Here is a 144,179-nt window from a genome sequence, read left to right as displayed (position 1 = left end):
AAGGAGGGAGGGAGGGAGGGAGAGAAACAAAAGGAAAGAAAGAATGAAAGAAAGAATAAAGAAAGAAAGAAAAAAGAAAAGAAAGAAAAAGAAAGGAAGGAAGGAGAGGAGGGAGGGAGGAGAAGAAATTAGAACTGTTAATAAATATATTGATATATCAAAAGACACACTAGGGTATAACTGATTTCCTTCATCCCACACTTAACACATCCCATTCTTGCTGTCATAAGAAGCTCGGTCTGGAATTATTTCTCCAACTGCAAGTATGCTTGAGATTCTAGAGTGTTTCAGATGGAGCTTGCTTGTCTTGTTCTTTTCCTGCTAGAGAAATTACAGGCTACAGGAGATGTGCAGTATGTCAGGACTGGGATGGATCTAACAAGAACTTAATAACTCAATCACAAACGTGTGGTTGCCCTATGTGGAGGCTGCTTTTACTGCCCTTTGAGTCATAAAAAATACCAGCTCCCCATTCTCAAGTGAACGGTTTACAGGCGTTGATTTACACAAACACTGGGCTATTAAATATGAGCCCAGAAGATTTGGGGAATTCAGAGACATGCAAACTGGATGTGGGAGGGGAAGTGAGTCTTACACCAAGAGGCAAGAGGGCGATTTCTCTGCAAGCAAAGCCAGTCGAGTCTCTGGCAAGTGAAGGGCACTTTGCTAAAAATCGGGACTGTGGAAGAGAGGGGAGATGCTCTTGTAAATGGAAATGGTTCCTTGCTTCGTAAGCAAATCTTTTCTAGTTCTCTCTCAGTGCAGGTGGCCACGTGCCATGCTGAGGCATCACACACACTACTCAGTAATAGAGACATCGAAATGCAAAATTATTCTGGTGAATTTTCCGCAATAGATTATTGAAGATCATGGAGAAGAGTATTTGGCGTTCGTGGACAAGACAGAGGGAGAGAGAGAGAAAGAGAGAGAGAGAGAGAGAGAGAGAGAGAGATTGGAGACATCTGACGATGGTTTCTTTTGTCTTTGGTGAAGAGAAGGTAAGGCAGAAGGAGGTGAGGAGAAGTGGAAGGAGAAAGACCTGCAGGTTGGTATTTGGGCACAAAGAGGTCGTTTTAGTGACACCAATATCCTTTAGGGGGCTTGCAGCGGCGGCTCTCAGGCACAGCACGGAACTGCTCCTGTTGCCTGGATGCTGCGAGCCGCCAGCCCGCTCTGCCCCGGGAGGTGTCGTAAAGGTGTTTTATGTGTTGTGTTGCTTTCTGCAGGCTCCTCGCCTCCCAGCTGTTGTCATCTCCTGATTGTACAGAACAAAGACCCATGTCCGACCAGAGCGACGAGTGAAATGACCCACCTGACCCTCACCTCTCTGATGGGCTTCACTTTCAGAAACTTGCCCAGTCCCATAGGCTGGATCCGGAGACCATTTCGGTAGCGACATTGATGCCTTTTTTCCAGTCTCACAGGGGAATTTTCCAATTACACACACAAAATAAAACCCACAAACCTGACAGCGGTAGGAGGAGGTTCCAGAACGATTGCAGAGACACCGAAAGCGGCTTCTCATTCAAGGTGAGATTTAGTGCGGAAGTTTAAACTGGGAACTTGCAAGAGAAGGTCAGTGCTGCAAGCCCTGTCATATGTATTCCTACGTGAGACAAAGTGTCGGACAGGTCATCAGGGATGGCAGGAGCATGAGTGACCCAACGCCCATCTTGCCGACTCAGAAAACTGCATCCATTAAAAACCCACTCTCTCTTTCTTATTTATTATTTTTTATTTTTTTATTATTATTATTATTATTGAGACAAAGTCTTGCTCTGTGGCCAGACCAGAGTGCAGTGGCATGATCTCAGCTCACTGCAACCTCCGCCTCCCAGGCTCATGCGGTCCTCCTGCCTCAGCCTCCCAAATAGCTGGGACTACATGCGTGTGCCAGCACGCCTGTCTCTACTAAATACTAAAATTTTTTGTATTTTCATAGAGACAGGGTTTCACCATGTTGGCCAGGATGGTCTCGATCTCCTGACCTCATGATCTGCCCCTCCTTGACCTCCCAAAGTGCTGAGATTACAGGCGTGAGCCACTGTGCTCAGCTTATTTTATTTTTTTAAGAGACAGGGTCTTACTCTACCAGGCTGGGGTACAGTAGCACAGTCATAGCTCACCACAGTCTTGAAGTCCTGGGCTCAAGTGATCCTCCTGCCTCTATCTCCAGAGTAGCTGGGACTACAGGTGTGCATCACTACGCCCAAAGGTTCACTCTCTCCTCTGAACCCTTAGAGCAGGTGTTTGGTTTCACCTACCAGATCCTTAGTCCAGGCTGTCCGTCTTCATGCTGCGGGGTGCTGACTGCTCAGTCGACCGCATGTGTTTCGGGGCAGCAATCCTGTCTTCCCGACATCGCTGATTTCAGCAATTTAAATTGTCTTGATTATGTTGATTTCTTAAGGGTTATTTTAAAATGTGAGGAAATATTTTATCTTTACATAAGTCTATTTTATTTTATTTTCATAGAAACAGGGTCTTGCTGTGTTGCCCAGGCTGGTCTCGAACTCTTGGGCTCAAGTGATCATCCCACCTTGGCCTCCCGAAGTGCTGGGACTACAAGCATGAGCCACCACACTCAGCCTTTTACATGACTTTATGTAAATAAATGAACAAATCAACAAAAACCGTTTTCTAGAAACATGTGACTATTTTTACTCTGAAAAAATGATCACCATACATTTCTTTCTTTGACAAATTATTTTTGATACCTGCTGGGTATCTGACACATATAGGAGAGATGAACAAAATAGACACATCCTCACTGCCCTAATGGAGTTCACAGTCCGGGCAGGGAGACAATCCTATAAGAAAACAAATAGGACCTAAAAAAGCAAGGGCTTGGGCTTTTAAAATCGGCTTTGGAGCCAGATAAGCCCATGTTCAGATTTTGAATCTACTGTTTACTAGGTCTGTGACTTGAACACGTTACTTAATCTCACTCTCTTTTGGTTTCCTTGCTGGTAAATTGACAATAACAATGGTATTTTTCATGGCTACCTGGAATGAGGATTAGATAAAATAAAATAAAGCCTTGAGAACAGTACCTGACATCGAGTGATGTCTTGATAAACAACAGCTTCTGTGATTATTATTAATAAAGTTATCTCTTAAGGCATCATCTCCAACCATGTCTAATGAATTGCCGCTCAATATTTGGTTCTCTGAAAAAAACTACACATAGATATGAATTAAAACTAAACAACGAAACAGCTGACTTCCATTCTAGGCTGGACAGTCTGATGAGCGCCTCAAGGATAAACACTGCTAGAAATTCTCACATTCACTTTCAGTATCTCTGGATGTTGCCGAGTGATCCGAGTGAATATCTCATTCTTTTTCTTTTTCTTTTCTTTCTTCTTTTTTTTTTTTTTTTTTTTTGAGACGGAGTCTTCTTCCATCCCCCAGGCTGGAGTGCAGTGGCATAATCTCAGCTCACTGCAACCTCCACCTCCAAGGTTCAAACGATTCTCCTGTCTCGGCCTCCCAAGTAGCTGGGACTACAGGCACATGCCACCGCGCCGAGCTAAGTTTTGCATTTTTAGTAGAGACGGGCTTTCATCATGTTGGCCTGGCTGGACTCAAAGTCCTGACCTCAGGCAACCCACCCACCTTGGGTTCCTACATGCTGGGATTACAGGTGTGAGCTACCACGTGACTGGCCTTTTCTTTCCCCCCAGGAAAAAAAATGAGAATTTTATCAGCAGCCTCAATCAAGATCAGCCCTTTGTCTCGCGTGGTGGCTCATGCCTGTAATCCCAGCACTTCGGGAGCCTGAGGCGGGTAGATCACAAGGTCAGGAGTTCAAGACCAGCCTGGCCAATATGGTGAAACTCCATCTCTACTAAAATATGAAAATTAGCCGGGCATGGTGGCGTGCACCTGTACTCCCAGCTACTTGGGAGGCTTAGGCAGGAGAATTGCTTGAACCCGGGAGGCAGAGGTTTCAATGAGCCGAGATTGTGCCACCGCACTACAGCCTGGGGGACAGAGCAAGACTCTGTCTCAAAAAAAAGAAAAGAAAAGAAAAGAAAAAAACAGCTCTCAAATGTGCATGGAAAACCACGAATAGAAATCAAGCTCAAAGGGCACCCAGAAACTGACTCAGAAAACCCTAAGAGTCTCGTGTGTGCACAGCCAGTGGTCATTAACTATGATAACTGCATTATTTCTATTGGCTTCCAGGTATAACAAATGGACACAAAATGTCACAAGAGAACATTTTGAGAGTGTTTAGAGATATTTCTTTTCACAAGGTTAGGAACAAAAAGTTGATATTTTCGTACCGCTTCGTTCATTTCTCTTCAGTTTGTTTTGAAGTTAGGACTTGAAGTCCAGGAGCGAACGCCCATTATTAATGCCCCCGAGTGGGTCATCGTATTCCTGTGAGACACTGCCATCTAGTGGCCAATGTGAACACAACAGCGGGTGGCTAGACCTCTTGGTCCCTCAAACCCGAGGTTTTATTGTGCAAACCTACGAGATCTCCCTCCTCTTGCCGGTACTGCCACTGATTATATGGCCAGTAGCTTCTAGGCCCTCCAATGAATGTTTTTCTGTTCGCAGTATGAAGAGCACAAATGAGCTATAATAAAAACCCTAAACTACTTGGGTTGAAGAACTAAGTATTTTTTATATTTGGAAAAATGATATTTGGATAGAAGGAAACCCCAGCTATTTAATTTGTAAACAGTGAAAGTGGGAGGACAAATCTATTTTGAGATTTGAGGGGAAAGCATGTATTGTGGGAATTCTGTGTCTTAACAGTAATAGCAAATAATACTGAAGACATACTATGTGATCAATGCAGAACAGGTCATTTACTATATGTATGTAAAGCATGATAGGAGCTTCATATACATTATTTCATACAGTCCTCACAATGGCACTGCAAGCTCTATTCACCCCCATCTAGCAGCTCAAACAGATGAAACTTACACAGCTAGTAAGTGACGATTCAATATCAAGACTATATTTTCCTGAAAGCAGATACCCTGCAGTCCTGGGGACTGCTGTTTTCTTAGCTAGTATCTGGCACATAATGACTGTTCAATAAGTATTTATGAATGAATGAGTGCATGAAGAAATGAATGAGTCCTGGCCGGGCACGGTGGCTCACGCCTGTAATCCCAACACTTTGGGAGGCTGAGATGGGTAAATCGCCTTAAGTCAGGAGTTCAAGACCAGCCTGGACAACATAGTGAAACCCTGTCTCTACTGAAAATATAAAAATTAGCCAGGTGTGGTGGTGGGTGCCTGTAATCCAAGCTACTCAGGAGGCTGAGGCAGGAGAATTGTTTGAACTCAGGAGGTGGAGGTTGCAGTGAGCTGAGGTCAGGCCATTGCACTCCAGCCTGGGCAACAAGAGTGAAACTCCAAAAAAAAAAACAGAAAGAAAGAAGGAGGAAGGAAAGAAGAAAGAAAGAGAGAGAGAGAAAGAAATGAAAGAAAGAAGAAAGAAAAAGAAAGAAGAAAGAGAAAGAAAGAAAGGAGAGAAGGAAAGAAAGAAAGAGAAAGAAAGAAAAAGAGAAAGAAAGGAGAGAAGGAAAGAAGAAAGAAAGAGAAAGAAAGGAGAGAAGGACAGAAAGAAAAGGAGAGAAATGAATGAGTCTATGGCAGAAGCCACTAGTACTCACCAATGTCTGTGCTCCTCTCTTCTTCCTGGGCACACTGCTAGACTGCATTTTCCAGTCTCCTTTGAAGCTAGGTGTGGACATGGGACGAAATTCTGGCCACTGCAAACATTATGTCCAGACCTGGCCTATTAAAACATCCTAAATGGGATGCTCCTTTTCTTTTCCCTTCAGCTGGCTGAAAGAAGATCCAATCACCTAAAGGAAGATGGAGCCACAAGGTAGGGTTGGATCCCTGCATGACTGCATGGAGTAGAGTACCTCATTGACCCGCATTAAAAAGTGATAAGGGTAAGAAATAAAATTTTGTTGTGTTAAGCCACTCAGTGTAAGGGTCATTTGTTAGAGCGATCAGCTTGCCCAGACTACTAACACTCCAAGATAGTCCTTTTGAAATTATGAGCATTGCCTTCTCTATACCAAAAAATAGCCAACATTGTTACCACTTTAACTTAAACCCCGTGCAAGTGAAGAAAGATCTTTAGATTTACTTTTATAATTAGCTCACGCAATCAATCATTGGACAATCTTTATAAAATCAGAGGACACTTCTCTCCCTCTTTCTTTTTCTTAGCTTTCCACTGAAGCTGAGTTAGACCAAAGGAGAAAGTTTTTTGCTCAGTAGGCTTAAAATGCTAAAGTTTCCATCAGAGTTTAGTGTGCAGCCTATAAGACTGTGTGTTTCATGAAATAAAGCTAAATCTGCTCTCCAACACATCTATTTTTAAGATCCCCAGTGTCTGATCCTGACTCAGTTAAGTGAATCATGCTCGGCTCTGTTGGTGACACATCAGCCACAGAATGGCGGGGTGTGAGGCACAGAACGCAGTAGGGCTGACACAAGCTCTCCACTGCCCGCACAGAGAGCATTCCAAATTATGAAGGAAACATAGCTTGTGGCCATTCTCTTGAATGTGTACACTCTATTTACAACGAAAGCCACTTTGACTCTTTTTACATGCATGTGCCTGTAATTCTACTTCTGCAATTGCCCACTTAACTCTCCAGTAGGTTTTAAGGCATCTACTAATTTTTTTTTTCCTTTCTAATTGTTCTGACAAGGAAATACGTAATGTTCAATACTCGTCACCCAGGAGAGCTATTATCTGCCTCTAAATTTCCTCTCCGTTATCTACCAGGGACTTTTGAGAGGTTTTCTCCTGTTGGATTAGAATTAGCAAAACACCTGAGAAAAAAGGCAAGCACATTCATGGAAGAACACTTCATTTCCATCGGTGTATAAGCTTATACAATTCAAACACACTATCATGTTTTAAAATTTGACAAAATCATTTTAGCATATATCTGAAATAATAGACAGTTGAGAATAGTTGGAAAATTCTGACAGCGAAGAATGGTAAGGGAGGATTTGCCTTACCAAATATTAAAGCCAATTGAAAGACATTCACTGAAACAAAGTGACAGCGACATGAGAGTAAGTAAATGGATCAGTGAAGCACAAAAGATGGTCCTAAAATGGACCCTCAAATATTTAAGATATTAGGATATGATATTTATTTTTAAAATCACAGATCAATGAGGAAAGGTTGGAGTGTGAAATGAATACTGTTTTTACAAATGGTTACCTGCTTGGGGAAAAATCCTCTTTACGTCTCATCACACAGCAAAATAAGCCCCAAATACATTAAAGAATTTAAAGTGGGATGGGCCTGGTGGCTCATGCCTGTGATCCCAGCATTTTGGGAGGCTTATGTGGGAGGATCACCTGAGCCCAGGAGTTCGGGATCAGCCTGGGCAACATGGTGAGACTCCATCTCTACAAAATATACAAAACAATTAGCCAGGGTGTGGTGGTATGTGCCTGTAGTCCCAGCTACTGGGGAGACTGAGGTGGGAGAATCACCTGAGCCCAGGGAAGTTGAGGCTGCAGTGAGCCCTGATTGGGCCGTCACACTTCAGCCTGGGCACCTGGAGCGAGACCCTGTCTCAAAAAAAAAGAAAAAAGAAAAAAGAATTTAAAGTGAGAGCATTAAAAAGAGTAGAAAAATATGATGGTGACTATACAATTTGAAGATGATGAAAGGTTTTCTAAAAATAAAATTTATAGAATGAAACAATGGAACAAGATACCAATCAATTTTGACCCGGTAAAATTTTAAATTACTGAATTTCAAAACGATAATAAAAGGCAAACTAAAAACTGCAAAAACACTTGAAATACATATTTAAAGTGTAATGTTTTTAATGTAAATAAAGCCACAAAACAAACCAAAATAAAAGCCAAACTAAAATAACAACCAAATGAAAATCCATAAATGGCTTAACGGTAAAATCAGTAAAAGGCATTAAAAATTTTTTTATAAAAGAAAAACTATAAGTGGTTGCTGGGTGCAGTGGCTCACGCCTGTAATCCCAGCACTTTAAGAAACTCAGGCAGGCGTATCACCTGAGGTCAGGAGTTCGAGACCAGCCTGCTCAACAATACAAAAATTAGCCTGGCGTGGTGGTACGTGCCTGTAATGCCAGCTACTTGGGAGGCTGAGGTGGGAGAATCACTTGAACCCGAGAGACAGAGGTTGCAGTGAGCTGAGATTGTGCCATTGCACTCCAGCCTGGGCGACAGAGAACGACTCCGTCTCAAAAAAAAAAAAAGAGAGAAGGAAAAATATAAGTGGTCAATTAACACATGGAAAAGATGTATAACTTCATTGATAGCTGAAGCGTGAAAGTGTACCAAAAGTAAGATATAATTTTTCATCTATCAAACAGCTTCAAATTTTTAAAAATGATAATACTTATTACTTATTGTTGATAAGGCTATGTCGAGACTGATGCTTTCATATAATGGTGATGGAAGTATACATTTATTAATGCATATTAAACTCCTTTGCAAATTTCATGTCTAGTCAGGCACAGTGGTTCACACCTGTAATCCCAGCACTTTAGGAGGCTCAGGCAGGAAGATTGCTTGAGGCCAGCAGTTCGAGACCAGCCTGGGCAACACGGCAAGACCCCATCTCTACAAAAATGTAAAATTTAGCTGGCATAGTGGTGCTTGCCTGTAGTTTGGGAAAGCTACTCAGGAGGCTGAGAGAGGAGGATTGCTTGAGCCCAGGAGGTTGAGGCTGCAGTGAGCCGTGATTGTGCTACTGCACTCCAGCCTGAATGACAAGACCCTGTTTCAAGACAAAACAACAACTACAAAAACCAAATTCCATACCCTTAGATATTATCATCCCGCTTCTATGAATATGTCCTCAGGAAATAATCAAAGATGTAAGTATTCCCGTACCAAAATGCCTGCTGAAGTATTGTCTGTAGTGGGGAGAGACTGGAACTAACACCCATCTCCCAAGCTAAATGGCTAAATAAATTATGATGCATTCATAGAAATGGATTTATGCCATCAGTAAAAACAATGCCTTAAAGGAATATTGAATGCTATGAGGAAACACCGATAATAAGTAAAGAAAAGTGGGGTACATATTACATATGCGTGTACGTGTATTTGCACATACATATTACATTTGAGATCTAAACAAGCAAATATAAAAAGATTCCCAAATGTGAACATAATTTTCCTGGGAAGTAAAATTGTGGATGATTATCTTGTTCTTTTTCTACCTTTGTGAATTTTTCCACAGCAGAATTCAATTATTAAAAATATAAAAAGTTGACATTTTTAAGACGCTATTTGTGAGGCTATTGTTCCTTCAACATTAGTTTGAAATGATCTGTAATATATTTGGGAAGTGCAGTAACATTTCTTGGGATTCTTTCTCAGATGATTCTTACTCAAACTACCCAAATGACATTTCAGAAAAAATATTTCCATTGTTTATGATGTGGTATCTGGAGTCCACATGGGAATGTTTTTTTAAGAGACCAGGGTCTCACGCCGTTGCCCAGGCAGTGAAGTGCAGGGGTGTGGTGGCAGCTTGCTGTAACCTCAAATTCCTGGGCTCAAGTGATCCTCTCATCTCAGCCTCTGAAGTATCTAGGACCACAGGCATGCACCACTTCACCTGGCTAATTTTGTAATTTTTTGTAGAGATGGAGTCTCCCTACATTGCCCAGGCTTGTCTTGAACTCTTGGCCTCAAATAACCCTCCAGCCTTGATCCCTCAAAGTGCTGGGATTACAGGTGTTAAGTTACTGTGCCCTGCCCCACACAGGAAACTTTTTTTTTTTTTTTTTTGAGGCCAAGTCTCGCTCCATTGACCCAGCGGGAGTAGCAGTCAATCTACACAGGATGGCAGGGAAGTCATTCCAGCTGCTCTGACCTCTCCCCTCCAACTGCTCACACAACCTCTGGTCCCCAGTATCTCGAAGACCTAGTCTGACCCCAGACCAGCCTTCCCAGTCACGCCTGCTCGTCTCTCCAGCACTGCTGTGATGTGCTCTGTGTCTGGGGAGCAAACCTCCCCCTCGGCCTCGTTTGATCTGTTCCACCCACCTGCCTGGGATGCCCCCACCTCAGTTCTGCCCACGAGGTCTTCTCCAGGCCCACCTCCCTCCAGGAAGTGTCCTCCAAACTACACAACCATAATGGCGGCCCTCTCTGGGCAGGGATTTGGGCACAGGGCTTGCATAGGATGGGCAGTCAGTAAAGGCTGGTTAGTTGGTGGTTGACGGAAGGAAAAACGGAAGAGAGAGAATGAAGCAGAGAAGGGGAAAGAAGGGAGGAACGAAAAGGGAGGGAACAGAGCTCGCCGACAGCTGGAGGCTCAGGCTCCTTTCAAAGCTAAAGGCAGAGGACTCGTGGCACTCCACGTGCTAGGGTTTAGCGCGTCTGATGCCTATTCGTGATTCCTTAAAAATACAAGAAAGTGGGATTGAGTAAAGAGAGAGGATAAAAGAAAAAGTCTTGGAGAATGCAAGTACCTCGATGGACTGCTTTGTATCTCCCTAAGTTGATCAGATAACAAAGAGCCAAGCGCTGAAATTCGGTAATGCCTACGCTGTGCTATTTACCCTATTAGACGCTCACCTGGGCAGGCTAATTTTGTTTCCAGTAGAAAAAGAGCTGAACACACCGGCTTCCTCCTCATTTCAACATGAAATGATATTTACCTCAATTCATCCCATCATCCCATCCGTTTCAAACTTCCAGATCCATGTAGTGAGATGCTAAAGCATATATTGCTCCCTCATACATATAAAGTAATGAACGATACTGTTATTCCTTGAAGCATTGTAATGATTAAGAGACTGAAACCTAAATGTTAACTAATAAGAGGTGAGGCCAGGCTTGGTGGCTCATGCCCGTAATGCCAATACTTTAGGAGTTCAAGGCTGGAGAATCACTTGAAGCCAGGACTTTGAGAACAGCCTGAGCAACATGGCAAAATCCTCTCTCCAAAAGGTGCAAAAATTAGCCAGATATGGTGGTGTGTGCCTGTGGCCTCAGCTACTTGGGAGGTTGAGGCAGAAGGATTGCTGGAGCCCGGAAGTCAACATTGCAGTAACCTACGATCATCCCGCTACACTCCAACTTGGGCAACAGAGTGAGACACTGTCTCAAAATAGTAATAATAATATCATAATTAGGGATGGATTGACTATATAGGCAATTGAATACTAGGCAGCTGTAAAATTGAATGGGAAGCTGCTTATGAACTGCTTTTGAAATGATTTCTAAGACATAACATGTTATGAGAACCAAGTAAGGTGAGAAGAGTATATACAGAACACTATTTGATTTAAAAGGTGAAAATTATATATATTTTCTAATAAATGCATAATTATCTATGGAAGGACACATAAGAAACTGGCAAAACTGGATGGCTGGGGAGGGAGGAAGGCATTTTTTTGGACACCCTTTTGTGCTTTTTGGATTTATTTTTATTTCTATTTTTTGAGATGGAGTCTCACTCTGTTGCCCAGGTTGGAGTGCAATGGTGTGATCTCGGCTCACTGCAACCTCCACCTCCCTGGTTCAAGCGATTCTCCTGCCTCAGCCTCCTGAGTAGCTGAGATTACAGGTGCCCATCACTACGCCTGATTAATTTTTGTATTTTTAGTAGAGATGGGGTTTCACCATGTTGGCCATGTTGGTCTCAAACTCCGGACCTCAAGTGATCCGCCCGCCTTAGCCTCCCAAAGTGCTGGGATTACAGGCATGAGCCACTGCACCCGGCCTATTTATTTTAGAGAAAGAATCTCACTCTATTGTCCCGGCTGGAATGCAGTGGCACGATCATAGCTCACTATAGCCTCAAACTCCTGGTGTGCGAGCCACCACACCTGGCCTAATATTTTCATAATCAGACACAAAATCTAACTTTTAGAAAGATTTCAGCCTGGCCAGGTGTGGTGGTTCACACCTGTAATCCCACCACTTTCGGAGGCCAAAGCAGGAGGATCACGAAGTCAGGAGTTCGAGACCAGCCTGGCCAATATGGCAAAACCCCGTCTCTAATAAAAATACAAAAACTTAGCCGGGCGTGGTGGCTGGCACCTGTAGTCCCAGCTACTCGGGAGGCAGAGGCAGAAGAATTGCTTGAACCCGGGAGGCAGAGGTTGCAGTGAGCCGAGATCACGCCACTGCACTCCAGCCCAAGCAACAGAACAAGACTCCGTCTCACCAAAAAAAAAAAAAAAAAAAAGAAAGAAAGAAAGAAAGAAAAGAAAAAGAAGATTTCAGCCTGGGCAACATGGCAAAACCCCGTCTCAAAAAAAAAATAAATAAATACAAAAGTTTACCAGGTGTGGTGGCACACACCTGTAAGCTGCTTGAGAGGCTGAGGTGGGAGGATCACCTGAACCCAGGAGGTTGAGGCTGCAGTGAGCTGTGATCACGCCACTGTACTCCAGCCTGGGCAACAGAGTGAGACCCCGTCTCAAAAAGGAAAAGAAAAGAAAGAAAAGAATGAGTTGTTTGTATTTCGTGTACTCTACTGGCTAGGAGCAATAAATATGGGCAAGATCTCCAGCAACTCTGAAGCACTAAAACAAAAACACTCAGTTTGCTAGACCATTGCTCTCCCCTGCTCACCGATGAATTGAGGGTTCCCGTGCTTTGAACATTTCTGTGATGAACAGAGTTTGCTGCAGGGATCATAAGCACCTCAGGTCAGCTCCTCACTTGAACACAACCCATCCTGTGGACGTGTGTGGGCGGTGGCCAGGCCTCTCACCAACAAAGGAGGTTCTGTGGCATTTCTTGCAATCTGACGCCTCTCGATTGATTCAGACCTGTTAGGGGGGACCATTAGGAGCATAGAGTTAATGAATAATAAATAGCATATTTACACAGCCCTCTCTATCCCCAAAGACCCTGAAGTGCTTTATAAAAGAATAGATAAATTATATATTGAGGACACAGCCTCTGCTACTGAGACACAGCCTCTTCTGGGGGAAAAGTGGCAGTTGTTAAATGCTGCACAGTCCAGATGGACAGGAAGCCCAGAGCTGCCTTTTTTTTTTTTTTTTTTTTTTTAGGCGGAGTTTCGCTCTTGTTACCCAGGCTGGAGTGCAATGGCACAATCTCGGCTCACCGCAACCTCCGCCTCCTGGGTTCAGGCAATTCTCCTGCCTCAGCCTCCTGAGTAGCTGGGATTACGGGCACGCGCCACCATGCCCAGCTAATTTTTTGTATTTTTAATAGAGACGAGGTTTCACCATGTTGACCAGGTTGGTCTCGATCTCTTGACCTCGTGATCCACCCACCTCGGCCTCCCAAAGTGCTGGGATTACAAGTGTGAGCCACCGCGCCCGGCTTTTTTTTTTTTTTTTTTTTTTTTTTTTTTTTTTTTTTTTTTTTTTGAGACAGAGTTTTGCTCTGTAGCCTAGGCTAGAATGCAATGGCACAATCTGGGCTCACTACAACCTCCACCTCCAGGGTTCAAGTGATTCTTCTGCCTCAGCCTCTCAAGTAGCTGAGATTACAGGCGTGTGCCACCGTGCCCAACTAACTTTTTTGCATTTTTAGTAGAGACAGATTTTCACCATGTTGGTCAGGCTGGTCTTGAACTTCTGACCTCAAATGATCTGTCTGCCTCGGCCTCCCAAAGTGCTGGGATTACAGGCATGAGCCATCGCACCCAGCCTCCAAAGCTTCTTTTAAAGTTAATTTTACCATTAGTCGGGCATGGTGGTGCACAGCAGCAGTCCCAGCCACTCAAGAGGCTGAGGCACGAGAATTGCCAGAACCCAGAAGGCTGAAGTTGCAGTGAGCTGAGATCACACCACTGCACTCCAGCCTGGGTGACAGAGTGAGACCCTGCATCAAAAAAAAAAAGAAGTTAATTTTACCAGAGGAATGCAGATTCAGAAAAACAACAACACAGTCATGGGACAATCAAGGAAAAAGGTAGAGGCACCCAGCTTTTAGCAAACGGAAGGAGTAGAAAGAATGAACCCACATTCTTCCAGAAGGAACCAGAATCCCACCTCGACTTCCTCTGACATCTATTCAGAGCCGGCAGACAATAAATGCATCTTCCTGATCAGATGACAGGCACCAGCTGTTGCTGGGAAAGCCACCTAACTTACACGAGGCTCGGTTTCCTCATCTGTTAAATAAGGATGTTAATAATACAATTTAGGCTTAGATAAAACGGGAGCAATGCCTGTCTGAGAGAGGTGGTAAAGGGACAAATTTCCTTCCTACTTCACCCAGGACAAAATTTTTGCATGCCTGTCAGGTTCAGTATAAATATGGAATTTTATTTTTAAAAATGATTATTGTACAGGATCTGGATTTTAATTTTTAAAAGACGATTAAAGGTGAGTGAGGAAAATACTTCATACCTCAGACTTTGCTGAAGCCCTTAAGGTTACTGGATTCTGCACGTATTGATTATTCTGTGTCAGACTGGAAGAAGCCACGTCTTCCTGAGCGGGGCTACGGAAGATAAACACAACGTTAACACTGACTCCCAAATCCTGTCTCAACAGATCTCCCAGTAGGTACCCGACCTAACTTGGTAAATTCTTGCAACTCCTTTGAAGGTGGCGTAAGATTTATTCCAAGCTCAGACCTCACAGAAATCTAGATTTGATACATCTCAATCCATTCAAAGAGCAGAGATAATGGCACGGGATAGAGAAGGAAACCTTCCTGGCCGGGCGCGGTGGCTCAAGCCTGTAATCCCAGCACTTTGGGAGGCTGAGGTAGGTGGATCACGAGATCAAGAGATCGAGGCCATCATGGTCAACATGGTGAAACCCCATCTCTACTGAAAATACAAAAATTAGCTGGGCATGGTGGCACAGCCTGTAGTCCCAGCTACTCAGGAGGCTGAGGCAGGAGAATTGCCTGAACCCAGGAGGCGGAGGTTGCGGTGAGCCGAGATCGCGCCATTGCACTCCAGCCTGGGTAACCAGAGCGAAACTCCGTCTCAAAAGAAAAAAAAGAAACCTTCCTTCTAGAAACATAATCATGAAAGTTCTCACTCTCAAGGGGTTGTCCAAGGGGTGTTCTTCAGGAAAAAGAGCTTGTGCTATAAATTTTCCTTAGGACTGCATTTTTTTTAAAAAAGGGTCTCACTCTGTCACTCAGGCTGGAGTGCAGTGGTGCCATCAGGGTTCACTGTAGCCTCAACCTCCCTGGGCTCAAGTGATCCTCCCACCTCAGCTTCCCAAGTAGCTGGGACTACAGCCACAAGCCACCATACCCAGCTAATTTTTCTATTTTTATGGAGATGGAGTTTCACTGTGTTTCCCAGGCTGGTCTTGAACTCTTGGGCTCAAGTAATCCACCTGCCTGGGCCTCCCAAAGTGCTAGGATTACAGGCATGAGCCACCGTGCACAGCCAGGACTACAAAATATTTTATCAACCAGATTGGTGGTGAACGTGAGAGGTTAATCCGAAAGCAATTCTCTAGATCAAAATAAGAGCAAAGCTATTCTGAATATTACTACTAATGACAGCCACCACCTCTGGAACACTTCCGATGTGCCTCACCTGTGATAAACCTTTGAAAGAATTCTGGCAGCTCACAGTGTGATCCATAGACCAGCAGCATTGCCGTCACCTGAGAGCTTGTTAGAAAGGCAGACTCAGGCCTTGCCCCAGACCCACTGAGTCAGATCTGAGTTTAACAAGACCCCCAGGTGATTCACGAGCACACTACGGTGTGCGAAGCGCCGAACTGCAGATCCATGAGCAGCCTCTCAAAGCGCTTTTGCAACTTTATCCCACGTGGTCCTTACAACTCTGTAATGCAGTTTCGAGTAACCACAAGAGAACGTTAATTTGTCCAAGATGGTACAGAAGATATAGAGCCTGGCCAGGCGCGGTGGCTCACACCTGTAATCCCAGCACTTTGGGAGGCCAAGGCAGGTGGATCACCTGAGGGCAAGAGTTCCAAACCAACCTGGCCAGCATGGTGAAACCCCATCTCTACTAAAAATACAAAAACTAGCCAGGGGTGGTGGTGGATGCCTATCATCCTAGCTACTTGGGAGACTGAGTCAGGAGAATCATTTGACTTGGGAAGCCGATGTTGCAGTGAGCTGAGATCATGCTTCTGCACCTCAGCCTAGGCAACAGAGCAAGACTCCATGTTAAAAAAAAAAAAAAAAAAAAAAGAAAGAAAAGAAAAGAAAAAGTCCAGGTCCGGGCAGGGTGGCTCACACCTATAATCCCAGCACTTCGGGAGGATGAGGCGGGCAGATTGCCTAAGGTCAGGAGTTTGAGACTGGTCTGGCCAACATGGTGAAACCCCATCTATACAAAAAAGTTAGCTGGGTATGGTGGCATGTGCCTGTAATCCTAGCTACTCAGGAGGCTGAGGCAGGGGAATCGCTTGAACCAGGTAGGTGGAGGTTGCAGTGAGCCAAGATTGCACCACTGCACTCCAGCCTGAACGACAGAGCAAGACTCTGTCTCAAAAAAAAAAAAAAAGATACAGAGCTGGAACCTAAGCTCAAGTCACTGATTTTATTTCTTATGCTGTTTTTATTTTAGTTGTCCTAATCTGATTTTTCTTTTTTTTTTTTTCCTTTTTGAGACAGGATCTCACTGTCACCCAGGTTGGAGTGCAGTAGTGTCGTCACTGGTCACTGCAGCCCCAACCTCCTGGGCCCCAGCGATCCTCCCACCTCAGCCTCCTGAGTAGCTGGGACTACAGGTGTGCACCACCATGCCTGGATAGGTTTGGTTTTGTTTGGTTTTTTGGAGAGATGGAGGTCTTACTCTGTTGCCCAGGCTGGTCTCAGATTCCTGGGCTCACTTCTCAACCTTCCAAAGTGCTGGGATTACAGGCATGCGCCACCACTCCAGTGAACGTAACACGGAGGGTACACGGGAGTACAATGGAGATGCAGGTGACCCTGGCGTCCCGTGTCCCCCTGCTGGGCAGTTCTGAAAAGTCGAGCCACTGCTTCCCTTCCTGACATGAGCACATTTAGCCAGACTTTTCTTCCCCGAAACCGCAGTTTCTACTCAGCACCTCTCCAGAATGAGTCAGCAAACAACTGCTAATTCACAAACACCCCCCAGCGCTTCCTCGAACTCCTAACTGCTCCAGGTTATTCTGTAGCAGCAGGTGGGCTCCAGGTCACTGGAGGAAGGACAGCAGGTGAAGAGCTCAGAGGAGCTTCTGAGAGCATGCTGGCGGTGGCGGAGGCCCTATGCTAGGTGCCATGGGGTGGCTGGGAAGTGGTTCTCTCTAAGAAGCAAGAATTTGAGAAAGGGAAATAGGGAAAGAAGAGGCAAAAAAAACTGAAAACAGCTTTGACTTTCCTCTAGACTTTGACATCTACTTACTTAGCCTTTAATTTTGTACAGATTTTTACAATTCAGAAAGATATTTGGGCCAGGCACGATGGTTCATGCCTGTAGTTCCAGCACTTTGGGAGGCTGAGGCGGTGGCTCACTTGAGCTCAGGAGTTTGAGACCAGCCTAGCCAACATGGTGAAACCCTGTCTCTACTAAAAATACAAAAATTAGCCAGGTGTGGTGACTCACTCCTGTAGTCGCAACTGCTCAGGAGGTTGAGGCTGGAGGATTGCTTGGACCCAGGAGGTGAAGGTTGCAGTGAGCCAAGATTGTGCCACTGTACTCCAACCTGGGTGAGACTCCATCTCAAAAAAAAAAAAAAAAAAAAAAAAAAAAAAAAAAGATATTTGAACTAAAATAAAAGTAAAATAAAACCCCATCCTGGATTCACGAGTCTTTTCATTTCGGCAGCCCACCTGGCCAAAACCTCTGCTATGGACCTAAATTTTGACACAAAGTCATGACTAATGGTGGAAATCCTAGCAGTTGAGAAGGCCACTTTGATATTTGGGAAGCAGAGAGAGAGAGAGATCTTTCCAGTCCCCTGGTGACCACATCACATGGGAAACAGTTTCTCTTTGTTAGCCAGCATCCAGCTGCAGAAGGCAGCATCAGCCAAGAACCTGTCAGGTTTGAACTTGGGAACCTGGAGGTGAGGATATTTGAAGAACACCTTCAGGAGCAGTGAAGTGACTCCAGGAGAGATAAGAGGATTTGGCGGGGAAGAGGCTGAGTGAGCATTCCAGGCCTCACCAGTAACAGCATTGGTTACCTATAAATCATGCCTCATTAACCGGTGCCCTGCCTTTTCTCTTCACAAATCTATTCTGAAGTTAGCTGAATAGACAAAAAAAAAAAGAAAGAAAAGAAAAAGCTTTGGAGTTCTCCGGTTCCCATTGTGTGTTCTTTTAAGTGAAGGGCTTCTCCACGTTGCCAAAAATCCCTGCAAAGATGACTTCCCCAGACTTCTTTCTCAAATGCCTTTTTAATACTGTGTGATTATTGCTCAAGGAACATCCAGGAGCCAAGTCTCTCTGCATAAATCACTAGGAACTATAAAGTAGACCCACTCTTACCCCGAGAATTTAGAAAATACCTAGTGAGTAAAAAATCTATTACATCACAACCCGTGCATGTTCCAACAGTTATTACCAGGATTATATTTTGCAGCTGGTAGATTAAAAAGTGTCACTGTGAATACTTCAGTTTCTTCTAAAGAATGAGGCAAGGAAACCAGCCACTGAGAAGATAGCATTGTAACTGCTGAGTCAATTTCATTAATGTTGTTGTGCTTATTCTAATTCTAATTTTTTTTAAAAAAGGAAAAAGAAGAACTAGAAAAACATGAACTGTACTGTTCTAGAAACCACTGAACTTTCTGATAATTGCATGTCTATTTCAGAGGCAATGAGGGTAAACTGGAAAATTCTAAGCATAGAAAAAATACGGCAGGAGCCTTTGGGAAGCACTCGTGCGTTTATGACTAACCCGGTCGACTAAGCCCATGACCAACAAGGTGCGAATTGATCTCGGTGTCACCAGAAACGTGGTAGCTTCACTTACAGTGTTTCCTAGAAATATTGATATGACCTTTAACCAAATTTGACATTTTGCATGTATTTCCCAACATTGTTTTCTGAGTATTGAGCCATGAGTATCAAATGTATGAAATTTCAACCATCCTTCAATGCCAAGTAGCAATGCACTTACAGGAGTCATCTGATCAAGGTTTTAGACCTTCATGGAAGGCTATCCTATAGCGAGTAAGTGAAAAAGCATTCTTCCTCTTGACAGTGGGTTGCAGAAGGCCCAGCCCCACTGTAGGACAGTGATAAAATGCCAAGAACCACATTTACGCCTGCAGCAGATGCCAGGGGGCAAGAGTTGAAAGTGTGTTTTGCCACAAAAAGGGCAATCAGTAGAAATACTCCTGAGGTCCACTCAAAGCTTGACAAGTTGGGTTGTGTATGTTCCAACGGCTGGCTCGCTACCCATCTGCTGGTCCCCTGTGGGGAGCTGAGAACAGGTGCAGCTGTGAATCAGCCCAGAAGCCTAGAGAGGCACTGCACCCCCCAGCTCTGACACCCGAGCCTCCACTCTACTCTGAAAGCAAAGCTCCAAGAAGTCAAGGCCTGTATGTCTTCCTGGGTTCCCCCAAGGGACTGAAAAGGAATCACTAAGGTCAGAAAAGGCCTCGTGTTTCCTTAGACAAGATAGCAGCAGGGTTGTACCCCATTCTGTCTCCATACTGGCCACCATGCTGTTTCCTGGAAAAGCTAAAGATACTTGCTCCAGCCCATAGCCCTGTCTTTCCTGGGGTAAGAAAGGCTTTTCAGGCAATAGGTGACCTAGTTCAGAGAGGGACCCACAGCCTACCAGGCCTGCACACTGGGTAGGGGCTTCTGGGCCTGGCTGTGGGCAGGCGTGGTCTGTCTGGACTGTGTATCATGGAACTGCTTGCCTCTTTGCCTGGTCTGATGACCACGTGTCCCAGTCGCGCCCCTTCAGTAACCTTCTCCCAGCCCCCAGACCTTAGCACTCTTTTGGTTATGAGTCACGGAAACTTAATTGCCTCAAGTAACCCAAAAGTCCAGAAGAGCAAACCCTCTCTTCAGACACAGCTGGATCCAGGAACTCAAATGACATCCTCAGGCCTCTGTTTCTTTTTATCTGTCTCTGGTCAGGCCTAGGCCACATGACCATGGCCAAGGATGGAACCCTGCAATTGGAATCAGAGCCATCTGACCTAGAACAAAGAAAAAGCAGCTCGCCAAACGCATGAGGGATGCTGGACGGAAAAGAAATCACGGTTCACTACAAGACACTGGGGAGCTTCTCAGATGGGGGATTCCACTCTGAGCTACTGTGGCCACTCATCCTCGATCTCAAAGGAAAAATGTGCCCCGCCATATTCCCTATGACAGGGACACTCGGGAGAGCCTCATCAGGCACCCCACAGGTACCTGGCTGGCTGTCAGTCAGTTATGAAGCCCACCATCCTGAGTCTCAGCTTTTGATACAATGCCTTCCCACTGCCCCTCCTGAAGGCGTTTTGTGATTTCTCCTGCTACTTCTTAGAGACACAACATGTAGAGCCAATCACACACGAATTCTCCTGTGCCTGCTGGACTGCCAACTGGCTGTGTGACTTTGGGTACTTTAAAATAAGGAAGCGGTCGGGTGCAGTGGCTCATGCCTGTAATCCCAGCACTTCTGGAGGCTGAGGCAGGATTGCTTGAGCTCAGGAGTTTGAGACCAGCCTGGGAAACTTAGTGAGACCTCATCTCTACTAAAATTAAAAGAAATAAAAAAAATTAGCCAGTCATGGTGGTGCACACCTATAGTCCCAGCTACTCAGTGGTAGGGGTATGTGGTGAGGCATTGAGGTGGGAGGATCGCTTGAGCTGGGGAGGTTGGAGCTTTAGTGAGCCCTGATTGTGCCACTACACTGTAGCCTGGACAGCAGAGCAAGATCTTGTCTCAAAACATAAAATAGGCCAGGTGCAGTGGCTCACACCTGTAATCTCAGCACTTTGGGAGGCCAAGGCAAGTGGATCACCTGAGGTCAAGAGTTCGAGACCAGCCTGGTCAACATGATGAAACCCCACTTCTACTAAAAATATAAAAATTAGCTGAGCGTGGTGGCGTGCACCTGTAATCCCAGCTACTCGGGAGGCTGAGGCAGGAGAATCGGCTTGAATCCAGAAAGTGGAGGCTGCGGTGAGTGGAGATCGTGTTACTGCACTCCTGCCCAGGCGACAAAGCGAGATTCCGTCACTAAATAAATAAATGAATAAATAAATAAAATATAAAATAAACTAAAACAAAGAGGCAGAGCACATGCGTTTCCTGCTCTTTCCAGTTCTGCTATTCTGTGATTCGTCAGTCCTCGACGTCAATCATGTGGCCTCTGCTAAGGGAACTAGGATGATGCTGTCATCGAACTGTGTTCAGTAACTCTGTTCAAATTGTTATGCTTTAAAGAGTTGCTCTCTCATTACTTTAGTGTGAGATCAGCTACCTTATTCTGGGATTGTCTCCATAAAAGCTGGGTGGGGGCCCTCCAGCTATCCTTATCGAAGCTGGGTCTACTCAAATGAAAATCGCAGCGACGGGGCCATGCCCGGCTTGGACTGAGCACATGAATCACACAGCTGTGAGTGATGGCCGCAGCCCAGGACAGTCCCCTGCATTGTCCCTGCCCATCAGGGACAGGGAACTGAGGCACATCATTCAAAGAATAAAGACCAAGCCCAGGGCTGACAACTAGCCACCTCCTCTTCCATCCATGGCTCAAGTTCAAAAGAACAGAAGGGCAAGGCCACTTTAAGAAATAGCGTCAGCAGAAAATCAGGTTTACAAAAAAACAAAAACAAAAAAAAGCATAACTGAAAAGTGACTCTGTGAAGCGCTCACATTAACCTCAGGTCTCAAAGAGTCTGCAAGAGGGGAACAGGACCCCTTGGTTATGATTACAGTCGCTAATGTAAAACAAACCAGATTAACTGGAGTTTTTGTTCGTTCTGAAAGCTCAGAAAGGTGAGGCGGCCTGATTTCCTGGGTATGACACAAATGGGAAGAAACCTAATGGTTATAAAACTGGTTCGAAGCTATCTGCATGGTTTTATATTTTAGAAATGAAGTGTGAAAAATCTTTCCTTTTAAATTTCACCTGCATTATATCACCTTCTAAGGTTACGAATTAGAGGGCATGATTCATTTAGAATGGAAAGTGGTTACCATTTTAACCAGTGACAAAAGCTGGCAGACCCCAGGACATGACTAAGAAGAAGGGACTGGAGTTTCACTAAACTGTAGCGCCTTTTGCAACTCTTGCTAAGGGGTCACCTCTGACATCTACATCAGGTGGAGTGCTCTGGGTTCAAATCCCAGCTCCGGCCCTTGTTAGCTGTGTGGATTTTAACCTCTTCTCCATATATTAAATGGTGAGCTTAAGGGGCTCCTGTAAAGATTAATGAACAGTGTCGGGCAGTATGTAAGTGTATGGGCATCTCCTTAAATGGCTTACCCGCCGGGCATGGTGGTTCACTTTGGGAGGCTGAGGTGGGCAAATCACTTGAAGTCAGGAGTTTGAGACTAGCCTGGCCAACATGGTGAAATCCCATGTCTATTTATTTATTTATTTAAGACCAAGTTTTGCTCTTGTTGCCCAGGCTGGAGTGCAGTGGCACAGTCTCGGCTCACTGCAACCTCCACCTCCCGGGTTTAAGTGATTCTCCTGCCTCAGCCTCCCAACTAGCTGGGATTACAGGCATGCACCACCACACCCAGCTAATTTTGTATTTTTAGTAGAGATGCGGTTTCTCCATGTTGGTCAGCCTGCTCTGGAACTCCCAACCTCAGGTGATCCACCTGCCTCAGCCTCCCAAAGTGCTGAGATTACAGGTGTGAGCCATCATGCCCGGCCCCTTCTCTACTAAAATAGAAAAATCAGCCAGGCGTGGTGATGCACACCTATAATCCCAGCTACTCAGGAGGCTGAGGCAGGAGAATCTCTTGAACCCAGGAGGAGGTTACAGTGAGCTGAGGTCATGCCACTGCACTTCAGCCTGGGCAACAGAGTGAGTTGTCTCAAAAACTAAATAAATAAAATAAATGTGCTTACCGCATTTCCTGAATACACTCTTACTTTCGAGGATTGCATTACCGTATTTCCTGAATACCCTCTTACTTTCGTGGATTGCATTGGTTGGCTCTGTGCTCTATGTGATCTTTCTGCCTCTCCTAGAGCCTTTGGTGTTTGCAACAGGAATTTCAGGCTTCTTGACTTGATAGGAAAAAAAATGCAGGGGCTAAAAGCCCACTCTGTAAACCCAACCCCATTAGGTGACCGCAAACCTTACAGAAATAAATTAACATGGCAGTGCTGGTTTCTGTGTAAAGTGAGGTGCGTTCCCTAACCTGTCAGCAAGCCATATTTTATCTGCATAAAGACCCTGAAACCAAGCACCTTTACGGGCTGCTGCAGCCACACGCACTCTGCTCAGCTAAGCAGCTGCACCCCCTGTACCCCCACAGTGCAGCTGTGATCCTTCCCCAGGGCCCTTGGCTCCTGTGTTCAGGCCAGTTCAAAGCATCTAGGCCACACCACCGCATCGTCTGCACTCTGTAGAAGTGAAGTGGAACTGAGCCCACATTAAGCCAAAACCTCCAAAGACGCAAAATTTTGCATTGAATGACTGGTGAGACTGGCATCCTTGCTGGCTTACTGTACCCTGTCCCGGGAGATCCCAGAGAGGACACTATTAAAGTCCCACACACCTTGCCTATGTCACTTCCCTGAGTATGATGTCAGGTGACAGGAGGGTCCTATAGCAGAAGAAAAGCATTCGTAGTAGAATCTGCTTGTGCATGCGTGCGTGCATGTATGCGTGTGTGCGTGTGTGTGTGAGAGAGAGAGAGAGAGAAGAAAGCAAGCCGCAGTTAACACTTACTTGGCACTAACTCTGCACCTGGGCACCGTGCTGACTCATTTTCACAGTCTCCCCGCTCCTGCAACAGACTAAAGGGCCTTTCCTTTACGCCCTCTCTTTCTGAAGACCTGTCTCCTTCGCTAACTGCAGACTTTCCTTCCCCAAGAAGTGAACAGGTTTCAAGTGCCTTCAAGGGAACTGCATGTTTTCACAGCCCTTGGTGGGAGGGTGGGCCTCAGCCTCCCTCTCAGATCCGGATGCTGGGTAGAAGAGATGGAGCAGCTTCTAGTCCCAAGAGAAAGGGGAGAGGGCAGGGAAGAAACCACGTGGGATGATTCCCCTTCTCCTCGGTGCAGTCTGGTAGATTCCCTCCCCTCCGTTTGTTTTTCTTTGATTATCACTTAGGGAGGGGAAAAGTCGATCCTATTAATAACCCTTATCAAGTCTTCATTCAAGATCAACTCTTCTATTAACACGACTTTAACTTTATTATGTTAACAAAACATTTGTCCCCTATTCCACCTAGAGTTCCTTACAAAGTCCTTTTCCATTAATTTCACACTGGAGGCAGGCACTATGACCAATCTCTCTATCCTATTTATTTTATTTTATTTTATTTTTGAGACAGTTTTCACTCTTGCTGCCCAGGCTGGAGTACAGTGGCTTGATCTCAGCTCACTGCAACCTCCACCTCCCATGTTCAAGTGATTCTTCTACCTCAGCCTCCCAAATAGCTGGGATTACAGGCGCCTGCCACAATGCCCAGCTAATTTTTGGATTTTAGTAGAGATGGGGTTTCACCGTGTTGGCCAGGCTGGTCTCGAACTTCTGATCTCAACTGATCTGTCTGCATTGGCCTCCCAAAGTGCAGGTATTACATGCGTGAGCCACCGCATCTGGCTGTCTATCCTAATTCTTGAATTCCCCTTCTGATGGGGGAAGAGACTGGGAAGGGCATTTCCTCCACACTCCCAATAGGACCATGAAATTATTTGCTTTTCTGGGTCTAAACTAAATCCTCTTCCACTTGGCTCTATGCTGAGGGGGCTGACCCATATGGGTTATTCCAAGGGGTTGGTTCCCTTGCCCTCTGGCTTCTCTCTGTCGCCCAGGCTGGAGTGCCGTGGTGCAATATCAGCTCACTGCAACCTCCATCTTTCAGGTTCAAGGGATTCTCATGCCTCAGCCTCCTAAATAGCTGGGATTACAGGCACCCACCGCCAGGCCCGGCTCATTTTTGCATTCTTAGTAGAGACAGGGTTTCACCATGTTGGCCAGGCTGGTCTCAAACTCCTGGTCTCAAGTGATCCACCCACCTCGGCCACCCAAAGTGCTGGAATTACAGGTGTGAGCCAACATGCTCAAGACTCTTCATCCGCAGTCATGTTGACATTCACATGGATGACTTGCTCCTGCCTTACAAACCACAGCCAATTGTCCCAAACTTTGTGGATCCCAAGCTGCTCCCTAGTTGAATCCTGATACTGGTTTCTAATATTTCATGGTTGTTTAATAAGCTTAGACTTCAACAGAGCCTCAAGGGAGGATTTCCTGACCCCCAGAGATGTGTGCGAATGATTTCAAGTGCTTGGAAAGCATCCTTGCCAAAGGTTCATTTTTATTAACTCTGTAAGTTTGGTCCTGAGTGACCAGAGAATCATCTATTGGAGTTTGTGGGAGGAAAGCACCTGACGGCCACCACTGTGTCTCCCTGGTGTATCTTCTGACTTCTGGTCTTACTCCCGACAGTCTGTTCCCGAAACAACAGAAAGATTGAATCTTCTCAAAAAAAAAAAAAAAACCACATCACAGCATTCTTCTACTTAGGACCCTCCAGTGATTCTCCCCTCAGAGTCAAATCCTAAGTCCTGGCTGGGAGTGGTGGCTCATGCCTATAATCCCTGTGGTTTGGGAGGCTGAGATGGGCAGATCCCTTGAGCCCAGGAGTTCAAGACCAGCCTGGGCAAAATCAGCAAGGCCCTGTCTCTACAAAACAAAAAACAGAAAAACCAAAGTCCTTCCGAACGTCTGTGGGGCCTTCTGTGCTCTGTCCTCACCCCTCACTAATCGCATCACCCGCTGCCACTCCCACACACCCCAACTCGAGCATCTAGGACCCCGTGCTGCCTCAGCCCTGGCACCTGCTCTTCCCTCTGCCTCCGACGCTCTTCCCTGGTATCTGCATGACTGGCCTCATCAATTCTTGTAGGTCTCTGCTCTTACAACATCTTATCAGTGAGGTCTTCCTTTACCACCCTACAGAAAATAGCAACCCCTAACTCATTCTACCCTAGCACTTTTTTTTTTAGACAGAGTCTCACTCTGTTGCCTAGGCTAGAGTGCAATGGTGCAGTCTCAGCTCACTGCAACCTCCATCTCCCAGGTTCAGATGATTCTCCTGCCTCAGTCTCCCTAGTAGCTGGGATTACAAGTGTTCACCACCACACCTGGCTAATTTTTGTCTTTTTAGTAGAGATGGGGTTTCATCATGTTGGCCAGGCTTGTCTTGAACTCCTGACCTCAAGGTGATTCGCCTGCCTGGGCCTCCCAAAGTGCTGGGATTACAGGCATAAGCCAGCACATCCAGCTACCCTAGCACTTTCTGTCCTGTGTGGTCTTTATTTTCTCCATCGCACTTGTCAGTATTAGATATAGTATAGCTGTTATATAAAATGCATATCAGAACAGTTGTGAAATTTTATGGACAGTTTAGATGTATTCAATTACATATATATTTGATACAGGGTCTCATTCAGTCACCCAGGCTAGAGTGCAGTTCTGTGATCACGGCTCACGAGCACCTCAGCCTCCCGTGCTCAATTGATCCTCCCACCTCAGCCTCCCAAGTAGCTGGCACTATAGGCACATGCCACCATGCCAGGCTAATTGTTTTGTATTTTTTATAGAGATGAGGTTTTGCCATGTTGCTCGGGCTGGTCTTGAATTCCTGGTCTCAAGTGATGTGTCCACCTTGGTCTCTGAAAGTGCTGGGATTACAGGTGTCATCAATTATATTTTAAAAGCGTATCTGTTTCAGTTTCCACAATTACATATGTGTATCTTACACCTTCATTCGGCATTTAGATGTCAATCTGATTTAAAGCTTTGTGCTAAAATCAAAGTTGCATGGCAAGATCCATATTCTATATTAGCATTATAAAGCTCAATGGTCAGTTTCAGGTAATTTCATCTGGTTATATTGCATAAGAAACATTAAATATTATTCAAAAGAATTTACAATATTAAGATGTTAATTTTTATCTGTATTCTGTCCTTATTACATAGAAAACCTTTGGCAGAATGACCATGTTTCCTGATTTGGGTTGCAAATGCCAAACAGATGTATGAATGAGTTGGGTGTGTGCCATTTTCCATTTGGCCTGCAGTGTAGACTGGAGCTCTCGGGCAGCAAGAACTAGAACAAGGCAGCATGAAGACTCCCCACACAGGGTGAGTACGCACACTCGAGGTAAGGGACCCCCGTTCAAACGGCACGCAGTTCTGTCTCGGCTGCCTGAAATGACAAAACACAAGCTCTGTTAGTCATGACTGATATGAACTATGAAAGACATCTCTGCTGGAACAAAATACTCACTGCCTTTGAGATAAGGAGACATTTCTAAAATCTTTCTAAAAGTTGCTGTTAAGTTTAAAAGTAGTTTTACTTTCAAACTCTTTCTACTTTTTTTCTTTTTTTTCTTTTTTTTCCTTTTTTTTTTTTTTTTTTTTTTTTTTTGAGGTGTAGTCTTGCTCTGTGGTAGTGGCACAATCTCAGCTCACTGCAACCTCTGCCTCGTGGGTTTTTTTTTTCTTTTAAGCAATTCTTCTGCCCCAGCCTCCCAAGTAGCTAGGACTACAGGCACGCGCCACCACACCTGGCTAATTTTTGTATTTTTAGTTGAGAAATAGTTTTACCATGTTGGCCAGGCTGGTCTTGAACTCCTGACCTCAAATGATCTGCCTGCCTTGGCCTCTCAAAGTGCTGTGATTACCGAGCGTGAGCCACCGCGCCCGGCCAATTTTCTACTCTTATTTTTATTCATTTATTTTTTTTTAGAGACAGAGTCTCGCTCTGTCGCCCAGGCTGGAGTGCAGGGGCCCAATCTCAGCTCACTGCAACCTCCATCTCCTGGGTTCGAGCAATTCTCCTGCCTCAGCCTCCCGAGTAGCTGGGACTACAAGTACGTGCCGTCATGCCCAGCTAATTTTTTTGTATTTTAGTAGAGATGGAGTTTCACTATGTTGCCCAGGCTGGTCTCGAATTCCTGAGCTCAGGCAATTCGCCTGCCTTGGACTCCCAAAGTGCTAGGATTACAGGCATGAGCCACTGCACCCAGTCTCACTTTCTGCTTTTAAAAGCGGTCCATAAAAAAAAAAGGGTGGGGGGAGTCCATGACTTTTAAGCCCTGTGAGGCAGCTGGCGTCTGATGTCTAAGCTGGGCAATGCATGGTAATCTGTCTTCACCTAAAGGCGTCGCCATTGAGCCAATGAGTGACTCACTACCTAGGTGGCAGGCACTGCGTCTCACTTGCTAATTGGAAAGTGACATCTGACCTTTTCAGGTCCATTTGCGTTAAAATATTATAATAAAAATAAGTACCATTTATTGACAGCTACCGAGTTATTTCTCATCTTTGCCTGCACAATAGAATATAAGCTGCAAAAACATATTTATAGGCCATTCCTACCCCAGATCAATTATAAATCAAAATCTCTAAGAGTCAGGGTCTTTTTTTTTTGAGACAGAGTTTCGCTCTTGTTACCCAGGCTGGAGTGCAATGGCGCGATCTCAGCTCACCGCAACCTCCGCCTCCTGGGTTCAAGCGATTCTCCTGCCTCAGCCTCCTGAGTAGCTAGGATTACAGGCACGCGCTACCACACCCAGCTAATTTTTGTATTTTTAGTAGAGACAGGGTTTCACCATGTTGGCCAGGATGGTCTTGATCTCCTGACCTCTTGATCTGCCCACCTCCACCTCCCAAAGTGCTGAGATTTCAGGTGTGAGCCACCGCGCCCGGCAATTTTGTTGCTGTTGTTTCTTTGTTTGTTTGTGATGGAGTCTCACTCTGTCGCCTAGGCTAGAGGGCAATGGCGTGATCTCGGCTCACTGCAACCCAGGTTCAAACTATTCTTGTGCCTCAGCCTCCCAAATAGCTGGGGTTACAGGCACCAGCAACCACACACGGCTAATTTTTTGAGTTTTTTCTATAGATGGGGTTTCACCATGTTGGCCAGGCTGGTCTTGAACTCCCGATCTCACATGATCTGCCCACCTCAGCCTCCCAAAGTGCTAAGTTACAGGCGTGATCCACTGCACCCAGACAGGTATTAGTATTTTTAAAAAGCTACCCAGTGCTGGAAGCAGTGCCTCATGCCTGTAATCCCAGCACTTTGGGAGGCTGAGGCTGGAGGATTGCTTGAGCTGGGAAGTGGAGGTTGTAGTGAGCCAAGATCACAGTCACTGTATTCCAGCCTGGGAGACAAAGCAAGACACTGTCTCAAAAAAAAAAAAAAAAGAAAAGAAAGAAAGAAAAAAAAAAAACCTACCCAGGTGATACTGATGTGCCGCCAGGTTTGGGACTCTGCTCTTAGTGGCTAAAAGCAGAATGTCTTGATCCAGATCACCTGGCTTCATATGTTGGCCAGGCTGGTCTCGAACTTCTGATCTTGTGATCTGCCTGCCTCAGCCTCCCAAAGTGCTGGGATTACAGGCATGAGCCACCACGCCTGGCCTGGATAATTATTTAGTAAGTATTTGCTATCATTGTTTTTATATCTAATGAAGTTGTGAGTAACCTTTGAGAGTCTTCAGAAAATTCTTTCCACGTCCCGTCAGAAGCTGTCAGTTATGCGTGTGGTTCAGTTATGCATATGGTACAGAACAGAGCTGCTTCTCTCCTGAGCAGCAAATGTAGCTATGTGCCCCTGATGTGGAGCCTCATTTATTTGAACCACCCATTGGGGTCTGGTCATTGTACTTTCTGTATTCTCTTTTTCCTCTGCCTAAACGCTACAATTCTTCTGATCTCTGAAGTCTTGCAGAAACTGATAACAATTTATGCATTGTAACTGCTGCATTGTTACATAAACATTAGGTTAAGAGCAAGACCCTGAGAATGCAGCTCTGACCAACTGAAGCAGATGGCAACTGAGCCTTCCAAAGGCCACACTCCCCTCGTATTTATTTACCTGGCAGGCAGCAGAATGAGCCCGTTTTGCTTTATGTGCAAAACTTTCCTCCCAGGCCAATTTTCTGGTGCCCCCGATGACATATCGCAAAATGAAATAAAAGTATCAAGAACAGTAATTTACTCCTGAAATACATCTTCCAGGAGTTACAGATATCTACCACGTCGACCTCTCTTAGCCCGAACCTGAGCTGTCACCCACATTAAATTACTTTCTAAATCTGAGGTAAACTTTATATCATAAAATACCATTCATAGCCACATCAATCCAACCTGAAATCTGCATTACTCTCTTGACCCGAACTCCTGGATATCCACAATTCACAGATCGACCAGCTTTGCTCTATCAATATGCCTCACGCTGGTGGTGTATTACACTAATAGATTACTGGAGCCACAGCTCCCTTGGTTGATGTATAAGAGCAATACGTTAAGAGAGCCCCAGCTCACTTAGATGATGTATAGTGGAAACGGTCGTCTGGGGGAGGCACGCTGGTGATGTATGCCCTGACAAGGGCACCACCTGGGAGAGAACAGGTTCAAAGTGGGTTCGGTTTAGATTGCAGAGGCAAAGAGAAACACACCTTAGATCCCATCAGGCCGTGTTCCCACGGGCCTCCCAAGGCCTTCTGTTTGGAAAGTAAGCAGCTGCACATACAGTTAAAGAGTGAGGCCGTAGAAATTATTGTTTGCAATTACTATAAATCTCTCCAGAGGCTTAGATGAAAACAAAGACACATGGATGTTACTTTTACTTTTTGGATATATATTTCATAATAAAATTAATAAAGGAAATTCCTTGAGGATATATTATTAATTTTTACGTTATTGAGCAATGGGGGAACCTGTAGATGTGTACACTAAAAGGTATGTACCCGAATGTTGATATCAACATTACCCTAATTACCGAAAACAGAACGACACAAGGTCCGTCAGCGACAGAACGCAGTGTCAGTGAACTAGGGCCACACGAATCCCCACGGTGTACGGCGAGAGCGTATTTTCTAGCTCGTGCTTCTACGGCTGGCTCCTCCAGGCTGGACTCTGGAGGGTTCAAAGGAGGCACCACCTTACACATCTCTCATCCTGCTCCTAGGACCAGCTTGCACCTGTTTGTCTCACGGCAACAGCAGAGAAACAAGAGCTAGCAAACCAGATTTTCAGAGCACTGTTTTCAAGATGGCGTCACTTCGGCTAATATCCTCCTAACCAAAGGAAATCACACGCTCCAACCCGAGGCGGGAAACTGCACGCGGCCCATGGCGGGAGGGCGCTGAAAAGCTGCATGACCAAGGGTATGGATAAAGGAAGGATGGTCAGCAACGCAATGTATCGGCCGGGGGGTGGCTCAGGCCTGTAATTCCAGCACTTTGGGAGGCTGAGGCGAGTGGATCACCTGAGGTCAGGAGTTTGAGACCAGCCTGGCACATTGTGAAACTCCCTCTCTACTAAAAATACAAAAATTGGCTAAATGCGGTGGCTCACTCCAGTAATCTCAGCACGTTGGGAGACCGAGGCGGGTAGATCACAAGGTCAAGAGATGAAAAGCAGCCTGGTCACCATGGTGAAACCCCATCTCTACTAAAAATACAAAAATTAGCCTAGCATGGTGGCACGCACCTATAGTCCCATCTACACAGGAGGCTGAGGCAGGAGAATCACCTGAACCATCTCGGCAGAGTAGAGCCGAGATGGCGCCACTGCACACCAGCCTGGTGACAGAGTGAGACTCTGTCTCAAAGAAAAAAATGCAAAAATACAAAAAGTAGCCAGCATGGTAGTGCATGCCTGTAGTCCCTGCTACTCGGGAGGCCAAAGCAGGAAGCAGGAGAATTGCTTGAAACTGGGAGGTGGAGGATGCAGTGAGCTGAGATCGCACCACTGCCCTCCAGCCTGCACTCCATCTCAAAAAAAAAAAAAAAAAAAAGCAATTTATCACCATTTATTATTAGAGGAATAAATTGTGACGGTCATACAATGGAATACTATACAGCAATGAAAATGAAGTATCACTATCCATAACGACCTAAATCTCACAAAAATAATACTGAGCAAAAGCAGTTCAACACAGGAGTTCATAGGTATAATTCTGTTTAAACCTCAAAAATAGGCACAGTGAATGATGGTGTTAAAAGCCGGGGTGGGGGTTACTTTTGGGATTAGTTACGAGAAGCAGGCGTCAGAAGGGCTTCCAGTGTTCGTGATACTCCATTTCTTTTTCTTTTCTTTTTTTCTTTTTTTTTTTTTGAGACGGAGTTTCGCTCTTGTTACCCAGGCTGGAGTGCAATGGCGCGATCTCGGCTCACCGCAACCTCTGCCCCCTGGGGTTCAGGCAATTCTCCTGCCTCAGCCTCCTGAGTAGCTGGGATTACAGGCACACGCCACCATGCCCAGCTGATTTTTTGTATTTTTAGTAGAGACAGGGTTTCACCATGTTGACCAGGATGGTCTCGATCTCTCGACCTCGTGATCCACCCGCCTCGGCCTCCCAAAGTGCTGGGATTACAGGCTTGAGCCACCGCGCCCAGCTGATACTCCATTTCTTTATCTGAGTAGCGGCTACACTGATGCATTCACATAGTGAAAATTCTTGTAGGACACACAGTTTCTGCATTTTATATATTTGTTATGCTTCAATTTAAAAAGTTTATTTGAAGAAAACTGACGATGCAAAGTGGTTGACATGCCTGGGGCAGATTAAAATATAAGAAGACATTTAAAACAGGAATGCTTTAAAGCTCATGATAAGCCCATTCATGATTGCACGATGGTATAGAGAGTGACCGCAGGACAGATATTCAGAGGGGCAAAGAAAGGAAGGCGTTTCCCTCTGGGAGCTGGTTTAGTCTCGCCCACCTACAGTTAAAAACAAACAGGCCGGGCACAGTAGCTCATGCCTGTAATCCCTGCACTTTGAGAGGCTGAGGTGGAAGGATAGCTTGAGCCTCAGAATTTGAAATCACTCTGGCCAACATGGAGAAACCCCATCTCTACAAAAAATACAAAAAAAAAAAAAATTAGCTGGGTGTGGTGGCATGCACCTGTAGTCCCAGCTACCCAGGAGGCTGAGGTGGGAGGATCACCTGAATTTGGGAAGTCAAGGCTGAAGTGCACTCCAGCCTGGGCCACAGAGTGAGACTCTGTCCCCAAATAAACAAACAAGCATAAAAAATGTTTGCTAATGGCCGAGCGCGGTGGCTCAGGCCTGTAATCCCAGCACTTTGGGAGGCCGAGGAGGATGGATCACAAGGTCAGGAGTTCGAGACCATCCTGGTCAACATGGTGAAACCTCATCTCTACTAAAAATTAAAAAAAAAAAAAAATTAGCCGGGCATGGTGGCATATGCCTGTAGTCCCAGCTACTCAGGAGGCTGAGGCAAAAGAAACGCCTGAACCCAGGAAGTGGAGGTTACAGTGAGCCAAGATTGCGCCACTGACCTTCAGCCTGGGCAACCAAGTGAGACTTTGTCTAAAAAAAAAAAAAAAAAAAAAAAGCTTGCTAACTAATTATATACTCAAAACAAACCAGAGAGGATTTGAGTCTGGGAGTGGCATCTATGCTTTCAGAATACTGTAGTAATAGCAGATAGGATCAAAATTCTCCAAAAAACCTGAGTTCTAATCTGTACTTTACTGACTTCCTCACCCTATAACCTAGAAGAATTACTGCGCCAAGTCTCAGTTTCTTTAAGTAGGCTGGTAAAGATTACAATGTTACAATGGTACCTCCTTCATAGAGCTGTTTCATGATTATACGAGCAGTTGCATATACACTGCTTAGCTTAGTAATTGCCTAATAGTAAGTGTTCAACAAATGCAAGCTCTTGTTACCTGTCTATCCACTCACCCATTGTCTACCCACCCATCTGCCCATCCACCCATTCATCTATTCACCCACCCATCCGTCTATCCATTGACTCATCCACCCATTCATTTATCCACCCATTCATTCATCTACCCACCCATCCATCCATCCACCCACCCATTTACCCATCCACCCATTTACCTATCCATCCACCCACCAATCCACTCATCCACCTGTCCATTCATTCACCCATTCATCCACCCATCCACCCATTCATCTACCCACCCGTCTATCCATTCACCTATCTACCCATCCACTCATCCACCCATCCACCCATCCATCCATCCATCTATCCATTCACCTATCTACCCATCCACTCATCCACCCATCCACTCATCCATCCATCCATCCACCCACCTAACCATCTACCCATCCACCCATTTACCCATCCATCCACCCACCAATCCACTCATCCACCTGTCCATTCACCCATTCATCCACCCATCCACCCATTCATCTACCCACCCATCTATCCATTCACCTATCTACCCATCCACTCATCCACCCATCCACCCATCCATCCATCCATCCATCCATCCACCCACCCAACCATCTACCCATCCACCCATTTACCCATCCATCCACCCACCAATCCACTCATCCACCTGTCCATTCACCCATTCATCCACCCATCCACCCATTCATCTACCCACCCATCTATCCATTCACCTATCTACCCATCCACTCATCCACCCATCCACCCATCCATCCGTCCATCCACCCACCCATCTACCCATCCACCCATTTACCCATCCATCCATCCACCAATCCTTCATCCACGTGTCCATTCATTCATCCATCATCCACCCATTCATCTACCCACCCATCTATCCATTCACCTATCTACCCATTCACTCATCCATCCATCCACCCATCCATCCATCCATCTACCAATCCATTCATCCACCTGTCCATTCATTCATCCACCCACTCACTCATTCATCTACCCACCCATCCATCCATTCACCTATATACCCATCCACTCATCCATCCACCATCCATCCATTCACTTATCTACCCATCTACCCATCCATCCATCCACCCACCCATCCACCCATTTATCCATCCATCCATTCACCCACCCAGCCATTCACCTATGCATCTGTACACCCACCCATTCCTCCAGTCGTCTTTCAACCCTCTCTTCTTATCACCACTTCATTCATGAAGATTTATAAAGAAGGGTGGCATTTGGAGTTTATAAACCAGTATTTGAGACCTAATTCTTTCTGCCTGTGCAATCTTGGACAAATAGTTCAAATTCTTTACATTTTTTGTTTATTCTTTGGCGAAATGAGAGTGCTTATCTTTACATTATGAAACTACTATGAGAAGTAGATGATTCAACTGGTCAGGGGTGGTGGCGCATGCCTGTAATCCCAGAACTTTGGAAGGCTGAGGTGGGCGGATCACCTGAGGTCAGGAGTTCAAGACCAGCCTGGTGAACATAGCAAAACCCAGTCTCTACAAAAATATGCTAGATGTGGTGGTTGCCTATAATCTCAGCTACTCAGGAGGCTGAGGCAGGGAGAATTGCCTGAACCAGGGAAGCGGAGGTTGCAGTGAGCTAAGATTGTGCCACTGCACTCCAGCCTGGGCAACAGAGAAATACTTGATCTCAATAAATAAATAAAAGAGAAGTTGGTGATTCATTAAACTCCCCTGAGGCAAAGTATCTGTTTATCGGAGTGAGAAGGTCTGTATGTCAGAAGGAGGGATAAGCCACAGTGTGGAAATACAAAAGACCTGTAAAGCTGCCCCTTTCACAGATTTTCACTTCCTACTGCATATCACACTGTGGTTGTACCAGGATCCTTCAAATCAACAAATCTAAAACTAAGTTTACTATTTCTCCTCTTAAGAGTTGAATTGTGTTCTCCTCAAGATGGGTATGTCGAAGCCCTAATTCCCAGTATTTCAGAATGTGATCTGATTTGAAGACAGGTCTTTATAAGTTAAAATGAGGTCATTCAGTTGGGTGCTAATCCAGTATGAATATGTCTTTATCAAAAGGGGAAACTGGAAGATAGATTTGCATAGAGCAGTGCTGATGTGAAGGGACAGGGAGAAGACAGCCATCTGCAAGCCGAAAAGAGAGGCCTGGCTGGGCATGGGGGCTCTCACCTATACTCCCAACATTACTTTGGGGACCAAGTTGGGAGGATTGCTTGAACCCAAGAGTTTGAGACCAAACTGGGCGAGATAGCCAGACCCCGTCTACATACACACACACACACACACACACACACACACACACACACACACACATGCACGCATGCACTGAGGTGTGGTGGCATGTATCTGTAATCCCAGCTACTCAGGAGGCTGAGGCAGGAGGCTCGCTTGAGTCTGGGCTGTTGAGATTGCAGTGAACCATGTTCACGCCACTGCACCCCAGCCTGGGAGACAGAGCAAGACCCTGTCTCAAAAAAAAAAAAGCAGGGAGAAGGAAAAATTGGGAGACAGACATGCAGAGAGGGAGGACAATGTGATGAGACAGGGAAACGATAGTCATCTACAACGAGAGGCCTTGTTGGGCACGTGGACCATGCCTGTAATTCTGGCACTTGGGGACGTTGAGGTGGGAGGATTCCTTGAGGCTAGTTCAAGACCAGCCTGGGCAACATTGTAAGATCCCATCTCTACATACAAAAACTTAACTGGGCAAGGTGGCATACGCCTGTAATCTCAGCTACTACTCTGGAGGCTAAGGTGGGAGAATTTCTCGAGCCCAGATGTGGGATGATTGCTTGAGCCCAGGAGTTCAAAGCCACAGGGAATCATAATCACGCCACTGGACTCCAGCCCAGGCAAAAGAGGGAGAGACAGAGAGAAAAAAAAACTGGAACCTTCTACCTTTCCTCACAGCCATTGTATTCTCAATGTCTCAGTGGGTGGCAGGCACACCACAGGCATTCCATGCATGTTTGATTGAAGATTTTCATAAAGGAGGTAGAATTTGAGGGATGGATGGGACTAGGTAAGATGGAGAGGAGGGAGATGTCCTGGAGCCGATGAGGGAATAATTAAGGCATGTCATGCTGCAGAAAGACCAAGAAGAATCAGAAGGTCCAGAGATTATTCACTTTTCTTGTGAAGACCCTTCTGAAAGTACCGCTCCGCAAATAACTCAGAAACTCCTTGCTGATTTGCACATGGGTTAGCAGGAACTTGGGTTGCTGTTCTGGAAATTTCCCTTAGTGTCTAGTACATTTTATTTGACTTCAGAAGGGATTTCCTATAATCTAGTCTGTGTGGTTATCACTTGAGTGCTTAAGCTTTTGATAATTTTCCGGTCACGTATGCTGGGCCAGTGTGAACTTACTTGGCCATGGGGCCATGTTCTTCACATTTCTGAATCCCTTAGCCTCAGGATAATGTGACAACCTGTTGTTTAGGAAGGATATGGAAACTCAGTTAAATGCAAAAAGAAAGATCTCTATATAAGCAAAAATTTCAGACTAGCACTAAGGTTTTTGTGTCATTCTAAGGATTCTGCAAACTATGTTCTTCCCTCTAAAAGTAATTGAAATGGGAGTCGGGGGGCAGGAGCCAGACTTGACCATAAATACAATACAGGCCAGGCACAGTGATTCATGCCTGTAATTCCAGCACTTTGGGAGTTCGAGGCCCGTGTATCACGAGGTCAGGAGTTCAAGACCAGCCTGGCCAACATGGTGAAACCCCATCTCTACCAAACATACAAAAATTAGCCAGGCATGGTGGCATGTGCCTATAATCCCAGCTCCTCAGGAGGCTGAGACAGGAGAATTGCTTGAACCTGGGAGACGGAGGTTGCAGTGAACCGAGATTGCACCACTGCACTCCAACCTGGGTGACAGAGCAAGACTCCATCTCAAAATAAATAATTACAACACAACACAACACAAATGGTGAGCTGTCTCAGTGTAAGGTAGTGGCAAAGAGTACAGAATTTGGTACGCAACAAATCAAAATCTTAAACTTGGCACCTCCTCCAGCTGTGTGATCTTGTGCTAGTTACACAACGTCTCTGAACCTTAATTTTGTTATCTGTAAAATGGTGGCAATAGTGGTATATTGCGTGTTATTTTGAATTATTGTAAACATTAAATGAGATCACGTTTGTGAGACACGCCCATGTAAGAACTCAGCAAATTCACAGTGCAAGCTCTCAGGAAGTGTTAGCTATGACTGCATTTGTCAGCAGGAGGCTCTGCGGCCAGAAGGTAAATGCCGTTAATATGTGGGTGTGTCTCCTGAAAGAAAACAATGCCCACTGGACACCTACACTGATCGGACTAGTGAGTCATCAGGATAAACTGTGAAGAGGCTACAAGTCTGTTTTTTTGAGACCAAATCTTACTCTGTCACCCAGGCTAAAGTACAGTGGCACCATCTCGGCTCACTGCAACCTCCACCTCCCACGTTCAAGTAATTCTCGTGCCTCAGCCTTCTGAGTAGCTGGGACTACAGGCATGCACCACCACACCTGGCTAATAATTTTTGTATTTTTATTAGAGATGGAGTTTCACCATGTTGACCAGGCTGGTCTTGAACTCCTGACCTCGTGATACACCCGCCTCGAACTCCCAAAGTGCTGGTATTACAGGTGTGAGCCACCATACCTGGCCCTGGCAGTCTTTTTCTGGGTTAGATTGCTTTAAAAATGGTGGATTCAGAATTGAGGGACTGGGACTTAGCTTGCCAGAAAAACCTGAAGAGGAAGCACAGGTATAGGCATAAAGACCACGAAACACAGAGAGTGAAGGGAATGAAGCCTTGAGGAGCAGGTGAAGATGGAGAGTCGGGCCTCCCCAGAGATGGAGAGTCGGGCTGAGACCCCTGGTCAAGTCCGGCCAAAGCCGGACCCAGCAGGGACAGGAGGCAGTCCAGGCATGGTCTGGGGCTGGGGACAGAGTAGATAATATTAATACATCCATAATAAGAAATTTAGTGAAACCTGCATGCCAGTTACTGTCTTAGGCAATTAACATGGCTTAACATTTCAATTCTCTCGCGATGACCCCATGAGGGCGAATGATCATCTATGGGGACGATGAGGAACGTGGGATGCAGGGAGGCTGTGACCTGGCCAGAGTCACGCGGTGGAAGACCAGGCAGAAACTCCAGCCCACGTGTGGCCGGCCGAATCCCACGTTCTCACCGCTCCGTGCTGCCTCTCTAAACTCTGCCCTTTCTGGTTGCGCTTTTGTTTCTGTGTGTTTGGATTTTACCCTCGGCCTCTTTCTGTCTTTTCTCGTAAGCTGTTTCGGGCAGCAGAGGCCCTAGCACTATGCTCTGCTCCAACCTTTCTTGTATTCTTTATAGCTTCTCCCCAAACTCCTATTTTTACTTTGTGAAAAGAGTGAAAACAAAGAAGTCCTTAAAAAAAGAATAAAGTTAAATGTTTAAATATGTAAAAAGTGAGTTCTGGCTGGGCAGGGTGGCTCGGCCCTGTAATCTCAGCACTTTGGGAGGCTGAGGCGGGCAGATAACGAGGTCGGGTGTTTGAGACCATCCTGGCCAAAGTGGTAAAACCCTGTCTCTACTAAATATACAAAAATTAGCTAGATGTGGTGGTGTGTGCCTGCAATCTCAGCTACTCAGGAGACTGAGACACGAGAATCACTTGAACCCAGGAGGCAGAGGTTGCAGTAAGCTGAGATCATGCCACTGTACTCCAGCCTGGCGAGAGAGTGAGACTCTGTCTCAAAAAAAAAACAAAAAACAAAAAACCTGAGTTTTATTTTTTACCCTTCCCTTTACGTAATCACCCAGAACCCCTCACGATGGCCACGCAATGTCTCAAATGATTGTGAGCCCGTGTCAAAGTTTGATTTCCAAGTTGCTGCCAGGGAGAGGTTTTTGAGCAAGTCAGTTCAGTGAGTCCCCAGAGATGTTTTCTGGGAAGAGAATGGTTAGAAAATCAGTGTGTGTGTGTGTGTGTGTGTGTGTGTGTGTGTGTGTGAGACCGTCTTACTCTGTCACCCAGACTAGAGTGCAGTGATGTGATCACGGCTCATTGCAGCCTCAACCTCCCAGGTTCGAGTGAGCCTCCTACCTTCTCTTCCCAAGTAGATGGGACCACAGGTGCACACTACAATGCCTGGCTAAGGTTTTTGTTTGCTTTTTGTTTTTCCATTTTTTGTAGAGACAAGGTCTCGGTTGCTTAGGCTGATCTCGAACTCCTGGGCCCAAGCAATGCTCTCACCTCAGTCTCTAGGTTGGGTTAAAAAAAAGTCTAGCCAGGTGCAATAGTTCACGCCTGTAATCCCAGCACTTTGGGAGGCCGAGGCAGGTGGATCATGAGGTCAAGAGATCGAGACCATCCTGGCCAACATGGTGAAACCCGGTCTCTACTAAAAATACAAAGATTAGCTGGACGTGGTGGCACGTGCCTGTAGCCGCAGCTACTCGGGAGGCTGGGGCAGGAGAATTGCTTAAACCCAGGAGACCGAAGTTGCAGTGAGCCAAGATCATGCCACTGCACTCCAGCCTGGGTGACTCAGTAAGACTCCTTCTCCAAAAAAAAAAAAAAAAAAGGAAATTGTGCCATTTGCCACAATGTGGAGGAAGCTTGAGGACATTGTGCTAAGTCAAATAGCAGACACAAAAGACCAATACTGTATGCTCTCACTTGTATGAGGATTCTACAGAAGTCGAATTCATAGAAGCAGAGAGGAGAAGGGTAGTTTGTCAGAGGTTGAGGGTGGGATGAGGAAAATGGAGAGATACTGATCAAATGATACAAACTTTCATTTGTCAGATGAATGAATTCTGGGAGTCTAATGTATACCAAGTATAGTATACTTGAAATTCGCTAAATTTCAAGTGTCCTTACCACCCCTTACGTGCACATTTACAAACAGTAACTATGTATGGTGATGAGTATGTTAACTTGATTGTAGTCACAATTTCAAGTGTATTTGTATATAAAATCATCACACTGTACACCTTGAATATATACAATTTATTTGTTAGTTATACCTCAATAAAACTGGGGGAAAACTTCTTTTTTTAAAATAAAGACGGGGTTGCATTATGTTGCCTGGACTGGTCTTGAATGCCTGGGCTCAAGTAATCCTCCCATCTTGCCCTCCCCAAGGGCTAGGATTATAGGCAGGAGCCACTGTACCTGGCCCAAAAATATTTTAAAAAGAGGGGGATGTAGGTCCATAGAAAGTGATACCCATTTTCCAAATTTCAGATTCTTCATCTTCTTAGTGTACAGCACAATCTGCTCTTCGTGAAAATGAGGTCCCTAATGGGCAGATAGATGCTCGCTCATTAGACAAATTCAAAGGTTTCCACTGAACATTAGCCCGAGAAACGAAAGCCTGATTCATTCTCAGAAAAAGCCTGTGACTTACCACAGAATAGCTCTGAAATTCTTTAAAAAAATCAGGATTCTCTGAGCTTAGGACCATTCAGCAACGGGAAATATGCAGTTTCCAGTTGCCATCTGTTTACAATTTACCCCGGAATTCTGTCTTCAATAAGTCAGCGATTCTTTGGTGGTTCTTCTGTATGTTTGAGTTTAGTGTGCTTTTTTGTTTGGTTGGTTTTTTGTTTGACAGTCTGGCTTGGTCTCCCAGGCTGGAGTGCAGTGGCATGATCTTGGCTCACTGCAACCTCTGCCTCCCAGGTTTAAGTGATTCTCATTAGCCTCCTGAGTAGCTGGGATTACAGACATGCACCACCATGCCTGTTTTTGTTTTGTTTTGTTTTGTTTTTAGACGGAGTCTTGCTCTGTCACCCAGGCTAGAGTACAGTGGCACGATCTCGGCTCACTGCAACCTACACCTCCCAGGTTCCAGCAATTCTCCTGCCTCAGCCTCCTGAGTAGCTGGAATTACAGGCATGTACCCCCACACCCGGCTAATTTTTGGATTTTTAATAGAGATGGGATTTCACCATGTTGGCCAGGCTGGTCTCAAACTCCTGGCCTCAAGTGATCCACCTGTCTCAGCCTCCCAAAGTGTTGGGATTACAGGCATGAGCCACTGCGCCCAGCTGGATTGAGTGTGTTTAGGTCTTTGGCATTGAGGAAACATAATGTTATGAACAACTGGGATCCAACAGGTTGGACCTTTCAAAAGTCCATGAGGCAATCTAATCTCTTTCAGGCTGCTATAGCTTAACACTAGAAGCATACCTACCATTAAATAATTATTGGAATGAATGAATGAACCTAGCTATCAGATAATAAAACAAACTAAATGACCATTCTCCACATCTAAAAATCCCATAAACTAATATTGGCTAAAGGAAGAAAGATGAAAAAGCTCAGTCAGGATTACATCATGCAATGACTGTAACTTGCAAAATCCAGAGCTCAAATTTACCTGACAAATCACGCACAGGAAGCTGGGCACATAACCTTTTTTAGTTTGTTGTTGTTTTTTTTTTGTTTTTTTTTTTGAGACAGTCTCACCCAGGCTGGAGTATGGTGGCGTGATCTTGGCCCACTGCAACTTCCCCATCCTGGGTTCAAAGGATTCTCCTGTCTTAGCCTCTTGAGTACCTAGGATTACAGGCGCCCGCCACCATGCCTGGCTAATTTTGGCATTTTTAGTAGAGACAGGGTTTTGCCATGTTGGCCAGGATGGTCTCAACCTTTTGACCTCATGATCTGCCCACCTTGGCCTCCCAAAGTGCTGGGATTGCAGGTGTGAGCCATCACATCTGGCCGTAACTTTTTTTTAACTGAACCAAACTATGGACACCTTTTCCCCTCACCTGTGATAAATTAATTCTTACTTTCCATATTCAGGGCAAACTTTGAAATGCTTATTGGCACACAGTTAGGCTCTGAAACTCAAGCAGGTTAGTTAGCTAACGAGACAAAACCACCTTTTGCTAAAACTTTCAGACGGACTCCATGGAGAATACACAGCACGTTAACCGTATTTAAGGGCAGTGAGGTAACATTATCTTCATTGTCCATTTATTATCGTGGAACAAAATGATAACAGAAGATATATTTTCAAATACACTTTTTTTTTTTTTTTTTGGAGACGGACTTTCCCTCTTATTGCCCAGGCTGGAGTGCGGTGGCATGATCTCGGCTCACTGCCATCTCCACCTCCAGGGTTCAAGCAATTCTTCTGCCTCAGTATCCCAAGTAGCTGGGATTACAGGCATGGGCCACCACGCCTGACTCATTTTGTATTTTTAGTAGAAATGGGGTTTCTCTATGTTGGTCAGGCTGGTCTTGAACTCCCTATCTCAAGTGATCGGCCCGCCTCAGCCTCCCAGAGTGCTGGGATTACAGGCGTGAGCCACCACGCCAGGCTCAAATATGTCATGTTTAAAGAACTGCAATACAATTTGTCACCTGGGCAGAATGTTATAAATGGCGTATGCCCGTACCGAGTGTGATCTTGTATACATAACAAGGGTTTTGTAGATGGTAATGAAAAGGACAGAAAATAAATTTGGTAACAGTCTACTACCTGCCAGGAGTTATTCCGACGTTTTTCCCACTAAATGCTCAGACAGTCCGTGAGGTGGGTATGACTTTTCTTTCTGCAGATGAAGGCATGGAAATGAAGACAGTAAGTAACTTGTGTTACTAAGCAGCCTGGCTGAGAGTCACACACCGAACATGTGAAAAATAGGTCAGACTCCAAAGCTCATGCTCTTTCCACATGGCACACGGTGATAAATCTATTCCAGGCCTAACCAACTAAAGACAGAAAGAACAATGTTATTTAAAAAAAAAAAAAAAAAAAAAAAAAAGGCAGTCCGGGCGCAGTTGCTGTTTAATGTTTCCTAATTATTAATTTGATCTGCAACACTAGGCTAGCTATTATGAAGGCGGAGCTAGTCTGAGTGAAGAGTAAAGCAAACAAAGAAAATCAATAAAATAAAAAAGCATAGACCAAGAGGCAATTCTAGTGCTGAAAAGATTTATTAAAGGCATTCTGTTTATAACATTTGTCAGTACACATGATTCCAATAGCAAAATATTTTCCCACCATTCCTTCAAATACAGTATAACAATGTATTTAGTATAAATATATATACAAAATTTATAAAGACACTAAAAAGTTTCTGACTAAGTCATGAGTTTACAAAGCAGAAACTGAAGATTAAATACTAAATATCAAGATGCAAACTACTATACAGATACCTTAGGAAGTTCTTCAAAGCAGTGCACCTCCCGGGAGATCCTCATATGTACATCTATACTCCAGCAAACTGGACAGGCGAAGTGCTACTTGCCAGAGTACTGACTAATAAAAATTCATAGAGAGCTTCAGAAAGAATACAAGGTCAAATGCCAAAAATATAAAAAAGAAAGTGAAAGCAAATGTGCTCCACTGTACCATTTTACAGCACCTGAACACACCTCAGGAGGCTCACTAACACTGTTCTGTCTGCAGTGGCCAGTCTTTATTTACAATCTCTTCCTAACAAGGAAATTACCAGATTTATTCATGGTGCTAATGGCCAGTTTCAACTAGTTATGCCAAATGTACAAGTAGTATCTGTAAATTTGAAAAGGGCAAATTTGAAAAGGATCAGGTTATTTAAATTAATAGGATTTAGATGAATTATTCTCCAGGAACTGCTCAAAATCACCCAACCAGAGTTACTACCACTTCAAATTATACATACTCTTGAGGTCAAAAATGTCAAACTATTTCCTTATTGTAAGATCCCACAAATAGAATATTATCTTTATTACTTGATCATAAATAAAGGGTTTTCTTGAAGCTGTGGAATATAAAGATCTTTAATCTTCATCAAATCATATAAAAATTATTTCATTATGCCTTTAACAAAACAAGCATTATCAAGAGAAGGTCCAGCCTCTGCGCTCCTAACCTCGTCCGACAGTTGAGTATGATTCTGGCAACATTTAATTAGTTTTAAATTATATTAATACAGCCCCCATAATGGAACAAAGATAACACAGTAAGCTATTATGCCAGCAAACCCTATTAATAATATATAATTATACTACATTTAGGTAGCTACTTATAATTCGAAGAGAAACAGGAAGCTACACCCTTGAGCATATTATTCAAAATGGCAACTAGATAAACCTTTGAGAAAAGAGTTTGATTAACAATGCAAGTTAAGCTGCCTTAGTTAAACTTGTATAGGCCATTTCACCGTAAACGTCATCCAAGTTGTTTGCAGGAGAGAGAAGGCGTAGGCACAAAGATAACTGTTCATGTTTCCACTCATGAAAAAATAACCCTTTATAAACAGACTAATGAACCAACCACAGCTAGTATACCAATGTTAAACACTTTAAAGATAAAAAAATATTTTAAAGATAAAAAGACATGGACTTTTTTGAAATATCTGTACTGATTTCTCTTTATACCCTGGTGGTCATAAAAGTGCTTACATGTCAACATTCACACCCACTGAATCCTACTGGGTGTGCATTCCTCTGAGCTCACTGCTGGGGATGAGCCATGGAGTTCATAGACATGCTTTGGTACACCTTTATTCTTACTGCCGTCAATCCCACTTGATTTAGATTGTTGGTTTTCTTCTTCGGTATTTTGATGATAAGTTTCCCAGGGTTTCAACAAATCAGGTCTATCTTCAGATTCAAAACAAAAGAGAAGAGACTTAGCTAGAGATTCTAGTTCCTTGTGGACAACGTGAGTTACTCTACCCTCATGGCTGTCAACAGAAGTAGAGGGCACACTGAGGTCTCTGTAAAAATCACTGGCCAAGTTGCAAATACTTTCAACACAATTCTGAAGAAGATTTACGTCACCACTGCATCCTACATGCAAGAGAAAGAGGGAAAAGTTAATCACATTTTCAAGTCAAAGTGACCCTATCAAAACAGTTCCAAACTACTTAAGATTAGTCAACTAAAGTGTTTATCTGCTAGGTAAGCACCTGGTTTTTCAGGATCTAATTATTTAGGCAGAAGTACTGACATACGTATTAAGTGGAAATTTAATTATCAATACAAGTTCCTATATTGGTAACTAATATCAGTGAAGTAGCATTGGGTAGGCTTTTGTTAATGACCACAAAAACAAAAAGGCTGGAAATAAAAAGAAAAGATGTCAGCAGGCGCGGTGGCTCATGCCTCTAATCCCAGCACTTTGGGAGGCTGAGGTGGGTGGATTATTTCAGGTCAGGAGTTCGAGACAAGCCTGGCTGATGTAGTAAAAGCCCAACTCTACTGCAAATACAAAAATTAGCCTGGTGTGGTGGTGCACGCCTGCAATCCCAGCTACTTGGGGGGCTGAGGCAGGAGAATCACTTGAACCCAGGAGGTGGGCCGCAGTGAGCTGAGACTGTACCACTGCACTCCAGCCTGGTGACAGAGCAAGACTCTGTCTGAAAAACAAAAAAGAAAGCTGTCTAAGGTTTCTTAAAATATAAAATTCTGATTAAAACTCCATTTGGAGAACATACCTTTCAGTGCAGAAATAACAACTTCAATAGTTTTCTCTAAGCAATGTTGTAACTTTAAGAATTCTGGAGCACAGTTAACCATCTTCTTGAAATCTTGGTATCCAAAGTGTTCTTCTTGTACCTGCCTTCTGAAACTTTTCTGTATAAATAAAGTTAATATTTAAAATAATACATTAACAGGCTCGACGGCAGTAAGGGTTAGTCAATATGACTTCAATTGCCAGAATCTTCTCTTTAAGAGAGTTTCATTTCCTTTCCAGTGCTTAACTCTATTTTTATAAGCAAGACCAAAGTACAATATTAATTACTGTTTTAAAAAGAAATCAGAATTTTCTATTACATTTTCAAAGTCTATCATCTATTACATGAGAATGGAATAAAGCAACGGTGCCATTTATTATCCAATACCTTAAAAGCTACATTTACTTCATTTTTAAGAGCTCAACTTTATAATAGTTCTCACTTACTTAAATAAAAATTTTCAAGCCATAGCAATTACTCTCCTTTTTAAAACATTAATCATATACTTAGTTATCTTTTTCTCTTTACCATTAGACATGTGAATAATCTAATTCACCTGTATTTTAAAATCTTTGAGCACAATGATGATTAAACACGATTTTTTAGTCTATAATGATCACTCATATAAGCAAAAGCTGATAGTTACTAAATCAGTGGCATTAAGAAACAGATTTTATTAATAAATTTCTATATAATCCTTTATCTGTTATTAAAAATAGTAAGTTATGACACACAAAAAGATAAAGAGCTATCTTACATGCTACAATTAAACATATGCAAGAGTTGTCTCTGGCTACAGATTAAAAACTGAAATAAAAATATCTACATTTGAACCAAGTGAAATGATAAAAAATAATCCAAATTAAACAAAATCAGTTTAAAGCTTCTCTTACAATTTTCGATTCAGCAAAGATGTTTTCAAGAGATCTAATCAATCCCATGGCACTTGTTTTCATTTCTTTGGTAACCTGTAGAAAATGTTAAAATATTTTATTATACTTTATTATTTAGAAATATTAAAATCACCAAATTGCATGGGACCAGACTTTTACAGAGTTCTAGTCTAGAAGCCCAAAGGCTAGAGTTCTATTTCTGGGCTTGCAATTAAATAGCTTGAAGTTACTTAAATCATATATGTATAATTTCTTCCAAGATAAATTGCACATTCATTTCTTTCCAAACAAGTTTATTTCACTTTTAAGATGTCAACTTTATAATCTCATTCATTTTATTTCATAAAAAATTTCAAGACAAAGCAATTACTCTCCTTTTAAACACATTGATCATATATTTTATCTGTATTTTCTATTTACCTGTGACTTGGGAAAATAATCAGTCTAATTCATCTGTATTCACTAATAATTTCTTTCAAAATAAACTGCGCATTGATTTCTGTATTAAATATGGACACCCTCTAATGCAGGCGTCCCCAAACTTTTTACACGGGGGGCCAGTTCACTGTCCCTCAGACCGTTGGAGGGCTGCCACATACCGTGCTCCTCTCACTGACCACCAAGGAAAGAGGTGCCCCTTCCTGAAGTGCGGCGGGGGGGCGGATAAATGGCCTCAGGGGGCCACATGCGGCCCGCGGGACGTAGTTTGGGGATGCCTGCGCTAATGTTTATTATAATAATAGAATTTGTGTTATACTTAAACATTTATAGGTATGAAACTTCTAAAATTTCCCTTGAATGGGGATAACATATCAAGCAAATACCATGTTCTAACAACTTCACAAATGTTTTGTTATTTGAGTCTCCATTACAGTCCTGTGCTGCTCATGGCACAACTCATTTCATAAGTAAGGAATGGACCTTGGTTCCTAACTCCTAAGACAGAATGAGGGTGGAAGCCCATATCTAAATTCTAAGCCGTCGCTTTTATTCTGTCTAATGCTGCCCCCTAAGGTGCCGTCCGGCTCAAGTTCTGCCAGGGGATTCTTTTTCAGGATTTCATTGGCTTTACCCACAGAGCTCCTCCCTGGCTTTAATTAACATTTGCTCTATGTGGTTAAAAAAGAAAAAAAAAAGAATATCCAAATTATTTTTCTTTCCTGACTCCAGCTTTAAAATTGTGGCTCCAATGCTTTTTATGTTTCAGCTTATTTTTTATTTCTTTGGATTTATTATTCTTCTATAGGTTCTTAGAGGAGTTTTAACTTACAAGAATAGATAAACTAAAACCCTATCATGAGTAACAAAGCACAGCTTCTCCATACTGTAACAAGAAAACAAGAGAAACGAAGATGTGCAGACAGTGTAAATTGTATACAGAATGGGCCTGGCCCTTTTGCTGTTTATTTCCTCAAAACAATACCAAGGATAATATCTGCACCTACTTCAACAGCTTACTAAGCACATTCCCATATATTATTTCATCTACACTTTTCATTAATTATTCTATACCCTTTTGCACTTACTGCCAGCAGAAATTCCTTGCAATAGTGATAGGCTGCAAAAGTGGTCAAGTGTTTTCATGATAACTGGTGCTGTTGCTGAGCAAAACCGAATGTGAGATGTCAGTGGTGGTCTGACATCAGTGGAGACTCTGACAGCCCAATATGCCCCTTCCTTCAAAGTTGCACTACGGAACCAGCCTCATGCCTATTGGAACGTGAGCTTGATTTACTGATAATATGAGCTCCTAAATGTAGTAACAATGTGTTTTTATCTTTAAAACAAAACACACACACACACACACACACACACACACACACACACACACACACACACAATGAAAGGCAGACATATACTGAGGAAAAGAAATCGCATGCAAGTAAGATGAATGACTAAGATTTGCCAGGCACTACATTTTTAGCATTTTCACATATATTGTTTCTTAATCTCATATAATTCTCAGAACAATTTTATGAAATAAATATGATCATCCTGATTTAAAAATGGAACAACTGAGGCTCAGGTAAATTGTTCAAGGATACATGGGCAGTAGGAGAGCAGCTTAATGCTGCATGTCTTTCTCCTAACCTGTTATGGAGTTTTTCTGGGCGGAAAAAAATCTATATAGCCCTGTAGTATGAGCAAAGGGATGGAAAATCTCTGTGGCTTACACAGAATTTCACCTCAGCTAAGATGAGCTAGAAGTACATTAATACCAAGGTTTTACTAAACAACAACAACAACAACAAAAAACTAGCTTACTCCATGCCTTTCCGGAAACAATGACACAGAGGGACAGAAGTCAACAGTACTCCACATGATCTACTTTTCTAGATCAATCAATATGTATGTAAATGAGGGGACATCCTAAGATCTCAGGAACCTAAATGTTCCCAGCTAAGATGTCAGGAACCTAATAGCTAAGATCTCAGACACCTAAATGTCCTCAGGTAGCACTGCCCCAGCCACCTGACTCCAGCAAGAGAAATGGAATAAACAGAGATAGTTTTTGGTTTTTGTTTGAGACAAGGTCTTGCTCTGTCACCCAGGCTGGTATGCAGTGGTGCAGTCACAGCTCACTGCAGCCTTGAACTCCTGGGCTCAAATGATACTCCTGCCTCAGCCTCTGGAATAGATGAGACTACAGGTGCACGCCACCAGGCCTGGCTAATTTCTGTATTTTTCATAGAGATGAGGTCTCATTATGATTCCCAGGCTGGTTTCACACTCTGGGCTCATGCCATCTTCCTGCTCTGGCCTTCCAAAGTGCTGGGATTACAGGTATGAGCCACCGTGCCTGGCCAGGAATGGTTTTAATATGTTGTCACAAGACTCTAGAACAGACAAGTCTCTGAAATTCAGTCTCATAAGAATTTGAACTTTTATCTTCCTAATCCCCACTTCACTAATAGTTATTGTCAATAAAGAAAATTTATCCATGAACAATGATTTTAAAAATTTATTTATGTAGCATGATGAGTTTTGAAGTCAAGCAGAATATAAAATCCTGGCTCAGGGCTTAACAGTTGGGTAATTAGGCAAAATACTCCAATTCAATGAATATTAATTCCTACCTTGAAAAGTGACATGAATATGAAACATGATATTCATAGGGCTTTTTCTTACTGACAAAGTAAAAATCCATTACAGAAATGGCCAAGATTTACCACTGTTACATGTAAAGCACCTAGTCCAGTAACTGTCTGAGGAAATGAATCAATAAACAAATAGTTTACAGCCTGTGATGTAAGTAAGTATGCTTACATGTGACAGGGAAGGAAACAGGGTCAGAGCATCAAGTGACTTGCTAAATGATAAGGGGAAAGTGATAGAACCAGGTTTCAAATACAAGTCTTCTAATATTAAAACCCAGATCTTGCCTAAGGTACTAAGCAATGTTAGCTGGAGGAGGGGAGGAAACACATTTTAGGAAATCACTGAAATCCTTGATTGATCTGTATCTTGATACGAAATATCTTATGTGAATGCCCCTGGAAAAATATTTAGTTCAAGATACTGAACTAAGAAATGTTACTAATAGTTTCCATTCTTAGAAAAAGAGAGGCCTAAACAAAGCTAAGGAAGAACGTGACAACCAGAAAGGGAACAGTAGGTGTCACTACCGCACTCTGCGCTCTGCTTCGGAGTTTACAGACTGAAGGATTCTTCCTAACAGCTGCAACACGACCAAGCAAACTATTAACAATAGAGGCTGCAGTGATTCAAGAAGAACTTGAGAAAATATCACCATAAAATCATGATGACAGCCTCTCAGTGAAAAATAACTCAAAACAAATTAAAACATATGAATTTATAAAAATCTAATTTGTTGCTTCAAAAAATCAACTTCATACATTATTTAGTGGAATAATATGGAATATTCTTTTATTCATCTTACCTCATTTTTTGTACATTGCCTTAAGAGTTCATGCTGAAGTTCTTTTGCTTTTTCTAGTCCAGAATCTAATAAAATTTCCACTCCCAAGCCTACACCATCACAAATAGCATCCATGAATTCCTCCTAGAAAAAGTATTGAAGCATTAACTAGAAAATTTAGGTTTTATATATTTTAATTTATTTAAATTTAAATTTTATAGATTTTAAATTATCAAGTAATTAAGTTATATTTCCTGCTTACTTTAGGACTATAATACATCCCAAGTTTATTAAGTTCAACTAAAGCTGGAATAAGAACAATATGTAGCCTATAAAGAAATAAAATTAGCAAATACATGATTTAGTATCTCATATCTAACATATATATATAACATATTATAAAGAATGTTTATCATCTTTAAGCAGGGCTCTGTATTGTTAGAACACAGAAACAGTCTTTCTTTTTTTTTTGAGGCAAAGTTTTACTCTTGTCGCCCAGGCCGGAGTGCAATTGCATGATCTCGGCTCAACCTCCACCTCTCTGGTTCAAGCTATTCTCCTGCCTCAGCCTCCCGAATAGCTGGGATTGCAGGCGCGCACCACCACACTTGGCTAATTTTTATATTTTTAGTAGAGACCGGGTTTGCCATGTTGGTCAGGCTGGTCTTGAACTGCTACCCTCAGGTAATACACCTGCCTTGGCCTCCCAAAGTGCTGGGATTACAGGCATGAGTTACCACCAGAACACAGTAACATTCTAACATAATACAATGTTTTCAACAGCATAAATAGTGAAAGCAAGCAGATACAAATTATCTAGTATTTCAGAGTTTTTCATGTGTTGAATGGCTGAGAAAACCCTCCATGGTAGATGGCTAGCATCAAATTAAGGATCTGAAAGGTAAAATAAGGTTTGTAAGATAACCCAATATATTTAAAACAGATTTTTTTGTTTTATTTTGTTTTTGTTTTCTTGAGATGGAGTCTCACTCTCTCACCCAGCTGGAGAGCAGTGGTGCAATCTCAGCTCACTGCAACCTCTACCTCCTGGGTTCAAGTGATTCTCCTGCCTCAGCCTCCTGAGTAGCTGGGACTACAGGCATGGGGCACCATGGCTGGCTAATTTTTATATTTTCACAGCAGAGACAGGGGTTTCACCATATTGGCCAGGCTGGTCTCGAACTCCTGACTCAAGCAATCCACCCGCCTCGGCCTCCCAAAGTGCTGGGATTATGGGTATAAGCCACCACGCCTGGCCTAAATGTTTTAAATCTTACAGAAAAACTACTAAAAGTACAAGCTATTTTGAAAATTCAAAAAGAACTTGTCATGTTTAATACTATACTATTATCAAAAGTCTAATGTTCCCTTAGATGAAGTCTCTCTAAACTAACATTGCTAAATTACCTGGACGCTGGCAGTTTTATTGTTACTGTTTTCCAGAAAATGTAGCTTGCTCCCTTTCAGAACTGCTAACTGCCCCACATACTTCACAGCCTGATGTACAATTTGGATTGCATTCTTTTGGGCCTCTTTTATCATTGATGAAATATCCGAACAGCATCCCTGTAAGATAAAAATGGACAAGTATATCAGATACATGAGATTATAACAGGTGGTAAAGAAGAGATAAGGGCCGGGCACAGTGGCTCACACCTGTAATCCCAGCACTTTGGGAGGCCAAGGTGGGTGAATCATCTGAGGTGAAGAGTTTGAGACCAGCCTGGCCGACATGGTGAAACCCTGTATCTACTAAAAATACAAAAATTAGCCAGGGATAGTGATGCGTGCCTGTAATCCCAGTTACTCGGTAGGCTGAGACATGAGAATTGCTTGAACCCAGGAGGCAGAGGTTGCAGTGAGCCAAGATTGTGCCACTACACTCCAGCCAGGGTGACAGAGTGAGACTCCATCTCAAAAAAAGAAAAGAAAAGAAAAGAAAAGAGGAGAATGATCTGGAGAAAATAAGTTCTGCGTTTATTGATACGGTGATCTCACTTCGTAAATGTCTCAGTCAGAATCAGAAAACATGCAGCCCTGTGGCTACTAAAGGTGATAAAATGAGTAAGATACAGTCTCCACCCGCAAAGACCTTACACACTAATAACACATAAGGTAAGTACAAAATTAATTATATATAAGACAGAATTAATAAGTGAAAGCCAAAAGAAAGAAAAAAAAGAGTGGTTCTTTTGGTCTTTGAACTTTTCCTGTTCTGATAACCATCTGACAGTTAGTAAAGACATTATTTTCTCAAGGGAAAAGAAAGAGAGAGAGAGAGAGAGAGAGAGAGAGAGGCGGGGGCGGGAAGCAAAAGTGGGGGGGAGGAAAACCCAAACACCTTCAAACAAAAGACTTCCCACATGCACTCAGAGTACACATATAAAAAAGGAATGAGGAAGCCTCTCTTGAGCTTTTCTTCTTTCTGTTACCCGCCCCCTATGGTGTCTCTTCAAAATACTTCTCTTGGCCTGCTTTGTGGAATATGCTAATTGTATTGCTGTAAGAAAAGGATTCTCAAACCATACTTAGAGAGTGTAGTCACTAAATTCAGGTTTGCTAGCTTAACACAAGTCTCTCCTTAGCTTAATCTAACTCCCGCTCCAACTCACCGGTTCTCTCCATCCTTGATTCCTTGTATAAGACATTTCTCAGAGGGATATGAGTTGAAATCCATAAGTTCAGTTCAAAGTGTTCTTCTCAGAAGGAAAGAAACTATACACCAGTTACTCTAAAAGACACATTCTTTTTTTTTTTTTTTTTTTTTTTTGAGATGGACTCTTGCTCTGTCACCCAGGCTAGAGTGCAGTAGCAGGATCTTGGCTCACCGCAACCCCCGCCTCCCGGGTTCAAGCGATTCTCCTGCCTCAACCTCCTGAACAGCTGGGACTACAGGCATGTGTCACAATACCCGGCTAATTTTTTGTACGGGATTTCACCATGTTAGCCACGATGGTCTCAATCCCTGACCTCGTGATCCACCTGCCTTGGCCTCCCAAAGTGCTGGGGTTGCAGGTGTGAGCCACCATGCCCGGTGCCCGGCCAAGATACATTCTTATAACATTAATTCATCTGATCCTCACAGCAATCCTGCCAGGTAGGCATTTCTAAATTTATTTTCCTGTGAGAAATAGGAGACTCAAACATTTAAGCAGTGTGCCCAAGGGCATACAACTAATTTACTGTGGGTTCAAACATCAGTTTTTCAAGGGCCACTAGTGGGCTTTTGTTTTGTGTGTGTTCTGCCACTATTCTAGTACTGCCTCTAAAAGCTGAGAGCCAACTGAGCACTGGCCATCCTTCAACAAGCTTCCTTTTCTAGGCTCAAACTTAAGTCACACCCTTCGCTTCTGGCTCTCTAGCTCTGCTCTCTGGCCAATCCTACGTTTCATTTTCATGGTTCTATGCTGTCAGAAATTCTCCTTCATCTACTACCTCATCCACACCTGTTTGCAGTCCACCGTTCCCCCTCACCCGCCGTCTTAGTCATTCCTAATTCCTCATTACCTGTATCCAAAGTGATCCTTCATCCCATATGAATTTATAATTAATTTAATAACAAGTATCCAACCAAACATCTATCATATGAGGCCCTGTGAAAAAAGACACCCACAGTCCTCTACCTTCTCAGAGCTAACTGTCTATTGAGATGTACAGGCTTATAAAATACATGTTATATTAAAAGGCCTAACAGGTGAAGTTCAGGGTTATTAGAGAAGCAAATAAGACAGGTGCCCAACCAAGTCTTGGGGAGACCTAGAAAATCCTCCTGAGGGAGAATAATGGACATTAAAAACAATAATCTGATTTCAAGCTTACTAGTTAGATCGGCTCAAGATTTCCATATCCCAGCTAGTAATTAGCCCATTCAGGAAGTATTTGACACAACAAAAATTCTACGGCAATAACAGAATATGGAAAGTCTTTTGGTAAGCACTATAACATAAAATTTGTCCAAATGTTCTAGAACATTTTGTTATACAGTCTAATTATCCTTTTTAAAAAGTGAAATCTAATCCTGTTAACATTTTCTTTTTAAAATTGTTTTTTTTTTTATTATTATTATTTTTTGAGACATGATCTCACTCTGTCATCCAGGCTGGAGTGCAATGGTGCAATCATGGCTCACTGCAGCCTTGACCTCTTGGGCTCAAGCAATCCTCCCACCTCAGCCTCCCAAGTAGCTGGGACCACAGGTACACGTCACCACAGCTGGCTAACTCTTTTTACATTTTTTTTAGAGACAGAGTATCCAACAAGTTGGATAGTTGTTATTATTCACTATGTTGCCCAGGCTGGTCTCAAACTCCTAGGCTTAACTGATCCTCCTGCGTCAACCTCCCGAAGTGCTCGGATTACAGGCATGAGCCACTGTACTCAGCCATTATTTTCTTATCTGCTCCTTTTGTACATTCAAGGAATTTTTATGAAGGAATTTGCTACTTTGTAGATGACTAAGTATTCTCCAATATCAATTTTCCACTTCTTTCATAGATCCCTTGATTTTTTGGCTAGGCACATAAGTGCCCAGAATTTTAAAAAACAACAAAAAAGTACATTTCCTCATGATACTTGCAGCCAGATGTAGTCAAATGATAAAGTTCTAGCCAAAGATATATAAATAGATGTGGCATATGGTGATTTCCAGAAACTTCCCTTAAAAGAAGGCAAACTTGGCCCTATCTTTCGCACCACTTCTTCCACCTCACTGCACTGAGCTCAGGTGGGCTCCTCCATGGTGGGTCATGAAATCAGGGGCTACACTCTGGGCATGGTGGAGGGGAGTACTGGGAGGAACCTGGATCCTGAGGACTCTGGAGCAGAGTCACCAGGTCTACCTCTAGATTTTATGTGAGAGAGAATAGCTTTTATCTTACTTCTCACAGCCAAACCTAATCTTATCTGATACAAGACAAGCAGGAAAACAAAATTATTTGTCTCTGTGTCAGCAGGAATGTGGCCAATTCAGCATGAGTTGAAACCCAATCCCATCCCCAGAGCAAGACTCTGTCTCTCTTCCCAGTATCCCTTCTTGAGGGCCAGCATGGTATAATGGTAGAGCATTACCTGGGCCCAAGACTGCCTGGGTCCAAATCCAACTCAGTCATTTACTAGTTAGGTAACACTGGATGGAATATTTATTTTCCCTGTGCCTCCATTTCCTCATCCACAAGACGGTGATAACAACAGTGCCCAATGCTGGGGTTGTTAGAAGAATTAAATGAGTTAATATTTGTAAATCACTTAGGACTACTCGTACATAGAAAGCCATTTAAGTCTTTGTTCAATAAATCAATTACAGATGTCCACTGTCTCAGGACTTCAAAACAGAATGTACTTTTGAAAATCATACTGAGCTAATTTGGGGGAAGATACAGAGAGTAAAAAGTCGATAAATAATTATTAAACAAATGAATCCTTCAAATGATACTAAGCAAATCAATTTACCTGCAAAAATAACTGTAAGTAGCCTCCCAGTTTTTTAACTTCTTGTCTCAGTTCATCCTCAAGTCTTGCTATGTTGGTACAAGGCAGTAAATCACTCAGCCAGTGTTTCATCAGCACCACTAGCTGCTCAAAAGCACATGCAGTCTGAATAGTAAGTGCCTGGGTTGCTCGATCAGAAGAAAACACTTTGAAAGGACAAGAAATAATATCCAAATAAAATAACTCCTATACGATCATATTAAAACATTTTGACACAGTTAAAAGATGCATGCCAGATGTGCCAAATAATCATTCAAAACCAAGTGCAATGTGCAGAAAATAATTATTTATGTGAGTTAACAAAAGCAGTGGGATTTCTTACAGTTATCTTGACTTTCTTCATCTTGTTCTTCGTGAGCCTTGGCAATGGCAAGTAGCCCATTATAAATTTTAAGAAAACTATTCATTAGGCTATCTGCTATAGTTCTTTCTTCATCATAACTCTGTCCAAGAAAATCTAATGAAGAACCAATCAATTCTTTGCAAATTCCAGGAAGAAATGACTCTGCCAAATTTGAGTAAATGGTATTTGATTTGTCCATTAAACCTACATCAACAGAAAATAGTCATTTTAAGCCTTGTTTTTCAGGAATAATACTTTAAAAAAAAAAAAAAACAGATCCTTACTTTATGTACTTTTGTATTATTTGAATGTATTACAACAAGAAAGCATTTTTGTATTCGTTGTGGAATTAGGAAAAAAAATATTAGTATCTACAACACCATATGCTATGCTATACTTGAAAGTATATCTTCCATGCTGTACTTGCATATGTTGATTTCCAGGGTGCTCCATAATGTTAATTTTGCAGAAACTACCCCTCTGTTGCTATTTCTCTTCCAAAAATGTTCAGGCATAATACTTTCAAACAAATGTTTTAATGCAAGAATATTATAGGATCACTGATCAATAAATTCAAAGTAGGCTATACTTATTTCAATTCAGCTTGATTTCTATATGCCAAAGTGAAAACATAATTCCATGCAGGGATCAATTAACCTCTCAGTAGCATCAATCCATAGATTTAGTAGCTTCTCGACTGCACTATGAGACGAGAGAATCCATATATCCCATATAACCACTGATTTAATCTCTTACTTTTTGGTAGGGATTAATTTTCTTTCCTTTCTTTCTCTCTCTTTCTTTCTTTTTTAAAATACAGGGTCTTGCTATGTTGCCCAGGCTGGGATGTAGTGGCTACTCACAAGCGTGATCACAGTACACTGAGCCTCAAACTCCCGGACTCAAGCAATCCCTTGGCCTCAGCCTTCACAGTAGATGGGACTACAAGCATGTGCCACTATGTCTAGTGGGATTAATTTTCTCTAACACTGGAAGAACTGTAACTGATGAAACCAATGACAGTTACAGAAAATAAAATTAGAAATTTAATTGGATCCATAAACTGGAAAAGTAAACAATGATAAACTATATTAAAAGTAATGTCTCAGCCAGGCGCGGTGGCTCCCAGCACTTTGGGAGGCCAAGTTGGGCAGATCACCTGAGGTCAGGAGTTCGAGACCAGCCTGACCAACATGGTGAAACTCTGTCTCTACTAAAAATACAAAACTAGCTGGACATGTGGTGGGCACCTGTAATTCCAGCTACTCAGGAGGCTGAGGCAGGAGAATCGCTTGAATCTAGGAGGTGGATTGCAGCGAGCCAAGATCCCGCCATTGCACTCCAGCCTGGGCAAAAAGTGAAACTCTGTCTCAAAAACAAACAAACAAACAAACAACAGTAATGTCTCAGTACCTCTACTTTATAATAGTTCCTCCTCAAGTTATATTACAATCAAGATGGCTAAAACCAACTGATTATATACAGTTAATATAGCACATCTCTGGGAAATGGATTTTCTAAGTACTGTCTAAACCAGGAGTAAATGAAAAGCTTCAAAGAGCTCATTCAGAGCCCCTGGAAATAACCTTATCCTGGAGTGCTAATATATGAGTATAATGATTCTTATTTAAGGCAAGATTAAGTTTTCTGGTCCACTTTATAGATGTCTAAAAGCAGCAAACTAAAAGGAGGTAGAATAAAGGCATAGGGTGGTGGATGTTAAAAAAAAAAAACTAGAACTAGTAAGAGTTTGGTTTGGAAAGAGAAAAAAGAAAAGCTACAAAACCCAAAGCTACAGTACAGTAACGGTGACTCAGTATCATTATGATGATAATGACTATATCACAGTCATTGAGAACAGTTATTATTACATTCTTAAATATATTCTCTATTTAAGAAGATAATTGTATTAATGTATTCCAAAATCCAACAAAAACATTTTAGAAAGACCTGCAAAAATACAGGCAAAATACGGTCCTTAATTTAGAAGTTAAGATAGTTGCTCAACTTCCCAAAGCTGGAAAGTGCTAGATGGTGGGGTACAGCCCCTCACTCCCAGGCCTGGTCCCCTTTCCACCACTCCCAGCTGCCCAGATGGGGTACTACTAAGTTCACATGTGGGTTTCCATTTCTGTCTTTGCAAACTGCAAATAAGCAAAGACCTTTTCTATCTCTGACTTTCCTTAAAATTATTTTTGTAAAATATCTACTCAAATAATACTGAATAAATAAGTTGTTACCACAGATATACATCTTATTTTGCTAGTAATAAAAAACCCACAGCATATTTTAATCTACCTTAGATTAAATAAGTAGTAGGATCATAATTATCTTACTGAAAGAAATTCTAATTTCTAAAATTTAAAGTCAAGATGAGATATAACACCTTTTACGGCCCTCATATTCCATCAGGACCTTTATCAAATACATTATGTTATGTAATTAGTTTAAAATTATTGTTTACTAAGTATATGTAAAGTGCATATATCTTAAGTGTACGGATTTTTTAAATATATGCATACATCTGTAACCCCCACTTAGCTCAATGTACTGTATACAACATTTCCACCATCCCATCCCAATTCAATAGGTTTCTTCTTCCTAGTTAGTAACTCCCAACAGAGGTAACCACTATTCAATTCTAAACTACTCTGGCTTTGGTCACCATGGTTTAGTTTGCCTGTCCTTGAACTTCATATCAAAGGAATCATGTAGTATGTACTCTTTTGGATCTGGCTTCTTTCACTCAGTTATGTTTCTGGAATTCATCCAGGTTTTGTGTGACTCAGTCATTCCCTCTTCTTCATTGTTACATAGTAGTCTATTGTTAGCAGGTAGTAATTTTTTTTTTTTTTTTGAGACAGAGTTTTACTCTTGTTGCCCAGGCTGGAGTGCAATGGTGCAATCTGGCTCATTGCAACCGCCGCCTCCTGGGTTCAAGCCATTCTCCTGCCTCAGCGTCCCAAGTAGCTGGGATTACAGACATATGCCATAATGCCCGGCTAATTTTATATTTTTAGTAGAGACAGGGTTTCTCCATCTTGGTCAGGCTGGTCTTGAACTCCTGACCTCAGGTGATCCGTCCACCTTGGCCTCCCAAAGTGCTGGGATTACAGGTGTGAGCTACTGAGCCTGGCCTGGCAGGTAGTAGTATTTAAATTGTAATTATTAAAGGTAGTTACACCATACAAAATTTACAGTGTATCCTCTCCTTCTACAGATAAACTAACATTATAATAAGTATTGGCACAAAATAATTATTCAGAGGAATACTTCCTTAACTTTAAAAATAAAATAATTTTGGGGTAGATGATACATAGATCATTATACAAAATTCAGAAGAAGGGTTTGCAGTGAAAAGGGTGTCTTCCTTCCTGTCCTGTCCCTAACCCCCCTCTCATGTACAACCAGCACTTTGGGGTTTTGGTGTAGTTCTCCAGAGAGATCTTATTCATTTACAAGCATCTATGTCCACATCTTCTTTTTTCTCCTCCTCACACAAATGATAGAATATAATACATAATCTGCTGCACTTTGCTTTTTTTCACTTATAAGGAAGTAATATTCTCATATATTTCGGAACATACACGTCTTCCACATTTGAATTACTCTACTAAAAGACTCTGAAATAAATTATACAGAGCACAGAATTTTTGAAGCGGAAGGGACTGTTGATCCAACCTCCTCATTTTAGAGGAAATGGAGGCTTCCAGGAAATGAAATGATTTGCACAAGGATAAAAAAAAAAATAACGGTAAAGCTAGGATTTAATGCTTTTCTCGTTATACAAAAAATGTGGAAAAAAAAATACCTGATGAATGTGAAGAATGCAAATTCTTAATTGGGTGGACTTGTATATCATGTAAACAACCAGAAATTCTTCTATTCTTCATCAAACTCCTGCTCCTGAAAAAGACAAACCATAAGATTAGTAGTGCTATACCACATGGGATAATAAATATTAAGAATATTTATAAGTTCTCTAAGAAAATGGACATTCATATGTGTTTTTCATTAAAAATTTTCATCAAAGGAAAAATTCATTTGGTTAATTGAGTAAGAATTTTACTGTCAGCTGGGCGCCGTGGCTCAAGCCTGTAATCCCAGCACTTTGGGAGGCCGAGGTGGGTGGATCACGAGGTCGAGAGATCGAGACCATCCTGGTCAACAGGGTGAAACCCCATCTCTACTAAAAATTCAAAAAATTAGCTGGGCATGGTGGTGCATGCCTGTAATCCCAGCTACTCAGGAGGCTGAGGCAGGAGAATTGCCTGAACCCAGGAGGCGGAGGCTGCGGTGAGCCGAGATCGCGCCATTGCACTCCAGCCTGGGTAACAAGATCGAAACTCCGTCTCAAAAAAAAAAAAAAAAAAAAGAATTTTACTGTCTATCGGCACTGTCCTAGGCAGAACAAAAGAGATCAATTAGGCAAATAATTGCAATAAAGTGATGAATGTGATGAAGGCATAGAGTGTTGAGGTAGACTCTATAAAAGAACTTGACCTGGCCCAAGAAGTCAGGGGGGCCTCCTTGGAGCAGGGATCCTCAAGGATGAGTAAAAGCCAGAGGGCAGGCCTGGGAAGCAGGGAATAGTGTCTCAGACACAAGCAACAGGAAGGAAGACTTGATGATAAATGAATTCCCAGAACCAAACAAGGTTCAGAAGGGCTGCCGCCCATGATGTAAGAGAGAGGGCAGCAAGGGATGAGGCTGGGAGATGCGCAGGGGCCAGCTTGAGGTGGTCTTTGTATGTCAATAAAGCTGGGATTTTATCCTGAGCAAATTATCCAGAGAAGGATTTTATCTTATTTTTTTAAGTGGCCAAGTTAGGATTTATTTATTTTCTCTCCAACTTTTATTTTAGGATTAAGGGATACATGTGCAGGTTCGTTACATGGGTAAATTTCATGCTGTGGGGGTTTGGTCTACAGATAATTTTGTCACATAGGTAACAGGCGTAATACCTGATGGTATTAAACAGTTGTTCAACCCTCACCTTCCTCCTACCTACCACCCTCAAATAGGCCCTGGTATCTATTGTTCACTTCTTTGTGTCCATGTGTACTCAATGTTTCAAGGAAAGATTTTAAACAGGGATGTGATTTAGGTAAACAAACATTTAAGTAAGCATCTGCTACACTGTGTGTAAAGCATAATACCTGTGAAGTGCAGCAGTTGGACAAATGGAAGAAATGTTTCTATCTCCAATTGCTCTTTTTGCTGACCTCTTTTTTCTCAGCATGTAAAAATGTCCCACTTCTGCTTTGAGTTTGCTTGACTGTCTAAGGTGTTATTTTCTTTCTGTCTGCTTCTTGAAAACAGAGGCTACCCTTTCTGCCACTGGAGAAAGCAGCCTACCTCTATATTGACATTCATCTATAAATTTTCTAAAACCAAACTCCAACTCCTATGTCAATGAAACTACTCAACCAGTGATCTAAATCTAAATTGAGTGGATCCTTTGAAGCATTTTTCCTAACAGAACTCTCTACTACTGTTGGCCACTCAAAGAAAAATACTATTTGTTGAAAAGATTATTCAGCCAAAGCATTCTATCAATAGCAGCCTAAATATTTCAAATATAAAATTGACCCCATGAACTCCTACAAACACACACACACACACACAGAAATAGGACTGATAAAAGGGAAAGAAAATATCAATTCTCAAATATTACAGTTTTTCTACTGGGGTGAAAAAGGGTATATAATTACTATTATTACAGCAAATCTAAACTAGTAAAACAGTTATTCTTGCAACAATATCATAGTTAAACAATGTTTAAATCCAAATAAAATGCTTGTCATATTCCTTTCAAAGAGCTTTTACCTAACCTCAGGAGGAAATTTACTTTTAACTGTCAACAGTATATATCAAAATTTATAGGGAGCCCAACCAGTCTATTTTATTGCAGAACAACTGTGGCATATCATTGCCCAGTAGAAGTTCTATAATTAAGAATCTGTCACTGTTTCCATTACCTGCAGGTATTCTCAAGAGTTTGGAATTCTGTCATAAACATTCTTACAAGGCTGAAACTTCATATACAAGGTCTCAGACTAAGAGCAATTCATTTTTTAAAAATATGGTACTTTTAAATTATAGAAGTTCCCAAAAATCTCTGTCAAATGAAAATACCCAATTTCAAAATCTTAGAACATATTGAGATGTTTTGATTTTTGATAACATTTTAAACTTCTGCTAATTTCCTATTATTACTTAAAAGTTAACAGAAAATAAGATGTAAATTACCAACATTCAGTAGGCTAAAAGTTTAATGCTCATTAATTATCAATGATCATATCGTGATTTACATTTCTAAATATACAAAGTTTAAATCTGTTTATAATAAAAAAAAAAATACAACACTAGTAATCCTAAAATCCAAAGATAGTCATAAATCATTCTCTGATGAATTTGTTGGTTTGGTTTAAATTTTGGCGAGGTTTATGTTATTCTAGGTTGGCTTAAATATCTCAAGCTCTATCTACCCAATTTCACCTAAGGATCATTTTTAGCTCACTTCAGTGCCAGAGACCAGCTCTGTCAAGTCCTCAAGACAAATCACTTGAAGATACTATCATCTGTTACCAGTATTGGACAGAAACCATATCTTCTCTGTATTCTAAGATTTAATTTTATTCAATATATATTAAGCATCCAATAATAATCAGAGCTGCCATTTATTGAATGCCCACCCACTGTAAGAGGAGCTTTATATGTACTGTCTCTAATCCTTGTAACAACTGCAACATGATCATCAGTCCCATGTTGTCAGTCATGGTGGTCACAGTAGACATAGCAGGAGCAGCAGATGCTCTATACATAGGACCTCATTTAATCTTAATGATAAATCCCTATAAAGTAGGTATATATGACTGTCTTCATTTTAGATGAGAAAACTGAAGCTTAGAGATGTAATGTCACTTGTCCATGACCACACTGCACATAGATTAGAACTCAGGACCCAGATAACAGAGCTTGTGACCTTTTTACAGACATGTTCCCTACACTCAAGGAGCTCATTTCTGTGTAAAAGAAAAACATTGCATTTCATTCAGAATAATGCTTATTATGTGTTAGCAATTTCTTATTGTAGCTTAGAGGTTAGCATGTGACAAAGCAGAAATAATAGGGGGAAAGTTGCCATAAAATAGTTTCAACTCTTTAAGGAAAATTATAAATGAGTTTAAAATAAGCCAAGTCAAAAACAATGCTATAGGCCTAAAACGATTTAGAAACCCAAATGGAGGCTGGGTGCAGTGGCTCATGCCTGTAATCCCAGCACTTTGAGAGGCCAAAGCGGGTGGATCACCTGAGGTCGGGAGTTCAAGACCAGCCTGGGGAAACCCCGTCTCTACTAACAAAATTAGCCGGGTGTGGTAGCCCATGCCTGTAATCCCAGCTACTTGGGAGGCTGAGGCAGATAAATCGCTTTAACCTGGGAGACGGAAGCTGCGGTGAGCCTAGATCGTGCTATTGCACTCCAGCCTGGGCAACAAGAGTGAAACTCCATCTCAAAAAAAAAAAAAAAAAAAAAAAGAAACCCAAATGGATCCTGATCTGCAGCTAAAGGCAATGAGGTTTAAGAAAACATAAAACAATTCGCTTAAATAGAGGATGCTACTCTTTCATATGCAATGAAGAGGCAATATGGCATAGCAATTAAGAAAATCAGGAGCTTTGGAGTCACCCAAACTCAGATCTGAGTACCAGCTCTTCCTTTTATCAGTGCTGTGACTTTGCACACATCACTTAACGTCTCTAAATTCTCAGTTTCTTCATCTGTAAAATGAGGGTGATGATAATATCTACTTCATAGTTTCTGGTGAGTACTAGCTGAGACAAGGCTTAGTAAGTATTTAATAAATGCTGTTAATAACAACAATGCTTTCACTGACAGATGAATACTATTGACCCTTATATCCTGAAAATCCCCAGCTCCATCCACCAAAGTTCTAAACCTGAATATACACCTGGATGTCCCTTGAGAATACCTCGAATTCTTCGTATTTAAGATTAAACTCCTCTTATGCTCCATCTCAGGCAACACCACTTCCCCCCTGGCAGTCACCCAATTTAAAACCAGGAGACATCCTTGCACCCCTCACACCTTCAGCCCCATAGCCAGTCTCCACATCCTATTGATTCTGCAGCCTGAATAAGCAGAAAACTCGACTTTCCTCTTCCCTGCATTTAAAATTCTGTCCAGCCTCAGTTCAGGTTTTTGTCAGCTGCTCCTGCCTCTGCTTTCCTCAATTCCTGGCCTTTCAGGACAGGGGATAGTTTGTATTCATCTTTGCTTCCTCAGGGCATGGCAGACAGTAGTCATCAAAGAAACATTTGCTTAAAAACCAGACCAAACTAGGAGGCTAAATTGGCTCCAAGGCCTTTCCATGATACCATTTTGCTTCTCTATATAATCTAAGCATCTGAGGTCTAAGCGGAACTAGTTTTTCCTTGAAAAGCATCTATTATTCACCATGGAAGTCTTTTATGTATCGAGTTAATAAGCAACATTTGTTATATATAGAAGTGGTCTATCACCATGATTTATTCTTTCATAAAGTTCATACTAACTTCACTGCATTTAAAATTCTGTAACTTAAAAGAAAATATTATAGAAGACGCCAAGTTCTTGAGAAAGGTAATTTAAAAGTAATAAATACTACTCATTTTTAGGGAAAACTTAATTTGTGCTACCCTATGTTGCCCTTAAGACTTACATGATGAAACAACAAAATTTGGTTTATCTTATAACTGACTAATAAACCATTTAATGCCCTAAGTGCTATAATGACCATTAACATACTATTCCTTTTTTATTTCTGGTTTCTTTGTCCAGATATATCTATCATGACAATAGTTCTTTTAAAATAATACAATTTACACACACACACACACACACACACACACACACACACACACAGAGAGAGCAAGAAAACCAGTAACAAAAATGTCTTTACCTCCTTTTAGAAAGTGAAGAAACTGCTGCATCTGTAATGTCGGGTTCCCATTCGTCTTCAGGATCACAAAAGACATCTTCACCCCTGTTACTACCGTTACTCTAAGAAAAATACAATATACAGTTTCAGTTAATTTGGGGTGAAAAATGTTTAGCAACTAAGAAAAAAAGATTAAATCCTTTGTTACATTTAAACCATAAAATTAGCAAGATTATATATATTATCTGATAGGTCTAAAAAAATCATTCCTGATCAAATTAAAAATCAATCATATGATGATGGGGATATTAAAAGACATCTACTTTTAATAAAAACAATAGAAATCATCAAGTAATTCAGGAATAATAAACTTGGAATTTATAAGAATAATAAAAACACAAACAATAAAATCCTCAGCCGAGACATAAAAGTATCTGACAAAATTAAGAGATAATCACTTCCTGGTTGAATATATTGATCAGGATTATAATCCACATTTTATATATTTAAAGTAATAAGTACAATTCTACCAAAATGCTACATAGAACTTGATTCGGAGACAGTATCATTACACAGAAAAATGAGTTAAAACAATTGCAATGAATGGTTAAAAGCAGGATGTAAGTTAAACCTAGGGTAATCCAACAACTAGGTTTTAAAGTATGTATCAAGGTAAGCATAATCAAATGACCTCCATACTGCTTTTGTTGTTCTAAAAACACAAACAATTCATATTAATTGTAGAAAATTTTGAAATTATTTTCTTTTTCTTTTTTTTTTTGAGACGGAGTTTCGCTCTTGTTACCCAGGCTGGAGTGCAATGGCACGATCTCGGCTCACCGCAACCTCCGCCTCCTGGGTTCAGGCAATTCTCCTGCCTCAACCTCCTGAGTAGCTGAGATTACAGGCACGCGCCACCATGCCCAGCTAATTTTTTGTATTTTAAGTAGAGACGGGGTTTCACCGTGTTGACCAGGATGGTCTCGATCTCCTGACCTCGTGATCCACCCTCCCTCAGCCTCCCAAAGTGCTGGGATTACAGGCTGAAATTATTAATACATATAAATACAAAGAAAAAAATTAAAACCACTCATAAACCCATCATTTACGCATAAACATTGTCAATACTTTGGTATGATTCCTTTCAGCCTTTTTGGATTTTCTCTTATACCTTGCGTTTCTGGCATAAACCCTACTTCTTCATGGTGTAAGATTCTCTTTTTTTCTTTTGTAGAGACAAGGTTGGTATCAAACTCCTGGGCTCAAGTGATCCTCCCACCTCAGTCTCCCAAAGTGCTGGGATTAGAAGGCAGCCTTGACCTTCCAGGTTCAAGCAATCCTCTCACCTCAGCCTTCCAAGCAGTTAGGACTACAGGCACACAGCACCACATCTGTCTAATTTTTAGAATTTTTGTAAAAGAAACGGTTGGCCGGGCATGGTGGCTCACATCTGTAATCCCAACACTTTGAGAAGCCAAGGTAGGTAGATCAGCTGAGGTCAGGAGTTTGAGATCAGTGTGGCCAACATGGTGAAATGCCGACTCTACTAAAAATACAAACAGAAATTAGCTGGGCATGATGGCATGCACTTGTAATCTCAGCTACTCAAGAGGCTGAGGAACAAGAATCGCTTGAACCTGGGAGGTGGAGGTTGCAGTGAGCCAAGACTGCACCACTGCACTCCAGCCTGGGCAACAGGGCAAGACTCTATCTCAAAACAAACAGGCTAACTAACAAAAACTATGCTACCCAGACAGTCGTGAACTCCTGGGCTCAAGTGATCCTCCAGCCTCAGCCTCCCAAAGTGTTGGGATTATAGGCGTTAGCCACTATGCCCGGCCCTGCTAAAATTTCTTCTAGAATTTTTATAGCTGTGTTCATATTAAGATTGGTTGGTAGGCCGGGTGCAGTGGCTCATGCCTGTAATCCCAGCACTTTGGGAGGCCAAGGCAGGAGGATCAGGAGGTCCAGAGATCGAGACCAACCTGGCCAACATGGTGAAACCTCAACTATACTCAAAATACAAAAACTAGTTGGTCGTGATGGCATGTGCCTGTAGTCCCAGCTACTTGGGATGCTGAGGGCAGGAGAATCACTTGAACCTGGGAGGCGGAGATTGCAGTGAACCCAGACCCATGACTGCACTATAGCCTGGGTGACAGAACAAGACTCTGTCTCGAAAAAAAAAAAAAAAAAAAAAAAAAGATTGGTTGGTAATTCTCATTTGAGTCATCTTTTCAGTTTTGTGGTTTTTGCTTGTTTTGTTTTTAATCAGTTATTCTATCATAAGACAAAACTGTGATACTTTCTATTTATTGCTATGTTCTAGAATAGTTTAATCTAGAACAGTTTAAACAGAATAAGATTTACCTGTTCTCTGGCAATTTAAAAGAGCTTACTCATAAAAGTGTCTGAGATTATCACCTCTCTTCCTACACATTTTTTTTTCCCCCCTGAGGGCAGTCTGTTGACTAACGTTTCAAATTACTGCATGGTTATTCACCTATCAAGTCAACTTTCATAATTTATCTTGTTTTAAAAAGTCTCTTCTTTGTAGGAAATTGTCAAATTTATTAGCATAAAGTTTTATAGGTAATATAATTTTTAAACGTTTTCTTTATGTTTACTTAAATGCCACTTCTCATTTCTAAAATCACATTTATATTTTCAAAGAATAAGAACTTACATTTATTAATTTCTAATTCATTATTGCTTTTATCTTATAATGATAAAATGAGTTTAATTGTTTTCTTTTATTTTCATTTTTCCATTAAACAATCCAAGTGTTAGGCTACAATTTGGCAGCATCCTCTCAGGTCTTCCATATAATACCTTCATTACTATAACGATCTAAGTAGTATATAGTTCCATATAGAGTCACATTATTTAAAGGTAGCATATTTGACAAATAGTAGCAATGCAACAATTTAATATATGTTGCAACTATTTTAGGGATAATTTTATGGACAATTAGATAATGACATAATCTTTAAATTCATACCACTTACAAAACACCATAATAAATTTTATGTGATTCAAAGATGTGAACTTTGTTTTTTAATTAAAAGAAAATGCAGGGATTGTAAAATGTTTCAGTAAGATCTCTGGAATAATGGATGGATTCAAATTTACCAAATTAAAAATGCCTGCGTAACAAAATGAAACCAAAAAAAGATGATATAATCAGGAAAAAAAATGTATACGAAAAATATAAAGGCTTATCAATAACTTTTATAGCTGTATTAGCTAATTTCCTGCATTTCATTTAACAAAAAATTCAAAGGGCATGAACACATGCTTTACCCATAAATAAACAAGAGTCAAATTGCCAGATTTACTAGTTATTAAAATACAGGTTGGACACAATGGCTCATGCCTGTAATCTTGACACTTTGAGAGGCTAAGATGAGAGGACTGTTTGAAGCCAGGAGTTCAAGACCTGGGTAACATAGCAACACTTTGTCTCTATTAAAACACACACACACACACACACACACACACACACACACACACACACCCCGGTAAAATGCAAATTAGTAACATTGGTAAATGACAATATTTCTGGCAAGCAATTTGTTGGTGAGCATCAAAGTGTATTCACATTTTTAGTTTCATTTTGGAAAATAAAAGATGGGAAAATAAGATATTTAAAACTACTATGTACAGAGTTTTTAGTTGTGACTATAATAGGCAGTAGACAGTTGGAAGCACAAAGCACAGCAACGGAGAAATGTAAATACGCAAAAACCTGTATTAGGCATAGGAAGATCATTTCAAATGATGTAATGTGATTTATGTCTAACAAACTTCTTCTTTCCTTAACTTAAATGTAAAACTTTTAAAAATATACAATTATAACAATAGATTCAGCTATTAAATTTCTCTATTATGCCTATGACTGTATTAAAACAACCCAATAAAACTCCATTTAAATGCAAAAGTAAAAATATAATTGTTAATACTGGTTGATTTGGGAAGTGACAGACTGCCTTTTATTTTCCAAATTTTCTATATGGAGAATATGTCGCTTTTATATATGAAAAAAGCAGATACTTGAACTTTTATACCTTTTTATTTTAAAAAGCTTATAGAGATTTTAATAATATTCCAAACCTCATAAAGTTCTTTCATTGCTGCAAGTTTAGATTCAAACTTTTCCAGACTCCAGAATGTTGAGATTCCTAGTTTTAGGTTACGAACCCGAATAAAAGTGTCAGAACTACTTTTATCTGATACATCATGTCTGAAAGAAAAACAAACAAAAAATGATTATCCTGAAACATACACATCCATTTATACTAAGAGTTTTCTAGAGTAGAATTTCCCTAAAAATTGTGTCCACTGATTAAGTCTTTCCAGTTTTTTTATTATAGTAATAATCATATAAGTATATACCATATTAAAAAAACATTAAAAAATTTTTTTAATCAAAAATTCTAATTTTTGATTAAAAAATTCCTTTTGAACAGTGGAATACTGATAAACTGGTTTTTTTTTGAGACAGAGTCTTGCACTGTTGCCCAGGCTAGAGAGCAATGGTGTGCTCTCGGCTCACTACAACCTCTGCCTCCTGAGTTCAAGCGCTTCTCCTGCCTCAGCCTAATGTTTCAGCTCAAAAAAAAAATGAGCAAATTCCTAAAACAACTAAAATTATTCTATTTATAAATATACTAGTATATTAATTGTTGAAATCTCTCTTACTCCAGAATGAGCTCTCACTGGGGATTCTGAAATCAGCTCTTTCCTACAGCTGTAGAATGGATTTTAGAGAAACTAAATGATATAAAGGCCAACTTGTTTAAAACATTTATAATTGGGATAATTAATTACTCACCTGCCAAAAACATAGTAAGTTTTCAATTTGCTGCTAATAGCATTGGCTTCCTGAATCATCATTGAGAGTTTCTCCAGTTGTAGAATGGGCTTTAGAGAAACTATATGACACAAAGGCCAACTTGTTTAAAACATGTATAATCAGGATAATTACTCACCTGCCAAAAACATAGTATGTTTTCAATTTGCTGCTAATAGCATTGGCTTCCTGAATCATCACTGAGAGTTTCAGGGAGCTCCAAGTTGTCTGCACTAATACAAAGCACATAGAAAAGATTCAAAATGCATACATGGGCACTAACAATTAGGCAAACCAATTTCTAAAAAAACAAATTTCTGATTTTAAATGAATGGTTTTAACTCTGTATTGCAGAAGGATAAGTGATATTTAAGTAATTAGGTGAAATAAAACATTCTTCCTATAAAATGAGGTCTTTTGCTCGTGGAAATATATAAGAAAATTCGTTGACATAAAAAAGATAAGTCAAAGACAATTATATTCTTTCTAATATCTATGAAGATTTTTTTTTCTGGTATCTTTTTTCTTTCTCATTTCTAAATTCTTTCAAGTACTGGGTATTCTATAGCCTTACTTATATAGAATCACATTCTTTTGTATTTTGTCTAAAAATTAAATATACACACACACACATATATATGTCAGAATATTAAAGTAAAAAAGGAAAATAATTCGGTGCACAATTTCACTTTCCCTTTTTTTTTTTTTTTTTTTTTTTGAGACAAAGTCTCACTCTGTCGCCCAGGCTGTAGTGCAGTGGTTCAATCACAGCTCACTGCAGCCTCGAGCTCCCAGGGTCAAGTGATCTCCCATCTCAGCCTTCCAAGGAGCTGGGACTACAGGTGCATGCCACCACACCCAGCTAACATTTTTATATTTTGTAGAGATGGGGTTTCACCATGTTGCTCAGTCTGGTCTTGAACTCCTGGGCTCAAGCAATCTGCCTGCCTCAGCCTTCCAAAGTGCTAGGATTACAGGCACAAGCCACCGCACCCAGCTCCTAATTTGAATTTAAGATTCTGACTGGGCACGGTGGCCCATGTCTATAATCTCAACATTTTGGGAGGCTGAGGCAAGAGGATCACTTGAAGGCCAGAAGTTCAAGGCCTTCAACTTAGTGACACCCTATCTCTAAAAAATAAAATAAAATAAAATAAAATAAAATAGGCAGGTGACATGGCATGTACCTATAGTCTAGCTACTGGGGAGCCTGAGGCAAGAGGATCACTTGAGCCCAGGAGTTTGAGGTTGCAGTGAACTATGCACCACTGCACCCTAGCCTATGTGAGACAGAGCAATACTTTGTCTCAAAAAAAAAAAAAAAATAGATTTTTTTCGTAAACATTGTCTATATTGTTCATGGAAACTTATAACCAATTCTCCACTAAAAATAGCTTTTTGGCAGGATATACTCATTATTCACACGAATAAAAAAAAATCAAGTAACCATTGTAATGCTCTGTCTAGGCCCTCAGAAGAATAAAAGTATTTCTCTCTGGCAAGAGTATTGGCTGGATGCAGTGGCTCACACCTGTAAACCCACAACTTTGGGAAGCTGAGGCAGGCAGATCACCTGAGGTCAGGAGTTCAAAGCCACCCTGGCCAACATGGTGAAACACCATTTCTACTAAAAATACAAAAATTAGCCAGGCATGGTGGTGCTTGCCTGTTGTCCCAGCTACTCTGGAGACTGAGGCAGGAGAGTTGCTCAAAGCTGGCTGGCAGAGGTTGCAGTGAGCCGAGATCGCACCACTCCACTCCAATGCACTCCAGCCTGGGTGGCAGAGCAAGACTCTGTCTCAAAGGAAAAAAAAAAAGAGTATTAATATTTTTAAAGTTATTTTAAAGAAGTTACAGAAAGTACAACATACCTACCAAGTATTTTTGCTAAAAACTGAACCTGAATATGATAGGCCTGTAGGTCCAACTAACACTTTCTAGAGAATACTGGAACACAGGAGCCTGTTAAGCAATACCAGGGAGACACAGTCAGCGAAATCCAGAATCCAGGAAACTACAGGACAAATCATCTGATTTCTTCAACAAATTATTAGATGAAATAGAAGAGTGAATTTACAGATTAAAAGAGATCTAAGGCCGGGCGCGGTGGCTCAAGCCTGTAATCCCAGCACTTTGGGAGGCCGAGGCGGGTGGATCACAAGGTCAAGAGATCGAGACCATCTTGGTCAACATGGTGAAACCCCGTCTCTACTAAAAATACAAAAAAAATAGCTGGGCATGGTGGTGCGTGCCTGTAATCCCAGCTACTCAGGAGGCTGAGGCAGGAGAATTGCCTGAACCCAGGAGGCAGAGGTTGCGGTGAGCCGAGATCGCGCCATTGCACTCCAGCCTGGGTAACAAGAGCGAAACTCCGTCTCAAAAAAAAAAAAAAAAGAGATCTAAAATGCACATCTACCAAACACAATGTGTAGATCATGTTGGTATCCTGATTCAAACAAATCAACTGGTAAAAAAAAAAAAAAAAAAAAAAAAAAAAAGCATAAAACAATCCAGGAAATTTGAATAGGGAGTAAATATGTGATGTATAAGAAATTATCATTAATATAGTTAGATGTGATAGTATCATGGCAATGCTTAAAAGAGTGACAGAGAGAGGGGGAGAGCAAAAGGAGAATCCTTATCTAGTTTAGAGATATGCAGTGAGGTGTGTACATCTTAAATGATATGATGTCTGGGATTTGCTTCAAAACAGTCCAGGGAAGCAGAGAGTTTGAGGATAGTGGCAACAAGACTGAACATGTGTTGATAATCATTGAAGTCGGATAAATATATAAGGGCTTACTTCAGCAATCTCTTTTTTTAGTTTGTTAAAAATGTTTCATAATAAAAAAAGTTTATATTGAAAACATGCTATGTTTTACATAGAAATGTACTCCCAAAAAGTGCAATCAAAAGTCTCCCAGGACTTGGCCAGGCATGGTGGCTCTCACCTGTAATCCCAGCACTTTGGGAAGCTGAGGCAGGCAGATCACCTGAGGTCAGAAGTTTGAGACCAGCCTGGCCAACATGGTAAAACCCTGTCTCTACTAAAAATACAAAAATTAGCCGGGCATGGTATGCATGCCTATAATCCCAGCTACTTGGGAAGATGAAGCAGGAGAATCGCTTGAGCCTGGGAGGCAGAGGTTGCAGTGAGCCAAGATCACACCCCTGCACTCCAGCCTGGGCAACAACAAGAAGACTTAAAGATAAAAGAAAAAAAAGTTGGGCCAGGCACAGTGGCTCATGCCTATAATCCCAGCACTTTGGGAGACTGAGGCAGGTGAATCACGAGGTCAGGAGATCAAGACCATCCTGGACAATATTGTGAAATCTCACCTCTACTAAAAATACAAAAATTAGCCAGGTGTGATGGCGTGTGCCTGTAGTCCCAGCTACTCAGGAGGCTGAGGCAGGAGAATCGCCTGAACCTGGGAGGCAGAGGTTGCAGTGAGCCAGGATCGTGCCACTGCACTCCAGCCTGGCGACAGAGTAAGACTCTGTCTTTTTTTTAAAAAAAAAAAAAAAAGTTTCACAGGACTTAATTCCTTCACTGGTGAAGTCTACCAAAATATTAAAGAAGAATTAGACCAGCCTGACCAACATGGTGAAACCCCATCTCTACTAAAAATACAAAAATTAGCTGGGTGCGGTGGCGGGTGCCTGTAATCCCAGCTACTTGGGAGGCTGAGGCAGGAGAATCGCTTGAACCTGAAAAGCAGAGGTTGCAGCGAGCCAAGATCGCGTCACTGCACTCCAGCCTGGGTGATAAGAGCAAAACTCTGACTCAAAAAAAAAAAAAAAAAAAAAAAAGAAGAAGAAGAAGAAGAGGAAGAAGAAGAAGAATTAATGCCAATCCTTCTCAAACTCTTCCAAAAAGCTGAAGAGGAGGGAACATTTCCAATTAATTTTGCAAGGTCAGCATTATTCTGATACTAAAGCCAGACAAAGACACTACAAGAAAAGAATACAGGCCAATATCCCTGATAAACACAAATCCAAAAATCTTCAACAAAATACTAGCAAACCAAATCCAACAGCACATTAAAAGGATCATCGATCATACACCATGATCAAGTGGGGTTTACCACTGGGATGCAAGGATGGTTTAACATATACGAATTAATAAAGGTTATATACCACATTAACAGAATAAGGATAAAAATCATATGATCATTTCAATAGGTGCAAAAAAAGCATCTGACAAAATACAACATCCTTTTATGATAGACTGTATAGGGGAATGTACCTCAACATAATAAAGGGTATATATGACAAGCCCACACCTAACATCTTCAACGGCAAATAGCTGAAAGCTTCTCCTTTAAGATCAGGCACATGACAAGGATGCCTACTCTCACCACTTCTATTCAACACAGTACTGGAAGTTCCAACAAAACCAGTTGGGCAAGAAAAAGAGATAAATGGTATCCAAACTGAGAAGAAAGAAGTAAAATTGTTTGTTTACAGATTACATGATCTTACATGCAGAAAACTCTAATAACACTACCAAAAGTGAAATAAGCCAGACATAGAAAGATAAATACTATATGATCTCACTTACATGTGGAATCTAAAAATGTTGTACTCATAGGCACAGAGAGTAGAATGATGGTTACCAGGAAATACAGGACAGGAGAATGGGAAGATGTCGGTCAAAGGGTACAAAGTTTCAGTTACGCAGGATGAATACCCTCTGGAGGTCTAATGTACAGAAAATTGCCTATAATTAATAATACTACATTGTATACTTGAAATAAGAGAGTATATCCTAAGTGTCCTCATAACAACAACAACAACAACAAAAAAACTAGGTGAGGTGATAAATATGTTACTAGCTTGATTTTGGTAATCATTTGCAATGTATTAAAAACATCATGTTGTACTCCTTAAATACACATAATTTTTATTTGTTAATTATACCTCAGTAAAGCTAGAAAAAATGATCTCTTAAGAAAAAAATGTCCAAGTGAAAAAAACATAAAGTGCTCCATGATTAAGCACAACTATTAACAGACATCAAAACAAGGATTAAGAATTAGAATAAGATTTTTAAAAGAAACCAGAACATGCCGCACATTGAAATTTTGCTTACTATTTGCTCAGCTGCAGTACTATTAACAAATTGGCAGACTGGGTGGCTTCTAAACAACAGAAATTTATTGCTCACAGTTCAGGAGCCTGGAAGTCTGAGATCAAGGTTCCAGCCTCAGTCAGGTCCTGGTGACGGCCCTGTTCCGTCTTCATGCTACGTCCTCACTTGGTGGGAGAGGTGAGGGAATGCTCTGTGATTTCTTTTATAGGGGCACTAATTCTATAAGGGCTCTACCCTCATGACTTACTCACCTACCGAAGCCCCCAACTTCCTAACACCACTGCCTTGTAGGTTATAAATTCAACATATAAATTTTGGGGGGACACAAACATTCAGTCTAAAGCATTGATACAATAAATATTCCAAAAACTGAATATTCAAAAACAACCACTCATACAAATTTACGTAGATCCAGAAAAGTTAACAACTAGAAGAAAATAGTTTGAATACATAAAAGCAACTAATGCTAACATTTTAGTAATTATTTACATATAAAAACATGCATAATTTTAGAAAATATTTACTAAAATCAGCATACACTCACTTGTAAAAGTTTTATCCCTATTACTCCGATTCTGCTGTAGAATTTGTACTTCTTTAGCAATTTTTTGCTTTTCAGTTTCTAAAGCTTCCAGAATTCTTGCATGGCGGATGCTATGATCTTCTAAAGCCTAAGTGATATTCATTCATGCAGACCCCCGAGTGAGAATATGCAAATAGAGAAATTATAACACCATATTGAGATGATGGACATGTTAATTTGCTTCACTATAGTAACCACTTTACCATTTTTATATCTCATAACATTGTCTAACTTAAATATACATAATAAAGCCTATTTTAGAAAACACCAGATTGATAATAACACACTATAGCAAACCTCATTTTATAGTACATGTTTTATTAAGCCTATATAGTTAACATGATTTTTTGGTTTTTGTTTTTTTAGTTTTGAGATGGAGTTTTGCTCATTGCCCAGGCTGGAATGCAGTGGAATGATCTCGGCTCACTGCAATCTCCGCCTCCTGGATTCAAGCAGCTCTCCTGCCTCAGCCTCCCAAGAAGCTGGAATTACAGGCACAAGTCACCACGCCCGGCTAATTTTGTATTTTCAGTAGAAACAGGGTTTCTCCATGTTGGTCAGGTTGGTCTCAAACTCCCAACCTCAGGTGACCCACCTGCCTCGGCCTCCCAAAGTGTTGTAATTACAGGTGTGAACCATCGCACCCAGCCTAGTTAACATGTTTTATGTGTTTTATTAAACACAATAAGCTTTTAAAAATTATTTATAAAATTTCCTTATAAAATAATTTTTCCCCACAACAATATGATTAGAGATTTTTGATGACATAAATTAATCTTTTTTCTTCCCATTGATAGAAGTTAAAAAAAAAACTAGAAAAAAAAAAGAAAATGAATCATTATATCAAAAAGACTCCTGCATGTATATGTTTATCACAGAACAATTCACAATTGCAAAGATATGGAATCAACCTAAGTGTCCATCAACCAATGAGTGGATAAAGAAAATGTGATACACACACACACACACACACACACACACCCCACACACACACACCACGGAATACTATGCAACCATAAAAGAATGAAATTTTTGCATTGAATGGAACTGGAGGCAGTAATTCTAAGTGAAGTAACTCAGGAATTGAAAACCAAATATCACATGTCCTCACTTATAGGTGAGACCTAAGCTGTGGGTATGTAAAAGCATATAGAGTGGTATACAGCAGCAGTCCCCAGCCTTTCTGGTACCAGGGACTGGTTTGGTGGAAGACAATGTTTCCACGGACAGTGGGGCAGGGGTTGGTTTCAGGATGAAACGATTCTAGCTCAGACCATCAGGTATTAGGTTCTCATAAGGAGTGTCTAACCTAAATTGTGGAGTGTGTGCAGTTCACAATACGGTTCACCCTCCTATGAGAATGTGATGCTGCCATTGATCTGACAGGAGGCAGAGCTCAGACAGTAATGCTTGCTTGCCTGCTGCTGACCCCCTGCTGTGCGGCCTGGTTCCCAACAGGTCATAGACTGTGTGGCCCAGGGGGTTGGGGACCCCGATACAATGGACACTGAAGACTCAGAAAGAGGAAGGGTTGGGGGGGCAAGGAATGAAAAACTATCTATTGGGTACAATGTACACTACTCAGGTTACAGGTGCACTAAAATCCTAGACTTCACCACTATACAATTCATCCACGTAACCAAAAAACATTTGTACCCCTAAAGCTGCTGAAATAAAAAATTAAAAATAAGAAAACCCAACAAAGCAGGGAAAAAAGAAGAAAAAAGAACAAACTTGTTTTAAAAAGAAAAAAAAAAGGCCATACCCAAGAACATTTGTTGACTAAATAAAGAATTTAAATTTAAAAGACACAAGAAATCTACTTTAGCACAAATAAGTATTACATGCCCAGTAATAATAATTGTTTTTCAAGATTTAAACAGGTCTCTGTTTTTCTCCTAAAACTCTCTAAGGCGGTTCACTAGCCACTTTGTGTCTGGGAGTTGACTAGCAGATGTATAGTAACTGTATTATGGTACCAATACTTTACAATTATTAGGAGTATTTTCTTCCACCCTAACTCCCACCCTAGTTTCCTCGACCCCACAAACTTGGAAAAAAAAGAGAAGTAAAATTGCCATTTGAGAGAGTAAAACATAAAGATTAAGATATAAGGAATCAAAACAGTGGCTTGCAAACTTAAGAGTTCATCTGAATATCCCACAGGGCTTCTTAAAATAGGTTCTGTGACCCACTCCCAGTTTCTGCTGAAGTTCTGGAGTGGGGCCTAAAAATTTGCATTTCTTACATGTTCCCAAGGTAATGTTGAAGTTGCTGGTCTAGGGACCACACTTCAAGAACCATTCATAGAAATAATGACCAAAAATGCTGACAGTAAGGTGCCTGAAGCTATTAACACGCTGGTTTTATCCCTTAGGCTTGTGAAATTGATTAGGGTGAGGTGGCCTGTGAGAGGTGCCTGAGCTCATAAGATTGAGGTAACAAATGCCATACTGTGAGTTCTTTTAGGAAACAGCCTGCTTGCTGCTCTTTCCACAGGCAGATGTTTCACTGTGACATCAAGATGTGACCCCGGCACAAGGAGCTGTGCCTTTCTTCTTTCCTCTATGTGCCCTAGTACTATTTCACTTATTCAAACTACTTGGCATGACTGATGACCAGATAGTTGTAGATGCGTAAAAAGAGAAAACTGGAGTGGAACTAGCTGGAAATAACAAGTCTGTCTCTTTCAAAATCTCTATGTGATGTGTGTGAGCAGATCTGTGATATAAGGATATAAGGCAAGAATAACTTTTCTCATCTATACATCTACAAACCCCAATTTGGCTCTCTTCTGTCAACATACTATAAACAACTTCTTTAAGGGAAAAAAAAAAAAAACCTGCTTTTTCCAGAATAGAGCAAACTGGTTATACAATGAAATTACCTGTTTTGTAGCCAAAGTCTCCATTTCTAATCGCTTTTTGTTGACATATATTTCCTGTTCAAGATGCTGTTTTGCCTTTTCTAATTCCTCAATTTTGTGATTAGCCTTCTGGTTATTTATTTCCTGCATTTTTTTCCTTTGAGACTCTTCTCTCTTTAAAGAACAATAATAAAAAAATAACTCAGACAAAAATAGTAGCAAAAAAGCATAAAAATCCCTTTCTCTAATCAATGTACAAGAAATTACTCACTAATAGAAAAGCTACCCTATTAGAGCTTCTCCACTTCATTCAGGTTAACTAAAAATAAATATCACTAGTCAAACTTTTTAGAGTATTCTCTAAAATGGGCTTCTGGAATACACAATTTCCAGTAAATTGGAATACACATGTTCCAGTCATGGAGGCAGCCATGACTCAAGTGGCTAGAAGACAGAAGTTTCTGTTTTTCTTCTTCTTCCAGTAGCCATTGTCTAGTATCACTTTTTCTTTTTTTTTTTTTTTTCTTTTTTTTTTTTTTTTGAGACAGGGTCATACTCTGTCAAGGCTCACTGCAGCCTTGACCACCCTGGGCTAGATGATCCTCCTGTCTCAGCCTCCAGAGTAGCTGGGACTACAGGTGCTTGCTACCACGTCCAGCTATTGCTTTAAACTTTTTGGAGAGACCTGTCTCCCTACATTGCCCCTAGCTGGTCTTGAACTCCTAGGCTCAAGTGATCTGCTGCCTCAGCCTCCTAAAGTGCTGAGATTACAGCATGAGCCACCATGCCCAGCCCCAACTATTTCTTAAAGTAAAAATGAAAAGGACAAAGATTCACTGTGGCTTTGAATCACTCATCTCTGATCTTCCCCCAGTTCCCTTACAGGGACATGATCAACTTTACAGGCAGCACATCATTTGGAGTACGCTGTCAGAAAAAAAAAAATTCTGCCTTTTACCAGTTCTGCCTCCAGCGCGTTTATCTTGGTCTCATACACAGCTCTTTGGGAGGCAAGCTCCTGCCGAGCCATTTCTTTTGCAATCTGGATCCCTTGCATCATTTCTTCCTTGGCCTTCAACTGTGCCTCTTTCATTTCTGCTTCGAGTCTACAATGCAGCAAGATTTTGACAGGGTACATGTTAAGAATTCTTTATATATCATGATGTGGGGGGGGAAACCCTGCAAGTGCCATGGCAAGGGTCTGAAGCCTGAGCCTGTTCCCACGTAAATACTGATTTAAAAAAGAATTAGAAATATAGGCGCATAGTTATTCCTTTATATAATCATATATAATCTTAAAGTTACTCACTTATAATCATAAAGATACATACTCAATATAACCTTTAATTTTACTGATAATTATCGGGTTATGAAGCATGGAACTGAGGTGACATTGTGAACAAAGTGATCCTAAGGCAAGCTGCTCTAAGTTCTCTGTCATGCCCACATAAGGACTGCTGGAGGGCGCCTCGGCTGTGGGGCAGCACCAGCGCTGGGAAAGCGCCCGCTGTTTAGCCAGCTAGAGAAGGAGATGTCCAAAACGGCCAAGACATCTCCTTCCTGGGGAAGTTTAAAGAAAACTCCGCTTCTCCAAGCTCTTGTGGTAAGGCTTGATGGTGGTCAGGGAGGCCCACAGATATCAGGGGGCTTAACTGTCTCTATGTGATGCTGTGCTTCAGTGGTCACGTTCCATGTCCACTCTCACGCTCCGCTTCTGCACTTGGTTTCTCTTTTTCTCAGAAGATAAGAATTAATAACAGTAACAGAATTTTAATGTCCTTGACATTTCTGACAAATATGCGAAAAGTGCTGACGCATTAGGTTTTCTCCTCTTCTCAGCTACCTGAAAGTCCTGGGCCCCCTGTCTCCAAGACATGTGATTTACCTGACACGATCACTGACCACCATTACCTGACCCTACCTTCCCTGCCCGCTGCTTTGTACTCAATAAAAGTCAGAGTGTTCAGGCACTCGGGGCCATTGCTGGACTCCACGCTTTGGTTGGCAGTGGACCCCCGAGCCCAGACTCTCTTTTCTCTATCTCTGTGTCTTGTGTCTTTTATTTCTAGTTTCTCATCGCCACACCAGCAGGGAGGGGCTCACAGGACCTTGTAGGGCTAGACTACATCATAACAGCTCTTAATCCTATTGAAAAGTTTTCCATTGAACAGAAGTTTAAACTTTTAAACTTAATTTCTTAAAACTTAATTCCTGACATTCTATTAACAGTGTTTTTAAAATTTTTCACTGGCTCTACAATTTTTACACTCAAAATTTAAACACACAGGATGAAAAAATTGCTTATTTCTAACTTAGTTACTATTGCAGATGCCTGACATTTAAATAAACATATTTTTCTAATGCTTAAGGAAAATGAATTATATAAAAATATGGTGTCATAATAAACAGTACAGTAAATATTATAGTTAATATAATAAACACAAAATAAGGTTATTTTATGTTAAACATTGGTTAGAGCAAAAATTATATTTCATATATCAATAACCTAATTTATATTAGGGAAATATTGACATGACTAAAAATGCATGATACAAGAGCTGATAAGGCAGAGATTGTATCATATATTTTAAGCCATTTATAATAATTTGATGTTTTGATGTCAAAACATGAAATTAGCTTTGCCACTTCTCCATATATAGGAGAAAAATAATCAATGATTATAGAAAACTAAATTTAGAGTCTTTCTTCTCAATAAAAGCAGTGCTTTAGTAACTGTATTACACATAAATATCCATTCCCAATTTTACCGAAAAAGAGAGTAAGAATATTAGAAGAAAGAAAGCTAGTGGATTTCACAGCTAGGGAGAGAGGATAATGGCTATTGTTTAACGGATACAGAGTTTCAGTTTGGGATAATATAAAATTTCCAAAGATGGATGATGGTGATGGTTGCACACAATGTGAAGGTACTAGGGTGGGCACAGTGGTTCACGCCTGTAATCCCAGCACTTTGGGAGGCCGAGGCAGGTGGATTGCTTGAGCTCACGAGTTCAAGACCAGCCTGGGCAACATGGTGAAACCCCATCTCCACAAACAAATTTAAAAATTAGCCAGGCGTGGTGGTGTGTGTCTGTAGTCCCAGCTGCTCAGGAGGCTGAGGTGGGAGGATGGCTTGAGGCCAGGAGGTAGAGGTTGCAATGAACTGAGATCGTGCCAACTGTACTCCAGCCTGGATAATAGAGCCAGACTTTATTTCAAAACAAAACAATGTGAAGATACTTAATGCCACTGGACTATACAATTAAAAATGGATAAGTTGGTAAATTTTGTGCTATTTATATTGTATTCAATTAAAAAAAAAAATTCTTTCTAAAGGGCAAAATCAGGTTGAGGCTTTTTAAAAGGTGACAAAGCAGTTAGTCTAGCCCATAACTAGTTCTTGATTCCTCCTCCTTTCATCCTCTTTAATCATCAAGTCTTGTTGATATTACCTCCTGTATGTTTCTTTCCTACCTAACCACACTATATTTATCTTACTTCGATAATCTCCTAGCTGTATTTGCAGGTTTTAGGCTTGCTCTATCTCTAATCCATTCTCCAAATTTCAGTGTTGGTGATCTCTCTAAAAACATGATTCTGATTATGAGTGTCTCATGTCTGCTCAAAATTCTTTAATGCTTTCCTTATCCCTTAAGAGAAAGTACAAACTCTTTAGCATTTTATTTGTGTATACTTTACCAGTTAGCTTACGAGGATAGTTCTTATGCCAGAAATCCTACAATACTGCATGAACTAAAACTGGGGCACAAGAAGTAAAGAAAACAAAAGTACACGCTCCCAGTCTTTCCCTGGCTAAATTTGAATCATCTATTGGGATTCGTCTCTACAGAACATCTTCTCATCTTCCAGAAACCTTTGCTGGTAACTGGTCAGGGCCAGGTGTCACCCCCATGAGCTTCCATACCACACAATGCAGGACTCTTTCAGAGCACGGTGTCATAGCACTGTTAAAACTGTCAGCCCCTTGAGATCATGAATTCCTCCAGGACATGAGCTAAATTTCAATTCTTACTCTTTATATCCCCAGCATTTGGTACAGTGAGACATATAATAGATGCTCAATAAATATTTGCTGAACTAATGAATGTACCAAGAGAAAAAATAATATCACTAGAAACCAGCACCCAAAGATTGAATTACTAGAGATTGGCAAAATGTGATGAACTCTGCTGTAGCTCTCTCCCATACACTTACTGGTATCAACAGCAATACTTACTCTGATCTCTGTGCCATGAGCAACTCATTTTTTGCAAATTCGAAGTCTTTTGGACCCTCGCTTATAACAGGATCTCTTCCAGATGGCCTTTTTCCTTTCTGGACTTCTACTGGATGGTTAAATCTAAAATAATGATCTCCACCAAGAATCACTCGATCACCCTAAAGCACACAAAATAATTAACTACTTGAGGTGAGTCTCAACCAAAAAATTACACGAGAAAATTCATTATGCCCAACAATTCAATATAATCTAGTGTTAATGATAAACATAAACATCATAGCAACTAACATTTATTACTTTTTTTGTTGTTTTGGGACAGAGTCTTGCTGTGTTGCCCAGGCTAGAGTGCAATGGCTCAATCTCAGCTCACTGCAACCTCGGCTTCCCGGGTTAAAGCAATTCTCCTGCCTAAGCTGCCTGAGTAGTTGGGATTACAGGCACGTGCTACCATGCCTAGCTAGCTTTTGCGTTTTTAGTAGAGACGGGGTCTCACCATGTTGGCCAGGCTGTTCTCAAACTCTCGACCTCGTGATCCATCTACCTCAGCCTTCCGATATTTATTACTTTGTATATACCAAACACTGCATTAAGCACATTACATATACAGTCATATGTCTCTTACCAACAGGGATACGTTCTGAGAAATGCACTGTTAGATGATTTCACAGTTGTGTGAACATCACAGAATGTACTTACACAAACCTAGATGGTATAGCCTACTACACACCTAGACTACTATATGGTATAGCCTATTGCTCCTAGTTACAAACCTGTACAGCATGTTACTGTACTGGATACTGTAGACAACTATAACACAATGGTATATATTTGTATATCTAAACAGAAAAAAAATAGTAAAAACACAGTATTATAGTGTTACGGGACCACTGTTGTATATGTGGTCCCTCACTGTCCAAAACATCATCCTGAGGTGCACGACTGCATGTTATCACATTTACGACTCACAACAACTCAGTGAGATATATATAATCATGCCAATTTTAGGAATGAGAAAACCAAAGACCACAAAGCTTAATAACAATGGGTATTCTTTGAGAGCTTACTATTTGCAGATACTGTTCTAAGAACTATATATACAAATTACTATTTCTGTTGATCCTTCACTATCTCTGAAAGGCAGGATACATAAAGTCACAGGGCATCTGGGTTTGCCTGCAACATACTGCTGACATTTGTTCTCCTGAGGTAATGATTAATAATGATCTCCAAAGTGTCCTGAATTGGGTGATATTGTTTAATCACCTAGTTAAATAATTTGCCAAATGTCACATAGCAATGGCAAAGCCAAGGTTAAACCCTATCTAGTCTGATTCTAAAGCCTAGCTCTTTATAGGATACCTAATGATACTGCTAGTGGTCAGCTCTTCAGGTACTGATTCATACAAATGTAACTTCTGTCTTTGCACAAAAGAAAGCAATTAATAGGAAAATTGGTTTTGAAACGAAAAGTCCTTAATCTACTTCAACACCCTTACCTTAGAGAGAAAACTACAACTCAAAGAAATTAAATGGCTTGCCTAAAGTCAAACAGTTTCTTATATTGTAGCACCCAACCACTTACATGATGTAATACTGTGAGTTCCAAAATATGTTTTCCATTTATGTATGTCTTTGCTTCCCCAACTGGGATAATACTCACTGTTCCACCAAAATTTTTGATAGTACTGTTAAAATAAGAAACACATTATTACAACTATAGAACACACTAAAACATAAGAAAAAGGCAATATGAGATAATTCTTCTTGGGCTATTCCTTTGGTGTTAAGGTTCATATCAATATGTAACAATAACTTAAGATTATTTTATTTTCCTCCAACTAGATTTGTTGTTGTTATTGTTCTTGTTGTTGTTTTGAGACGGAGTCTTGCTCTGTCGCCTTGGCTGGAGTGTAGTGGTGCAATCTCAGCTCACTGCAACCTCTGCCTCCTAGGTTCAAGCAATCCTCCCACCTCAGCATCCCGAGTAGTGGAATTACAGGCACCCGTCACTATGCCCAGCTAATTTTTGTATTTTAGCAGAGACGGGGTTTTGCCGTGTTGACTGGGCTGGTCTCGAACTCCTGACCTCGTCTCCCAAAGTGCTGGGATTACAGGCATGAGCCACTGTGCCCGGCCTCCAACTAGATTCGAAGTTTGGTGAAAAAAGCCTGGCCTCTAGCAATCCGATCCACCAGCTGTGGAAACATTCTTCATTGCATGTATTTTCATTATAACTTCTTTGAAAAACAAAGAAAAAACTTCCCCAAAAAATTAAAAAAAAAAAAAACCCTAAAGCAAAAAACATTATTAACACATTGACAACTATTTCTTTTGAATAAAAGTTTGTGCTTTTTAATTTTCTAAGCCGATGGTTTTATACATGAGCTTTAAAAATAGAGAGAACAAATATTTTTCCCCTCTTGAAAAAAGTGGGGTACTATAGAGGAAAAAAAAGCATGGAGATGAAAACATACTCAAGTCACCTAATTAACTGGATGATAAGGTGATACTGTGGAAAATCAGCTATAAGTGCTATATATTTCTTTGAGTCTGTTTATTCAGAGAATAGGAAATAAACTCCAAAGTCCAATTCATCTTTGGATTAACTGGATAGAAAGAAAAGGAAAACTGTAACAAAAGCTGAGTCCTAACCAAAGACCTTTATAGCTGTTGATTAGGCTCCAAGATCTGTAATTGGAGAATAATAGTTCAATTAAAGCAACTAGAGAAAAGTATATAGAAAACCAGTTCATCCTTAGGCATGACATCCCTCCCACCAGTCTACTGTCTTATCCACAATGTGTGCTTGTTCTGATCCCTTTCCTTTCCTAATGCTGTCTACTCTGCTCTCAAAATTCCATGGCCTACCATTCTGGACTCCCCACAAACTGGCTTCAACCACCAACCTCCCTCATCTGCCACTATTTCCCCATAAGAACTCCATTTCACACTCAACCAACCATATGAATGCTCTGAATTTGCCTTAATGTCAGCTTTCCTTTCTTTGAATCATTCCTTCTAGAGGTTGAGAAAAGTCACATCCTCTCTCTTATTGCAACCATTCTTGAAGGCTCAACTTTCAACCCTCCAAGAAGCTATTTTTTTAGGGCTTACGTTAGAAGTCAATTCTACCTTCTCTTTACTTTTAAGTAGTAAGCATGCAGTACTCATCTAACACATAATATGCATTAATGGATACTGAAGTTCTTTTTATCTCTTTCACATGACCAGCCTCAGCCACGGAGTTCTCTTATTCATTTAAGCCTCCAAGCACCAGGTATGTGTCAGCAATGAAGACAGACATGAAACCAGCTCCCATGAAGTTCATGGTCTACTGAATGAGATAAACTGATTAAGGGAATAAAAATGAAAGTAGAGACTTAGAGTCAAGCAGTGGGCTTCCAATTTCCTTAGTGGACTCAACTCTTTGGGAGCGTGTTCTGTATTTTTCCAACAGATGTTAATAATACTGTATTTATTTGTTAAATAAAATAATTAATAGAAAAACAAAAGAACCTAAAGAAATGAGGATACGCCCTACCAGATATAAAGATTCATGGCCAGGTGTGGTGGCTCCCACCTGTAATCCCAGAACTTTGGGAGGCCAAGGTGGGTGGATCATCTGAGGTCAGGAGTTCAAGACCAGCCTGACCAACATGGCAAAACTGTCTCTACTAAAAATACAAAAATCAGCTGGGCGTGGTGGCGTGCACCTATAATCCCAGCTACTAGGAAGGCTAAGGCATGAGAATTGCTTGAACCCAGGGCTAGAGGTTACAGTGAGCCAAGATCATACCACTGCATTCCAGCCTGGGTGACAGAATGAAACTCCATCTCAAAAAACAAACAAAAAAAGGATATAAAGATTCATTACAGGCCAGGTGCGGTAGCTCACACCTGTAATCCTAGTACTTTGGGAGGCCGAGGTGGGAAGATCACCTGAGGTCAGGAGTTTGAGACCATCCTGGTCAACATGGTGAAACCCCATCGCTACTAAAAACACAAAAATTTCCCAGGTGTGGTAGTGGGTGCCTATAATCCTAGCTACTCAGGAGGCTGAGGCAGGAGAATTGCTTGAACCCAGGAGGCAGAGATTGCAGTGAGCTGAGATGGTGCCATTGCACTCCAGCCTGAACAAACCAAAACTCCATCAAGAAAGAAAAGAAAAAAACAGAAACAAAGAAAGATGGAGTCATTACAAAGCTCAAGTAATTAAGACTATAGGGTATTAGTAGGAAGAAACAGATTCCCATATTTTTAGAAATTTTTTGTAGTTCTATAGATCCCAAAAGAAGCAATCAACTATTTAATATATGGTACTGAGAGAAACGGCTATTCACGTGGAAAATAAATGAATTTAGATCCCTAATTCACACCAAACAAAAAATTCCAGACATCCAAGAACTTAAATGTGAAAGCAAAACTTCAAAACATCTAGAAGACAGAAATAAAGATGTTCTTTGAAACCAACGAGAACAAAGACATAACATGCCAGAATCTCTGGGACACATTTAAAGCAGTGTCTAGAGGGAAACTTACAGCAATAAATTCCCACATGAGAAGCAAGGAAAGATCTAAAATCAACAGCCTATCATCAACATTGAAAGAGCCAGAGGAGTAAGACCAAAAAAACTCAAAAGCTAGCAGAAGAGAAGAAATAACTAAGATCAGAGCAGAACTGAAGGAGATGGAGACACAAAAAGCCCTTCAAAAAAATCAATAAATCCAAGAGCTGGTTTTTTGAAAAGATCAACAAAATAGACAGACCACTAGCCAGATTAATAAAAAGGAAAAGAGAGAAGAATCAAATACATGCAATAAAAAACGATAAAGGGGATATCACCACTGATTCCACAGAAATACAAATCAGAGATTACTACAAACAACTCTATGCACATAAACCAGTAAACCTGGAAGAAATGGATAAATTCCTGGACACTTGCACCCTCCCTGGTTTGGGCTTTGACCAGAAAGAAGTCAAAACCCTGAAAAGACCAGTAACAAGGGCTGATGTTAAGGCAGCAATTAATAGACTGCCAACCAAAAAAAGCCCAGGTCCAGATGGGTTCACAGCTGAATTCTACCAGACATACAAAGAGGAGCTGGTATCACTCCATTTGAAACTATTCCAAACAATACAAAAAGAGGGACTCCTTCCCAAATCATTTTATGAGACCAACATCATCCTGATACCAAAACCCGGCAGAGACTCAACAAAAAAAGAAAACTGCAGGCCAATATCCATGATCAACACAGATGTAAAAATCTTCAATAAAATACTGGCAAACCGATTGCAACAGCACATCAAAAAGCTTATCCAGCACAATCAAGTAGGATTCATTCCGGGGATGCAAGGCTGGTTCGGCATACCCAAGTCTATAAATGTAATTCACCACATAAACAGAATCAAAGACAAAAACCACATGATTACCTCAAGAGATACAAAGAAGGCCTTCAACAAAACTCAACAGCCCTTTATGCTAAAACCTCTCAATAACCAAGGCATTGATGGAACATATCTCAAAATAATAAAAGCTATTTAAGACAAACCCACAGCCAATATCATACTGAATGGGCAAAGACTGGAAGCATTCCCTTTGAAATCTGGCACTAGACAAGGATGCCCTCTCTCACCAATCCTATTCAATATAGTATTGGAAGTTCTAGCCAGAGCAATCAGGCAAGAAAAAGAAATAAAGAGTATTCAGTTAGAAACGGAGGAAGTCAAATTGTCTCTATTTGCAGATGACACGATTGTAATATTTAGTAGAACCCATCGTCTCAGCCCAAAATCTCCTGAAACTGATAAGCAACTTCAGCAGTCTCAGGATACAAAATGAATGTGCAGAAATCACAAACATTCCTATACACCAACAACAGACTATAACAGAGAGCCAAATCATCAGTGAACTCCCATTCACAATTGCTACAAAGAGAATAAAATACCTAGGAATACAACAAAGGATGTAAAGGACCTCTTCAAGGAGAACTACAAACCACTGCTCACGGAAGAGAGGTCACAAACAGATGGAGAAACATTCCATGCTCATGGTTAGGAAGAATCAATATTGTGAAAATGGCCATACTGCCCAAAGTAATTTATAGATTCAATGCTATCCCCATCAAGCTACCTATGACCCTCTTCACAGAACTGGAAAAAACCACCTTAAACTTCACATGGAACCAAAAGAGAGCCCACATAGCCAAGACAATCCTAAGCAAAAAGGACAAAGCTGGAGGCATCTTGCTACCTAACTTCAAACTATACTACAAGGCTACAGTAATCAAAACAGCATGGTACTTGTACCAAAACAGAGATATAGACCAATGGAACAGAACAGAGGCCTTAGAGGCAATGCTACACATCTACAACCATCTGATCTTTGACAAACCTGACAAAAACAAGCAATGGGGAAAGGACTCCCTGTTTAATAAATGATGTTGAAAAAACTGACTAGCCATGAGCAGAAAGCAGAAACTAGACCCCTTCCTGATACCTTACACTAAAATTAACTCCAGATGGATTAAAGACTTAAACATAAGACCTAATACCATAAAAATCCTAGAAGAAAATCTAGGCAAAACCATTCAGGACATAGGCATAGGCAAGGACTTCATGACTAAAACACCAAAAGCATTGGCAACAAAAGCCAAAATAGACAAATGGGATCTAATTAAACTCCAGAGCTGAAGCAAAAGAAAAAATCATTAATTAGAGTGAACCAGCAACCAAAAGAATGGGAAAAAATTTTTGCAATGTACCCATCTGACAAAGAGCTAATAACCAGAATACACAAAGAACTAAAACAGATTTATAAGAAAAAAACAAACAAACCCATTCAAAAGTAGGCAAAGGACAGGAACAGACACTTTTCAAAAGAAGACATATATGAAGCCAACAAACATATGAAAAATGCTCATCATCACTGGCCATTAGGGAAATGCAAATCAAAACCACACTGAGATGCCATCTCATGCCAGTTAGAATGGCGATCATTAAGAAATATGGAGACAACAGATGCTGGAAAGGATGTAGAGAAATAGGAACACTTTTACACTGTTGGTGGGAATATAAATGAGTTCAACCATTGTGGAAGACAGTGTGGTGATTCCTCAAGGACCTAGAAATAGAAATTCCATTTGACCCAGCAATCCCATTACTGGGTATATACCCAAAGGATTATAAATCATTTTAATATAAAGACACATGCACACATATGTTCACAGTGGCACTGTTTACAATAGCAAAGACCTGGAACCAACCCAAATGCCCATTGACAATAGATTGGACAAGGAAAATATGGCACATATACACCATAGAATACTATGAATCCATAAAAAACCATGAGTTCATGTCCTTTTTAGGGACATGGATGAATCTGGAAACCATCATCCTCAGCAAACTGACACAAGAATCAAACACTGCATGTTCTCACTCATAGGTGGGTGTTGAAACACGAGAACATATGGACACAGGGAGGGGAGCATCACACACTGGGGTCTGTTTGAGGGGGAATAGGGGAGGGACAGCGGGGGCATAGGGAGGTTGGGGAGGGATAACATGGGGAGAAATGCCAGATATAGGTGACGGGGGGATGGTGGCAGCAAACCACACTGCCATATATGTAACTATACAACAATCCTGCACGTTCTGCACATGTACCCCAGAACCTAAAGTGCAATAAAATATATATATTTTTTAAAAAAGATTAAAATCTTAAAACATATATATATATACCAGAAAGCTCATGAAGGATTGGCAACTCCTACAAATTGTTAAGAAACAAATGAATCAGTTGAAAAATAGACAGAAGATATGGACAGTCAAGTCACAGAATAGTAAACAAAAATGGCCAATCTACACATGAAAAGATGCTCAACCTTATTATTAACCAGAAATGTAAAATGAATCCATAAAAAGATACTAGTTTATGTACATCAGATTGGCATAAATTAAAATCTGACAGTACTAAGTATTGGCAAGGATGTGGAGTAACACGTATTCTCAATGCCAATGGGAATAAAAACTGGTAATCATTTTGGAAAACAACTTGAAATTGTCTACTAAAGTTGAACATGCACATATTCTAAAACCAATTATCCTTACTCTTAAAAAGTGCTTCCTAAATTTTATAAGAGATAAATTCATACAATGGGAATACTTCGTAGCAGTGAAAATAAAACAGGACCAATGTACATAAATCTTAGAAACACAATGCGGAGTCCCAAAAGTTTACATACGCTATCATTCCAACAATATACAGAAGTATCATTCCATTCATATGAACAAAATTAACATAAAACATTTTTAAATTGGTCAATCCAACCAAAAATTCTGCTATGTAATACTTTCATGTGCATCATTATAATTGCAAAAGCGATATTATTCTTCAATCAACAGATCAAGGACGCCAAAACAAAAACGAGAGAGCATTACACTGTACTTTATGTTGAGAGTAACTGACCTTATCATCCTCACAAAACAGGCAGGATGTATGTTTTTCCTGGCCAAACAATGAGTTTGGAGAGTTACACCAAACGGTCAGCATCAGTGAATATGCCGTATGAAGGAAACCACATGTTATCAAGATATAGAATGAGTGCCTTTTTTTTTTTAGAGGATTAACATACCAATGATCATCAGCAATCAGCACCCCAGATAACTGAATATCATGGCTTGAGTTTGGTTTGTACTTTCCGACTGTAGTTGTTCCTTCTTTTATCATATATAGCAGCATCTCTGATAGCTGTGGATCTTCATTCAGATTAACAAGGTTTGGCAAATGATTGTCCATTTGAAATGTAATTCCTGCTTTCTGGTAGAAGTCAGAAAAAGAAATTAATCTTAATCACAGTATGAAATTGTTAAATTCACCTAAAACAAATAGTCTATATTAAACATTTGAACAATTCTATAATAAGTCTCAATAAATTAGATTTTTACATATTTATTTTTTTTTTTTTTGAGACGGAGTCTCATCCTGTCATCCAGGCTGGAGTGCAGTGGTGCAATCTCAGCTCACTACAACTTCTGCCTCCCAGGTTCAAGGGATCCTCCTGCTTCAGCCTCCCAAGTAGCTGGGACTAGAGGGACGTGCCACTGCACCGGGCTAATTTTTGTATTTTTAGTAGAGACGGGGTTGCGTCATGTTGGCCAGGCTGGTCTCAAACTCCTGAACTCAGGTGATCCACCCGCCTCGGCCTCCCCAAGTGCTGAGAGTACAAGCGTGAGCCACCACACCCGGCCATAAACATGTTTTAGACTCTCTCCTCCTTCCTTAGAATCTCTCCTTTGTGACCTCCCTGTAACTGTTACCTTCTTTGTCCTTCACCACCCTCAGTCTACTCATGTATCAATCTATCGTCACCGAATCGTGTCTATTCTTATTGACTGGCCATCTTCAGAATAGATCCGTTTATTTTGTGGCATCTTCATTGCCATCCCCTTAGTCAGGCCCCTGTCAACTCACACCAAAACTACTGAAGCAGTCTCCTGATCACTGTCAACACCTTCTGTTATCAAGCCATCTCATATCCTAAGCCAGATTAATTCTCTTGAAAGGGTACCCTCATAATGTAAATTCCCTGGTCACTTTCAATAGCTTCTCACTTCCTACAGGATAAAACTTGATTTCTTTGGCCTGGAAATCAAGTCCTTCATAAACTAATCATAATGTATCTTTCCAATTTTATCTCCTTATGATCTCATATAAACTACTTCCAATAAAACCAATCTACACAACCTTTCTAAAGACACCTCAAACTTTTCTACCTTTACTGTCACAAAATTTCCTCTTCAGAGAATGCTCTCTTCCTTTTCTCTTCCTACTAAAATCTTATGCAAACTTCAAAGCCCATCTCAAATGCCACCTCTTCTATGAGGTTGGACTGGCCATGCCCAAGGAATTTTCCTTCCTTCTCCTGAATTCTTATAGTACTGTCCCACTGCCAATCACTTGAAATACTTTTCATTACATAAGCTTCAACCATATGAAACTACCCGTGTTCAACCATTCTTTACCTACAAAAGTGGAATTGCTTATAGCTCAATCTAATGAAATCATGTTGCATTTTAGTCTTCGATTTACATTTTGTAAATCTCTCTCTGGATCACAAGCTCTCTGAGGGATGAAACTGTATTTAATCACCTTGGCTTCCCCTGTTCCTGGCACAGCACAGACATTTAATATGTATCTGTGAAACCAAAGTAACTGTAACAAGATGGTTTATTCATTCTCTTAACTTTCCAGCTAGCTTATGGGCTAGCTCTAAGCAATCAATCTTGACCTTAACATTTCTTAATTATCCTTATGGTATTGCTTTGTACAGAGGCAGTACACAGTAAGTATTTGAAACATTAAATTTACATGCATTGGCATATTGGCAATATTTATTTCTTGGCATATATCTTTTATTTTCAAATCAGTTGAGAAAGTTGAAATGATACCTGTAACTCTTTTGTTTCTTGAAGTTTTCTTTTTTCAGCTTGGTCAAACTTTTCTTTCCATACTCTTTCCAACGACAAAGAAAATAAGAGTTAAAAACATCCAGATATATAAGATTGAGAGTCAAGAGACAATCAGTGAAAATTGGGAACTACCCAGTAATATTTAAAATATGATAGTCTGGGACTGGGCTGCTCTATTCACAAGGAAGGTACGGAAAAAGACATCAGTATCCTCTTGGGGTCCTTATCAGTCTTATGATTCCACAGCAACACACTTAACATTTAAAGGACTGACTATATTCTACCTTTGCATTTCTGCCATGTCTCTCTCCTGTTGATGCAGTTTCATTCTTAAGGATGTTATTTCTTGCCGACAGAGTCTGTATCGTTCCGGGTCAATATTCCGATTGTTTCTCTGAGCAGCTTTTAGCTTTTCAATTTCTGCCTTCAATTCTGAAGATTTATACAAAGATGCATGAAAATCACATTAAATATATAATGATTTCCATAATAAGAACAATCCTACAATCTTCTATTTCATTTGAGGTGTTTAATACAGTATTACTAAATAAAACAGAATATTGGAAAAATCAGCTTTACTTTTATAACCTATAAATCTTTACTTAGTCTTAACCTGAAATATGCTCCCATATTAATTATCTTTCCCTGTTCGTAAGCAGAAAAGCTATATAATGTATTGACCAAAGTGGGACACTTTTGAGAGGCAAAGGGGGAACTGTTAAAGTAAAAGTAAGTTTATTTAAAAAGTAAAGGAATAAAAGAATGCCTACTCGCTAGGCAGAGCAGCCAAGATCAAAAGATTTTTCAAGCTGGAATTCAGAATACTTACTTTATTTTACTTTATTTTTGAGACAGAGTCTCACTGTCACACCAGGCAGAGTGCAGTGGTGCAATCTCAGCTCACTGCAACCTCCACCTCCCAGGCTCAAGCAATTCTCCTGCCTCAGCCTCCTGAAAAGCCGGGATTACAAGTGCCCACCAGCGTGCCCAGATAATTTTTATATTTTTAGTAGAGACGGGGTTTCACCATCTTGGCCAGGCTGCTCTCAAACTCCTGACCTCAAGTGACCCGCCTGCCTTGGCTTCCCACAGTGCTGGGATTACAGGTGTGAGCCACCATGCCCAGCCCGGAATACTTATTTTTAATGAAAACAGTCCCACTTGTGAAATAGAAGGGATGCAAAAGGGAAAGGGTGGATCAGAATAGAGAAAACAGATTCTTCTCGGCTCACACATCTGAAATGTCTATCACCTTCTGCCGCTAAAAAGCGCCAGAAGACAAAGGGCCATGAAAAAATGACAGTTCTATATCAGCAAAGATAAAACTGTACAAATCAAGTAACCTTGCAGGCATTAATGTCTATTCTAAATTGATGATTAGCTAGAGATAAAGAGAAAGCAGTATTTAGCATAAATAAGTTCAGCCTGTTAGAAACTCAAGCTTAAATTGCCTTTGGATCAATGAACTAAGCATGAGCAGAGCTAGTACATAAAACGACAATGGAAGAAAGGTCATAAAAGAAAAATAACAAATAGTTTCATTGGTACTTTGCTGTACACATCTATGACTCAGTACGAAAACGTATGGTTTAATGCTTGCTGTTTCCCCTCTCCCCATACGCTGTTCTCTGTGGGCTTTTTTCCGATTGTTTTTCTCCTTATTACTTACTGTCTTTCACTCTGTCCTTCTACCTATCATACTCAATCACTACAGGCTAATGACTAGAATCTATTCAAATAGGTAGAGAAAAAAACCCTTTGATTTTCATGAATTACATATTTTAAGACTACAACTAATATTTCAGACTAAACTGTGGCAAAATAATTTTTAAATTCTGAGAAAATATTCACCTCTAATTAACTTAGCATTCATATCTTCATTTACTTTGGCAATGTTCACTATTAAACGGGCTTGGTTAGCATATCTAAGTGTGCTTAATGTTTCTTCTACGTTGCTGGCAGCGGGACTAATTGTAGCAATCATTGCAGTTTTTGAATTTCCACCCAGACTTTCTTTTAACAGCCTGCAAGGAAAAAAAGTCATAATTAGACTTTGCTTCTAAAACAACCTAATAACAGTAATCATCTAGAAAGCACAAAACAAACTAATAGGGTATATAATACAGTATTATTATAGTCTACTCAAATACCATTTAAAACTTTTTCTGGTGTTTGTAACTATTTCTAGATCTCATAAACACTTTTTTTCTCTTACACTTTCTATACTGTTTCACGAGGCAATAGTCTGTGCAGACTTTAAAATGTGGTTAACCACCAAATATTTCTTAGGATACCTCTCCTCTTAACAATACTGTGAGCTACATAGAAAAGGGACTATGTGCCTTGGTCATCTTTGTATTTCCAGTGCTATCACAACCTTTTGAAGCAGGTGCTCAATAAATGTTGAAAATGATGAATGAACATTGAAATAAAAATTCTATATTGTACTATATGCAATATCTTTAGAGAAAAAAAGAGTATGAGACAAAACATGTATTAGTGCAGAAGGAATGCCACTATTTTTAACTTTCATAAGACATGAAAAAAATAAGATTTTCCCTTATAGGATTCAAGGTGGGAACCACATTATAATAAACCAATTATAAAGACAGATTACCCTCAAGTAGAGATGGAGTCCTTATCATAACTGTATATTAATGCCTGTATACTAACTATATATTAATATCAGAACTGAATAGTAAATCCACAGATGTAATCTGAATGTAACATACTGAAAATTAAATCTACATTCATTAATGAAAACATTTATTGAGCACCCACATATTAGCACTGTGTGCTATCAAACAAAATGATTCAATTTCTCTTTATACAACTAGCAATATGTTCGGTAGTACCATATATGTTCAAACATCAGGGACAAATAATAGTTAAGTACAAGAATAATTATTTACACTCATATCGTACATATTATGTACTAAGAATTTTACACTAATACTTTAATCCTCACTTACTCCTAAAAGGTATTGATTTTGTCCCTATTTTACAGATGAGGAAACAGGCTGGAATATTAAGTAATTTGCCCAAAGTCACAGGGCTTTTAAGATGCTGACCTAAGATTCAAGTCCAGGTAGTTTGGCTCTAGAATTCATAATGCTTACCACTTTTCTCCATCCCAAAGTTAATGAAGTCAGTCTATCATTCTTTTCCCCACAGTATTCACTATTATTTTATGCAGTTCTTTATACTTCAAAAGATACTTGCCATGTAAGAACAGATTCACGATAAGGAATAAAAACTCTCTTTTGGTTTGCTTGTTCAGAGAGTGCAGATATAACTTTTCCCAAAGTTAGCAAGGACTTATTAATACTCACACCTTCCTGCACAAAAGGAAAAAAGAAACTTGACTTAAAATAACTTCTCAACAAATTTATTTTACAAAACATACTTCTCCCCTCATATGTCTGAGTAAATACTTTTTTCTTTTCTTTTTTTTGAGACAGAGTCTCACTCTGATGCCCAGGCTGGAGTGCAGTGGCACAAACATGGCTCACTGGAACCTCAACCACCCAGGCTCAAGCGATCCTCCCACCTGAGCCTCCTGATTAGCTGGGACTACAGACACATGGCACAACACCTGTCTATAAATACTTTTTTCTATAAACTAGCAACGTTTTTATGACTCAAAATTTATTTTCTTTCCTTTTTGTTTTTTTTTTTTGAGATGAGTCTTGCTCTATCACCAGGCTGAAGTGCAGTGGCGCAATCTGGGCTCGCTGCAACCTCTGCCTTCCAGGTTCAAGCAATTCTCCTGCCTCAGCCTCCTGAATAGCTGGGATTACAGGTGTGCACCACCACGGCCAGCTAAGTTTTGTATTTTCAGAAGGAACGGGGTTTCATCGTGTCGGCCAGGATAGTCTCGATCTCTTGACCTTGTGATCCACCTGCCTCAGCCTTACAGGCACAAGCCACCGCACCAGGCAAAAACTTATTTTCTTTAAAAATTAGTCATAACCAAAAAGTATGTATCTCTTTTTCAACCACAGCATTGCAGTCTATAAACTGCAGATAAAGATACATTTTGGGGGGTTAAGTGTATTAAGTTTGTATTCTCCTTAAAAATAATGACCTCAGGAATAAATTTAATCGAAAGGAGAAAAACATCCCATTTACCTTCAGTCGATCTCCACTAGTGTGAGCCGCAGAGCAGCGCTCACTGCCTGCCAGATCTATTAGGTTAATTCGACTCGTTATTCTGTGATCGTGTTCTTCCCCTTCCACAAATTCTGTCTACAGCAAAATGATATTAAATGAAAATAATTTAAGTTCTATGATTTATTACCAATAGAGGTTTTTTAAAGGGAAAGTTGTACAAGATTACACATCACTCATTTATTTTTTAAATTGTCTCTCTTTTTTTGAGACAGGGTTTCGCTCTGTCACTCAGGCTGGAGTGCAGTGGCAATGATCACGGCTCACTGCAGCCTCAATCAGCTGCATTCAAGCAATTCTCCCACCTCAGGTTCCTGAGTAGCTGGGACCAGAGGCACGCACTACTATATCTGCTAATTTGTTTATTTTTAGTACAGACAAGGTCTCACTATGTTGCTTAGGCTGGTCTCAAACTCCTGAGCTCAAGCGATCCTCCCGCCTCAGCCTCCAAATTGCTGGGATTATAGGAGTGAGCCACCGCACCTGGCCTAAAATCATCCCTTGGTAAATCTGTGATAATTTATAACATAAAAATATTCACACAGTCAACTGAAAAGAATATATTGAACAGTGGATAGATTATGCCAAAATAAAAGAAATTGCTTTAGAGATTAAAATCTGTAACCATTCAGTTATATTATGGAAATAATAATAGAGAAAAAGTTTAATGCACAAAGATGTTGCTTATCCCAGCATTACAACGGCAAAACATTTAAAAATAATTCAAATGTCCAACAGTAGAGAAAAACTTGAGGAACTGTAATAGTTAATGGAATATTATATAGGTATTAAAAATTACTTTATAAAAATTTTAGTAATTGTTACAGATTTTAACAGTGTGATTTTAAGTGAATTTAATTGTGATGGTAAAAAAAACCTGAAAGATTATATACCAAAATGTTTAGAGGGGTTTACCTGAGTAGTGGAACCTATGGCTAAATTTTTAAAAATCTTTTACTTTCTGATGTTTTTCTAAATACTTGCATAATTACTATATATTATGTAAAACATACTATAATATGTTGATATGCTCATATCAATGGTATCATGATAACAAGCATCTATTATTGGTTTAAAAATCCGGTAAACAGTATACTGCCATACGTCACTTGGTCATTGACCAAAAGTCATTCAAACTTAGGTCTATTTCCTACAATCAAATTAAGTGTATATATTGATATGACTGTACTTTTATGTTTTGATTTAAAGAAGATAATAAGAAAAACATGAAACTTAAATGTATTTACTATCTTGCTTGTGGAAAACAAAATACCTTGGTCTGGGTCATCACCAGGGTGAAAACTGAATGAGATCGGGAACTTTTATCATTCATACCAGTAGCAGCAGTAGCTCTCTGTTTATTTCCCAATTCTAGCCAACTCTTATAAGGAAAAAGGAAGGCAGATCAGATCAGCAGACTGTAATTCATTGGTATAAAATTAAGAGAGATAACATATACACATTTGTAATTAATTTATAAAATTAAATGAGTATTTATTTATCTTTTAATAATTTGTGTTCCCATTGCCTTTTTTTCTGACATAGAAATCAGAGGCAGGAAATAATAACTTTAAAAGGCTGTTTCTGTAACTCTAAGCTTACACGAAGGTCAAATTTATTTTAAATATGAAGAGCAATTATTTTGATTAAAACTTAAACAAAATCACTTTGTGATAAATCAAGAAAACTAACCTTTTATTTGTAAAACAATTAAGAAAAAACATTCTTAAGAATATTTAGGATTATGCTCTTTCTATCTAGGGAAAAGAAGACAAAATACAATCAGTCTTACCTGGATATCAGCATAAGAACTGACAACATTCCTATTTTTAAGAAAAGACAAAATCAATTTTACTGATGATTATACTCTTGTTCTCATAAAGTAGTAACATTTCAATTACATAATTACTCTCTGAAGATCACAATGGACTAATTCATGAATATTATTTTACTGATTCTCCCAGAATCTTTTATTTTCCCCATTCTTAAAGGACAGGAAATAAAATAATGCTTTAATCTTAACAAAAAGTATGATGTTTCTTAACACAATGAAGGACCTTAGCATTTTAACATAATTTTCAAGTCTAAATCACAATACGAAAAGATATACTTTAACACATATGTATATGCATAGGTATATTTATATGTGGGTGTATGTGGGTCCCAATACAATCCCAGATGTATTAAATGCAGCTGAGTTAATACTTAATCACTTTTCCTTTCCTTTAAGAAAGCAAATGAGTGTTGAAAAAGAAAGTAAGTGACTCTTGGTAGGTATCAAACTCTTAACTCTTCTTACTACCTTCTGTTTAACTTAGAGTCACAGGTATAAAAAAGCAGGCTGAGAGGGAAGATTTAATTAATGATGAATGGAAAGGGTAAAAGGGAGAAAAAGCAAATATTTACTTCATACTCAGTATAATGAATACTCCATGCCAGACACTTTACAGGTACTGTGAAAGATACAAGCAAGTATAAAAAGAAATAACTAACACTCTACGGAAAGAGAGGGAAAACTTAACTGGGCAATATCAAGGGTAGAAGTCTAAACAGCTACCCAGGGTTTCCAAGCAAGGAAGGCCAATGAGAATACAATAAAGACTATGGGAGAGTAACATTCACTCTACTCGTTTTATCCTCCTTGCCCTTGCTGAGCCAAACACTTACATTGACAGTGCTTCAACATATGGTCCATAAACAGGATGCTCCCTCACCCTCAGCTAGTAGAAGCAAATACATGAATCATTAGGAGTATGACAAATATTTCATATAATTTTAAATGCTCACTTTTTCTGTATCTTCAGTTTAAGGGAAGAGATTTACCTTTATTTTATCCAGGAAAAAAAACACACACATACAAAAGCTCTCACAAAAACAAATCTGTAAGGCATTAGGAAACAGCTTAGATATAAAAAACTTTATAGTAGCACAATATGCAACAACATAGTGTAGCATCAAATGTCTCACTAGTTTTTTATTCTTAAAAGACTGCTATTAGAATTGTCTAACAGAGCAGATGTCTTACTGGTTTTCTTGTTTGTTTTGTTTTTTGAGATGGAGTTTTACTCTGTCCCCCAGGCTGGAGTGCAGTGGTACAATCTTGGCTCACTGCAACCTCCACATCCCTGGTTCAAGCCATTCTCCTACCTCAGCCTCCTGGATAGCTGGGATTACAAGACAGCAGTACCACACTGGCAAACTTTTGTAGCCATGGTGACACAGGCTTTCACCACGTTGGCCAGGCCTGTCTGGAACTCCTGACCTCAAGTGATCCCGCCACCTCGACCTCCTAAAGTGCTGAGATTACAGCCTGGGGGACAGAGGCTCTCTCTCAAAAAAAGGCTTTAAACATATTTAAAGTTTTGTTTAAGCTTCTTGATGTTGCCAATAGTAAACTGCACGACCATGGGCAAGTGAAGAAGGTAGCTGATTTCTTTAGATTCCGCCCCTCCAGACAGAGTTTCGCTCTTGTTACCCTGGAGGCTGGAGTGCAACGGCGCGATCTCGGCTTACCGCAACCTCCGCCTCCTGGGTTCAGGCAATTCTCCTGCCTCAGCCTCCTGAGTAGCTGGGATTACAGGCGTGCGCCACCATGCCCAACTAATTTTTTGTATTTTTAGTAGAGACGGGGTTTCACCATGTTGACCAGGATGGTCTCGATCTCTTGACCTCATGATCCACCCACCTCGGCCTCACAAAGTGCTGGGATTACAGGCGTGAGCCACCGCACCCGGCTAGATTTTTTTTTTTTTTTTTGTGCTCTAAGGTTCACTGCAAACTTAAAAATTTTAAATCTGAAGAGCAGTTTTTTAAAAAGATGATATAACTGTGAAACTTTCTATTTCACAGATTATCTACAAGGTATGAATTTGCTAAATAATCCACTGAAATACATATCCTATAACAAAAATACGATTTTTTAAACTTTTACTACATTTTGGCTTATAAACTATTCGAAATCTGGTGTTCAACTTATGTGGTCCACCTAAATCTTGGAACAAATATTTTCTCTTTAGTTTTACACAATTCTTGATCAAAATAAAGAGGTTAAATCCAATCACTAATTTAATTTCTGATAATGATAATGTTCTGCTTCTTTTCTTTCTTTTTTGGAGACAGAGTCTCACTCTGTTGCTCAGGCTGGAGTATAGTGGTGCGATCTCGGCTCAATGCAGCCCCCACCTCCCGGGTTCAAGCAATTCTCCTGCCTCATCCTCCCGAGTAGCTGGGATTACAGGCACACGCTACCACGTCTAGCTAATTTTTTTGTATTTTAGTAGAGACAAGGTTTCACTGTGTTGCCCAGGCTGGCCTCAAACTCCTGAGCTCAGGCAATCCACCCTCCTCAGCCTCCCAAAATGCTGGGATTATAGGGGTGAGCCACTGCGCCTGGCCAATGGTCCACTGATTTCCTAAATTAGACTGGAGATTCAAGCATATGCTATCATAGAATTACAGTAAAAATTTAAGCTATATCATCCAGAGAACTCATATAATTAGATGCATTTATAATAACAGAAATTAAAACAAATTAAATTGTTTTAATCTTACTGGTTGCTTTCTCTGCCCATTTTCACCTTTACAAACCAGAAGGTCATGAATTTTTTCATTATATACTTCAAAGAAGCTCATTTCAATGTGATAGCTGACCTAGTAGGAATAGAAACAAAGCATGTAATTTATTTTAATGTTTTGCAAATCATATCTGTAATCAGAATCTAATATCCAAAATATATAAATATATAAAAATATCTTACAACTCAACAACATAAAGACAAACAGCCCAATTTTAAAATGCACAAAGGACTTGAATAGACATTTCTCCAAAGAAGATGTACAAATGGCAAACAAGCACATGAAAAGATGCTCAACATCACTTCGCAGTAGAGAAATGCAAATTAAAATCACAATGAAAAATCACTTCACACCCACTAAGATGGCAATAATAACAATAAGTGCAAAGCAACAACTGTCGGTGAGGATGTAGAGAAACTGGAACCCTCCTCCATCGATAGTGGAGGTACAGCCACTCTGGAAAATAACTGACAGTTCCTCGAAAGGTTAAAAACAGAATTACTGAGCTGGGCACGGTGGCTCACACCTGTAATCCCAGGACTTTGGGAGGTGAAGGTTGGTGGATCATTTGAGGTCAGCAGTTCGAGTCCAGTCTGGCCAACATGGTAAAACCCCACCTCTACTAAAAATACAAAAATTAGCTGGGCATGGTGGTGGGCAACGGTAGTCCCAGCTGCTCGAGAGGCTGAGGCAGGAGAATCACTTGAACCCAGAAGGCAGAGGTTGCAGTGAGCTGAGATCACGCCACTGCACTCCAGCCTAGGAGTCAGAGCAAGATTCCATCTCAAAAAAAAAAAAAAAAGGATTACCACAGAAATTTAGAAAACAATTGAGAACAGGTGGTCAAACAAAAATGTGGACCAACGTTCACAGCAGCAGTATTCACAATAGCCAAAAGGTATAAACAACTCAAATGCCTATCAGCTGATGAATGGATAAATAAAACTGGTATATCCATACAATGAAATATCACTCAGCCATTAAAAGAAATGAAGTACTGGGTATGCAACAATATAGATAAACCTCAACACATTATGCTAAGAAGCCAGACACAAAACATCATGTTGCATGATTCCATTTATATAAAATTTCCAGAACAGGTAAATCCATAGAACAAAAACAAATTAGTAGTTGCCAGGGACTGGGGAGAAGGGGGAATGGATTGTGACTGCTTAATGGGTAGAGGGTCCCCTTTGAGAACAATGAAATATTTTTGGAACTAGATAGAGGTAACAGTTGTACAACAGTATAAATTTACTACATGCCATTGAATTGTATACTTTGAAGTGGTTACTTTGATGTTAAGTGAATTTTATCTCAATTTTTAAAAATTTAATATGAACAATAACAAAAGTCCTTGCATTTCTTCTTACTTTCTACGTAAGGTTCAATTCAATCCAATAAGCATTTCTTAAGTACCTACCTACTATGTGCATGGCTTTAGGTTATCGTCAGAAGGACACAAAGAAGTCTTAGACAAGGTTCTTGCCCATGAGGCTAACACCTCAGAGACATATAACATACCTTCCAATAGATAAAACAGAGCAATAGAAAATTAAGAATCAAAATGAGATGACTATCCGGGCACAATGGTTCATGCCTGTAATGCTAACACTGTGGGAGGCCGAGGCAGGTGGATCACCTGAGGTCAGGAGTTTGAGACCAGCTTGACCAACATGGTGAAACCCCGTCTCTACTAAAAATACAAAATTAGCTGGGTGTGGTGGCACATGCCTGTAATCCCAGCTACTTGTGAGGCTGAGGCAGGAGAATAGCTTGCCTCCTGGGTAGGAGGCAGAGGTTGCAGTGAGCCAAGGTCATACCATTGCACTCCAGCCTGGGCGACAAGAGCGAAATACTGTCTCAAAAAAAAAAAAAAATGAGATGACTATAAATAAAATGACTAATCAGAAAAGGGGAATATTTAGGATGACCAGAGAGAACAGGGAAGGAGTAAACAGAATGTGAAGCATGAGAAACACAGCAGACTGAACCAGAAAGAGGGGGAAGGGCATTCTTGGGTAAGGACAGCAGCATCTGTGCGTCACATGTGCTGAGAATAGGAAAGACACCCTGTAGGCTGACATTTGATCGAGTAAGATTAAAACCTTAAATCAACAATTCTTCCTGATTGGGGCAGAAAGCAATCATTAGACCAAGTGGGGCTGAAATTCTCCTCTTTTTGACTTAGAAAGACACAGCGTAGAGGCCAAAAAGGTGAAATTTTGCTTCCAAACAGCTCTTCTGACAGTTAGGGCATAGTTTCCTTATTAGAGAAATAAATTTCATCCACTGACCCAGAAGTGAGTTAGCAAGCATCTAACAGAGTTGGAAGCTTCAAGGGAGTGTCAAAGAGATTTAAGTTCAATTCGCCAAATATTTATTGTGCCCTTCTAGGTACAAAGCAGTCTTCTAGGAGCTGTGGGAAAACATGATAAACTGGACATAGTTTTTATCCTGAAAGAACTCAAAATCTAATTGGAGATGTAATATAGTACATGAGTAATACAAGGCAGAATACAGTGGGTGAAATGAGAAACAAAACACTTCCAGAAAAAGAGGTCAGACATACGCAACACCATGTAATTACCATGTCATTGACAAATGCTATGAATAGGTATGGGGGCTGTCAGAATTCAATAAACATGCAATAATGCTTATTTTATGTAAAATAGTATTTTATGTTATAGAGGCTCCAGGAGGATTTAGAAATGAAAATGTAGTGTGGGAAACAAATCTGAGAAGGTAGTTGGAGCCACATTGGAGAGGACCTACTTCTTTCTTCTCCTCTAAGGCTCCAGCCATGAGGCTTGCTATACCACCTTCTATTATCCACATCCACATACATTATCTTCTACCTGAGTAGTATTAATTCAATTCCAAAGTTGATATAAACACATTTAGCTGGGCTCACTATGTGTCGAGCACACTTCAAAACCTTTTGTATAGATCAACTCATTTAATCCTCACAACAAACCAACGAGAAAGATATTGTCAATATCATCTCTATTTTCTGTTCTGAAACAGACATAAGTAAACGTTCAAAGTCACATTTCTACTTTTTTTTTTTTTTTTTTTGAGACGGAATGACAGTCTGTCACCCACCCTGGAGTACAGTGGCGAGATCCTGGCTCACTGCAACGTCCGCCTCCTGGGTTCAAGCGATTCTCCTGCCTCAGCCTCCCAAGTAGCTAGGATTACAGGCATTGGCCACCACACCGGGCTAATTTTTGTATTTTTAGTAGAGACAGGGTTTCACCAGGTTGGCCAGGCTGGTTTCAAACTTCTGACCTCAGGTGATCTGCCTGCCTCAGCCTCCCAAATGCTGGGATTACAGGTGTGAGCCACCTCACCCTGGCTTACCATGCTCTTAAGCATTCATTACACGATGTCATTCAATGCAAAATCTGAGCCTCCCAGTCCTTTGAAATCATCCCAAGACCTTTGCCTCAACTTCACTTGTCTATCTCTCCCTGGCTTTACCTTCAAATTTCTCTCCCTCTAAAATCTGAACAGCCAATAGAGGACTCTGCCCCACAAGCCCACAGCTTTCTCACTCTCTTATGCCCACTAAACTTGGACCTGAATCATACTTCATCCCATCATCTCAAGACCACCATACTTCTATTGATCTCCCTACTCTTCTTATTTTCAATTTAATTATTGAGAATGAGAGGTTGCGGGTAGAAGAAGACAGAGGAGGTAGAAGAAGACAGACAGTGTATCCACAGAGAAGGCAGAACTCATCACTTACTCAAAAAATGCCATCAATATCTAATCCAGTTGTCCAACCAGAAACACTGATTTCTCTCTCCCTCATCCTCCATTTCAATAATCAGCAAGTCTTACCAGTTATACTTATTAAGATAGACCTTCATGAGCCAAGTTTTGCTTGCCTCTCTAGTTTCTTATCTCTATTTTTGTTTGTTTGTTTGTTTGTTTGAGACTGAGTCACACTCTATCCCCCAGACTGTAATGCAGTGGCATAATTTCGGCTCACTGTAACCTTCATCTCCCAGGTTTAAGTGATGCTCCTGCCTCAGCCTCCCGAGTAGCTGGGACTACAGGCATGCACTATCACATCGGCTAATTTTTGTATTTTTAGTAGAGCCAGGGTTTTGCCATGTTGGCCAGGCTGGTCTCAATCTCCTGACCTCAGGTGATCTACCTGCTTGGGCCTCCCAAAGTGCTGGGATTACAGGCATGAGCCACCGCTCCCAGCCTCTAGTTTCTTCTCTTAGCGCTCTCCACCCTCAAATTTCATCCTCAAAACAAAGTAAATGATTTATAGATTCCCAAAGGTTCCCTACTTTTTTGCTTTCAAATGTTGATATATGCTGCTCCCTCTTCCTGGAATGTCTTTCTCCCCTTCTTCACCAAGCTAACAATGCTTTGTATCCTTCAAAAATACACTCAGTTGCTCCTTCCTGTGAGAGAATCTGAATCTGTCTCCCTCCAGTCTACTGTGTTATTAGTCACATATTCTATTATAGCATCTCCTTTAGTTTGTTTAGCATTTAATTGATTGTACTTGGCTGTTAACTGGCTTATTTTTCCACTACACTCCTTTGAATACAGGGACTGGGTCTTTTAACTCCACACCCCTCATCTAGCGCAATTTTCCCAATTTCCTTTATCATAAAAAATACTGGAGGAAAAGCAGGAAAATTATAAAATCCCAAGCTCTACACCAGACCAACTGACTCAGAACCTCCAGAAGAGATTTTTAGCAAGCGTGCATACACATATACACATATATGTCCCTGCCAAGAATTCCTGGTGATTCTTATGACCAAGTAAATTTGAGGAAAAAAAAAAAAAAAAAAAAAAAAAAACCGATCTACCAGGCTGCCTGGCAACAGCAGAATGCTCATAAAAGCTTGCTGAATGTGTAAATGAGTAAGTGAAATAGGAAGCCAGGACAGCCTGTTCAGGTGTAGCACAGTGGAAAGAGCATGGCTTTGGAAGTCAACTCTGGGTTTAAATCCCAATTTCACTACTCTTTCTGATTCACGTCGTCCAAAAGTTTATGTCTGCTATACGTAGTTAAGTCAGCGCACCTGAAGACAAAGACATGTATAATAGCACATAACTACCACATGTGTGAGCCTCTACAAACACACAAAAGAAGTAAAACAAAAGCAAGGTGGAGAAGACAGAAGAGACCACTTCACTCTCATTGCCCAGCAGGTGGAATTGATTCTGAATTTAGAATTTCCACCCTCCCTCTCCATACCACTGTTCCAAGAAGAGTGATCTATAAATTAGAACCATCTTCCATTAAGTATATCCTTAGTGGCCGTGACTGATTTGAACTTGGTTTGACTATTTTCTACTCTGATAAGAAGCTTGCAGATATTATAAGAACATACCTCTTGGGTTTGTTTTCTGGCTACTTGAGAAAAAAGATCTTCACAAAATCTTGGAATTATTCCTGGTTCTTCACTAAATCCCATCATCCTGGAAAATACATTATGAATAAGGGGAAAATGAAACTAATTAGTTGTTTTTTTTTTTTTTTAATTCTTTTTGGGGAAATAGGCTGGGAAGGGAGTAGGAAGTAAGTTAAGTGAATCTCATAATTAAGAATCTGGACGCTGGAACCAAATCTGCCTGAGTCCAAATCTTGAATCCAAGATACTTAACCTCACTAAACTTCGATTTCCTCTACTGTAAAATGGGAATAATAAAACTATCCAATTCCGAGAATTGTTGCTAGAGAATATAAGCAAAGTCTTTAGCACAGTGCCTGGAATATAGTAAACTCCAATGTTAGTATTATTAAAATGCTGAGTATTTCCTTCTAGGACATTATTATCAGAGCTACCATTTATCACATGCCCACCTCCACCCGCTTTTTTTTTTTTTTTTTTTTTTAAAGAGATGGGGACTAAGTTGCCCAGGCTGAACAACTCCTGCACTTAAGCAATCCTCCTACCTCAGTTTCCCAAGTAGCTGAGACTATAGGTGTATGCTACTACATCTAGCTTAGATGCCTTACTTCTCATTCTCACAAAAATACTCTAAGATAATCTCTCTGGGCCTCAGTTTACATAAAATATATAAAGTATAGTAAAATGGGGCCAATGATAATTACAAGATGAATTATATCAAGGTAAATGTATAAACTGAAGCCCAGAGGTTAAGTAAATTGCCCAAGTTTGCAGAACTGGTATATAAAATAAATGAGATTTGGGCCAAGATCTGTGTGGTCTCAAAACTACATTCTTTCTATCACCCCCATGCTGCTTCTCACAAAAGTATATTTAAACACTTCTGGATAATTGCATTTCCAATACAACTTACGTATAAGATTTTCCAGAGCCAGTCTGACCATAAGCAAAAAGACAGGTATTGAAGCCTTCAAAGGCTCTTCCCAGGAGTGGTGCTGCTAGCTTCTCATAGACAGTTGTCTGGCAAGCATAGTGAGGGTGACATTCATCAAAAGACCAAAATGAAACATCATAAGTAAAATTGTAAACTTGTTTCATGTCAGGATGTTCCACAGTTAGCTCTTTCCCATTCATGAAGACTACCTGGGATGCTTTTTCAATCTTCTCTCTTGAAAGAAGCACAAAGAAAAAAATCAAGTTACTATAATTATCATGGGTTTTATTCCCAGAGAATATAATAAGGACCTCAAAACCATTTAAACAATCTTCCAAGGCAGGATAATTCTTTACTTTTATGTGGAAAATGCAGACAAGCAAACCTAATTCTAGTGGGTTTCCAAAATATATTTCTTGTGGCTCCAGTGCCACCAATCAAAGGGAAAATTCCAGATTTCTTCTCCAGAAAACCTACCCTACTTTTATAAGATTTTTTTCCTCTTTTTCTTTTCTCTTGAACTATAGCCTTTCCCATCCCACCTGCTAGAATCTATCTATGGTCTTCAGTTCAAATCTAGAAACATCTTTATTACACAAATTTGGGAGATGTCAATCTAAATAAAGCTGGCATAAAATACAAATATAATTTCAACAAACTCAGTTGACTACAAGTTTGAATCATGTCTCTCTTGGCTACTAAAGCTTTCTCTTACTTCCTCTAGATTGTCTCCCTTAAAATCATGAATCTTCATGTACATACCTCTTCCCTTTGAGACCCAGGTGGAAATCTTTCACTTACTCTAGATGCACGGAAAAACGTCATTACTCCTTGTCTATCTCCAGACATACACTCCCTCACCCCTCCATTCCAGACTCTGAGACTTGCTTTAAATCAGAATTTATTCTGGAAAGAACAGCTGCCTCATCAATTTGATGAGTGCTCTACTCTGTCCCTGCTTCCAAGGCTTGTCTGATGAGTTTGGAATCAGACACTTGGTCCCTTACTGTGGGAAGTAAAAAAGTTCCTCTTTAAAGTTTCCTTTCTTGTTAAAGAATAAGTGGGCTAACAACTTTGTTAAGCCCTATCCTACATAGCTGTTAAACATGCCATGCTTACGGGAACATAGTATATTCTATGTCCTTATACTTTAACCAAGACATCTGTGCTGGACGTGCTCACAGGCATGTCCCAGCTCGTTTACCTGTTTAGAAAAGTTTTAAGCTGTTAGCCAATCGGGTTTTAGTTTAGATTGTGAGGTCTCACTGTAGCCAACAAGTATCGGACACAACAGTAAGGACAACCCCCAAATGCAAAAGGGATAAATTTGTTTGTTTTCCTTTATTCATTGTACTCTTGTGGCAAGATGGCTATCGAGAGTACCCTTCCTGCAATCAAGGAAGTAAAAACCACATTGCTGAAAGATCTTTTTGTCTCAGTGCTATTTTTCTTTGCGGCACAGAGCATTTACTTCCAACACTTACTAAGTTCAGTATAGTCATCCATCTTGCATTTTGTCCCTACCAGCTCCTTCTATTGCTTCTCTTCCTATCATGATTCTTGAGGCTTTATGGGCATCCTAATTCTCTCAAACCAACTCACCCTCAGTTCTCTCTTAATACTAACCCATATGCACAGTACTATACAACTTGCCTTGAACTACTGACCCCTTAGGTTCAAACTGGAGGTTCCTTCCCCAATGCAGTTGTCACCATATCCTCCTCTAACTTGCTTAGATACAGGGTACTAACCCTGTGAAGTTTTTTTTGTCTCTTAAAATATTTTTTAAATTACATTAAAGTATTTTAAAACAATTACATTTTGTCACATTCACATTTTGTCATGTCCATCTTTTCCAGCCTTAACTTCCATCTGTGTCTGGCCCACCCATAATCACTTTGAGAGAGAGATTTTTTGCCATCAAAATCAAATCTAATGAATCGCTGCATTTATAATTACTATATAGTAATCAGAAACAATGACGATGATAATCACTACTTTGGAAAGGGTTTTGAAAGGACCTCTTTAGGGAACAAGTAATTTGTTACAGCTCTTCTTTTTTTTTTTTTTGAGACAGAGTCTTGCTCTGTCACCCAGGCTGGAGGGCAGGGGCTGATCTCAGCTCTCCACCTCTCGGGTTCAAGCAATTCTCCTGCCTCAGCCTGCCAAGTAGCTGGGATTATAGGTGGGCACCACCACACCTGGTTAGTTTTTGTATTTTTAGTAGAGACAGGGCATCATCATGTTGGCCAGGCTGGTCTCAAACTCCTGGCTTCAAGTGATCCACCTGCCTCGGCCTCCCAAAGCACTAGGATTACAGGCATTAGCCACCACAGCTGGCCTGTTGTGACTCTTTATAGGGATAGATGTAACATTCCAGTATATATTGCAGATCTGAAAGCAGACTGCATTAGAGACCTAAGCGACTCATTTAGACTTTTTAAAAGCAATATTTCTAGAGAAACTTCAGTATACAAAATATGGTGATTTCAATTTTTTAATTTTATAGTCAGTCATCAAAAATCATCAACACATGACAACTAAACCTAAAAGTTCTTTCTATATAAAAATATTACTAACAAGTTTGAAGATGCATGAGAACACTGACCTTCCAAAGACAGAGAGGAATTAAAGGTACATTACATGTCACTGCTTGGCTTTAGATTTTTAAAAGGTGTCACATACCTCATGGTGAAAGGCCTTACGCGTACTGCCACTGTCACTTGACTATTCTCTACTTTTAAGGGGTCTTTGTCTGCAGAGGTGTTCTGACCTGCAGTTTCTTCTTCGGGAAGGATTGTATTTTCTGCTGACCTTTCCTGTTTATTGGCAAGAAGGGAACTTTTTGGTCTTTGTTTAACTTGAAGGTTAGACATTCTATTCTTCAGTATTGATGGAGCTGGGCTCTTAAGCTGAGGTGTGCTGCACTTTGGTGTCAATTTGTGTTCTGTTATACATTTGGTAGGTGTCCTCTTTTCTAAGCTCCCAAATTTATTTGAAGTTTTTGCAGTTTCCTTCCCAATACTTCTATGATACAAGTTTCCTGTTCCCGACACTTTGATATCCAACTTGCTCTGAGTAGGTTTCATTGCCAAGTGTCCTGATCTAACAACTTCAGTCTGACTCAAGGAAGCAATGGGTGTTCTATTACGCGAGTACTTAAGCACAACATTTTCTTTTGCCCTACTGGGGGCAGAAAATGTTTCTTTGTATTTCTTATTAGCCATTATTTCAATGACTTTTGAGTCTGAGTCTTCATCTAAAGGTACAGAAGAAGCCACGAAGGAGTTTTTAGCATTATTTACAATCTTTACATTTGTTCTACTTTCCTTAGAAACACAATTACTTCCTATTTTGCCTCCCACATTCGCTGTCATTTGCCATTTTTTGACAGAATCTGTTTCAGCTGTTTTCCACTTGCTCTGAGTAGGTTTTTGTTCTGCAGAATCTGTTTGAGCACGTTGTAATGCGAGACATGTTTCTGATGTTTTTTCAGTTGTGTCTTCCAACTCACTAGCAAGCAAAGACGATTCTTTGTTCCTTGTAGTTCTTCTCCGAAGTGACAATCTACCTACAGGGTTAGGGGTAAGGGTCACATCTCCTGTTTTTTTACTGGCAGAAATAATGTAAGTGCTATTTATGTCTCTGACTTTACCTACAGATCTCAATAATAGATCATCATTTTCACATTCTGACATATCCGACTTCAAATGCAGCTTAAGTCGGCTACTGTGGGTGTGGGTATTGAGTGATGAACTATTTTGGGAAGGAGGAATATCAAGAATATCGCCGCTGTTATTTCTATTATAAGTAGTGTGTAATGACATTTTGGCAGATAGTTATTTTTGAAAAGAATGTTACTAAGTCCCTAAGCTCTTCTTTGGACATTAATTTGGTTTCCAGCCATTTCTTAAGTAGTCATTTCTGAAAATATCTGCTAAACTGAAAAAAAAAAAAAAAAAATTTAGATTACAAACAAGCTTTAAAAATATAGAGAATATTTCATTGTGTAAGCAAATTCCCAGAGGCATACATTACAAAAGATCACAATCTACAGCTCAGATACTGCTTTCCAAGCAACTTCAGACAAGTCTCACAAAGAATTTATGATCATTATTCAACAAATATCGACAAAGTTTCCATTATGTGCCAGGCCCTCTGATGGATACTGTAGACTTCAAAGACAAGAATACAATTCTCATTTCCTTAGTCTAGGAGAAATATACAGATAAGCCATATATCAGGCCAAATGCGTCAAGTGACTTGGGAGATGTAAAAAGTACATGTCAGCATAGATTTTCAAGTACTCCCAGCTTGGGGAGGGGGAAGAAGGACTAAAGGAAACCCTAGCACCTAAATCAGAGTGTGAAGCAAAATGTTTTCACAAGCACCTGCTCTATGGGTGTTGAATACAGGAATGTCTACAGAGAAAATTGATCGGTGTCACAAGGCAGATTATTCCCAAGTATTACAGGCAGTAAGTACGATAAGTACTGTAAGTTGACTCATTGTGTTGAGGAAAAAAACACGCAAGATCAGATAAATAGACAACCTACCCTTTAGCAATAAGACAAGAAATTAGGCAGGGATGTATATAAATATACATCAACAATATCTATCAGGCATTAACGTTTTAAAGAAAGGGAACAGCAGTGACAGCTAAGAGACCTGGTTTCTGGTCAACTTAACATCCAACTCCTTACAAGGATGTAAACAAGACTTTAAATTTGCACGCAGGGTTCTAACCTGCAAAATGACACTGGTTCAAATTATTGCAGAGATTATTGCTATCGAGGAACAAATTAACGGAAGGTAATTTTTAAGTGAGTCTTTTAAATTTTTACGTAAATAACAGTCACCATTACAAAAAAAAAAAAAAAAAACTAAACTTCGTCAGGTTATAAACATCTCCCATCAACGTTTCAACTCAAAATACAGAATCTTCCTGTTAGGAAATGAATTAAAAGGCAAAAAGATTCTGAAAATTCTCTTGCAACTAAAAACGATTTGCGATTTGCACGAATCAATACGCTTTCTGTTGGAGAAGTTTCCTCATCACATTTGAAAGAGGACTGGAAGGAACACAACGAAAATAACACAATCCAAAGCAGAACACCCGGCGATCCCGGGGTTCTGTGCCAGTCACGACCAGGCGCTGGGACTAAGCGTTACCTCTCCATGCTGGCCGGCTCGGGGAGACCCAGGCCCGGCTCCCGGGTCCCAGCGGAGACGCCGCCCTGCGCCCTTCCTTCCGGGACCCCCTCGCCGCCGACCTGGAACTCCGAGGACTCGAATGGGGGACCGGAGCCAAGAGCACCCGCCCGCGGCGCAGCGGTCGCCTATAGGGAAAGCGTCTGCACGCCCCCTCAGTGCCGAGACTTCGCCCCTCCGCAGGGCCCGGCAACTTGGGGCGCCCCTCGAGGCCGTCTCCACGCCACTCACCCCTCCAGCGCCGGCTCCCCGAAAGGCCGCGATTTGAATGGGCGCCCTGCCTTCTGATTGGCTGCTGGGCGTCGCGTCGGGCGCCGCGCCTTCGCTTCCTCCCGCCCCCCGGAAGCGCTGGTGGTTGGGCTCCGGTAGCCGACGCGGAACGCTGCGCTCACCCCGCACTCACCTCCCGGGCGCCGCTCCCGCCCCTCCCCGGGTTCCGCTGAAGCGCGGGCTGGGGCCCCGTTCCCTCCGAGCAGAGGCGGGGTCGGCGGGCGCCGGCGCGGGCGCAGCGGGCGCCTGGCTGCAGCGGGTGTGCCCCGAGACGCGGGGCAGCCACGCTCCTGTCGGCCTTTAATCGGAAAGAAGCCATGGCATCGAAGACTTCACGTCGTAGATGGACGTTGGCCCCCAAGTTAATCATCGTGATTGCCTTTTCTAGTGTTTTCTACGCAAGGCGTTCAAGCAGGGGACAGGCTGGAGGCCTCACGTGCGTTGTAAACGCGCAGTCCATCTTTTGAGATCGGTATTAATGGTATCCCTGGTTTGCGGGTGAGGAACTGAGGTCTAAACATGTGAAAGGTCAGACGGCGAGCGGTGGCAGAACTAGGACTGCAAAGTGATTGCCGAACAATTTTACTCTGTTTCAGCAAACGTTCCCAAAAGCGTTTGCTGTTGTTTTGTTGAGACACAGTCTCGCTCTGTCGCCCAGGCTGGAGTGCAATGGCGCGATCTCGGCTCACCGCAACCTCCGCCTCCCGGATTCAGCCGATTCTCCTGCCTCAGCCTCCCGGGGAGCTGGGATTACACGCGCGCGCCACCCGCCTGGCTAATTTTTGTATTTTTAGTAGAGACGGGGTTTCACCTGTTGGTCAGGCTGGTCTCGAACTCTTGACCTCAGGTGATTCACACCCCCCACCACCACCTTGGTGTTCCAAAGTGCTGGGATAACAGGCGCGCGCCACCATGCCCGGCTAATTTTTGTATTTTCAGTAGAGACGGGATTTCGCCATGTTGACCAGGATGGTCTCGATCGCTTGACCTCGTGATTTGCCCGCTTCAGCCTCCCAAAGTGCTGGGATTGCAGGAGTGAGCCACTCTGCCGCTGGGCCCCCATAAGATTTTGAAATCTGAAACACCATTACAAATACATACTGAGAAATAACCAGGTAAATGAGAAAGACTAGATAAATCGATAATGTAAAGCAATAATGTTTTTTAAACACGCAAAAACTAGAGAGACATTGGAGAAGTATTCCTTGAGGTAGACACCATAAGTAGCTCCAGTTATATAGACAAACAAATGATAAAGTAGTCATTCTGAAACTTACTCTCGGCCGGGCGCGGTGGCTCAAGCCTGTAATCCCAGCACTTTGGGAGGCCGAGGCGGGTGGATCACGAGGTCAAGAGATTGAGACCATCCTGGTGAACATGGTGAAACCCCGTCTCTACTAAAAATACAAAACATTAGCTGGGCATGGTGGCACGTGCCTGTAATCCCAGCTACTCAGGAGGCTGAGGCAGGAGAATTGCCTGAACCCAGGAGGCGGAGGTTGCGGTGAGCCGAGATCGCGCCATTGCACTCCAGCCTGGGTAACAAGAGCGAAACTCTGTCTCAAAAAAAAAAAAAAAAAAAAAAAAAAAAGAAACTTACTCTAAAAATCATTCTAAAATTCCATTAAAATTGAGGTATAGGAAAACTATCAGAAAATGTAATATGGTATAATATTTATCAGGGCCAGGTGCGGCGGCTCACGCCTGTAATCCTGTCACTTTGGGAGGCCACGGCAGATGGGTCACTTGCAGTCAGGATTTCGAAAACAGCCTGGCCAACCTGGAGAAAGCTGTCACTACTAAAAATACAAAAATTAGCCGGGTGTGGTGGCGCGCCCCTGTAATCCCAGCTACTTGCGAGGCTGAGACAGGAGACTCGCGTGAACCCGGGAGGCAGAGGCTGTATTGAGCCAAGATTGCACCATTGCACTCCAGCCTGGGGGATGAGAGCGAAACTCTGTCTCAAATAAATAAATAAATAAATAAATAACAGATCTGTGGGAAAATGATAATTCAATTTAGAAAAAAAGCAAGATATATCAAAGAAAAGATGAACTCAAATACATAAAAAATTGTAAACATATATAATGCAAAATAATAAAAATAAAATAAGGTAACTGGAAATATACATTAAACATTACAGAAAATATAAAAACCTTTTTCCATTTTAAAAGGAAAATAGGCTCATAAGTAGAACCAAAAAAATAAATGGACTATAAAAATTGGCAAAGGTATTTGACACAAAAAAGAATTCAGGGCTGGATGCAGTGGCTCACGCCTATAATCCCAGTAGATTGGGAGGCCAAGGCAGATTAATCACCTGAGGTCAGGCGTTGGAGATCAGCCTGGCCAACCTGGCGAAACCCTGTCTCTACTAAAAATACAAAAATTATCCCGGCATGGTGGCACACACCTGTAATCCCAGCTACTTGGGGAAACTGAGGCAGGAGACTCACTTGAACCCAGGAGGCGGAGCTTGTAGTGAGCCAAGGTTATGTCACTGCACTCCAACCTGGGCAACAGAGGGAGACTCCATCTCAAAAAAAAAAAAAAAAAAAAAAAACAGAATTCACATACCTACAAAAATAATGTATATAAAAATGGAATGCAAACACCTAACCATTAAGTGCAACTTAAAAAAAAACAGGTACAAGTTTTTAAAAATTATAATTTTGGTGCTGGTGATTTGCACCAAAATTTAAAAGTATACCTTTCTTTTCTTTTTTCTTTTTTTTTTTCTTTTTGAGATAGAATCTCACTCTGTCACTCAGGCTGGAGTGCAGTGTTGTGATCTCAGGCCACTGCAGCCTCAACAGCCTGGCCTCAAGCAGTCCTCCCACCTCAGCTTCCCAAATAGTTGGGATTATAGGCACACACCACCATGCCCAGCTAATTTTTTTTAAATTATTTTTTGTAGAGACAGGGTTTTTGCCACATTGCTCAGCCTGGTCTAGAACTCCTGGGCTCAAAGGATCTACCTGCTTTGGCCTTCCAAAGTGCTGAGAGTACAGGCATAAGCCACTGAACACAGCGTAAAGTATACATTTCTAGTGACATAAATTGGTATGCTTCTTTGAGGACAGGGAACATGTCTGTTTACAGTGCATCCCTAGTGCTTAGTATAAGTCCTGATACATAGTAGGTGATGGATAAATACTTGCGGAGTAAATAGCAACCCCTTTGACTCAAAAAAAGAAGGAAAGAAAGAAAGAAAGCGATAATATATTGGAAGAATGTGATAATATATTGGAAGAACCATAAAGAAATTCGTATCTTTTGACCTAGTAAATGTACTACAGAAATATATTCTTTTTATTTTATTTGAGACAGGGTGTCACTCCGTTGCCCAGGCTGGAGTACAGGGGCATGATCTCAGCTCACTGCAATCTGCACCTCCTGGATTTAACTGATTCTCCTGCCTCAGCCTCCTGAATAGATGGGATTACAGGCAGGTGTCACCACGCCCAGCTAATTTTTGTATTTTTAGTAGAGACAGGGTTTCACCATGTTGGTCAGGCTGGTCTCGAACTCCTGACCTCGTAATCCACCCACCTTGGCCTCCCAAGTTCTGGGATTACAGGTATGAGCCACTGCACCCGGCGAGAAATTTATTCTAAGAAAATACTTTAGTAGAAACCAAAAAGTATGTAGGAATATTGTCTATCCATATTGGTCCCAAACTGGCAACAAAAATTGAACTACACAACCACGAGAGAATGCTTTCAATGCATAAAAATGAGGAAAACCTAATAAACTGTTACAACTATGAAATGTTCATTAAAGTTAGAATTACGAATTAAATACAAATAGGGCCAGGCAATGATGGCCTATAGACTAAACCATAATACGCCCCACCCAGGATGAAGCAGGAACTTGTCTATTTCGCCCTTGCCTTCCAGTGCCTGACATGGAGCCTTCCTAGGACCATCAGGACCATCATCTAACACTAAACACATTTCCCTCTTCTATTTTTTTTTTTTTTTTTTTTTTTTTTTAGATGGAGTCTTGCTTTGTCACCCAGGCTGGAGTGCGGTGGTGTAATCTCAGCTCGCAGCAACCTCTGTCTCCTGGGTTCAAGCGATTCTCCTGCCTCAGCCTCCCGTGTAGCTGGGATTACAGACACCCGCCACCACGCCTGGCTAAATTTTGTATTTTTAGTAGAGACAGTGTTTTGCCATGTTGGCCAGGCTGGTCTCAAACTCCTGACCTCAGGTGATCTGCCTGCCTTGGCCTCCCAAAGTGCTAGAATTATAGGTGTGAGCCACCATGCCCGACCACTTCCCTCCTCTTATTCTTTTTCTCTTAGATGCTTCCAGTTTAATTCCAGCCACAGGATTAATGCTCCATAGAATCAAGGATCACCTGTGAGCCACCTCCAGGTTACACAAGAGAGATTTTGATCTGTTATTTATTACACAGAGATGACGCTTCTCTCTGCAAATCCGGTTGGCAGCTGACAGCAGAGAAAGTCACTTAACCTCTGGGTGACTCAAATTCCTCACTGGAAATTGCAGATGATAATACTACCTACCCTGAAGAGCTGTAATGAAGATTAAATTAGATAATGTATGCAAAGTGCTTACCATGGAATCCAGCACAGGATTAATGCTCAATAAATGTTAGCTACTAAATTTTGTATCCTAATGTAACTCTCCAAGGCACTGGAAAGCCCTATTCAAGCTAGTGCTGAGGAACTGGGATTGTGCATTTTGTAGGCTCCCCGTTATAATGATAACGACATATTTTATTCTATGAAGGATGAGGATTATGCCTTAATCCCTAGAAATAACCAATAAGATGAAATAGTGAGTCCTTTCTTAATGGTCTCCCTGTACTCTATTAAAAACCAGGAGAGAACAATGAAACACTGTCTCTAAGAGGGAGCAGTCCTTATCTCGATTTTGCTCCAATTTAATTAAATTTTTTAGAAATTCAGAACTTTGAGCTCTTTGATGGAAAACAAGAAAAAGGAATCTGCAAAATGAATCTGGCCAGCACGAGCTTCCTAGGGCAGGCAATAGAAGAGGGAAGTGTGTTTAGCTTCTCAATTCATTTCAAGGCTTAGTTCTTTAGTTCCTTAGTTCATTTCAAGGCTTACTTCCTCTGAGTCAGTGGCTAGCATCCCAGCTATACAGTAGTGATTACTAGAAAAATAAAACTTCATAATACATGTGGCATACTTTTATTTATTTATTTATTTTAATTGCATTTTAGGTTTGGGGGTACATGTGAAGAACATGCAAGATTGTTTCGTAGGTACACACATGGCAGCGTGATTTGCTGCCTTCCTCCCCTTCACCTATATCCGGCATTTCTCCCCATGCTCTCTCTCCCCAACTCCCCACCCCCCACTGACCCTCCGCTATTTCCCCCCAACAGACCCCAGTGTGTGATGCTCCCCTCCCTGTATCCATGTGTTCTCATTGTTCAATACCCACCTATGAGTGAGAACATGCTGTGTTTGATTTTCTGCTCTTGTGTCACTTTGCTGAGAATGATGGTTTCCAGGTTCATCCATGTCCCTACAAAGGACACAAACTCATCGTTTTGGATGTCTGCATAATATTCCATGGTGTATATGTGTGTGGCATACTTTTAAAAGTGACATATGGGACTAGGCATGGTGGTTCATGCTTCTAATCCCAGCACTTTGGGAGGCCAAGGCAGAAAGATGATTGAGCCCAGGAGTTCAAGACCAGCCTGGACAACATAGTGAGACCCTGTCTCTGCAAAAAACTCAAAAAATTAGCCAGGCATGGTGGTGCATGCCTATAGTCCCAGCTACCTAGGATGCTGAAGTAAAAGGATCACTTGAGCTAGGGAGACTGAGGCTACAGTAAGCCTGGTTGCACCCCTACACTCCAGCCTGGGTGACAGAGCAAGACTCTGTCTCAAAATATAAAAACAAAATGAGACATATTACTCTATATAAATCTAAGTTGACACACTTTGATTATATACAGTTATATATATTTATGATAGTTAAAATAGAAAATGTATATGAAAATAGATAACGTGTATGATAATCTCCTTATGTTCTACCCAAGTATGTTGCATGAAACATAAAGACTACGTAAGTGTGAATTAATCAGAACCAACTGAATCTTCAGTCACCTAAGATAACTCCATCTCTATCTTGCTTCATGTTCAGGTTCCCCTTAGAGAAGGCACACCAGGTCAAGATGGGGTGTGACACCCTTTGGATTCATGTCAGAGCTGTCAGTCTGGGAAAGTTGAACGTGGTAGAAGCCAGAAGGAAACGTAGTGTGTCCTAAGGAAAGTACTGAGAAGTAAAAACTGTCATTAAACCAAGGGGAAGGTAGAGGCCACTAAGGCCCCAAATATTCCTGTAACCATGGGAATACAGCCGAAGCAGAAGAACCAAGTTACTGGCAGATGTTGTGGCCCACACCTGTAATTCCAGCACTTTGGGAGGCCAAGGCGGGTGGATCGCTTGAGGTCAGGAGTTCAAGACCAGCTTGGGCAACATGGCAAAACCCCGTCTCTACTAAAAATATAAAAATTAGCCAGAAATGGTGGTGCATGTCTGTAATCCCAGCTACCCAGGAGGCTGAGACAGCAGAATTGCTTGAGCCCAGGAGACGGAGGTTGCAGTGAGTCAAGATTGTGCCACTGCACTCCAGCCTGGGTGACAGAGGGAGACTCTGCCTTGAAAAAAAAAAAAGAAGAAGGAGAAAGGAAAGGAAAGAAAGAGAAGGGAAGGGAAGGAGGGGAAGGGAAGGGAGGGGAGGGAAGGGAAGGAAAGGGAAGGGAGGGGAGGGAAGAGGAGGGGAGGGGAGGGAGGTGAGGGAAGTGGGGGGAGAGAAGAGGAGGGGAGGGAAGAGGAGGGAAGGGGAGGAAAGGGAAGAGGAGGGGAGGGGAGGGAGGTAGGGAAGTGGGAGGAGGGAAGAGGAGGGGAGGGGAGGGAAGGGAAGGGAAGTGAGGGGAGGGAAGAGGAGGGGAGGGGAGGGGAGGGAAGGGAAAGGAGGGGAGGAGAGGAGAGGGGAGGGGAAGGGAGGGGAGGGAAGGGGAGGGAAGGGGAGGGAAGAAGAGGGAAGAGGAGGGGAGGGAAGGGAAGGGAAGTGAGGGGAGGGAAGAGGAGGAGAGGGGAGGGGAGGGAAGGGAGGGGAGCAGAGGAGAGGGGAGGGGAAGGGAGGGGAGGGAAGAGGAGGGAAGGGGAGGAAAGGGAAGAGGAGGGGAGGGGAGGGAGGTAGGGAAGTGGGAGGAGGGAAGAGGAGGGGAGGGGAGGGGAGGGAAGGGAAGGGAGAGGAGGAGAGGAGAGGGGAGGGGAAGGGAGGGGAGGGAAGGGGAGGGAAGGAGAGGGAAGAGGAGGGGAGGGGAGGGGAGGAGTGGGGAGGGGAGGGGAGGAGTGGGGAGGGGAGGGGAGGAGCAGGGAGGGGAGGGGAGGGGGGAGGGGAGGGACCAAGGTGTGAATCAGTAAAAGAGTTTGTAACTTTTTCCATGAGCACAACTGAGGTGTCCACAGCTCTTTCGTATTGGATGCTAATCCCAAGGAACATTGTTCGTTCCAATAGGGATGAGCACACTAGGGATGAGGACAGGCCACTGCTTCTTCATCTGGGTTTCTTGAAGGCTGACTTTTACTTTCTCTACCCGCTTTTTTTTCTTTCCCTTCACTCCTCAGTTCACTGGCAGCTAACTCCTTCCCCAGCAATTCCAACATTATCATCAGCGTGAGGGGCAAGAAAGGTGTGACTGCAGTCAGTAAGCTTCAGCATTAAACAGGGCTCTGCTCTATGAAAAAGGGCAAACACACGCTTTCCAAGGTCACCAGTAACCTCACTGTTAGTGCTAACAAAAACTGAGCTTCAGACTGCACATGACTTCTCCACATCATTTAAAGCCCTCCTCTGTTGTTTCCTGAGACACTCATTCTCGTAAGCTCCAGTCTCCCTCACCTCCTTCTCACTCTTATTTCATTGTTCTTTCTTCTAGTAAAACAAGGAGCCAGAGAACAAAGGGGCAGAACTAGCTTGGGGATAGAAATGAGTTAGTTTATTTTCTGGAAAAAAAAAATGAATTTCACTCGCCAGTGTAGATGTCCAGCTGGATAAATATATATGACAAAGGCCACACCCTAGGACCGGAGGAATTGGAAGGAGCCTGGATCCCTAATGACAGGGAGCTTGCTTTAAAACCCTGGGCTTTCTACTTCCTGACTTCTTTTCATAAGATGGAAATAAACATCTGTGGTTTTTAAAAATTTATTATTTATTTTTTGAGACAGGGTCTTACCATGTTGCCCAGACTGGAGTGAAGTGGCGTGATCTCAGCTCACTGCAGCCTCCGCCCCCCAGGTTCAAACAATTCTCCTGCCTCAGCCTCCTAAGTACTGGGCTTACAGGCATGCACCACCACAGCTGACCAGTTTTTGTGTTTTCAGTAGAGACAGGGTTTCACCATGTTGGCCAGGATGGTCTCGAACTCCTGGCCTCAAGTGATCTGCCTGCCTTGGCCTCCCAAAGTGTTAGGATTACAGTGTTTGGCCAACATCTTTTTGTTGTTGTTGTTGTTGTTGTTTTTAAACTATTCATCTGAGTTTTCCCTTTTTGCAGCCTAATTCTAGCTAATACAACCTTCATTACCTGTCTACAAAATGAAATTCAAATATTTCTGGAAAGGCCCTGTGATCTGGCCCCTGCTTCCCTTTCTGCATGGTCTCCTGCCCCAGCCTTTCCCCACTAATCTCTTGTACTTTCTTCTCAGTCACTTCAAGCTACTGTAGCTCTCTGAATATACCCGATGCTTCCTGGTGTTCATGTGGGTATCAGGGTACAGGTGTCCTAGACCTGTTTCTACCCTCCCTGAATTGGAGTCTCTGCAAAGACTCCCATTAAAACAAGGCAGTCTTCTAGAGGTTCTGCACCGTGAACCAGGAGACAGCAGATAAACTCTTAAAGAGCAAAACCTATCCCAAATAATCCATACAGTACTTCTGAAAATATTCAGTTGGTGCAAAGGTAATTGCAGGTTTGCCATTAATGGCATTTTTGCCATTCTAGATCCACATAAATTAGTTACATCCACAAAAATGTAGTTGTTTTTATGATCATTTTTTAGTTTGTATATTCACATAAATCAATTTTCTTTATATATATGTGTACGTATATATATATATATATATATATATATATATTTTTTTTTTTTTTTTTTTTTTGGTAGAGACGGGGTGTAGGGTCCAGCCCTGCAGGGTCCTGTGAGCTCCTCTCTGCTGGTGTGGAGACAAGAAACTGTAGAAATAAAAGACACAAGACACAGAGAAGAGAATGTGGGGCCAGGGGTCCACTGCTACCCAAAGCGCGGAGTCCAGCAGTGGCCCTGAGGATCCGCACACTCTGACTTTTATGGAGTACAAAGCTGGGGGCAGGGTAGGTAGGGCGTGGTAGTGGTGGTCAGTGACAGGATCAAGTACATCACGTGTCATACAGGTAGGGGCCCAAGACTTTTTAGTAGCCGAGATGAGGTAAGGAGCCTAATGTGTCAGCGCTTTTCCATACTTGTCAAGAAAGAACAAAGACATTAAGATTTATATTATTATTATTATTATTTTTTTTTTTGAGACAGAGTGTTGCTCTTGTTACCCAGGCTGGAGTGCAATGGCACGATCTCGGCTCACCGCAACCTCCGCCTCCTGGGTTCAGGCAATTCTCCTGCCTCAGCCTCCTGAGTAGCTGGGATTACAGGCACGCGCCACCATGCCCAGCTAATTTTTTGTATTTTTAGTAGAGACGGGGTTTCACCATGTTGTCCAGGATGGTCTCGATCTCTTGACCTTGTGATCCACCCGCCTCGGCCTCCCAAAGTGCTGGGATTACAGGCCTGAGCCACCACGCCCGGCCAAGATTTATATGACTTTTACTGATTATCTCTTCTAAAAAAAAAAAGGAACCAGGTGCAGAAGCGGAACATGAGAGTGGCCATGGAACATGAGCACTGAAGCACAGCATCACATAGAGACAATCAAGCCCCCTGGATGTCTGTGGGTCTCCCTGACAGCCGTCAGGCCCTACTGCAAGAGCTTGGAGGAGTGGAGTTTTCTCCCACCTCCCCCGAGGAAGGAGACGTCGTGGCCATCTTGGATGTCTCCTTCCCTAGCTGGCTAAACAGCGGGCGCTTTCCCAGTGCTGGCGCTGCAGCACAGCAATCCTTAAACTGGTGTGACACAGGGCTTAGAGCATCTTGTGTTAGGGTCATTCCTTTCACAGTGTCACCCCAGGTTCACACTTCGCAACCTGAAAGGCATTAGTAAAAGAACTACAATCACATATGAATAAGATCACATATGAATAACTAAGATTGCCTATGAATAACTACTATGGTTATATCTCTAGTTATTTTCTTTCTCATTATTATACGGAAATAGGCTAAGGCTTCTGACTCTTGCCTTTGCACTTATGGGTGTCTCCTCCCAACAACGGGGTTTCTCCATGTTGATCAGGCTGGTCTTGAACTCCCGACTTCACGTGATCCCCCTGCCTCAGCCTCCTAAAGTGAGGGGTTTACAGGCATGAGCCACTGGGCCCAGCCATCAATTTTCTAGTTTAAAAAAGTAGCATAAAAAAGATTATGTCGCCAAGCGCAATGGCTCACACCTGTAATCCCAGCACTTTGGGAGGCCAAGGCAGGCAGATCACCAGGTCAAGACATTGAAACCACCCTGGCCAACATGGTGAAACCCCGTCTCTACTAAATACAAAAATTAGCTGGGCGTGGTGGTGTGTGCCTGTAGTCTCAGTACTTGGGAGACTAAGGCAGGAGAATAGCTTGAACCTTGCCTTGAGAGGCAAAGTTGCAGTAAGCAGAGATGGTGCCACTGCACTCCAGCCTGGCAACAGAGCTAGACTCCATCTCAAAAAAAACGACAAAAAAAAGATTATATCAAGTATGTCAAATAATTGCTTCTCATGTTTGTGGATATAAAAGGGCAACTGTAAAAGACATTTTTGCCATTCATGGCAAAACCAGCATTTACTTTTGCACCATCCTAATAAAAGCAAGTATTTTTTTTTAATCCGCCAGAGGGAGACAAACAGAAAGAAAACATGGGAAGAGTGGCAGTGAAACTGGCACAGTTGAAGATTTCCAGATTATGTAAGATTTAAAGAAAGATGTTTAACTCATGCTAATTAATGGTCTCTTAAGATAAAATCTATTACAACTTAGCCAATTTCACAATTTTGAAATTATTAAAATGTGGGATGTATTTTCCTGGTGTTTGTATCTAGCTGTAGGTGTTTGTATCTAGTTGCACTTGGAGTCTATAACAAAAAGGAGCAATAGGAAATTAATAATTTTGAAATGCAACAGACAAAGCAAAAGTTGTGAAAAAGTAATAAAAGCACCACTTTGGATTCTAGCTGAGGATCTGTCACAACCTAACGGTGGGAACAGAGGTAAGTCTCCTTACTGCAGTTACCTCTGGTATTTTCTTCTTTGTTATTATATGGAAATAGGCTAACAAAAGTACTGGGTTAAATCATCATACCAGCAAGGATTGAGTCCTTTCTTTGTGCAAGAGAAATAACCTCATTTAACTCCGTAACCTTATAAGGTACTATTGCTGTTTTACACATGAGGGAAACTGGGTTTCCAGGGAGTTAAGTAACTTGCCTGACATTATACACCTATCAGGTCGAGGAGTTAGATTCAGAACTCAGGAAACTGAGCACCATTGCCTGTGCTCTGTACCACTGCCCTGTGTAACTGTTTTTACAAAGATTCTTTCTGGATTTCAAATTTCTATGGCTTTATAATAAGGACAAGAGTTAAACAAAACTGCATGAACCTAACAGTATTTTAAAATCTGTCATATTTTGTATTTTTCTTCTAATTTTTTTTTTTTTTTTTTTGAGACAGAGTCTCATTCTGTTGTCCAGGCTGAAGTGCAATGTCGTGACCATGCCTCACTGCAGCCTCGACCTCCCTGGGCTCAGGCTATCCTCCCACCTCAGCCTCTCGAGTAGCTGGGACTACAGGCACGTGCCACCACACCCAGTTAATTTTTGCATTTTTTTGTGGTGACAGGGTTTCACCATGTTGCCCAGGCTGGTCTCTAACTCCTGGGCTCAAGCAATCTGCCAACCTTTGCCTCCCAAAGGGCTGGGATTACCGGTGGCTGTGCCTGGCCTCCTTCTGATTTCTAATACATGTTAGACCAAGAGTCTTGGAATTATCCACTATAATATACTTACACTTTTTAAAATCAGGTCCGGTTGATGAATCTTTGTGAATTCAGTCGTGGTCGCTTGGTGAAACAATCTAAGTACATTTAGCAATACTGCCAGTAATTTTAAAAGAACAATTATATTAGGCTAGTAATCCTTTTTTTTTTTTTTTTCTTTTCTTTTTTTTTTTTTGAGATGGAATCTCACTCTTGTTTGCCCAGGCTGGAGGACAATGGTGCAATCTCAGCTCACCGCAACCTCCACCTCCCAGGTTCAAGCAATTCTCCTGCCTCAGCCTCCCAAGTAGCTGGGATTGCAGGCACGTGCTACCGCACCCAGTTAATTTTGTATTTTTAGTAGGGATGGGGTTTCTCCATGTTAGTCGAGCTGGTCTCGAACTCCTGACCTCAGGTGATCCGCTCGCCTCAGCCTCCCAGTGCTGGGATTATAGGTGTGAACCACTGCACTCGGCCTAGTAATCCTTTTTAATATATAGAAAAGAACTCAGGGATTAGAAAATATTATACACGGCCGGGCGCGGTGGCTCAAGCCTGTAATCCCAGCACTTTGGGAGGCCGAGGGGGGTGGATCACGAGGTCGAGAGATCAAGACCATCCTGGTCAACATGGTGAAACCCCGTCTCTACTCAAAATACAAAAAATTAGCTGGGCATGGTGGCGCATGCCTGTAATCCCAGCCACTCAGGAGGCTGAGGCAGGAGAATTGCCTGAGCCCAGGAGGCGGAGGTTGTGGTGAGCCGAGATCGCGCCATTGCACTCCAGCCTGGGTAACAAGAGCGAAACTCCGTCTCAAAAAAAAAAAAAAAAAAAAAAAAAAAAAAATATATATATATATATATATATATATATATATATATATATATATTCTACACTTTTTCTCTTTGAGTCATGCTGGTTTCATTCCAGGAAAGATGAGCAAGATTTGAAAACCATTGTCAGCCCCAGAGCCTAGTGGGTGTCCTATATTTACATAGAGGAAGCTCTGGGTCTTACGTAAAGGTTCGCTTAGGAAGAACAATTTTTTAAAGGCCGAGTTTGACCTTCAATCCGTTGTCTTTTTCCCCTTGTGCCTTGCCAACATAGCCCAAGGTCATTCTGACATCCTGTTGAAAATGTTGCTGATTCCTCCAAGTAGAATTATAGGTGTTTTCCTAAATCAGAGAATGAAAAGCTTCAAGTCATTTACCTTTCAACAAATTTACAAAGAAGCATTAGATGATCTCAGTAAGAATGTTGAGTGTGTACAAATCACTCAGCTGTCTGTGCCAACCCCCAAATCGTTCATCATCTCTTTTCAGTGGTGCATGTCAATGCTAGCAGTGTCTGGGCTGCCTAGAATTGCCGAGAATGACACATGTTTAGTTGTTTCTAGAATCACTTTTTAGTTTGTGTATTCACATAAAACAATTTTCTAATTTAAAACCAGCATAAAAAAGGTTGTGTCAAGTAGTTGCTTCTCATGTTCGTGGATATGAAAGGGCAACTGTCAAGTAAGAAACCACCTGGATCTCAAGAATTACACATCATGTCAGTCTTCCAGAGGGGAGAAAGGGGCGTTTTTCTTCAGTCTTGTAGCTTCATGAATAATTCCACACCCATCCACATGTCTTTACCCGTTTACATAAGCCTTTTTTTTTTTTTTTTTGGTTTAGACCACAGGCTGTTCTCTGATTCACTCGGGGGAAAAATCCATCAGAAAGAGTTCTGCTTTTTTTTTTTTTTTTTTTTTTTTTCAGATACAACAGTCTAGGGTACAACAGAGAGTTCAGTGTTCTATTTGGACTAACATTTTCTGTTTCCTCTAGCATACAAAGATGAATAAATGATGACATTTTTCTGTCTTCTGTGATAAACAGTGTTTTCGCAAGCCATGGTGTAGGTTTATGTGGACTTGATGGTTTCACTTAATTCACATGAAATTACGCTAAAGAATGAGCCATTCTCTGTCTCCTCTATTTCTCCCAGCTGTATTTCTTTAAATATTATTAATAAGTTTCTGTACTAAAAGCATTCCTTAAACCCAAACATCCATTTCAACTGAAAACAATTGGGCCTGAGCAATTTGAGATCATATTCCTGAGAAAAGAAAATGAAAACACACTCATTTTATCAGTTTACTCCCTTACCCCAGAAATTTACAGGGATAATGCAAACTGCTATCTTGGAATTTATTCCACTGTTTGAACGCCTATAATCCCAGTACTTTGGGAGGCTGAGGCAGGTGGATCATGAGGTCAGGAGTTCGAGACCAGCTTGACCAACATGATGAAACCCTGTCTCTACTAAAAATACAAAAATTAGCTGGGTATGGTGGCACGTGCCTGTAATCCCACCTACTCAGGAGGCTGAGGCAGGAGAATCGCTGGAACCGGGGAAGCAGAGGTTGTGGGGAGCCAAGATCAGCACCAGTGCACTCCAACCTGGGCAACAGAGTCAGACTCCATCTCAAAAAAAAAAAAAAAAAATCTAAAGCAGGACTGTCCAAGATAGTGTGAGCTACATGTGAATTTTAAACCTTTTAGTACCCACGTAAAGTAAAAAGAAAAGGGACAATTTATTTCATTTAATTAATCAATCAGTTTATTTTTTTGTACAGATGTACGTCTCCCTATGTTGCTTAGACTGGTTTCGAACTCCTGGGCTTAATCAATCCTCCTGACTTGGCCTCCTAAAGTGCTAGGATTGCAGGAGTGTGACACTGTGCCTCGCTAACTTTAATACTACACTTTAGGCCAGGTGCAGTGGCTCAAGCCTGTAATCCCAGCACTTTGGGAGGCCGAGGTGGGTGGATCACGAGGTCAAGAGATCGAGACCATCCTGGTCAACATGGTGAAACCCCGTCTCTACTAAAAGTACAAAAAAAAATTAGCTGGGCATGGTGGCATGTGCCTGTAATCCCAGCTACTCAGGAGGCTGAGGCAGGAGAATTGCCTGAACCCAGGAGGCGGAGGTTGCGGTGAGCCGAGATCGCGCCATTGCACTCCAGCCTGGGCAACAAGAGCGAAACTCCGTCTCAAAAAAAAAAAAAAAAAAAAAATACTACACTTTAATTAACTCAAATATCAGAAATATTATCATTTCAATACATAATCAAAAACAAAATTTTCATGGCTGGGCATGGTGGCTTATGCCTCTAATCCCCAGCACTTTGGGAGGCTGAGGTGGGCGGATAATGAGATCAGGAGTTTTGAGACCAGCCTGATCAGCATTGTAAAACCCCATCTTTACTAAAAATACAAAAATTAGCTGGGCGTGGTGGTGCCCACCTGTAATCTCGGCTACTCAGGAGGCTGAGGCAGGAGAATTGCTTGAACCCAGGAGGTGGAGGTTACAGTGAGCTGAGATGGCACACTGCACTCCAGCCTGGGTGACAGAGCAGGACTCTGTCTTGAAGAAAAAAAAAATCAAATCAGATATTTTACATTCTTTCAGGCATTCGGTTATATTTTTACACTTAACAGCATTTCCAAGACCAGCCACATTTTAAGTGTCTAACAGCCACAATATTGGATGGCACGGGTCTAAGGAGTCTTTCTCTCTCACTGCATACAGGAAAGAGAGAGCAGGGTCTTAGGATGTGGATTCAAAATGTATTAAATATCATAAGAGAATTGCACTCTAACTGAATGAAAGGGAAGGAATTCCCACATCTCCTGATGTCTCTCTGGCCACAGACTCCATGGCCTTCATGTTTATCTATCTGGTCTTTCATTGGTCTTCACTGGCAAAGGACTGTGGTTTAAGGTGCTTCTGATTTCATGAAGTTGGGGCTTACCCTGAACTGATGGTTCTACAATAACCTGGTTTTATATGTACCTGACTGTGCCGAAATTAATTCTAACTTCAAAATTATTCCTTTTTTTTTTTCAGCTTAAACCCCCCATTCTCTCCCTATAATTAATTTAGAAGTCTTATCTCAAAAATAGATGCCCGTGAAAAGCGCCAAGTCAGCCAAAGGGTGAGGACAAAGGATAAAAAGAATTGTGTGGGCCGGGCACAGTAGCTCAAGCCTGTAGTCCCAAGATTTTGGGAGGCTGAGCAGAAGGATCGCTTGCGGCCAGGAGATGGAAGCTGCAGTGAGATACAATCACACCACTGCACTCTAGCCTGGGCAACAGAGCGTGATCCCATCTGTAAATCAATCAATCAATAGATAAGTAGATAAATAAAATAATCGCAGGGACCCCTATTCCATCCTCGTGACTCCTGAGCCACAGTTTAAGAAATGATTTTTTTTGTGTTCAGCTTGGGAAGAGGTTAAAAAAATGCCTTTAAAAATGTTATAACCATATATATATTATATATATTGATATATATATATAATATATGTATTATATATATATATATATATTATAGCATGTTCCTGAGTCTTAGACCATCCTTTCCTTTTTTTCTCTTTTGTTCTCTTTTTAACACAATTCTTAGTTTCTGGGTAGCTACAAGCCCAGTATTACACCCAGGATTCTAAATGAGATATGAGAAATCATTTGCAGAAATCATAAACAAAATAATGTCAGTTACATCCTAGAGCCAGGGTTCCTTGGCTTTCATAATTGTCTATACTCATTCTTATCAAGTAGACAGTATTAGAGAGGAACTATTACTTCACTCTACAAGGAAATCTTGTCTGCAACTAGACTCTTGGTGATATTATTATGTAGCCCTAGGGCTCTTTCCTCATTATTTTCTGCAATTCTATCTATTAGGGCTCCCTTGAAATGTATTATGGATGCTACCTTGTTGCATGACTTTCCAGCTTTATGAGACTGAATTTCATTAGCCTGGTTTCTGCCCATTTCCCTAAACTCTAAATCTTCAGCAATCTGGTCCATTCCTAGAATGCAGCAACTGATATTTCTTCATCACAGATTCATCGGTAAACTTAGCTTCCTACCTCAGGACACAGTAGGCTCCATTCTCCCTTCGTTTTAAAGGTACGTAGCGTGGAGTCATTAGAATGGCACACTGAGGACAGGTCCTGCTCTTCTGGGATGGATGGCAGGGCTGCACCTGAATACAGGCTGCCGGGTCCTGGCTCCTCTGAGCTGAGCTCCCTCGCTGTCTCTACTCAATGCCTTGGAGCTGTAAAGAGGGGAGGCTGGTTTTCATATTCATAGAGTTTTCTCCTAATTCTGGGCTTCCTGCCTTGCTATAAGCCTTGGCTCTGGCTAAAGTTTCATTGCTGCTTCTACTTCTAGGGAGGGGAGAAGTTTTCACTGAGAAGTGCAATAGGCAGCGGATATGGGGATTCCCTTTCTCCCCACCGTCCCCCCACCTCTTCCACGTGGCCCTCTTTCTCCCCACCCCCAACTATGCTCAGAACAAAGGTAAGACTGCTGGGTTTCATAACTCATATGTCTCTCCGTACTGATTTTGATTTATTGAGGTTGCGGGTTTGGCCCACTGCTAGTTGGTCTTCTGTCCCATTCAGTGAATCCAGTTGAGCTTTTAAACCTCTCACACCTCTCCTGTTTTTGTGTTCAACCGCAATGGCTGAGTCTGTTCAGTGACAGAATGGTAAACCAGAACTTGAATCCAGGCTTTCATACCCCAGGTTTGCACTCAAGGTAAAAGCTGGGCTTCGAGGAAGATCAGCAGACAGTTGTGCACGGTTAAGAGAAATCGAGAGGGGTGGGAAAGGAAACGCAGGCAGAGAGATCAGAGAAGGTGCTGGGACAGGTGTGAAGTCATGAGCGGCCTGACTGCCATTAGGGGCAGAAACAAGGCAATTGTTGTGACAGGCATTTTGAGGTTGAGCATCAACGTAATTCGGCAAACTGATTTTATGGTGGAGGTGGGGAAGAGGGAGGTGACTGATTGGCACTTTCAGGTCACAGAACAAGTGTCAGAAGGCCCAGGCCAATCAGTTAAACCTCTTTGACTCTATTTCTTCATGTGGGAACTGATGGGGTTGAACAAAATAATGTCAGTTACATTCTAGAGCCAGGGTTCCTTGGCTTTCATAATTGTCTGTACTCATTCTTATCAAGTAGACAGTGTTAGGCAATGTTCGTCACTTAAGATTTGATCTCAGGATTTTGGTCGGGCTTTGGATGGCGTAACTTCACTCAAGAGATATGGTCTGTAGGAGGCCATGAAGCACACCAGAAATACCTCTCACCTCTTTCACAGTAGATGTTAAGGGTGAGGCTCCAGGGCACATCGCCTGGGCTTGAATTCCAGCTCCACCACTTATTAGCTGCATGGCTTTGGGCAACTTAATTAACCTCTCTGTGCCTCAGTTTCCTCATCTGTAAATTGACATAATAATAGTGCCTATCTCACTGGGTTATGAGGATTCAATGAGATAGTACAATTGCCTGCCATATAGCATTATACGTTTAGCAATTATCATTTCATATTTCTTGGTTCCTGAAATTCCACCCCTTTACGACTGATCCAAATAGGACATTTAATTGTTCCTTCAAGAAAAAAACAGAAACAGCAAAAAATAAAGGAAGCCATTTTGCCAAAGTTGCAGTATGAATGAATTCATCAGAAAGATTCTGATGGGAGTGAGAGCAAACTTGAGTCATGAGGAATCTGGGGACACGGTGTGGGGCACTGGTGCTGAGGAGGAAAGCAGGCCTGGAGGAGGGCTTGGGCTTGGGCAGTCAAGCCACAGCAGGAGAGTGCCAGCCTCCAGGGGATGGAGAGGATGGCATTGCATGAAGGGAGATGGGCACAGAACAAGGGGAAGGTGCTAAGGTTACTTTGGCTCTCCATCCTCTGCCAAGGTGTGAGAAGCGATGAGGAGAAATGGTCACGATCCTTGGGAAGCCAGGGTCCCTACTGCCCCGTCTTTCTCTCTCTCTCTCTCTTTTTTTTTTTTTAATTGTACTTTAGGTTCGGGGGTACATGTGCAGATCATGCAGCATTGTTGCATAGGTACACACATGGCAACGTGGTTTGCTGCCTCCATGCCCCCATCACCTACATCTGGCATTTTTCCCCATGTTAACCCTCCCCAACCTCTCCACCCGCTGCTGTCCCTCCCTTTGCCCACCCAACAGACCCCAGTGTGTGATGATCCCCTCCCTCTGTCCATGTGTTCTCATTTGTTCAACACCCACCTATGAGTGAGAACATGAGGTGTTTGATTTTCTGTTCTTGTGTCAGTTTGCTGAGAATGATGATTTCCAGATTCATCCATGTCCTCACAAAGGACACGAACTCATGGTTTTTTTTGTGGCTGTATAGTATTCCACGGTGTGTATGTGCCACATTTTCCTTGTCCAGTCTATTGTCAGTGGGCATTTGGGTTGGTTCCAAGTCTTTGCTATGGTAAACAGTGCCACTATGAACATATGTGTGCATGTGTCTTTATAATAGAAGGATTTATAATCCTTTGGGTATATACCCAGTAATGGAATTGCTGGGTTAAATGGAATTTCTATTTCTAGGTCCTTGAGGAATCGCCACAGTATCTTCCACCATTGTTGAACTAGTTTACACTCCCACCAACAGTGTAAAAGTGTTTCTATTTCTCCACATCCTCTCCAGCATCTGTTGTCTCCAGATTTTTTAATGATCGCCATTCTAACTGGTGTGAGATGGTATCTCAGTGTGGTTTTGATTTGCATTTCTCTAATGACCAGTGATGATGAGTATTTTTTCATATGTTTGCTGGCCTCATATATATCTTCTTTTGAAAAGTGTCTGTTCATATCCTCTGCCCACTTTTGAATGGGTTTGTTTGTTTCTTTCTTGTGAATCTGTTTTAGTTCTTTGTAGATTCTGGATATTAGCCCTTTGTCAGACGGGTAGATCGCAAACATTTTTTTCCCATTCTGTTGGTTGCTGGTTCACTCTATGAATTCTTTCTTTTGCTGTGCAGAAGCTCTGGAGTTTAATTAGGTCCCATTTGTCTATTTTGGCTTTTGTTGCCAATGCTTTTGATGTTTTAGTCATGAAGTCCTTGCCTATGCCTATGCCTTGAATGGTTTTGCCCGGGTTTTCTTCTAGGGGTTTTATGGTGTTAGGTCTTATGTTTAAGTCTTTAATCCATCTGGAGCTAATTTTAATATAAGGTGTCAGGAAGGAGTCCAGTTTCAGCTTTCTGCACATGGCTAGCCAGTTTTCCCAACACCATTTATTAAACAGGGAATCCTTTCCCCATTGCTTGTTTTTGTGAGGTTTGTCAAAGATCAGATGGTTGTAGATGTGTGGCATTGCCTCCAAGGCCTCTGTTCTGTTCCATTGGTCTATATCTCTATTTTGGTACCAGTACCATGCTGTTTTGATTACTGTAGCTTTGTAGCATAGTTTGAAATCAGGTAGCATGATGACTCTGGCTTTGTTCTTTTTGCTTAGGATTGTCTTGGCTATGCAGGCTCTCTTTTGGTTCTTCTTCTTTTTTTTTTTTTTTTTTTTTTTCCTGAGGCAGAGTTTTGCTCTTGTTGCCCAGACTGGAGTGCAATGGCACAATCTCGGCTCACTGCAACATCCACCTCCCAGGTTCAAGGGATTCTCCTGCCTCAGCCTCCCAAGTAGCTGAGATTACAGGCATGTGCCACCACGCCCAGCTAATTCATGTTTCTCTTTCTTTTACCCTCCCCGTAGGACTGGACACCAGGGAATGCAAACAGACCTGTTCTCTCACTGCCTATGAAAAGAGTGAAAAGATCTGCAGTGGCAGCTGAGGGGAAACTGAATAAAGAGCCCCTTGTGGTCAGCGTCTCCCGTAGCTCCTCTGTCACTCTCCACCAAAAATAAGTGGGGGCAGGTTGAACAGCAACCCAATATGGTTCAACCCACTTCTGGGCTTCCCAATGGAACTTTAAGTCTTTTGAGGGCAGAAACCATATGTCACAGACTTTGTCTACCACAGCTTCTGGGTCATCTGCTGAGCAGATTCTGACCCAAGGCCTGTCTGGATGAATAAAAGCATAAATAACTCCCAAGACAAGTAGGTACAGTTTGCCACAAGAATAGAATAAACCCTTTGTTTCTTGTTCCTAGAAACTTGAAAACAGCCCTTCCAAGTTTATTTGTTTTTTAATAAAGCCCACAAAGAAACATTTTATCTCCTCAGATATAGCTACAGGTGTCTGAATTCCAATAGCTCATTCCACTTGCCACGAGTCTCTATTCTTATAGTTAATGTTTAACATTGAACATGTAGAATCAAATGTTTGATCTTCTCTTTGGTGTTGTGGGAAGCAGAAAAGTTCCTTTCTAAAGTTTTCCTTCTTGTTAAAAAATAAATCCTAAGTGTGCTAATAACTCTTTGTGAAGCCCTATTCTGTGTAGCTATTAGACATGCCATGCTTACAGGCATGTAGTATACATTCTATGTCCTTCTACTTTAACCAAGATATCTGTGCTGGACGTGCTCACAGGCATGTCCCAGCTCTCCATTGCTTTTACCTGTTTAGAAAACTTTTAAGTTGTTAGCCAATCAGGTTTTATTTTAGATTGTGAGGTCTGGCTCCAGCCGACAGAGATCAGACACAGCAGTAAGGACGACCCCAAATGCATAAGGGATAAATTTATGTGTTTTCCTTTGTTCATTGTACTCTCGTGGCACAGTGGCTAGTGAGGGTACCCTTACTGCATGCAGTCCAGGAAGTAAAAACTGTGTTGGTGAAAGATTCTTTGTCTCAGTGCTAATGTTTCTTTGTGGCACCAAACATCTATTTCCAACAGTGTTATTTTCCTTTTAAAATATTTTATTATTGTTGGAATAATAATACTAATTTGTGTATTATTTTAAATAATTTTAAAATAATTTTTAAAAATTCTCGTTTTATACGTGGAATTCAAAGAATCACATAGGGCCAGGCGTGGTGGTTCACACTTGTAATCCCAGCATTAAGGCTAAGAGGGGAGAATTGCTTGAGGCCAGGAGTTTGAGACCAGCCTGGGCAACATAGTCAGACCCCGTTTAAAAAAAAAAAATTAAAAACTTTAGCCAGTGGCAAGTACTAGAGCCCTGCCCCCACCCCAAAAAAAAATAACTGAACCAGGTGTGGTGGTATGCCCCTATGGTTCAAGCTACTCAGGTGGCTCAGGTAAAAGAATCGTTTGAGGCTGGAAGGTCAAGGCTGCAGTGAGCCATGATCACACTACTGCACTCCAGCCTGGGCAACAGAGTGAAACTCTGCCTCAAAAAATAATAATAACATATAAAACAAAGAATCATGCAAACTTATAAGAGGAAACAGTGGGGGAAAAGGCACAAGTTTTATAATTATATAGACCTGGATTTGAACCCATGTTTTACTATTTCAGCAATGCAATCTTGGGGAAGTTACTTAACCCCTCTGTGCCTCAGTCTTCTCATCTGTAAAATGGGATAGTAATATTTTTCTACCACATGGGGTTGTTGTAAGGATTATATGGGTTAGTGAATAGAAACCAGTTGGCACATGTAAGTTGTTAGTAAACATGACTTCCTTTTTTCTACCACTATGAAGATTTCCATGGCAGTCAGGTTTCTGCTTCAATAATGCTGCATAACAAACATCTCCAAAATTTTGATGGTTTCCAATAAGCATTTACTTCCTTGGTCATAGGTCTGAGAGTTGGCTGGGGTGGCTCTATTTCAGGCTGCTGGTGAGGTTCAGGTTGATTTCATGTGTCTCTCTTTCTGGGATCAGGTTGAAGGGGCACTGGCTACGTGGAGCAAGCTCATTTAAAACCTCTGCTCTTATCATGTTTGCTTTCATTCCATTGTCCAAGCCCCAAGTCAGTGGAGCAAGAAGGTCCAAGGAAAAGGAAATGTCTATTTGCTAAATAGTAATCTAATTTGTCACAACTGAGAATTTAATATTTATAAATTTCTGAATTATATATCAACAAAGAGAACGAGAAAACCTAGATCAAGTGTCCATAACTATTCTCTTCCTAATATTTTAGGGGGAAAAAAAATCAATCTAGAATTCAGTTTTAGGCTGGGCATAGTGGCTCATGCCTATAATCCCAGGACTTTAGGAGGCCAAGGCGGGCAGATCACTTGAGGTGAGGAGTTCGAGACCAGCCTGGCCAACGTGGTGAAATCCCATCTCTACTAAAAACACAAAGTAGCTGGGTGTGGTGGCACGTGCCTATAATCCCAGCTACTCGGGAGGCTGAGGCAGGAGAATCACTTGAACCTGGTTCAAGAAGTTGCAGTGAGCCGAGTTCATGCCACTGCACTCCAGCCTGGGCAATAAGAGCAAAAATTCTGTAAAAAAAAAACAAAAACAGAATTCAGTTTTAAGGATGCTTTCTACATATTGCCAAATATTACAGAATTTCATTTTCCTTAACGACTAGAAATTTAAAAACTAAAAAAGAAATAGTATGTTATTTACAGTGTTTTATTGTGTTACTTCATATGAATTTTAATAATATATAAATATTCGAAATAGGTTTTATTTTTATGTTATACACTATATAAATGCTTCTCTAAGCAGTTGCTGAGAGCCTGGCACAGAAGTGTTCTGGAGGTTCTGAGGACTAACAGAGTAGGCAGAATAATGCCATGGAAGAAGTCTGAATGCTTGGGCTCTGGTCCTGGCCACCAAAGGGTCTGTGGGTTGCCAGTGGGTCATGGATATTCATACTTTCCCTCTCCAGGGGAGTCGAGTAGAAAAAAAGAAGTGGTCAAGTGGTCTCTCTGGTCCCAGATGTTTTGTTTTGAGACAGGGGATATGGTACCTGCTTTGAGAAGAAATGGGAATACCCGAAGCAGAAAGGAAGGAACATATATGTTGTCCTAACCCTCCCAAAACTCAGCACGGGGAAGTGGTTCTGTACACAGGTGCAAAGGCCAGACTGCCTGGGTCTGAGTCCTGCCTCTGCCACTTAACCTTGGGCACCTTAGGCAACCCCTCTGAAATCTGTAAAACGATTATTTAAAATTGTACCTACTTTATAGGGCTTTTGTCAGAATTAAATGAATTACTCATCAAATGTAGTTAGAACAGGCTGGGTACAGTGCTCACACCTGTAATCTCAGCACTTTGGGAGGCTGACGTGGGCAGATCACCTGAGGTCAGGAGTTCAGGACGAGCCTGGCCAACATGGTGAAACTCCGTTTCTACTAAAAATACAAAAAATAGCTGGGCATGGTGGTGCATGCCTATAGTCCTAGCTACTCGGGAGGCCGAGGTGGGAGAATCGCCTGTATCCGGGAGGCAGAGGTTGTAGTGAGCTGAGATCGTGCCACTGCACTCCAGCTTAAAAGTTTGGGCTATTATTTTGCTCCTTAAAGAATCAGTAACTAATTTCTGATCTACAATAGCTCCTTTTCATTTGTCAGAGAAACTGTGTCTATTAACTGGTAAGAAAGGGATTCTAGGTCTATTGTCTTAGAAGTAATTTAATCATTAGCTTTAAATTGTGGATAATAAGCAGAATCTATTTAAGAGAGTGCAATTACTTCAACCTTCGTCAGTCCATTGCAGCTCCATCTAGCTGTGAATTTTTGGTTTTCCCTAATACTGTTAGTAAAAAAACTAACCAAAAAGAATAGCAGTCATCCTCATTTAGTTTGGTTCATTGCTTTATGGTCTTACCTTCTTTGACCTTTGATTGTTTCTTCACTTCTATTTTCATTGACTACATTATTTTAAAAATAACTATATCATCACTTCCATTTTATTTTGTTAAAAGCTTAGGAACTGGTCCTCTAAATACTTAACTGATGATTATTTGCTATTATTAACAGTTTTGTTAAATTCACAGTTTCATTTTCAAAATTACCATGTTACTATTTAGTAACATGCTTATTTTATTTTATTTTATTTTATTTTTTATTTTTTTGAGACGGAGTTTCGCTCTTGTTACCCAGGCTGGAGTGCAATGGCGCGATCTTGGCTCACCGCAACCTCCGCCTCCTGGGTTCAGGCAATTCTCCTGCCTCAGTCTCCTGAGTAGCTGGGATTACAGGCACGTGCCACCATGCCCAGCTAATTTTTTGTATTTTTAGTAGAGACGGGGTTTCACCATGTTGACCAGGATGGTCTCGATCTCTTGACCTCGTGATCCACCTGCCTCGGCCTCCCAAAGTGCTGGGATTACAGGCTTGAGCCACCGCTCCCGGCTAGTAACATGCTTATTTTAAATGAAATAATGAAATAAAATTGTGTTCCTCCACCAGAGCATGAAACTTTATGGTAACTGGCTACTTTGTTGCTCTTTTGACCAAATTAAAACATTTTATATTTATTTATGAGATTTTGCTTCATCTCATGAAAGACATAATGAGCACAAAAATGAAGTCTCGATGCTCATGAAATCATGATAAATGTCATCATTTTTCTTCTTAGTTATTGGCAAATGTCTGCCCTTCCATACACACCCACACCCACCGCCAACTGCAGGGACTCACCAGTGTTCTGTGCTATGTTCAGTATGCCAGGATGTGCCATGAATATAAATGGTGAGGGGATACAGGAGCTCATAGAGGCCGGGAGGAAGCCAAGAGCCAAATCCTAGCTGTCCTAGCTCCTAGCCATGGCATTGCTGCCAAAGACTCAAATGCTGTTGGGGGTTAACTACTATCATAACGTTCACCTCTTTGGATCTCACAAACACTCCAAAACTTACAGGTATCTCACTGCACAACTCAAGGGGGCATTCTTCACGTAGTTATGCTGCCCGGCAGTCTGTATTTTTTTTTTTTTTTAAATAAATCTATTGAGTTCGTTGGTCTCACAAAGGCTATCTAGGCTTTTGGTTACTGAATAAAACTGGAAAAACCAGTATTTTTGCAAAACAAATAGGAAATTAATAACTTAATTAGTTCTTTGAAAGTACTATGTATTCAAGATTAAAACCATACTCAAAGATTAATCAAGAAAAGCTATGGAAACTTCTATTACACCGACAGAAAATTGAAATCCTGAGAATCCTACTTCATAGATTTTCTTAAAAGGAAGCATACAGCTCAATCAGAACCTATTACCTTCAGTACATACTAAATGCTAGGAGAAAATGGTAGGAGAAATCTAAACTATCAGACTTTCTGCACCTTGGAGGCACTACTGAGTCCTTAGTTCCTGGATTGATGTGCCCAGGTCAATGTTAGTCTTGGTCTTTCTTTAAAACGCATATGAATTTTCCTGGAATCATTTACAATGATCTCTTATTTTTTGAAAAAGTCAAAAATGTCAGCCGGGTGCGGTGGCTCACGCCTCTAATCCCAGCACTTTGGGAGGCTAAGGCAGGCAGATCATGAGGTCAGGAGTTCAAGACCAGTCTGGCCAATACGGTGAAACCCCATCTCTACTAAAAATACAAAAATTAGCCGGACATGGTGGTGCATACCTATAGTACCAGCCAATTGGGAGGCTGAGGCAGGAGAATCGCTTGAACCTGAGAGGCGGAGGTTGCAGAGAGCCGAGATCATGCCACTGCACTCCAGCCTGGGTGACAGAGCAAGACTCCGTCTCAAAAAAAAAAAAAAAAAGAAAAAGTCAGAAATGTATCATACCTCTCCAATAGCATTAAGGTAAATTAATTTTCTAGAGGTTTGAATGACTTATTTTACATGTACTATTTAAATATTCATTTCTAGCCACAGATGTACAAAAAAGAATATTAATGAGAGTTCAAATATACAAACTAATTCTTTCTTTCTTTCTTTGTGATACCAGGCTGGAGTGCAATGGCTCAAACACAGCTCACTGCAGCCTTGACCTCCTGGGCTCAAGTGATCCTCCCAACCACAGTCTCCTGAGTGGCTAGGACTATAGGTGTATGCCACCACACCCAGCTAATTTTTAATTTTTTTTTTTGCAAAGACAGGGTCTCACTATGTTGCTAAGGCTACAAACTAATTTCTTAGCACAATGCTGTCTTTCTCCATAAAATCAAAGTACATTACTTATACCAAAGCACATGCACAAACTCCCACACTTTTCCTTCACCCTCAAATCCAAAAGAATTTAAAGGAAATTGAATAATATTTATCCATAAGTAAATGAATATGAAATCTGCTCATTATTTTAAAAGGATGTACAGTGAACGTCTCCTAGCTGTCTCCTCCCTATAGGCTACCACCTTTGTCTTTTTACCATCCTTCCAAAAATAATTTCTGTGTGTGAGGGTGTATGTGCATACACACACACACACACACACACACACACACACACACACACATTTATATAAAATGTGGTTTTCAATTAGGAATTTTCTGTATCATTTATATTTTTGCATCCATGACTACTTTATTGTGTAAAATGTCATAAAAATCTTGACACATCGGCTGGGTGTGGTGGCTTACACCTATAATCCGAACACTTTGGAAGGTTGAGGTGGGTAGATCACTGAAGGTCAGGAGTTCAAGACCAGCCTGGCCAAAATGGTAAAATCCTGTCTCGACTAAAAATACAAAAATCAGCCTGGGGTGGTGGCACCTGCCTGTAATTCCACCTACTTGGCAGGTTGAGGCAGGAGAATCACTTGAACCCAGGAGGCAGAAATATAGTGAGCCAAGATCGTTCCAAGATCATTGCACTCCAGCCTGGGTGACAAGACCCAAAAACTAAAAATAATGACACTTGTTTATAAATGCACTAATGTCCTTTCTGTGAAGCACCATTTGATTGAATGCACTGGGTTGGCTAACTCATATCCCACAGCAGCCTCGTCAGTTCTAAAATGCTGCCCTCATTTCAGAGTTCATTTTATTATTATCTCCTGACTCCCAGTCCTTAAGATCCTCTGTAATTCCAATCAAATATCACCAGGATTCAAAATGGAAAAAGAAAAAAAAAAGTTAAAAACAGTCCCTCCCTAATTAAAATTGTCCTTCTATTAGCACTCTTTGCTTTCCTTTAGGTATGTTGGACATTTGAGAGCTCGCTGGGGACATTTCAATTCCCGATCGCCAGTTGTTAATTACTCATACTGTGAATGTGTTCATGGAAGTTCTGATGAACTGCCCAGTCCTTCAGTGATGGTGTTGGGTGGAGAAAGCCATGGCAGATGCTGCCACCTGGGGAGCAGTGGAAAGAAAGGTTGAAAATGCACTGAGAAGAAGGAGGGATTTGAATACCAGCCAGAAGAACTCGGATTTGATGATGCTGTCAGCCGGGAGCTGTTGAAGGTTTCCGAGAAAGGAAACGTCAAAGGAAGACAGCAAGTCCTCGAATAACACCATTTCACTCGATGCCATTTCATTATAATGTTCTGTTTTTTAAACAGGTTCTCACTGTCGCCCAGGCCGGAATGCAGCGGCATGATCACAGCTCACTGCAGCCTCAGCCTCCCCAGGCTCAAGCGAGTAGTTGGGACCATAGGCACATGCCACCAGGCCTGGCTAAGTTTTGCATTTTTTTTGTTTTTTAAATTTAGAGAAGAGGAACTTACCATGTTGCCCAGCCTGGTCTCAAATGCCTGGGCTCAAGTAATCTGTCCACCTCAACCTCCCAAAATGCTGGGATGACAGGCTTGTGCCACCATGCCTGGACTCATTATAATGTTGATGAGAGAAAAAGAATGGATTCCCGGCCAGGGCCACTGACTGTGAGGAGTTAGTATGTTCTCCCCGTGTCTGCGTGGGTTGTCTCTGGGTACTGTGGTTTCCTGCCACAACCCAAAGCTGTGCACATAAGGTTACTGGCATGTCTACACGGTCCCAGTGTGAGTGTGGGTGAGTGAGTGCTCCCTGCATGGGAGTGGAGTGTGGGTGAGTGCTCCCTGCATGGGAGTGGAGTGTGGGTGAGTGCTCCCTGCATGGGGGTGGCGTGTGGGTGAGTGCTCCCTGCATGGGAGTGGAGTGTGGGTGAGTGCTCCCTGCATGGGAGTGGAGTGTGAGTGAGTGAGTGCTCTCTGCATGGGAGTGGAGTGTGGGTGACTGAGTGCTCCCTGCATAGGAGTGGAGTGTGGATGAGTGAGTGCTCCCTGCAAGGCGGTGTGGGTAAGTGCTTTCTGCATAAGAGTGGAGTGTGGGTGAGGGGGTGCTCCCTGCATGGGAGTGGAGTGGGGGTGTGAGTGCTCCCTCTGAAGGGATGGTGGCCTGTCCAGGGTGGGTTCCCACCTGGCCCCTGAGCTGCTGGGATGAGCTATGACCACCTGCCACGCTGAACTTGAATCATCCCACAAATAATTACGTTACTTGTTTAGTATCACTCTTTCTTAAATGTACCTATAGCTCATATTTACTTTAATGTTTAATATCAGAAGTGTTTTGGTCTTTAGAAGTCTGGTGATGTTTTTGTGAGCAGGAATATGCCATAGGAACCTCACTCCTGTTTATATCAATTTCCCTGTGGTAGAATTGTTTTGCTATATGTTGTTTCACTTAAAGTCACAGTTACCAAGAACTTATCAATGACATGAAGTGACGACTTAGTGTAGTAATATTCTACTTGGAAAATATTCTCTTCCTGTGGATTAGAGGAATAATGTGTGGAAAGGGTTAATATTTTGAGGTGATGAAGTCCTGGGCTTCAATGCCAGCATGAAAATGTGGACACTTGGAAAAAATACAAATAGGACTTCGTGACTAAGCAGATACGGGGATTAAGAAGAGAAATGAGTCAGTGATGACAGCAGGACTGAGGGCGTGGTCGCACCAGAGGCATAGGGAAGTCAGAAAGGAAGAATTCTGCT

General features: G+C 41.3%; 1 protein-coding gene across 1 annotated transcript; it reads right to left on the bottom strand.

Moving 5' to 3' along the window:
* Positions 1-43,632: 43,632 nt before the first annotated feature.
* Positions 43,633-114,387, bottom strand: KIF14 (kinesin family member 14). The gene is made up of 30 exons (XM_003938246.4): positions 114,119-114,387; positions 111,632-112,888; positions 108,926-109,180; positions 107,992-108,079; positions 102,596-102,694; positions 100,712-100,764; positions 99,837-99,867; positions 99,318-99,425; positions 98,006-98,122; positions 97,097-97,212; positions 95,726-95,898; positions 94,159-94,306; positions 93,854-93,917; positions 92,038-92,222; positions 84,989-85,091; positions 83,404-83,564; positions 80,125-80,272; positions 79,188-79,340; positions 76,262-76,388; positions 70,762-70,855; positions 69,884-70,013; positions 65,792-65,892; positions 60,637-60,731; positions 56,805-57,029; positions 56,444-56,628; positions 52,403-52,561; positions 51,017-51,139; positions 47,116-47,190; positions 46,202-46,340; positions 43,633-45,554 (listed from the first exon to the last, which is right to left on the bottom strand). The coding sequence occupies exons 2-30, from the start codon at positions 112,771-112,773 to the stop codon at positions 45,175-45,177; spliced, it is 4,977 nt and encodes a 1,658-aa protein (XP_003938295.2). The 5' UTR covers positions 112,774-112,888; positions 114,119-114,387; the 3' UTR covers positions 43,633-45,174.
* Between the last annotated feature and the right edge of the window lie 29,792 nt (positions 114,388-144,179).

Source organism: Saimiri boliviensis, chromosome 14 (assembly GCF_048565385.1).
Source record: "Saimiri boliviensis isolate mSaiBol1 chromosome 14, mSaiBol1.pri, whole genome shotgun sequence".
Classification (NCBI taxonomy): domain Eukaryota; kingdom Metazoa; phylum Chordata; class Mammalia; order Primates; family Cebidae; genus Saimiri; species Saimiri boliviensis.
The sequence above is the reverse complement of the archived record's forward strand: the minus strand, read 5'-3'. Positions and strand labels throughout refer to the sequence as shown.

Bases quoted from the DNA above. Each gene is read 5' to 3' on its own strand.
- KIF14 (XM_003938246.4), bottom strand. From the start codon at position 112,773: ATGTCATTACACACTACTTATAATAGAAATAACAGCGGCGATATTCTT. The intron at 109,181-111,631 runs GTATGTGACACC...GCTTCTTTCAAG, and splicing joins GTAAGGCCTTTCACCATGAG to AGAGAAGATTGAAAAAGCAT. The intron at 47,191-51,016 runs GTAAGATGAATA...CATTTTCTACAG, and splicing joins GGCAATGTACAAAAAATGAG to GTTACCAAAGAAATGAAAAC.